General features: G+C 57.1%; 2 protein-coding genes across 6 annotated transcripts; both read left to right on the forward strand.

Moving 5' to 3' along the window:
• The first annotated feature begins 13,304 nt into the window (after window positions 1-13,304).
• ADGRL1 (adhesion G protein-coupled receptor L1) lies at window positions 13,305-110,033 on the forward strand. 5 transcript variants are annotated; one of them, XM_030545537.1, is made up of 24 exons: window positions 13,305-14,329; window positions 56,268-56,447; window positions 62,783-62,996; window positions 70,167-70,276; window positions 83,808-83,822; window positions 92,588-93,388; window positions 94,592-94,906; window positions 95,428-95,531; window positions 95,867-96,052; window positions 97,545-97,583; window positions 98,785-98,968; window positions 100,210-100,332; window positions 100,401-100,606; window positions 101,118-101,288; window positions 101,877-102,086; window positions 102,508-102,728; window positions 104,238-104,304; window positions 105,026-105,117; window positions 105,379-105,547; window positions 105,740-105,868; window positions 106,235-106,331; window positions 106,933-107,061; window positions 107,499-107,516; window positions 108,758-110,033. In XM_030545537.1, exons 2-24 carry the CDS (start codon window positions 56,378-56,380, stop codon window positions 109,537-109,539), a joined length of 4,452 nt encoding a protein of 1,483 aa, XP_030401397.1. In that variant the 5' UTR covers window positions 13,305-14,329; window positions 56,268-56,377; the 3' UTR covers window positions 109,540-110,033. The 5 variants fall into 5 exon arrangements, with proteins under 5 accessions (XP_030401397.1, XP_030401400.1, XP_030401399.1 ...); XM_030545540.1 differs by having other exon boundaries at window positions 107,499-107,547; window positions 108,758-108,950; XM_030545539.1 differs by lacking the exon at window positions 107,499-107,516.
• On the forward strand, window positions 77,620-79,040 carry LOC115642108 (DNA-directed RNA polymerase II subunit RPB1-like). Its single transcript, XM_030545542.1, has 2 exons — window positions 77,620-78,871; window positions 79,023-79,040. Exon 1 carries the CDS (start codon window positions 77,787-77,789, stop codon window positions 78,840-78,842), a length of 1,056 nt encoding a protein of 351 aa, XP_030401402.1. The 5' UTR covers window positions 77,620-77,786; the 3' UTR covers window positions 78,843-78,871; window positions 79,023-79,040.
• Window positions 110,034-121,896: the final 11,863 nt, after the last annotated feature.

Consider the following 121,896-nt stretch of genomic DNA (forward strand, 5'->3'; position numbering starts at 1 on the left):
AAGAGCCTGTTTGCATATAGAAATTGGCCATGATGGGGAACCCGCTGGAGATCTGGACTTCGCAGCTTGGTTCCAACCACTGAGGCTGAGGTGAGAGTCGGAACCAAAGCCTCAGAGGCCAGCACAGGTCAGGTCTGAACTCAACAGCTTGAGCCCGTTTGTGAATGGGACAGACGCTTCTCCCCCACTCCTGCCTCTTGGTGACATGAAATGAATTTAGCCCCTTTCCCCTGCTCCAACGCCCCACTCTGGCCTCACTTTTCTGAGCTAACCCTTCCCCAGTATCACCCATTATTACAGCTGCCCCCTTGCAGCACACCCCCAAAGCCTGCCCCCTGGTGGTAGAGCTAGGAACTGAACTGCAGTCTCCTGGGTCCCAACCCATTGCCTTAACCTCAGGGCAGGCCAGCCAACCACCTACTCCTGCTGGGAGCAGGCCTGACAACCCATCAGGTCAGATACATCCCTGGAGTCCCTCCAACATGCAGGAGCAGGGGGTGGGGGGTGGGACTCAGCATTCCTGGGTTCTGTCCCCAACTCTGGGTGGCGAATGGAGGTCTAGTGGTTAGAGAAATGGGAATGGGAGTCAGGATTCCTGGGCTCTCTTCCTGCCTCTGTGCCTTGACCAAGTCCCTCCCCTGTGCCTCAGTTTCCCCCAGACTGAGCTCCTGCTGCTGAGAGACGTGTGAGACTGAATTAGTTATTATGTGTCAAGTGCTTTGGGACTCATCTGGAGCCCCTGGCATTGTGTGCTGAAGGAGACTCCCTATTAGCACTTTGCTGGTCTGATTCCCTCCAGTAGGGGGCAGCAATCACACACACACACACACACACACACACACACACACACACACACCAGGGCTCGTCACCTCCAACAGGGGGACAGCAGTGTCTCTCTCTCTCTCTCTCTCACACACACACACACACACACACACACCAGGGCTCATCACCTTCAACAGGGGGCAGCAGTCACACACACACAAAGCTTTTCTCTCCTGTCTCTTTCGCCTACTGACAAACCAGATTCCCATCAGGACTCACAGCAGTGCTGACCAGGCTTGAGATCAGGGCCCCGGCCTCTGGGTGCCTGGGCCGTCCTCCGGCACAGCCACTGGCGGGTGGCCCTGAATTCCCAGCAGTGAAGGAGGAGGAGGGATGGGCTGAGAGCAGAACTGTACCTTAGCTTCAGGGCACTCACAAACCTGTCCCTGCAACTGACCTCTCCCTTCCCCAGCATGGGAATCGCTGGCTCAGCCCAATGGGCTCATCTAGCCCAGTTTACAGTTCCTGGGACAAGCAGGAGGCAGGAGGCTTTGCGAGGATCTGTGGAGGCTGCCCCAAAGGGAAATTTCCACCCAAGCCCTAGGAGTCAGAGGAAGACTCAGATTCCTCCAGGACTCTAGGTCTTACTTTCAAACTGTTCTAAGTCTGGCCGACCCCACTGAAATGTCCCAAGTTTTTCAGAATCCGTCTCAGCTTCTGTGCTCCAGAGAGGGAGCAACGGGGCCAGTGCTTAGAGCAATAACCTACCATTCGGGAGACCTGGAGTCTATTCCTTGCTTTGCTTCAGCCTACCTGGGCAAGTCAGTTAATCTCTCTGGGCCTCAGTTTCCTCCTGTGGGGCAGAGGTGGTTCCCGCTCTGCGTACGGCAATGGGGAGAGCCAGGCTGGAGTTGTGCGTCCGGTTCTGATGTCCGCCTTCTAAAAAGGCTGTTGTAAAACAAGCGAGGGAGCAGAAAAGAGCCACCAAAGTGATCCCAGGGCTGGAAAACAGGCCTGCTCGGGAGAGACTTCCCAGAATTCAAGCTGTTTAGCAGCTCAGAAAGAAGCTGGAGAGGTGACTTGATTACAGCGGCTAAGTACCTTCATGGGGAGAAAATATCTGGCGCTAAAGGGCTCTTGAATCTAGCCGAGAACGGCAGAACGAGAACCAGCCACCAGAAGCTGAAGCCAGGCTCACTGCAATTGGAAATAAAGCACCGTTTTTTCACAGGGCGGGCGATCAATCGTTGGAACGACCTCTCCGGGAGAGGGGTGGCTTCTCCATCCCTCCAAGTCTCCAAATCCAGCTGGAAGGTGGGTTAGCCACTGGGTTCAGCACAGAGGACTGGGGGCCCTTCCTTGGCCTGTGCTAGACAGGGGGTCAGGCCTGGGAATCTACAGCCCCCCCCCCCCCGCCCCAAATCTGTCCAAAGGGGCTGAGACCACTGGCTACCGGAAGCTGCTGGGAGGGGAAATGCATTATGGGTGCTTTGCTACTATGGTATGAGGAAGGAGTTTCCAGTGGTTAGAGCACCAGCCAGAGACTGGGGCTCATTTCCCTGCTCTGCCACAGTCTTCCTGCATGACCTTGGACCAGTCATTTAGCGTCTCCATGCCTCAGTTTCCCCACCTGTCCAGGGGGATAACAGCCCTGCCCTGGCTCATTGGGGAGGGGTAAATACACTGAAGATTGCGTGAAGTGCCTAAATGCTGTTCAGTCAGAGATTGGACTGATCTCAGCAAGGTCCCTGAGATCATCCAAGTGGGACCGTGTGTAGAAGGCAGGTCCTCGCACTTCCTGGGATTTGTTCTGCTTTGAACCAGAGCAGAGCTTTAGAAAAACATCCCAGGGATGGAGGCTCCACGACAGGCCTTGGTAGATCGTTTCTGGGGTTAATTATGAAAATTGTGGTTGCCATCATTTTCATTCCCACTGCTGGGAGTTCTGGTGGGATTTGAGTCCAGGACCAGAGGCACTATAAACAAGAGCTATTCTCTTAGACATCTAGTGGTGGTGAGTTCCACAGGAGCCCCAAAGTATCTCTCCCGACTCAGTTTTGGATCTTCAACCTTTCAAGTTAATTCGACCTTATACCACGATTCAGGGCAACTAGAAGAGCAGGAAGCCCATGATTATGCTGCAGCCCTTTATCCTATCTCCTCCCCTCTAGAGTAAACAGCCCCGATCTCTCTCTTCTCCCTTATCAGCCCCCGTCTCTCCATCCCCCTCTAGTTCTGCTACATTTGCTAAGATTTGTGCTGGCAGCTTTCTGATCCTGCGACCGGCGTGTGGCACTGGTGCTGATGCGACGCTCCTTTAAAAGCGATTGGCAGTGAAGAAAGAAAATGAATTTCTCCCTGGGTTTTAGACATCTTTTCAGACAGGAAATGTCTTCCCCCCAGTCCCAAATGGTGTTAATAGTAGAAATAGCAGCTGCATGCTGTCTGATTTTGCTGGAGGACTCGGTGGGGTGGAGGGGGAGCTTTCCCATACCTTCCCTGCTTCTTTCCATCAGTAGATCTCAAAATATAGAGGAAACCAATATCATTATCCCCATTTACAGATGGGGAAACTGAGGCATGGGGTGAGGCAGTGACTTGCCCCTGGTCACCCAGCAGAGCAGACCTAGGCACAGTGTCCAGATCTCCTGCAGCCCAGTCCTGTGCTCTTACCACTGGACCAGGTGGCTTCTCTGCACTGTTAATCAAGAGGGCTTTTTCTCCCAAGCGCGTGCCAGACGTTTCAGTGCAACAGGCCGCAGTGAAAACAACCAGAGGGTTTTGCAGCATCTGGGGAAACAAATAAACAGCTTCAGTTTGTAATGACCTAACCCTAAATCCCGAGGGGGCTGGATTTCCTAAGTTATCTCTTTTCATTATCCTGAAGGCCAGGGTCGTTTCTCATGACCTCACCTTCATCTCGGTGGGAATCAGTTCCTGGAAGCTCCTCTCTGAGTCCCGTCTCTCCAGATTCCAGGGATCTGAGCTGCTGCAGCCCAATCTCACTCGTATGGCGCAAAGAATTATGACCATGAGACCCCATCTATGCCTCCTACTCCCCCTGCATTGCGGGCTCCAGCTGCCTTAGTTTCCAAATCTTGATTCAGCCAGCTAAGTTCAAGGGCATCTGGCCACCTTTCTCCACCACCGGCTCAGGAGCCCGCTCATTGGTCTACGGCTCCTGCCTCTCAGCCTCCATCTCTTACCTGAAAACATCTCTTTTCCCCCTTGTTCTCCCATCCCTGGCTCTGGTGACCCATGTTAGAAGCATGTGGGGCTTTGTCCTCAGTTAATATTTGCTCCCTGTAAGAGGATGACAACCTACTGTTACGACAAGTGAATGGAGTTAATCCCTTAGCTCAAGGGGCCTTCAGAACACTTGGTCTCGAGGCCCATCCCTACTGATAACTCACAAGTCAGGAGGGGAGGTGTTATAGATTTTTGACTTTTCAGCTTTATTACATTACAAAAACCAGGACACTATGTTAAAAGGACATTGAGGTGGCAAAATCAAGGGCTCCAGTGTTAGGAAATGTCACAATTAAGGCTGCCTGGTTAACCTTAACTCTGCCCCTGGTGCATGTACATTGTGAGACACTTTCACTGGTCCCATGCTGTTCTTTTCATGGGGCCCTGTGTCATCCACGGCACAGGATGGGCCGGGCTCACTGAATGATCGGCTATTCCAGATTTCTTTTTATCCTCATTCAGTATGTGGCCCAAGTGATGTTTACCATCACCGTGCAAACCCTGCTCTGAGGACAAAGTGATTAATGTCCTCCTGGGCTTCTCTACGGCCTTTCTCTTCACTGTGCTTCACAAAGTGTACGGCCCTGCCACTAGCGGGAGCTAAGACACGTGCTTTGCCAAGTAGTTTCACAGCTTTTTGCTAGGTGGCAGCAGAGGAATACTGAGACTCAGGACTCCCGGGTTCAATTCCCAGTTCTCGGGCGGGGCCCTACTGGTTGCAGACGCTTCTGCCCCTGTCCCCTAATGTCTCCCTGTCCCCTGCTGCTTCTACCTCCACAGCTCCTGCTCCATCTCTTCCCCTGCTGCTATCCCCCCAGCTGCAGCCCATCCCCCAACTCCACCTGTTGCTCCTGCCCGTTAGCACCTACCTCGTTGTCCTGCCCTTATGTCCCTTCACCCCCCTGCTTCTATCTGCCCCAGCCTCCTGCTCTAGCCCCTCCCCCTGTCTTGTTCCTATTCCCCTCCTCCACCTCTGCCTATGTCCCCCTCCCAGCTCCTGCTTCTAACCCCCTCTAATGCCAGATTTCCATCCTCTCTCACCCTCCCTGGGCTCCTTACCCCCCCCGCCACATCTCTTCCCCCTGCTTCCCCACTCCTCAACCTCCTGTGTTCCAATAAGTCCTCCTTCCCCTCTTTGCTACCTGGGCAACAGCGCTGGGGGGGAAGTGTTGGATAGCACAGGCTCCCAGGGCCGGTGCAAGGATGTTTTGCGCCCTAGGCGAAACTTCCACCTTGCGCCCTCCCCCCACACACTCCCACCCTGAGGCACCCCCCCCCGCAGCAGCTCCACCCTTCCACCCTGAGGTGCCCCCCTTGCAGCAGGTCCCCACCCTCCGCCCTGAGGCCCCCCCCCACCTTGCTCACCCCTGCCCCGCGTCCTCCCTGAGCACAAGGTCGCTGCTTCACTTCTCCCGCCTCCCAGGCTTGCGGCACCAAAGCTGATTGGCGCCGGAAGCCTGGGAGGTGGGAGAAGTGAAGCGGCCACAGCATGCTCGGGAGGAGGTGGGGCAGGGGTGAGCTGGGGAGGGAGTTCCCCTGCGTGCTGCCCCCCCCCTTACTTGCTGCAGGCAGCCCTCCCCGTGCCCCCTGCCCCAGCTCTCTCCGCCTAAATGCCAAGGGCGACTGGGGCAGCTGAAGATCCGGCCGCCGCGGTCACTGCCAAAAAAAATGGCGCCCCCCAAGTCCTAGTGCCCTAGTTGCCTAAATGATTGCACCGGCCCTGCAGGTTCCCTGTGCTCAGTTCTGGAACCTGGAGCAGCCAGGGGCAGCAGTGGCAGGGAAAGATAATTCGGCTGCGGGGTCCCCCGCCATGGGTCTTCAAGGCACTTCACGGCCAGGTCCCGGAGCGGAAGGACCCCCTGCCGCCAAATTACCGCCGAAGCGGGGGCCCCCCGCCGCTGAAGACCCCAGGCCCCCTGAATCCTCTGGGCGGCCCTGCTCCTAACTTGGCCAAATTTGGGTGGATTTTCCCAGGGGTGGCAAAAGGCACCTTTCTGGCCCCAGGACAAGTCCCCTGCCAAATTTCCAATCCCTGCTCCCACACGGGGTGTGTATGTGTGTGTGTGTGCGTGCGTGCGTGCGTGTGTGTGTGTGAGGCCTTCTCAATGAGACAGTCCCAGGAATTATTTTAACTGGGACAAAAGGACAATTCTTCCCCTTACCTCATTCTTGAAAATGCTAGGTGTGCTAGGTGCTGTACAGTATTTATTAGGTGTATTGCGGTTGTATCTAGGCACTCCAGTCATGGACCGGGATCGCACCTTGCTAGGTATTGTACACTTATTAGGTATATTACGGTAACACCTAGGAGCCCCCATCTTGGATTGGAATCACAATGTGCTAGGCGCTGTACAGACACAGAGCAAAAGATGGTCCCTGCCCTAATTGCTCCCATTGACCTGGGGCACCAAGCACTAGACTGGGGCTCAAAAGACCAGCATTCTATTCCCAACTCTCCCAGTGACCGTGGGCCAATCACAGTCCCACTCTGTGCCTCAGTTTCCCCACCTGTAAAATGGAGATAATGATACTGACCACCTTTGTAAAGCACTCTGAGACCTACTGATGGTAAGACCTAAGAAGTGTTGCTGTTCCACCTCCTCTCTGCTTGCAATGCATATCCAGCGAGAAAAGCTAGGGTTGAAAAATACACATTGATTAAATAATATCATTAGCCAGTTACATCTGCTAGGTTTCTCCCTGTTCTCTGGCTTTATCTTCCTTAGCGACAGTACAGAGTGAAGAGTCACTATACATTGATGAGTTTTGTTAGCCAAAATAGCATGGTTAAGCAGATAAGAAATCGCAGAAAGCGAGAGGGAGCTGGTTAGGTGATAGGCATTTACAATATCAAAATTGAACTTTGCATGGGAAGGTACCATTTGTCAAGAGCTAATAAATCGGTTCCATTCGTTCACGGTCTTGGCACAATTCTGTTACATGGACAAACTTTGATTCCAGTTCTATACTGCTCTGGCAACAACATGAAGCTATGGATCTTTAAACCTAGATCCAGTATTTAATTCATGCCAAGGGCTTGGCAGGGCTGAGCCCCAGAACCTCGAGGTTTGGCACCTCTGGCCTTGCTGCAGCAGTTATGAAAATAATTTTTTTTTGCTTGAGTCGCAGCACTTGAGCGTATTTCTTTCTTTATCTCCAGTCAAGCTTATCTGCTGATGCAATTCCTGCACTGCCCAGGCCCGTTCCACCAAGCAATTCTAAAGGAGAATTTGGAAATTTAGACAAGTTTCTAAATGATCAAAAAATGTTAATTCAGTTCAGAATCTCTAGCTGATACTTCAAGCCAAGTTGTGCCATTTATACATGCCCAAGTTTATTACACCTTAATCCAAAAATCCATGCAGGCAATCACTTTGAGTCTCTTCTAATTTTGCTGGAATTTCACCAGTACTGGGCGCTTTTATGCCATTTTAACTAAAGTTTCAGGCAGAGGTAAAACCTTTATCTTACATGTCAGTTCCTCTGAGAAGTTATCTAGAAATTGCCAGCACCCTTTACACCAAAATCTGTGGGACTTCTAAATGGAAGTCTTAGAACTCATGGGTTTTTTACAGTAACTTTTGCTGTAGGGAAGCCCAGTTTTCTGTTATAAATTGGCTTAGTTAGGGCCAGGGCCACCCAGGGGAGGGGCGGGGGGGGAGCAAGAGAGGCAATTTGCCCCAGGCTCTGCAGGGACCCCCATGAGAGGTTTTTGGGGCCCCTGGAGCGGGGTCCTTCACTCACTCAGGAGGCCCCAGAAAACTCTTGCGGGGCCCAGGCCCCCGGAGCTTCTTCTGCTCCGGGTCTTCGGCAGCAATTCAGCAATGGGGGGTCCTTCCACACCGGGACCCGCTGCCAAAGTGCTCCAAAGACCCACAGTGGGGGGTCCTTCCGCCCCAGGACCCACAGCCGAAGTGCCAGGTCTTCGGTGGCAATTCAGCAGTGGGGGGCCCCCGCCACCGAAGACCCCAGGCCCCCTGAATCCTGTGGGCAGCCCTGGTTAGGGCTTGGCTACAATACAGGTTATATCGGTATAACTTATGTTGCTCAGGGGTGTGAATAAGCTGCATTGCTGCAGCACTTCTAGTGTAGACTGGCCACTAGTGTCATGAGTTTCTCCCAGAGTTCTCAAGTAGCGTAAGTTCTAGACATGTGTGAGTGAAATACAAGCACATAGCCTGCATCCAGACAGCTGCAATTCAGGTCCAGATTCTCAGCAAAGTATTTACGGGGGAGGGATAGCTCTGTGGCTTGAGCATTGGCCTGCTAAACCCAGGGTTGTAAGCTCAATCCTTGAAGGAGCCATTTAGGGATTTTGGTCTTGCTAGTAAAAGAAGGGTCCCTTCCAGTTCTATGAAATAGGTATAGCTCCATATTTATATTTAGCTGAACATAACCAAATCATAGAAGATTAGGGTTGGAAGAGACCTCAGGTCATCTAGTCCAAACCCCTGCTCAAAGCAGGACCAACGCCAACGAGGCACAACTTAGGGAACCAATACATGGATAAACATTGTTTTGCTACATCGCAGTTGGAGCTGGCAGGGCAGGCTGCCTTTCAGGGTCACTGTTGCAATGATTCAAGATTAAAGCTGGGCAAACATTTTCAACCAACCCTTTTTTCCAGCAAAAAGTACAAAGTCAGCCACAGCAAAATGTTTCAGGAATTCATGCCCCCTCCTCCTTGCTGCTAAAAATCCTGGAGGTTCTAAGCAGCTCTCAGAATCTGCCCCAACCTCTTGGTGTCAAGGGCATTCGGTCAGGAGACAGCTGATCTGCCTTCCCTCCCCACGTGCTGGAACTGGGATTGCACTCTGGTTCCTAGACTTGACTTTCCACAGGCTTTCTGCATCCAATAATTCATCTCCACACTTCCTTTTGGAAGGTGTTTACATGGCTTTCTTTCTTCTTCCTCAGTGCCCAGGTCTCACATCCATAGACAATAGGCCTCATATAATGGTTGGATCTAGCTGAAGCTTGGTCTTTTCTCAGTAGTTGTCTGGCACTCAGATTTCTCTTGAGAAAAGTAACACAGTTTCCTGCTGCTTCAGATTGTTTCAGGACTCCCCCCTCATCCTCCCCGCCGCCACCACCACCAAAAAAAACCCCCTACTCTAAAAGACAAACTCAGAATGTTTTGTGTTGACATGGTCTAAATAAAATCTTTCAATTCTTTGACTTAAACTGACTTTTTATGTCAAAATGTCCTTTACGTGCCTTAAAAAAACTCAATCCGAAACATTTACAAACGGTCAGAATAGAAACAAAACCTTCCAGTTTTGTGGCAATGAACCATTTCGTTCAGCCCTGAAATGAATTTTTGCTACTTTTCCATTTGTGGAAAATTTCAAAACAATTCCGTTTCCGTTTGACCCAAAAGGATTTTGTTTCAGCTGGAATTGACGGCTAAACGAAAAGCCATTATTTGCCCAGCTCTGCTTGACACAGAATGTCCCTTTGAGTGATTCACTCAAGGTGTACATCTGGACTCTCTATGCTCTTCTCAGATTCCACAGGGGTCTTCCTAGATTGGACTTTGAAAGACAGAGTTAATTGGATGCTTTTCAGTGACAAGACCTTAGTTGCTACCCAGCAGGGGGCAGTGTCTCTGGCCAAGCCACGATGGTCCTGGTCACAGGGTCTCATAGACTCATAGACTCTAGGACTGGAAGGGACCTCGAGAGGTCATCGAGTCCAGTCCCCAGCCCCCATGGCAGGACCAAATACTGTCTCTGGTCCATGTGTTTTGGTTTCAGAAAGCAACCTGTTGAACGAAACAGGGCATGAGGTATCCATTTCTGGAAGAGCGCCTGGTTCCTCTTCTTGGCCAAGCTACTGTAAGCCAAGCAGAACGTGGCCCTGGTGAAGATCTGAAATGTCCACCCAAGGTATGAGTTGTGTCCCTCCTCAGAAAGAAAATGAGCTACCTCCTTTGTGGCTTCTCGCAACATTGTGTTGGAAAGACTCCATTATTGCCATGAAAAGATTCTCGGTTGGTGTAAAAGTGTTTGACCACCCGTTGCACGTCTGCTGACTAAACTCCAGCCAGTAACTGAGGGCTGGTCCACACTACAGGGGGGAAATCGATCTTAGATACGCAACTTCAGCTACGTGAATAACGTAGCTGAAGTCGAATAGCTAAGATCGAATTACTCACCCGTCCACACCGCGCGGGATCGATGTTCGCGGCTCTCGCTGTCGATTCCGGAACTCCATTGGGGTTGATGGAGTTCCGGAATCGATATAAGCGCACTCGGGGATCGATATATCGCGTCTAGATTAGACGCGATATATCAATCCCCAAGCAATCGATTTTAACCCACCGATACGGTGGGTAGTCTGGACGTGGCCTTGATTCCCACAAGTTACTTCCTGTGGGCCCCTGTGCAATGGGCTCCTTTGGCCAGCTCTGCACAACTCTGTGCTTTTTCCTCAGCACTCCTGACTGTCTGCAGATGTGTTCCCGTTTGAGGTCAGCGGGTCTCCTCCCACTCCTGGATGGTTCTGTCTTGGTTTAGCAGCTCCTCATGCAGCCACATAAAGTCATTCGACTCATTTGTTTCATCAACAACAGGAAATAACAATGAGTGAAACACAAAACAGCTTTTCACGCCTCTGTACCAGTATGTGAGGATTCCCTCTGTACCCGCATGCCAGGATTCCCTCTGTACCCGTACACCAAGATCCCCTACACCTCAGTGTTGAAGTTAGTAAGTTCACTTCCTATATGAAATTCTCTCTGTGCAGCTGCCAGTCATACAGATCAGGCTGGATAACATTTTGATGGGCTCACCTTTAAATATTTACACTTCACCTTGGCTTTTCGACATACTACTTGACTGTATCGGCTTCTTTAATACCAAACAAGCACCTTTCTGAAATATCTCTCTCTACATACACACCTCTGATGAAAAGTAGCTACATCTTCAACTGGATTTGTTCAAACTAAGCTTTAACCAAGGTGTGGGAATATATATATGTTATATATATATGGCAACTGTCCAGGTCACTTAGAATGTCCAGCTGCAGCATCGCGAGTGGCTAAAAGGTCCAATTCTCGCGTGACAGCCTGTGCCCCGAAGCGAGCAAGCACAAGGCGCAGGGCCAGCGGATGAAGCCGGAGCATCCGAGTGCTTGAGGCCGGTCACACTTTCCTCTGCTCCCTTCACTTTCCTCCATCTCATCCACCTCTCCTCAGCCTGTTTGTGGCCGTGGTGCAGCTCAGCGTTCCAGTGGGGCCTGTGGCTTTATATCTAAGATATCTCATTGATCACTCTTCTATTGCAAACTATTTGCAATCCTTTTGAGGATCCGGTTGCCTGGGAAACTAAACTTCCCTCCCACTGACTGGGTCTGGTACTGTTGAGGATGCATTTAGGTAGCTTTAATTTCTGATGTAGTTTCTTATATCTTAATGGATTCCTTCTCAATTGATTTTATCTAGTAATAAAATGACACCTTATGATGCTCACCCAGCACTGCTCGGCCTTCTGTATCTTTATTACACATTGATGGGCACAAAGTGTATAAAACAGAAGAAAAAGGTAACCGAGGAAATTTCTTTGCCTTTAGCAGGAGTTTGTGGTTAACCCCAGCTGTTATAGTCACCCCACCTACAGCTCCTTGAATCCCATCTCCTGGAATCTGGGCCAGGTTTTCCCTCCAGGCAGCCACATACATGTGCAGTTTAGCCTCTCTTCTGGAACATCTGCCCTGCCATATGTCTATGGGGTCACCCAGGACTGGATTATCCTTAATCCCTTTATCTGGAGCCCAATCTCCTGGGATCCAGGCCTGGGTTTGCCTTCTCCCAGCTGCCAGTCCTGTGACTGTGCAGGGTCTATTCCTCAATGGAGGTATCCAGTCTGGATTTTGACTCCTTTTCAGCACTGAGCAGGTGTAGTTTTTCCATCAATTCCCATGTTGTATAATCCAGATCTGGTTTTATCTCCTCCTGGCTGCTACGCAGGGGTATCTGAAGCCTACACTCCAGCAGGTAGAATCCAGTCCAGGTTTTGTCTCCTCCCTGCCTCCCTCAGGAGTCTGTGCAGTAGGTCTCCAGGGCTGGGAATCCAGGCTAGGCCCTGCCAGAAGGAGTCACTTTATTCTCTGTCCATTCCCATGCTCAGGAATCCAGTGCAGATTTTGCCCTTAACCTGCTACAGGTGCATTTCCCATATCCCTGGTTCTGTGTTTTGTGTCCCTCCCCCATCCCCACCAGGTGTATTGCTCCTCCCTCCTTCATGAGATAGGAACCCAGTCCGAGTTTTTCCTCCTTCCCCTTCCCCCCAGGTGTGCCCCTCCCCTCCATCCCCTCCTCCACCCACTCCAGCTAGTCCCCTCCCCGGGTGTGCTCCCTCCATCCCCTCCTCCATCCACCCCAGCTATTCCCTCTCCCCCAAGTGTGCCCCTTCCCTCCAAATCCACCCCAGCTATTCCTCTCCCCGGGTGTGCCCCTCCCCTCCTCCCTCTCTCAATCCACCCCAGCTATTCCCTCTCCCCCAAGTGTGTCCCTTCCCTTCACTCCCCCAAATCCACCCCAGCTATTCCTTCTCCCCCAAGTGTGTCCCTTCCCTCCAAATCCACCCCAGCTATTCCCCTTCCCAGGTGTGCCCCCTCCATCCCCTCCTCCATCCACCCCAGCTATTCCCTCTCCCCCGAGTGTGCCCCTTCCCTTCATCCCCCTCAATCCACCCCAGCTATTCCCCTCCCCGAGTGTGCCTCCTCCATCCCTTTCTCCATCCACCTCAGCTATTCCCTCTCCCCCAGTTGTGCCCTTTCCCTTCATCCCACTCAATCCACCCCAGCTATTCCCCTCCCCGGATGTGCCCCTCCCCTCCATCCCCTCCCCAATCCACCCCAGCTACTCCCCTCCCCGGGTGTGCCCCTCCTCTCCATCCCCTCCTCAATCCACCCCAGCTACTCCCCTCCCTGGGTGTGCCCCTCCCCTCCTCCCTCCCTCAATCCACCCCAGCTATTCCCCTCCCTGGGTGTGCCCCTCCCCTCCATCCCCTCCTCCATCCCCCCCAGCTATTCCCCTCCCCCCTCAATCCACCTCAGCTATTCCCTCTCCCCCAGGCGTGCCCTTTCCCTTCATCCCACTCAATCCACCCCAGCTATTCCCCTCCCTGGGTGTGCCCCTCCCCTCCATCCACCCTAGCTACTCACCTCCCCGGGTGTGCTCCTCCCCTCCTCTCCCTCTCAATCCACCCCAGTTTTTCCCTCCCCCCAGGTGTGCCCCTCCCCCCCTTTCCCGGACTCCACTCCGGCTTTTCCTCCCTCCCGTCTCGCTGAGCCCTGGCGCTGAATGAAGCCTTGGCTCTTCATTGCTGCCCGGTGCCCGGACCGTGCTGTGCCGCGGGGCGCTCCGCAGCCGCCTGGCCGAAGGACGGAGGGGGAGGCAGAGAGCCGCTCGCACCCCATCGTATGTCCGGACCCGGCTGGCCGCTGCTGCCTGGGGCGGAGCAGGCGTGACCTTCCGGCCAGCCTCCCATCCCTGCCGCCCGGGACCCTGCTCCCAGCCCCACCCGGGGGGGCCGGCGGCGGAGAGGCACCGATCGCGAGGCTACCGAGGGGGCGGAAGAGTGAGGAGCTGCGCTGCGCCCCCGTCCCGGCGCTAGGAGGACGGTGGAGGTGCCCAGCGTCTTCGAGGTCCCGGAGACGGCGACCCCCGGGGCAAGATTGCCGAGAAGCGCCCCCGATCCTCCCCCCTGCTCCGTGGAATTGCGGGATCCCCCCCCCCTCCACGCCGCAGCAGCCCCGCGTGTGCGCGGGCAGGGCTGATTTCGCTTGCACGCTGGCTCTCCAGCATGCCCGGACTGCCTGTCACGCGTGGATCTAGCCAGAGACACCCCCTCGCCGCGCTGGAGCGGACTGGGCGCCCGGCGGAGACCTCCTGAGAGCCGGGGGTTGGGGGTTGGGGGGATCGGGGTTATTCGGAGGGGGGAGCCGGCTTGGACTATTTTTCTCCCCCTTCCTCTGTTGTATTTTTGTGGGGGGAGGGAATCCGTTTGGAGAAGCGTTCAGCGGGGAGGAAAACAAGCCACCCGAGGACTCTCCCCCTCCCCCGCCCCTGCACACTGCAGGGCAGAGGATCCGGAGCGATCCGCGCCAGGTTGGAGCCGACCCCCGAATCTAGCCCGAGCTCGGCAGACGCTGCCCACCGGTCTCCATCGCTCGCTCCGATTTCGTAACACCTTATGAGGGGAGGGCGGGGGACGGGGGGCGAAGGAAAGCGAAATGGCTCGAGCCGGAGTGGAATAGGACCAGCTGAATGGAGCAGCCCGCTGGAAGGAGACCCGAGGCTGGATCGCTAAAGGTAAGTCACTGGCTTAATTGTTTCTCCACTGGTGTGTGTGTCTGGGGGTGTGGGGGTTGGTGAGATCTGACAGCCCCCCCCCTTCCAGGTAAATAACCGATCCATTGCCCCTCTCTCGCTTTGGATTCTGTGCTAAACTGCAGGGAGATGGGGAGGAGGCTGGGGGGGAGGTGAGCGGGGGGGGGGGGGAAGGGAGAGAGGGAGGGTTGGGGAGACGGGAACGGCAGAGCATTCAGATCTCTGGAAATATGGACCCCCCAGCGCTCAGACCTGGAATCTGGGCGGGGGGGCTGTCATCTGTTTGGTGTTTTTTTCCTCCTCCTGTTTTCCCAGACAGGGATCGTTTTGCGCCAGTCCCCGGGAGAGGGAAGGGGGGAGCGCACACACTTCCTAGCAGCGATGCTCGCAGGAAGGGATGCATCCACCCCCCCCTTCCTCGGGAGAATTGGTAGGAGGGGAGGGGGCACCCCTGCGTCTGATCGGTGGGTGCAGCAGACAAAGCCACCTGCCCGGCACCCCGCGATCTACTCCTACTGCAGTATTTTCTGGTGGGGGGGAGGGGCAATTACCCCTGAGTACCGTAATCTCTGGAGGGGGAGGGCAGGGATAATTCTTCCAGCTCTGGATGGCTCTCGATCCCCTCTCGCTGCGGGGAGGTGGGGGAGGGGGGCAGGGATAGATGTAGATACAGAACAGCTCTGACAAGAGATTGGGGCAGACCCCCCTTCCATACGTGTCTTTATGTAACGGGCTTTATCGGGGGAGAGGGGACACATTTTTTCAAATGTATCCTTCCAAGATGGTAGGATGCGGGCGGAATGGCTAATAAGGGAGGGGTGGGGGCTGTTGCCAGCCATGGGGTGGGGGAGAGGTGTGCCCAGCACCCAGCTCTGGGGCCAATCCCGACTGGGGGGGCGTTGATTGCCCCCCCCCTTAAAATGGGGTGGGGGCGCCCCTTTATTCCTCCCCACGGACCGGCCTGTGTGGCTGAAACCAGGGCGGCCTCACCTTTTGGAGCGGGAGGGGCCCTATCCTGCTTCCCTTACCCAGGGCGGGGGCGGTGGTTCTGCTCTCTTCCCTTTCCCCCACGCCCAAAAAATGGGGAAGGGACTCCACGATGCGGGGAAGAGTCGTGTCAGCCCTGGGAAGGATTCGGCCCCCTTGGCATGTCTCAATCCGGATTGACGTCGGAGTCCAGCCGGATCCGGCCCAGAGAGAAGTAAACAAAGCGAGGAGGCGGTTAATAGAGAGAGATCGGAGCCCCTCCTCCCCCACTGCACCCGCAATTATATCACCTCCTTTGCCCCCCACCCCGTCACAAAAGCCCTAGACCCCGGTGTACGTCCCCCTCCCACAGCCTTAGCCCTTGGCGCGTCCGACGTGGGTGCGGTGCGGGGGGAGCGACTTTTGCGGCCGTGGCCGTGGCTGTGTGTGGTGGATTTTTTTAAAGGATCAAGTCCAAAAATAGGGGGAACGAGCCCTGGGTGGCTTCTTTAAAGCCCTTTGGGTTTGCGGGGAGAGGATCCCCGGATCTCGGGCTAAGTCCATGGGTCCAGTGCACCCCGCTGGGCTGCCTCTGCTGACCTTCCCCCCTCGACTGGGGGGGGCAGGAGGGAAAGAAATAAAGCGGGGAGCGTGGGGACGCTCTCGGGGGGGGGGGCTGAGCCCCAGAGCTAGGAGGGAGGGGGAGATGGATGGAGGGAGATGGATGAGTGGACAGAAAAACCTGTTACTATGCTCAGCCTCCCGATTCCCTCGCTCGCCTTGTCAATTTCACTCCTGTGCCAGCCCCCCATCCCCGCCCCAGGTTAATGTCATTTCCTGGATTTCGCCCCCATCTAGAATCTCAATCCCCCTCCCCCAATTGCAAACGCCCCCCCCTTCCGACCCCAAATCAAATTCGCCCTGGGTTTTCATAATAAAATGGCGATTTGGTGGCGGATGGGTTGGGAATAATTGCTTCGGGGGGAGGAAATTGAGTATGGGGGGGTCATCGTGGGGGTCCCTGGAGGTCTCCCCACACACACACACCAACGAGGAGGAGGGTGTGGGATGTTGCAGGAGGGAGCTGGTTGTGGGAGTTGTCCCTCCCCCATCTGCTGGGGAGGCAGTGCAACCCCCCCACGCCAATGTGTGCATGGGGGGCTCCCCCACTGCACCCCTCGGTGGAGGGACCAATGCCCCAAGATGGGCACACTGTTGTGGGGGGAACCTCCCATTGCTATGCACTGGTTTCTCTGGCTTTCCCATCTCCCCCCCCCCACCCCAACAAAAGCCTTAAAAATAGCCCCTGGCTTCTCCAGCCCCAGGGTAGTGGCCGGGGGTGGGCAAATGCCTCTGGAATATTAACCAGGCAGCAGGGCTGGGACCCTGCAGCCGAGGTTGCTCCTGAGGGGAGGTTCCTTTGGGGGAGAGGTGCTGACTCTTGTCCCACGGGCCTGGCCACTGATCAGCCCCCACTCATGTCATGCCCCCCCAAGCTGTCCAGCTCTGGGCAATTTGCTTTCTGCCCCACAGGAAAATTGTGTGGGGGAGGGGCTTTTGAGCCAAACTCCAGCTTTACTCCCCCTCAAAAAAAGCACAAAGCAGCCCCCCCACAAGCTGAGAAGTGAATATTAAGGCAACCCAATAATTTGCTCCTTGCTTCAGAGCTTATTGCTAGTCTCAAGGTGCCAGCTGAGGTTGGCGCTGGCTCACCCCATAGCGCCAGTCCCTGCCCTGAAGAGCTCCCAGTCGGAACAGACCGGGAGAGGATAGATACTTCTTCCCATTTTATAGATGGGGAAACTGAGGCATGGAGTTAGCTGCAGGGACTGGCCCAAGGTCATGCAGGGAGTCAGTAGCAGAGCCACAATGTGAACCCACAAGTCCTGACTCCTTGCCTGGGGTCTTCCACCCCCATCCCCTCCTACTAAAACTTTTGGCATGTGGGGCAGGGAGGGGGGTCCCTGTGGGCTGGGTTGCCCCTCATGCCCACAGAGTGGGTCACAAGGACCTCCTTGCTGACTGGGAATCTTGGGGGAAGGGGTAACTAGAGCATCCCCCCAGGAGATATAACTCACAGAGTACCACCCCCACTCCTGTGGGAAAGTCCCATCTGGCCTGGCAGAGCTGTTTGGGGGAGGGGTAGGGAGGCTCTGACCTTGCCAAGCCCACCTCCACCACATCTGGATCAGTCCCACTGGTTTGGGGGTTGGGGAGAGTTCATAGGACCCGGGATCTGGATCAGAACTGAGTCGGGTTCCATAGAACCAGGGAGGGAGTAGAGGCCTATTTTATCCCAGAACTTTGAGTAGGGAGGTATCCAGATAAACTGGTCCCCAAGCACTGCCCCTACTGGTTCTGGAGTCCCAGCTCCAGACAGCCAGGACTCCTGGGTTCTCTGCTCCCCACTCTGCGGAGGAGGCTGGGAGCCAGGACTCCTGCAATCGGTAGCCGGGGGGGGGGGGAGGATGGGTGCAATGGGTGGGCAGCCCCAAACTGGCAGAGGAGTGGAGGTGCCAAAGCAGTGGGGTCTAGCGGTTAGAGCGAGGGGGGGCTGGGAGCCGGGACTCCTGGGTTCTGTCCCCAGGTCTAGGAAGGCAGTAGTGTCTAGCAGTTAGAGTGAGGGGGGGTGCTGGGAACCAAGACTCCTGGGTTCTGTCCCCAGCTCTGGGAAGGCAGTCACTTTCCCTTGGTACCACGAGCTGTGGCCTCTCGTAGCGGGGGCCCAGTGCACAGCCCGAGGTACCAAAGCCTCCTGCTCCCACTAGTGGCATAGCCAGGGCACGGCTGGGTTAGTCACTCATGAGGCTGCTGGACACAGACAGACTCTGTGGTCCCCTCTCGCTGCCCAGCCTGTGCTGTCTGGTGTCACCACTAGGGGGCTCCCCTAAATCTCAGTCTGGACTCAGCCATGGAGGGTTACACTACATCCTGTCAGGTCCTTAAGTGACAGGGTCTTACTTTCATGGGTGGAGCTAAGATTAGCTCCTCCTCTTGGGAACTGTCCTCTGGCTGGGGAGGGAACTGTCCTCTGGCTGGGGAGGGAGGTGAAACCCCCCCCCCCTCCTGTGGGTTGAAGTAGGCAGTGCGTGTGCTCTGCTGCCGCCTCCTACCAATCATGTCCATCCTCCATGCCTCAGTTTCCTCTCATGGACTGTGAGCTCTTTGGGGCAGGGCCTGTCTTTCACTCTGCATCTGTGCAGCACCCGGCACAACGGAGGCCCTGATCTTGGTCTGTCTAGGAGCTGCTGTAATAATAAGAATTCCAGCTATAGTAGCAAAGTGTAAATGAAGCAGAGGATAAAAGCCCTACTACTGCTGCAGTGAAGGGCAACTCCCCCATTTAGCTTAGGCATCTCGATAGGGCTGGGTTCAATGCCAGATGCTTGCAGAGCAGCCCACTGAGCCACATAAGGTGGCACTCGGAGTTGGGCAAACATTGCCACCTCCCTCCCTGCAGAGGAATTTATGGGCTGAATTTCCGGTGGGAGCCCTCCAGCGCCCAATGGGTTAATTGAACAAGGGAAAGGAAGCTTGGTTGTCTGGTGCCAGTTCACATGCAGGAATCGCCATCCTGTTTTAGATCAAGGGCCCACCTAGCCTGGTATCCCGTCTGTGATGGTGGCAATTCTAGGACCGCCTGCCCCCAGGGAATATTTCCCCGGATAGTAGGTAGCAGTTGGCTCAAGGCTATAGATCCCTGCCCAGTAGCTTGGTTCTATTTTAATCCTCGTTATTATACCACTGGAGAGTCTCCTGTTCTGTATAATTGTCCCATTCTTCTTGGAATGCGGTGTTCTGGTGGCAGTGAGTTCCACAGGCCGCCCCCCTCCAAGTTCCTGGGCTCCACGCAGGAGCTCCTAGGGGGATTCTGTGGCCTGGAAGAGGTCAAGAGGTCAGACTGGCTGGAGCCTGGAAATCTAGGACTTGGGTTTGCTGAGGTCTTGAGAATTTCATCCCCTTATAAAACGCACTAGGCCCACGTCCAGACTAACCCGCGGCACCGGCGGGTTAAAATCGATTGCTCGGAGATCGATATATCGCGTCGAGTCTGGACGCGATATATCGATCCCCGAGTGCGCTTACATCGATTCTGGAACTCCATCAACCCGAACGGAGTTCCGGAATCGACACGGAGAGCCGCAGACATCGATGCCGCGCCGTCCAGACTCGTGAGTACCTCAATTTTAGAAATTCGACTTCAGCTACGTTATTCACGTAGCTGAAGTTGCGTATCTAAAATCGATTTTAATACCGTAGTCTGGACGTGGCCCTAGGTGTTTTCGTCACAACCCATGTCCAGCTATACGGCCTGATGCGTGGGGAGAGGGGCTCCCATGGGGCAGGCTTTGGTGTAGCAGACAAGCGGGCCAGGCCCCCAGCTGGTGTCAATCAGCCACCACATCCGGGTTTACATGGCCAGAGCGTCTGCTTTTCGTGCTGCATCTGCCCAGGCCAGGGGCTGTCCTCCGGCCAGAGCCTGCACCCTGTGCCCACGACCTGTTGTAGTGAATCCGCCCCCACCCCCGGGAACGCCCAAAACAGACATTGCAGAAAGGAAAAAAAAAAACCCAGGAGCTGAGAGCCCTCACCCATGTCTCAGCCTCCTTCTGCCCCGGCCCTGAGCCAGCTGTACTGGGAAGCCAGCCCCGATGCCCCACACGCTGGGCCGGGCTGGGGTGGGGTCATGCCACAGTCGGAGCAGGCCGTTAGCACCCCAGAGCACGGGGAGCGGAGGGATCCCAGCTGGTTACCAACCCCACCCCACCCCAACACCTCGAGTCTTCATTTCCGGGGGAGACATTTGATGCTTTTCTACCCCCCCACCCCAGCCTCTGGTGGCTGCCGTCCAGGGGTGGTTCTGCAGACAGACAGGGCCAGGAGGGAGGAGATTTTGGGGTGTGGTTGGCAGAGGTGGCGATTTTAGCCCCAATTCCGGAACCCGGGGGCCGATCCGCTCCTCCCTGCTTTTCATTGTTGTTATTTAGCCAGCGACAGAGCGGGCGTGTCTGCCACCAGTTTCTGGAGCCGCACTACCTGCCTGGCGCCCAGCTCCGGCGCACGGCGAGAGACGGGGGCGGGTGGGGAGGATATTTCCCAGTGGGCCTCCTGCGGTAGCGCTGAATGCATTACGGCCACCTCATCTGCTCATGCACGCACATCTTGGGGCGGCTGGGGGTGAGCTGCCTGCCCTGGCAAATGTGCCCGGGGAATCACAGGTTTGGAACCACATCGGGGTGGGGCACCTGCGGGGGGGCGGGGGATATAGCATCAGACCGTGGGAGAGAGACAGAAATTAGGGATGTGAGAGAATTGCAGGGCTCTGCCTCTCCACTGATCTCCCCATCGACATGTTATCGGCTCACTCTCTCCGTCACCCCTGGGTGGGGGAGGGGGCTGAAGCTAGGGGGGCTTGGGGTGGAAGCGCCCCCTGGCCTGAAGTGCTTTCCATCGTGTGTTTACAGTTCGGTTCAATAGCTCTCAGCACCTCTGCCAATGCCATGGCCCCCCCTCGATCTCTGTGTCTATCCATCCTCCCATTCCGCCCCACACCCCTCGATCTCTGTATCTATCCATCCTCCCATTCCGCCCCACCCCTCGATCTCTGTATCTATCCATCCTCCCATTCCGCCCCACCCCTCGATCTCTGTATCTATCCATCCTCCCATTCCCCCCCATGCCCCTTGATCTCTCTATTTGTCCCTTCCCCTATCCCCCCCACACCCCTCAATCTCTGTGTCTATCCATCCTCCCATTCCGCCCCACACCCCTCGATCTCTGTATCTATCCATCCTCCCATTCCCCCCCACCCCTCGATCTCTGTATCTATCCATCCTCCCATTCCCCCCCATGCCCCTTGATCTCTCTATTTGTCCCTTCCCCTATCCCCCCCACACCCCTCAATCTCTGTATCTATCCATCCTCCCATTCCCCCACCCCTCCATCTCTGTATCTATCCCTTCCCCTAATCCCCCCCACACCCCTCGATCTCTGTATCTAGCCATCCTCCCATCCCCCACCCCTCGATCTCTGTATCTATCTACCCACCCATCCCCCACCCCACCCTGTCTCTATCCCCCACCCCCCCACACCCCTCAATCTCTGTATCTATCCATCCCCTAATCCCCCCAACACCCTCGATCTCTGTATCTATCCATCCTCCCACTACCCCCCCACACCCCTTGATCTCTATATCTATCTACCCACCCACCCCACCCTGTCTCTGTATCTGTTCACACCCTACTCCCCCCACATCCCTTGATCCCTGTATCTATCCATCCCCCTAATCTCCCCACACCCTCGATTTCTGTATCTATCCATCCTCCCATTCCCCCCCACACCCCTCAATCTCTGTATCTATCTACCCACCCTGTCTCTATCCCCCCATCCCTCCACACCCTTGATCTCTGTATCTATCCATCCCCCTAATCCCCCCACACCCCTCGATCTCTGTATCTATCCATCCTCTCATCCCCCCCACACCCCTCGATCTCTGTATCTATCTACTCACCCATCTCCCACTCCACCCTGTCTCTGTCCACCCCCTATATCCCCCAGACCCCTCGATCTCTGTATCTATCCGTCCCCCTAATCCCCCCCACGCCCTCAATCTCTGTATCTATCCATCTACCCATGCCCCCCACACCCCTCAATCTCTGCATCTAGCTACCCAATCATCCCCCACCTCAACTCGTCTTTGTATCTGTCCAACCCCTATCCCTCCCACACCCCTCAATCTCTGTATCTGTCCATCCTCCCATCCCCCCACACCCCTCAATCTCTGTATCTAGCCACCCACCTCATCTCTGTATATATCTGCTCACCCATCCTCCCCCACACCTCTTGATCTCTGTATCTAGCCACCCACCCATCCCGTCTCTGTATCTGTCCATCCCATCCCATCCACACCCTGCAATCTCTGTATCTATCTACTCACCCATCCTCCCCCAGACCCCTTGATCTCTCTATCTAGCCACCCACCCATCTCTGTATCTATCCATCCCCCACCTCACCCTATTTCTGTATCTATCCATCCACCCATCCCCCACCTCACCCCATCTCTGTATCCATCCACTCACCCATCCATCCCCATATACCCCCATCAATTGCTGTACCAAGCTAGGGTGACCAGACAGCAAGTGTGAAAAATTGGGGTGGGAGTGGGGGGTAATAAGTACCTATATAAGACAAAACCCCAAATATCCGGACTGTCCCTATAAAATCTGGACATCTGGTCACCCTAGTACCCACCCACCCTGTTCTGTTGGGAGTGGGCATTGTCTACATCGGGGAGTGGGGGTGGAGCAAGGTGTGGGTCATCCTATTACATCAAGGAGAGAGGGAAATGGGGGGCTTCACCCCACATTTGCTGACAGAGGTCCCCCCATCTCTCCTCTGGTGCCCATAATCTGCTGCCCTCAGGTCTCACACTCTCCCCCTGATAACGCTGGTGGCCAGGACAAGGTGGATCCGAGCTCGGGATCCCTTTCAGAGAGCAGGATCCAGCAGTTTACCCCAGCAAGGGATCTGCCCCATTGACTCCAATGGGGGGAGAGATAGCTCAGTGGTTTGAGCATTGGCCTGCTAAACCCCAGGTTGTAAGTTCAATCCTTGAGGGGGCCAGTTAGGGATCTGGGGCAAAAATCTGCCTGGGGGATTGGTCCTGCTTGAGCAGGGGGTTGGACTAGATGACCTCCTAAGGTCCCTTCCAATCCTGATATTCTATGATACTGTGACCCCAGCTGGGGATCTGGACCCATTGACTTGGGATGAAACAGAGCCTTTCTGAGCTCCTACACCCATCAGCACCCTGTGCCACCCCCACAAAACCTGCCACTGGCACAGTGGCAGGATGTTATTTAGATTTCTGCAGCACTTAGGTTCCAGCTGAGATCAGGGCCCCATTGTGCTGCCAGGCTCTGCACTGAGCCTGATTTTGAGGGCCCTGCTGTGTGGGGCACTGCACAGAGCCTGAGGTCAGGGGCCCACTGTGCTAGGTGCTGCATGGACACACAATGAGAGACAGTCCCTCCCTGACCCAAAGAGATTCCAGTTTAAACAAAGGGAGGATTATCCCCCTTCTGTAGGTGGAGAAACTGAGGCACAGAGCAGTGAAACCTCTTGTCCAAAGTCACTCAGTGAGTCAATGGCATACCCAGGAGCTGAACCCAGATGTCCTGAGTCCCAGCCTAGCACCACAAGACCCTCCCTCCTCTTTTTCTGAGCACATGGCCCTGGCAAGATGCCCATTGTCTTTCCTGCCTCCCCCTCCACAGCCCCATGGAGCAGAGCAACGGGCCCATCTTGCCCGGTATCTGGTCTCAACGATGGCTGGAGCTGTCACCTTTCTGTCATCAACTGCTTCAGGCTCTCTGCAGACTCAGGCAGGCACTGACACTGGTGACCCTCAGGTCTCCTGAGTCAACTGTGAAGGCTAGATTCTGGTGGCGACGTTCAGATTGTGACACTGAGTCACCCCAGAAGTAGAGGCCCTGGGAGCGGGCCCCCAGCTGGGGATCTGACCCCAACTCCAGTGGAGCGACACGACTTTACACCTGCGGGGGATCTGGCCCATTGACTGCAGTGGAGCCAGGGCTGGGTTACGCCCGCCGGGGAGCAGGCCAGGGGCACTCCCTGCTGTGTACATCTAGCGGTTGAGATGAGCAGCACTGGAGAAATGGCTGAGATGATTCTTATCTCTCTGCCATCTTCTATCATCTCTCGCCATTCCTAATTCAATCATCCTCCCCTCCCCCTCTCTGTTCCCCCGTCCCGTCCCCCCTGCCCCTGTAGTTCTTCCACACACCCCTCCCGCCCACTGCCTCCAACCGTGGCAACCCCTGCCTGTCTCGCAGCCCAGCTCCCGTCCAAGGCGGTGGCTAATTGATATGATAACCCAGCGCAGACTTGATTAGGGAGATAATTGGCTGGTGCTGGGCCGGGGACCACGGTCCCTGTTTAATTTGATCGGAGTCTGCAGGGGCCGTGAGAGTTTGGAAAACGCCCTAATCGAATTTCCGCCCCAGCAAACCCAACCCCTGCCCTGGGCACCACGCTGGATTCGGCCGCTCATGCCTGGGCACAGGAGTGGCTCTGGGCTGCGCGCAGCAGCACCCTCTAGGGGCGACGGCTGTGAGGCCAAAGCTTTGGGAGTGCCGCTCCCTTGAGGACAACTCACCCACTCAGGGACTAGGAGACTCAAGGTTCAAATCCCCTTCCGCACTTGGGATTTTTCACCTGCCAGCTGTGATTGGCGGAGCTTCATTCCAGCTTCCTTTTGGCCGCTGGTGTGTTGTCCCAATGCCAAATGAGGAGGTACAGCTGGGGACAAACCCAGGAGTCCTGATTCCCAGCCCACCCCCTCCCCTGCTCTAATCATTAGCCCCCGCTCTAATCATTAGAACCCAGGCATCCTGACTCTCAGCCACCCCGAGCCAGGGAAGAACCCAGGAGGTTCACATAAGAGGATCATAGCCTACTACTGCAGCCAGTGAACAGAGTTCCTCCTTTAGCTGAAGCAGTAGAACCCCGCTGGGAGTGCTGGTTGGCGTTCAGGGCTTAGATCTTCATATTAGGTGTATTGGGGAGTGCCAGCCAAGAGTAGGGTGCCAGGTGCTGCACAGACACTGAATGAGTGAGTCCCGGCCTCGAAGAGCTGCCAGCCTGAACAGACCTAGGGTGGGAGGAGAAACTGAGGCACAGGGAGGGGAGGGGCTTGCCCAAGGTCACCCAGCCAGGCAGCAGCCAAGCCAGGAATAAACCCCGGGTTTCATGGCCTAGCGTCTCTGCCCACTAAGCCTCGCAGCCACGGCCTGCGTTGTCTCGGCGCTTGGAGGGGTTAAGCTAAGGCCAGCAGCGCATACAGATCCTGGTGTCCCCCCCAGCCCTCAACCACCATTCAGCTGGGCCTGTATGTGACGCTGGCCCTTTAAGACTCCATGGCTCATTGAGTGGCATGGAAGCCTGTGAAGCAGGACCATAAAAGTGAGGGGAGTCCCCGCAGAAGCCAGCCTGGAACTGGGTGTAATAACGATGGTTAATAAACAGCTCGCAGCCCATTGGAGGCTTCTCAGATAGGACTGAGCCAATCCTTGAGAGCTCAGACTCAGTGCTTTCGCACGGGGAGGGAAACTGAGGCACGGGACGAGGCAGTGACTTGCCCAAGGTCATGCAGCAAGGTGCAGCTGGGGAGGGAACCCAGGAGTCTTGATCCCCAGCCCCAACCACTAAACACCACTCCCCTCCCAGAGCCAGGGACAGAACCCAGGAGTCCTGGCTCCTCCGACCACCATGACCCACTCAACTTCATTCACATCCACGACTGAGATAGAACCAGTAGCTCCTGACTCCAGGCCCATCCAGATCTAACCACTGGACCCTTCCCCTGAGGCGGGCATGGAACCCAGGAGTCCTGTCGGCCAGCCCAGCTCCCTCTGTGTATTCCCCGCAGGCCACCTCTGCCACTGAATCCCAGACCCTGGCCTCACATGGCTGCCCCCCAGCTTCCCACACCCAGATGCCATGCGAAACCTGGGAATTTTCCCACCATATTTGAGGCTGACGTGAGAGACCAAATTCCTCCAAAGCCCATGAGCCTTTCCTCTCTGAGCGGTACCGGTGTCTAACACACCCCAAATCCCTCAGCTGAGAGCCCCCACACGTGGCCCCTACTAGCTCACTTGAGCTAAAGGAAAAACTCCACCGGTCAGTAGGAGCTGTAGGCTTTTATCCTCTCTGTGGAGCAGCCACTAGGGGGCAGACTGCAGGTTCTGTGCTGGGCTCTAGAGCTTTTCTAAAGCCACCACAGAATTCTGGGGGTGTCCCAGAGCAGGGGGCACCCAGCTGGAGACCCCTGGGCCTGATCTCTCAGGGTGCTGACGTTCACGGGAAGCCCGACCCATGGTACATTGGTTGGAGCAGGGATGAACTGTGCCCATCCCCCTGGTGCTGAGCGTACCAGCCAGGAGGAGGCACAGGGAGGGGGAGGCAGAGAGGGCACAAAGTGCCCCAGGAAGGGGGAGGTCACAGCTCAGGTTGGGGACCCCATGGTTGAGGCACCCCAGGATCCTTTACCCTGTGCTCTCCCCACCCCCGGCAAAGGGGTGCAGCTGTCCCTATTCTGTATCTGTAGCCATGATACCATTGTTCAGAGCCATGGCTCCTTTGTTTCCCATGAGGAAAGCTGGCAATGGAAGACTGGGCTTGGGAATAGTCTCTGGACTGGGATCCAGATGATTTGGGGGCAGGTCCCATATCTGTGCCACCCTGGTTGGCTCATGTCATTGCTCTGTCCCTCGGTTTCCCCATCTGATAAATGGGGAAACTAATCCCTCCTTTGCCTGTTGAGATGGGGATGGGCTTTCACTTCCAAGCTTTCAGCGGCCGGCTGTCACAGTGCTGATGTGGCCACGTTATGCCAGCGGGAGGGAGCTCCTCCCAGCGACATCATAAAACCAGCTCAAGGAGCAGCGGTAGCTATGCCAGGGGGAGATCATCTCCCGCCAACATGGTGCTGTGCAAATGACCGCTTATGCCGGCAAAACGTATGTCTGTCGGGGGTGTATGTGTGTTTTTCACACCCCTCAGCAACAAAAGTTTTGCCGACATAAGTGCTAGTGTAGACATGGCCTTAGTGTGCAGAGCCTGGCACAAGGGGGGCCCTGATCTCGGTTGGTGTCTGTGCAGGGCCCGGCACAAGATGGCCCTGATCTCGGTCGGGGTCTGGGCAGCGCCCGGCACAACGGGGCTCTGATCTCGGCTGGGGTCTGTGCAGTGCCCAGCACGAGGCCCTGAGCTCGGTCAGGGTCTGTGCAGGGCCCAGCATAAGGGGGGCCCTGATCTCGGCTAGAGTCTGTGCAGGGCCCGGCACAAGGGGGCCTTGATCTCAGTCGGGGTCTGTGCAGCGCCTGGCACAGTGGGGTCTTGGCCCATGACTGGGGCTCCTAGAAATGCCCCAGCACAAAGAATCACTAATAATAACAGCCCAGAGAAGGGGTGGGGCATGAGGGGCTCCGTGGGGGATGGGCTCCCAGGCCCTCACTCTGGGAATTTGTCACATCCCTTGTGTGATCATTTCAGCCCCAGCTCCTCCTTCAGTTCCCTTTGCTGTGGCTGGAGATGGTGGCGTGGGGCGCTCATCCCATCTGCGCTGATGACAGCGGGTCTCTGAGTCAGGCTGTTTGCAAGCCAGTCACGCCTCCGCCTCAAGGCATGGCTCACCTGCCCACACCCTCCTGTGTCACAGCCACAGGGCCCTGCCATGGGCCTGGCCGGGCACCTGGGTGCAGGTTCGCTCCCCTGCAGGGCGGGTTCCGGGCCCTATCACTGGATCAGGAGCTAGGAAGGAACCGGCCAGATCTGCAGGGTTGTTCCCCACTTCATCAGTGCGTCTAGGAGCAGTGGAGACGTTCCCTCCTCATGACTTCCCAGGACATTCATTAGGTGTATTATGGTAGCATCTAGAAACCCCAGCGGAGATCGGGGCCCCCTTAAGCCAGGTGCTGCACAGACCCCGACCGAGCACAGACCCTGCCCCAGAGAGCCGACAGTCTAAATAGACACGTGGTGGAAGGTGAAACTGAGGCACAGAGAGGGGAAATGAATTTCCCAAGGTACCTAGCAGGTCAGAGATGGAAATAGAACACAGGTGTCCTGAATCCCCGGCTACTGAGCCCTGGTGTCTCCTTTTGTGAATGGAGGGAGAATCTCTGTGTCTCACCATATCAGTTTCAGCCCTGTTGCATTCTGAGGTTTGTAGTTCCCAGGGGTTCCAGGCATTAGGTTTCCAGCAGGATGAGGACAGTGCAGAGGAAGGGCAGAGTTAAGGGTATCTGGGCAACCTTTGAACTCCCCATTTCCACCCTTGGCCTGGAGCATATCTGTCCACGGGCAGCTCAGAGTTCTCTGCCCACTGCAGCCACTAAGGAGATGGGCATTCGCCCAGTGTCAATCTTCAGTCCCCTCTAGTGGCCACTTGGCACAACAGGACAAGAGCCTACTACTGCAGCTGGGTGGAGGCATCTATCTGTTTCCTCGTGACGTTGGCAGCGCTTTTGGGGTTCCAGGCTTGCTGACGGCCCAAGCAGGGAGCAGCCTGGCATCGGCAGAGCTAATTAGACCCTCTTCCTTCCCCCCACAGCCTGTGAGCTGAAAGCAGGGATCCCGACCTCCCAGGCCCTCGCCACCCGCCCCCCACCCTTAATGCCAGATTCATTATTTAAAAGCAGGGTGGAAAGAAGAAGGAAAGCAACCTTCATTATCATATCGAGAAAATTACCCCCATCCCCCTAACTAGCAATTTTCCTGCCACATAGTTCAGCGCTGACTAGCCCATTAATTATAGAGATGAAAAATCATTTGGAAACCAGGAAAGGAAACTAATTGGCTCTTCCCCCAGCTCAAACGAGCTGGTGCTAGTGGGAGAGGGGAGCAGGAATCTCGGTCACGAGAGGGTCCCAACGGGGTCTCCTCCTTGGGAAGATTTCTCGAGACTCTCCCTTTGCTCGGAGCAGTCTAGGGAGTATGGCATGTGTTCAAGAGGAAAGAGGTGCCTGTGGTTAAGGTGTGGGGCTGAGGCAGATCTGGTTTCACTGCCCTGCCTCAGGATGACCTTGGCTGAGTCAAGTCACCTCTGTGCCTCAGTTTCCCCATCTGTAAAATGGGGATATAGACCTTCCTTTGTGTATTCAGACTGTGAGCTCTTCAGAGCAGGGGCTGCCTCTGACTCTGTGTCTGCAGTTCCCAGCACAATGGGTCCCTGATCTTGGTCGGGGTCTGTGCAGCGCCCAGCACAACAGGGCCCTGATCTTCATTGGGGTTTCTAGAGACAACCATAATGTCCATAACAACAGTGGATCTGAACCAGCGTCTTGGTTTTAAGACAGCTGGAGTCTAGGTTACTGAGCATTGGCTGAGGATCCAGGACTCCTGGGTTCTACTCCTGCTCTGAGAGGGAAGTGGGGTCTAGTGGCTATAGCAGGAGGGGGCTGGGAGCCAGGACTCCTGGGGTCGTTCCCCAATCTGCCATCGACGTGCTATGCGTGCCAGGGCCTGCAACGTGGTTTGCCCACACCCCCGCGGCCCTATTTCCCTGCTCTGTGCCAGGCCCAAGGACAGATGCTGACCTCACAGAGCCAGCTCCCCAGAGCAGGGGTGGGGCAGCACATGCCCTACTCCAGCCCCCCAGCGAAGGGGCATGGCTGGCAGGGCTGCTCTCCGCTGCGAGGCCCAGGCCTGCGAGCGCCAGGGTCATTACAGGCCAGGACCAAGGGGCATTAGCAGGGGTGGCTCTAGGGACTTTGCCGCCCCAAGCACGGCAGGCAGTCTGCTTCCGGCGGTTTGCCTGCGGAGGGTCCGCTGGTCCCTAGGCTTCAGCGGACCTCCCGCAGGCATCCTCCGAAGCTGTGGGACCAGCGGACCCTCTGCAGCCAAACCGCCGAAGGCAGTCTGTCTGCCGCCCTTGTGGTGCCGGCAGAGTGCCTCCCGCGGCTTGCCACCCCAAGCACGCGCTTGGCATGCTGGGGCCTGGAGCTGCCCCTGGGCATTAGCAGAGCAAAGCCCAGCGAGGAGGAGCCTGGTCAGCATGAAAGCGCATCAGCAGGACAGGGATAAGGGAAGGGGCTGTGAGCCGGGAGTGAGGAGCAGCAGCTCAGCTGGGGGAGGGGTTGGGGGGAGTCCCAGACTGGGAACAGGGTGCTCCTCACTCCCGACCCGCAGCCCCTCTATCCCAGCCCCGGGTGCCCCTGAGCAGGAGACAGGTCCCTTCTCCATCCTGACCTTCGCTCGGAGGGAAAGTGCTGAAGCAAGAGAACCTAACACCAGGCTGGGGGGGCCGAGTGCTGCCTGATCTCCACTCCCCTCCCCTCCTTGTCTTCCAATCCCTCCCCTGGGGGAGCCACAAGTCAAGGGCGTCCGGGCTCCTGTTTCATGCTGTGGTGTCCCGTGGCCAGGTGAGGCGGCTGGGGGTGATGGCCTGGCTCCCCAGGGGGCACCGCGTGATGACTCAGCCCCTCAGGGGCCAGGCCTGCAGCTCTGGAGCGGGGGGAGGGGGGAACGGTCACTCAGTGTCCTTCCCAAGCTGCTGGGGTTTGGGCCAGGAGAGCAGCGCAGCTGGGGAGGAGCACGTCTGGGAGCTGTACGCCAGGGGCCCCCAGGCTCCTGGCTGCAAAGGGGGCCTGGATTCCTGGCCAATGTAAAGGGGCCAGGTTGGGCCCCACTGGCGTAACAGATACAAGCCATGAGCCGCGTCTCAGGCTCCGCCACTGTGGCTGCAGCATCTGTAGGGGGCGCTCTCCCCCTTGCCATCAGTGCTGGCCCCAGCCCAGCTCTAGAAGGTATTGGGCTGGGGGCCACGTGCCGAGGTTTGGGAGTGGTAAAGCCAAGGGGTCCCCTCCCCCTGCCTCAGGGTCTGTCTCAGAAGGGGCTTCTGCCCCCCCAGGATGGGCCCAAGCAGCTTTGCCGTCACTCCGGGGGAAGGAGCCTGGTTGGGGGGGAGATGGCAGAGGAGTCTGGGAAAATGGACCCTAAATAGGGGAGCTGCCCCTATTTTAGCTGGGGGTGGGGGAGGTCCTGCCCCTGCTCCCAAACAGTGGCCCTGTCTGACCCAGATCAGAGCCCATGTGAGGGTGTTGGATGGAACAGGGGCTTCCCGTGGGGGCTACGTTCCTAGGGGGATCCCCAGGGGGCATGAACAGTGCCAGAGGCTCCCCACAGGATGGGAGGGGCCAAGATCTTGCTGAAGCGGGTCTGTCCAGGCAGCCTCCTCCCATTTCAGCACCTTTCTGGGCAGAGCCAGGTAATTGGGACCGGACCCTGGGCCCGAAGCGGTGGCTGGAAGGACTTCAGTGGGCTTGGGCTCCCGCTCCTGTGGTGGAAACACAGGCATGGCGCAGTGTGCCCATCTCTCCCGGCATCCCGTCACCACTAGCACCAGCTCGTACAGTGGAGGGGGGAATACCAGTCCAGGGGAAGCGATTGCCTGACCCCAGTGTTCAGCTCCTGACCAGAAGCAGGTTATATCTGTGACCCCCGCCCCCCGCATACCTCCCTGCCAGGTGACACATTCCCCTTCCCATGTGAGCCTTCGTTCTGAACCCACCATGACACCCTGCAGCAGGGAGTTCCACAGGTTGATCAAATGGAGCTGCTTCCAGGAGAGGCCACGTGGAGGCGATGGCTTGGGATACCTGGGCTCTGTTCCCGTCTGACTCGCTTCCAACTTGTGGAACCCTGTGCCTTAGCTTCCCATCCATTGTGTGTAAATTATTTGTCAAGGACTGTCTGTCTCACTGGGGGTCTGTGCAGTGTCTGGCGCAGTGAGGCCCTGATCTTGGTCTGGGTCTGTGCTGGTGCCTTCATCCCCAAGATGCTGCTGTGATATAAATAACAATGAGTTTGAAATGTGTTGCCTTTTTGCTGACACTGTCTTCTCTTGGTTGCTTGCATCTCTGGAAAGGCACCTTTGCTCTGCCTCCATCCGATCCCAAGCGGGGTGAGATCTGTTCCTGATGAGAGGGAGCATTGAAAATCAGCTGCTTCAATTGTGGTGTTGTTTGAAATATAGGTTGACCAAAAATGCCAGCGACTCAGTTTCCTTTGTCCCGAGATCCCTGCTGAAGAGAGACAAGAAGTCAGGTGGCATTTTTAGAAAGAAAAAAATATCAACATCTCATCCAAAAAGAACATTAAGGTGGCAAAATCAAAGGGCTACAATGTTGGGGAATGCCAGAATTAAGGTTGCCTGGGTAACCTTGACTCTGCCCTCTGGTGTGTCTGCATTATGAGTCGCTCTTTCATGACATCCAAAGCTATTCTTTTCACAAGACCCCTGCCTCATTCAGTGCACAGGACAGATGGTGTTCACTGGATGAGCAGTTATGCCAGCTTTCTTTTAGTCATCCTCATTCAATGTGTGGCCCCAGGCCCCATTCACTGCCACCGTCCGAACCCAGAGTTATTAATGTCCTCATTAGCTTTTCTGTGGCACTCATCCCGGAGGGCTTCTGGGATATGAATGAATTTCTTTTCCCAACACCCTGCGAGACGAGTAGTATCCCCATTGCCCAGCTGGGAAACGGCGGTGCAGAGAGATTGAGGTCACCCCTCGCGGTCCCAGCACCCCAGTGCTAGCTGGTGCTGGGATCCTGTCATTCAGCTGCGTTCTGCAATCCTGGTCCCCTCCTTAACCACAAGACCTTCCTTGCTATTTCTACCAGCCCCTGCCTTGTTCACTCCGCATCTTCCAGCTTCTGGAACAGATGAGGCAGGGTCCTACCACAGCTGCCTTCTCTCCCTGCATAACATGGATCCAAGCCCGACGCAAGGCCAGCCAGCGCCCTGGTTGGGACAGGGTCCTGTGGGTAGAACTGATGCGACTGTGTCACTCAATGCAGATGCACAAGGCAGCAGTTATGGGTGCCCGGGTACCCTCTGTTCTGGTGTTCCTGATTCACGGGGTTGCTGCAGGGAACGGGGGGGGGGTGGAGACTCAGCAGGGGGCACTCTCCCTGGCAGTCAGTGCTGACCCCAGGGCAGCACTAGGGGGCGCTGTGCTACAGAGAGCTGGGGTGAAGGCTCAGTAGGCAGCAGTCTCCCTGCACAATCAGGGACCTCCATAGCCCAGTGCTAGGGGGCGCTGTGCTGCTGTCTCTACGTGCAGCTCTGGACAAGAAGTTCTGGTTGCTCATGGTTATTAGAGATTTCTCCCTCCGTTCATCTGTCTGTCCACCTCCATCGCCCCCTCTGTCCGTCTGTCTGTCCATTCCCAGTCACCCCCTCTGTCCGTCCATCTGTCCAACCCCATTGCCCCCTCTGTCCATCTGTCCACCCCCAGTCACCCCCTCTGTCCATCCATCTGTCCACCCCCAGTCACCCCCTCTGTCCATCTGTCTGTCCATCCCCAGTCGCCCCCTCTGTCTGTCCATCTGTCCAACCCCATTGCCCCCTCTGTCCATCTGTCCATCCCCAGTCACCCCCTCTGTCCGTTCATCTGTCCATCCCCATCACCCCCTCTGTCCATCTGTCTGTCCATCCCCAGTCACCCCTTCTGTCCGTCCATCCCCAGTCACCCCTTCTGTCCGTCCATCTGTCCAACCCCATTGCCCCCTCTATCCATCTGTCCACCCCCATCACCCCCTCTGTCCATCTGTCTGTCCATCCCCAGTCACCCCCTCTGTCCATCCATCTGTCCAACCCCATCATCCCCTCTGTCCATCTGTCTGTCCACCTCCATCGCCCCCTCTGTCCGTCTGTCTGTCCATCCCCAGTCACCCCCTCTGTCCGTCCATCTGTCCAACCCTATTGCCCCCTCTGTCCATCTGTCCACCCCCAGTCACCCCCTCTGTCGATCTGTCTGTCCATCCCCAGTCACCCCCTCTGTCTGTCCATCTGCCCAACCCCATTGCCCCCTCTGTCCATCTGTCCATCCCCAGTCACCCCCTCTGTCCGTTCATCTGTCCATCCCCATCACCCCCTCTTGTCCATCTGTCTATCCATCCCCAGTCACCCCTTCTGTCCATCCATCTGTCCAACCCCATTGCCCCCTCTATCCATCTGTCCACCCCCATCACCCCCTCTGTCCATTTGTCTGTCCATCCCCAGTCACCCCCTCTGTCCATCCATCTGTCCAACCCCATCATCCCCTCTGTCCATCTGCCTGGCCACCCCCATCGCCCCCGCTGTCTGTCTGTCTGTCCATCTCCATCGCCCCCGCTGTCCGTCCGTCTGTCCTTCCCCATCGCCCCCTCTATCTGTTGGTCTGTCCGTCCCCATCACCCCCACTGTCCATCCATCTGTCCACCCCCAACGCCCCCCTGTCCGTCTGCCTGTCTGTCCCCATTGTCCCCTCTGTCCGTCTGCCATCCGTCCCCATCACTCCCTCTGTCCATCTGTCTGTCCATCCCCAGTCATCCCCTCTGTCTTTCCGCCTGTCCACCCCATCTCCCCCGCTGTCCATCCGTCTGTCCATCCCCATCACCCCCTCCATCCATCCGCCTACACCATCACCGCCTCCATCTGTCTATCCACCCCATCACCGCCTCTATCTCTGTCTCTCTATCCATCCCAATCACCCACTATGTCCATCTGTCATCCATCCCCAGTCACTCCCTCTATCCGTCTACCCACCCCCATTACCCCCTCTGTCCATCTGTCTGTCCACTCCCCTCGCCCCATGTCCATCTTCTCTGTCCAACCCCATCACTCCCTCTGTCCATCTGTCTGTCCATCCACTACACCCACTGTGTCTGTCCATCTATCCATCACCGTATACCCCCTCTGTCTGTCTCTCTGCCCATCCCATTCACCCCCTTTGTCCACCTGTCTATCCAGCCCCAGTCATGCCCTCTATTCGTCTATCTATCCATCCCCGTACACCTCCTCTGTCGTCTGTCTGTCCACCCCCATCATCCTCTGTGTCCATCCAGCCCCATTCACCCCCCTGTCCATCTATACATCCCCATTCACCCCCTATGTCCACCTATCTATCCATCCCCATACAACCCCCTCTGTCCAGCTATCCATTCCCAGGCACCCCCTCTATCCGTCTGTCTATCCATCCGCATACACCGCCTCTGTCCGTCTGCATATCCATCCCCATTCACTGTCTCCGTCCCTGTGTCTATTCATCCCCAGTCACCCCCTCTATCTATCTATCTATCTATCTATCTATCTATCTATCTATCTATCTATCTATCTATCTATCAGGGCCGCGGCCCCCACCCAGCTGGACCCATACTGGGCACTCAGCACCCTCAGGGCAGTCACACAGAGCTGGGCAGGGACAAAGCACGAGGACATAGTGCGGGGCTGCGGGTCAGGATTGGGGGGCACCAGCAGAGCTGTGATGGAGAAGCTGAGGCTGGGCTAATGGGGGGCTGCAGGTTGTGATTGGGGGGCACTGGCTGAGCTGAGGGCGGAGGAGCCGAGGCTGGGCTAACGGGGGGCTGCGGGTCAGGATTGGTGGGCACTGGCAGAGCTGAGGGTGGAGGAGCCAATGCTGGGCTAACAGGGGGCTGCGGGTTGGGATTGGGGGGCACTGGCAGAGCTGAGGGTGGAGGAGCCGAGGCTGGGCTAACAGGGGGCTGCGGGTTGGGATTGGGGGGCACTGGCAGAGCTGTGATGGAGGAGTTGAGGCTGGGCTAACGGGGGGCTGCGGGTTGGGATTGGGGGGCAGCAGCAGAGCTGTGATGGAGGAGCTGAGGCTGGGCTAACGGGGGGCTGCGGGTCAGGATTGGGGGGCACTGGCAGACCTGAGGGTGGAGGAGCTGAGGCTGGGCTAACGGAGGACTGCGGGTTGGGATTGGGCGGCACTGGCAGAGCTGTGATGGAGGAGCTGAGGCTGAGCTAATGGGGGGCTGCGGGTTGTGATTGGGGGGCACTGGCAGAGCTGTGATGGAGGAGTTGAGGCTGGGCTAACGGGGGGCTGCAGGTTGGGATTGGGGGGCACCAGCAGAGCTGTGATGGAGGAGCCGAGGCTGGGCTAACGGGGGGCTGCGGTTCATGATTGGGGGGCACTGGCAGAGCTGTGATGGAGGAGCTGAGGCTGGACTAACGGGGGGCTGCGGGTCGGGATTTGGGGGCACTGGCTGAGCTGAGGGCAGAGGAGCCAAGGCTGGGCTAACGGGGGGCTGCGGGTCGTGATTGGGCGGCACTGGCAGAGCTGTGATGGAGGAGCTGAGGCTGGGCTAACGGGGGGCTGTGGGTCATGATTGGGGGGCACTGGCAGAGCTGTGATGGAGGAGCTGAGGCAGGGCTAATGGGGGGCTTCAGGTCAGGATTGGGGGGCACTGGCAGAGCTGTGATGGAGGAGCCGAGGCTGGGCTAACGGGGGGCTGCGGGTCATGATTGGGGGGCACTGGCAGAGCTGTGATGGAGGAACTGAGGCTGGGCTAATGGGGGGCTGCGGGTCGTGATTGGGGGGCACTGGCAGAGCTGTGATGGAGGAGCCGAGGCTGGACTAACGGGGGGCTGCGGGTCGGGACTGGGTGGCACTGGCAGAGCTGAGGGCGGAGGTTTCTCACTCAGAGCCCCCCCATTCTCGGGATTAGCCGGATCCCGTTTCGCCGGGGGAGGCCGGGACATGTCACTCGTGCTCAGATTTGTGATTTACGCTGCTCGCTGCTAATGAGGACACGGAGAACGGCCTGTTCCCAGTGAATTCGGCTAATCCTCCCGGCCACTCTGCGATGCCCAAACAATGGCAGCACGGCGCCGACAGGCTGGATCCCCCCTCAGTTCCTTCCTGCCCTGACACCGAGCAGCTCTCTCCAGCCCAGGCCCCGGCCGCGGGGCATCCCATGCCATCTCTCTGGTATCAGCAGAGCGGGGGGGCAGAGCTGCAGGGGGCTGCGGGTCGGGATTGAGGGGCACCGGCAGAGTGGGAGGGGGTGAGCCTAGAACCCAAATCCAAAATGTGGATGTGCCATTAGCCCCCCCAACTTCCTCTGGCTCTCATCAAACTCTGGCCTCAGCCACAAATAGGGGGGTTATAAAGAGCTCCCAGCTGGGGCAGGGGCAGAGGTGGGAGATGGAGCAAAATTGCAGAATTTCTAATCCCCACTCGCAGCCCCAGTCCTGCCCCCACCACAGCTCTGCTGGTGCCCCTCAATCCTGACCCTCAGCCCTCTGCTAGCCCAGCCCTGCCTCCCTCCGTCACAGCTCTGCCGGTGCGCTTCAAGCCTGACCCTCAGCCCTCTGCTAGCCCAGCTCTGTCCCACAGCTCTGCCGGTGCCCCTCAGTCCCAACATGCAGCCCCCCCCCCACCCCTCCCTGCACAGCTCTGCCACGGCCCCTCAGTCCTGACCCACAGCCCCAGCTAGCCCAGACCTGCCCCCTCACAGCTCTGCCAGTGCCCCTCAATCCCGACCTGCAGCCCCTGCTAACCCAGCCCTGGGCTCTCAGTCAGTCTGAAGCTATCTGGGGCTGCAGACGTTAACCCTTTCTGTGCCACCCACCAACATCTTCCCCACTTTAGTCTGCACTGGACCTGGCTCCCCACTGAGCTGCGCTGGAGGGCTGGGTTCCGGTGCCCATCTGCAGTAGCCTTTGGATGGTGCCTGGTGGGTGAAAGGCTGGGACCAGGAACGGATCCCTGAGCTGAGGGCAGGGTCCCAGCTGCCCCACAGGGGTGTTGATAACAGGGGAAAATTCCCCCCCACGGGGCCCCACTCCAGAGGGGCCGAGCCAGAGCTCTCTGCAGCCCTGAGGGCCTTAGTGGTCTTTGCAAAGGCCTTTTGCTCCAGTCCGTGGCTGCTGAGGCTGGGAGCAGGTGCAGGGAGGCTGCTGGAAGATCCCAGGCCTGTAGCTGAGACAGGTTTGTGCCCCACTGCTGAGGGTGCTGGGGGGGTCCACATGTGACACGGTGCTGTGGAATATTGGGGGTACCTGCCCACTCCTGCACTGCCTGGGGGCCACTGCCTGTAGCTGCATGGAAAGATTAAAGGGAACTACATTTCCCAGCAGCCCTCTCTCCCTACAAAACCTGGAAAACTACAGCCCTACCAATCACTGGCTAGGAGCTCTGAGCTGGCAGCATAGCCTAATGGGTAGGGCTGTGCCTTGGGACGCTGGACTCCTGGGTTCTCTTCCTGCCTTTGCTGGGTGACCTTTAGCAAGTCCTTTCCTGTCTCTGTGCCTCAGTTTCCCTTCCACTTAAAGAGTGAGCTTTTGGGGGCAGGGACTGTATCTGTGCAGCGCCTGATACAAGAGGCCCTTAGCTCAATTGCAGCCTCTAGGAGCTCGAGTGAGACTCATTGTGCAAATTGCCCTTTGCTTGGCTACTGCTTCAAGGCCAGTTACAAACATGGATTTCCCCGTCCTCTCCCCCACATGGCACTGTTTGGCAGGAAGATCACAGCCTCATGGAGTAGTTGGCAAATACTGAGAAAGAACATTCCCACAGGGCCCAAAGGGGATTGGCTGGACCATGGAGAGTGGGGCCGGTGCTGCATGTGCAGAATTTAAACTGACCAGCAGCCAAAAGTCCGGGGAGCCCTTCACAACCTCAGGGGCTGCTCCTGGGCCCTTCAAAGCTGCCCAGCCTGTTCTGATGCTGCAGGGAAAGGTCTCTGTGCTCAGAGCGGGGTGCGAGGGAATGGGCTAAAAGGATCTGTAATAATGCCAAGTGGGGGGGCAGGGAAAGGGGATTAGGAGATTCTGTTCGCTGAAAGGGGCAGATTCAGAACTAGAACTGACTAAAGAAAATCCCCTTTTCACAGCAGGTGGCGTTAGCCTCTGGAACTCTCTGCCACAGGATGTCGGTGAGGCCGAGAGCCTAGCGAGCTTCAAAGAGAGTTTGGACGTTTTTTGGAGAAGGAGACTATCCAGAGTTAATCAGTCCAGCCAGCGGCGTATTGGCAGGGAAATAAAACCTCCTGCTTTGAGGCTTAAGCCGATCTCTGGCTATTAGTGCCCAGGCTAAAACCTGATGTGGGCGCAGATTATCTCCCAGCTGCCACTGCCGGGTTCTTACACCTTCCTCTGCAGCAGCTGGCCCCTGTCAGATGTGGGACGCTGGGTTAGATGGGCTGTTCCGGGCTGGAAATGTTTCTATTCATCTCCACAGGAAATTGATTCATAGGTTCCCAGGCCAGAAGGGACCATTGTGATCATCTAGGCCAACCTCCTGCCCCTGCATAACCCAGACCCTGGGGCTTCCCTGGATTCATTCCTGTTGGAACCAGAGCAGGGCTTTTAGGAAAACAGCCACCCAGGGGCCTGCTAGTGTAGACAGAACCTGCACAGCCCAGCCTCGATCAGGGCACTACAAAACCGCTAAGGGTCTTGCTGGGGGATGCCCCTAGTGGGTGATGGGAGGCTGATGTCACTGCCGAGAAGGTTGGATAGCGAAGGAGAATGGGTGGGGAAGGGATGGCCCAGCAGCTCTGCTCCCAGAGCACGAAGCAACGTGACTCTCATCTGTCCTGTGTGGTTCGGGTCTCTCTCCAGGGCTAGAGCCGGGTGTGCCATGCACTGGTTTGCTGTGGGGGGATGGTCTGTTTTATATGCCTGCGCTGCACTTACAGGAGAAGGCTGGTTGGAGGAACGCACCCAGTTCGTGCGTTTGGGCTGGTCTGTAGTTCATGTGGCAGGTAGTTCCGCTGTCCCAACCAGCCCCTGAGAAAGTTCTGTCTCCTGCAGACACCAGCTTTACCCTGAGGTTAGAAAGTTCCTCTCCGCTAAGAGCAGTGATCATGCTAGAGGGGGTAAACCGTGTGATATTCCAACAGCAGAGTTGGGACATACAGAGATTCCCAGCAGCCAGAAGGAACCATTAGAATTAGATGATCTAGTCTGGCCTCCTGGATATCACAGGCCAGAGAATTTCACCCCAGTTTCCCCCTCCATTGGGCCCAATAACTAGCCCAGTTCCTAGGTTCCCAGGCAAGAACAGCCAAGGCCAGAGACTCCATCCCTGGGCCAATTGTTCCAATGGGAAATTCCCCCTCCCTGGTAGAAATTCACACCTGGTTTGTCCCATTTCAGGCGTTGGATCTGGAGTAGCACAAGCTGGGTGTGAGCGAGCCCTGAACTGGCGATACTCGGCATAGCCAATGGTGTGACACACTCGTGGTTCACGATGAAAAATATTTGAGACCAAATATCCAGACGAAGCCAAATGCATAGTGGCTAAAGACAAAACAGCACAGTATGAAAAGGAGACCTTCCCAGGGCCAGATCGGCGCTGAGGGCTGCAGCCCGGGGCCTCGGATTTTGAGGACATCCCCAAAATACCCACCATTCACTGCATTGTTCTTCAGTTCCTCTCTCGCAGCATATTCCCCGTGCGCCCCCTAAACCCACGCGTATGTATAGGACATGTTAGCAAGCGCTTTACACCTCATCTAAGATCCAGCCCGCCAGGTTCTACCAGTTCCTGAGCTTGTTCTGGTCTGGGCCTGTCTCAGCTGTGTTTTGGCTGCAGCATGCCGGATACCAGTCCATGATGGTTGCGCCAGGGGCAGGATATTCAAGAATTTTGCCTGTGCAAGTTTTCCTCTCCACTTAGGTCAAATGCTCAGCTGGCCTGTTCCGAGGTATTGTGGGAGATGCCGGTGAACAGCATTGTGGGAAAAACAGTCCAGTTGGTGTCAAGTATCAGAGGGGTAGCCGTGTTAGTCTGGATCTGTAAAAGCAGCAAAGAATCCTGTGTCACCTTATAGACTAACAGACGTTTTGGAGCATGAGCTTTCGTGGGTGAATACCCACTTCTTCAGTTGGTGTAAGTGGCCAATGGTCATACCTACAATATCCATGCTGGGCACTTACCGGGCGATAATGGGGTGTGAGTGCTATGTACATGTGGTTAACATGGCCCCCATCAGCCCAGGTCTGGGCACCTCACATTTTGTAGTGTATTTGCCCTTCCAACACGCCTGGGAGGCCAGGCAGTGCTAATAGTCCCATTTGGGGAAACCGAGTCACAGACTGACTCATTGACTTACCCCAGGAGGCTGCGGCTGGGCAGGAATTGAACCTGGGTCTCCCACGTCACAGACTCACACTCCAGCCACCGTGTCCCCTTCTTCTCTGAGATATGCTGACAAATGCTCTGCCAGCCCTGAATTGTCATTGCGAGGTGATACTTCTGGGACCCTGCCATACCCAGAGCCAGCTGCAGCGTCTGCGTGGTCTGTCTGAGTGGGTTTCTGGCTGCACAGAGAGGCTCTGGCGTGGCAGGTACTGCACAGAAACACAGTCCCTGCCCCAACAACTTTCAGGGAAACTGAGGCACAGAGCCAAGAAAGGACTTGCCCTAGGTCAGGTTTCGTGGGAAAGGCACAGCGCCCCCTACACCTGTTCCAGAGGGAAAAGCAGCCCCTTCCAGAGCCCCCCGCCCCCTCCTTTTCCTCACTTTCCCACCTAAGCACTAACCCCACCCAGCAGCCCCCAGCATGTCACAGCGACAAGAGCGGGGGTTGTCTGCTGCGGATGACGCCCCGACCCGGGGATCCAGTACAGGCCGGGGCTGCGAGCAGCCAGGCAGAGATGAGACATAAACACAGACCGGGCCATGTGCCCAGCAGGCCTTGCCTGCAGACAGCCCCCAGCCCCCCAGATTTCAATGGACCCAGCTGATTCACAGAAGGACTCACCCCTGAGTGGCTGCCTGGGACCCCTGGACAGGGGCGGATCTCCTGATTCTGGGAAAGGTGATTTGGGGTCAGTGGCTCTCCGGCCTCCCAGAGCCCATGGCTAAGTGTGGGAAGGATGGCAGAGCTGTGCTTAGACTGGGGGAGGAGCTCGGAATCAGGACTTCTGGGTTCTATCCCCAGCTCTGGGAGAGAAGTGGGGTCTAGTGGTTAAAGCAGGGAGCTGGGCATCATGACACCTGGGTTCCAGTCTCAGCTCTGCCACCTACTTGCTGTGAGACCTTGAGCAAGTCACTCCGGTGCCTCAGTTTCCCTGTCCCCCAGTGCGGATAAGGCCTGGTTGCAGGGCACTTGGAGACCTGTGTGAGCACTTGGCACTAATCCTGGCCCCTGAGGGCACTTCAGCAGCTCACTGAGGTGATTTGCTGCCTTTCAGGAGCCAGCTCTCGTATCTCATCATGGGGTCCGTGGTCTGGTCTCAGCTGGGGAGCAGAGGCCCAGAGTTTTCCAGCATGCACCAGCACAGCCAGGTCTGTAGTGGTGCATTGTGTCAGACTCCCTGGGGTGCCCTGCAGTCACCAGGGGGTCAGGCCCATTCCCTGGGCTGTGAACGGCTCCCGCCAGTGGTCAGTCAGCCGTAGCCATGTGGCTGAAGCAGCCCCTGCCCAGGCTGTGGCTCCTGGCGTGGCTGGCTCAGAATAGTCGCTTTCCGGGCATGGACCGCGGTGGGTCCAGCTGGGGCAGATGGGTGCAACTGAAGCAGCAGTTGGGGGAGGATCACTCAGTGGTTTGAGCATTGGCCTGCTAAACCCAGGGTTGTGAGCTCAATCCTTGAGGGGGCCACTTAGGGATCTGGGGCAAAAATCTATCTTGGGATTGGTCCTGCTGTGAGCAGGGGGTTGGACTAGATGACCTCCTGAGGTCCCTTCCAACCCTGATATTCTATGGGACCCAAGGCTGGTGCCACTGTCTCGGCCCTTCCCCCTCCCAGAGAGCTCCCTGTGCACGGAGCGGAGGCATCACATCTCCCCATGTTGTGGATATGGTGCCCTGGGGTCACTGGCGGAGGATTTACCCAGAATGCATTGCTGTCCTCATGGCACTATGGGACCCCTGGGTGTGCACCCTGGGCACTGTGGGATGGGGGCTGGCGTGCAGACAGACCCGCGGCCCCACACGCTGCAGGAGAGCGCTGGGAATTGCTGAGGCAGACACTAGAACCAGGACCCGAGGCCGCCCCCCCCGGTTGTGACAGCTCCCCGGTGGTGGCTGCAGCCAGGGTGGGGGCTGCAGGGCAGGGAGCAGCTGGCAGCAAGGCGCAGGGGAGAGCAGGCGGCCCAGCCTGCAAGTAGCTCTCGCCCGCTTCCGTAAGTGCCTCAGCAGAACATTATGTTTCCTGCATAATAAGGAGACTAAATCCAGCCCCAGCGACTCCTCACCCTCCTGCACTGCGTATGGGAGCAGGGAGCGCCAGGCTGCTGGGAGGGTACGGGGGGGCAGCACCACACCTCCCTTCTAATGCCTGTGGGGCATCCTGCCATGGGGGAGGGCAGCGCCCATTGGCTTGGCAGGGGATAGAGGGGCCAGAGGCATCATCGAGGCGTGCTGAGGGGAGTGGTGAAGGGGGGGCTTGTATCTACCCCTGTTCACCACCCGTCTGTCCCTGTACATCCCCCTCTGTCTGTCCATCTATCCATGTACAATCCCCATCTTCCTCCTGGGCAGGCAGCCTGTCAGGTCCTATCAGCTCAGCAGGGGGTGCTGTGCTGCAGGGAGCAGGGTGGGGGCTCGGTAGGGGGCACTCGCCCCACGCAGTCAGGGCTGACCCAGTACCCCAGAGCGGTGCTAGCGGGCACTGTGCTGCAGGGAGCAGGGTGGGGGCTTGGTAGGGGGCACTCTTCCTACGCAGTCAGGGCTGACCCCAGTACCCCAGTGTGGTGCTAGGGGGCGTTGTGCTGCAGTTTCTGGTTTTCGCACAAAGGGTCAAAGCAAAGCTGTGACTGTCGTTAAGGGGCCCTTGCAATAACCCGGGTGTAAAGTTCTCTCCTTCTGGAAATCCTCGGCCCATCCCTGCCCTGCATGATAGCAAATAGGGCTGAGAGCCAGAACTTCTGGGTTCTATCCCAACTGCGTGAGGGGAGTGAGGCCTAGAGGAGGCAGAACCCAGGAGTCAGGACTTCTGGGTTCTAGCCTGAGCTCGGGATGGGTTGTCCCATTTGAGGAGGTAAAGGTCTAGGAGGCTGGACTCGTGGGAAGGGAATGAGGTTTAGTGGTTACTGCAGAGGGCTGAGGTTCTGAACTCCTGGGTTCTGTTCCCAACTCCACTGCTGACTTCCCTCGGGGCAAGTCACTCTGTGCCTCAGTTTCCCCATGGCAGTAGGAACCCGGACCCTCTTTACAAAGCTGTTGGAGCTGTCTGGATAGATTATTATACACTGCTCTAGTTAAAATGGTGCAACTCCCTCCTGCAGATGCAGTCACAATAGCATAACTGTGCTTAATTCAGTGTAACTCTTCCCCTTCCGGGGGGTGAATGGTACAAGCCAGTTTAACTGCGTCCACAGTAGAATTTGGATCACGATCACTGTCAGTAAAATAATCACACTCCTAAGTGCCCTGGCTATGCTGGTGCAAACTCTGTCTATAGATAGCCTGGGAAGGATTCGATTTTCATCCATAAATGTTGGCAAATGTCCGCTTCACCGGACACATACGAACCCACAAACCACCATCCCCCCGCCCCCAGCGATGATATTTATGAGAGAGGCGAAGTAAGAAAAGTGCTGCTTGCGAACGTTTGACTGAAGGCAATTTACTTGGTGTGTTTTGAGATGTGACATTGACAATGTGCGTTTGAATGGTTAGAAACCGGTTTGAATCTCAACCTCTGCTGTCATCGGAGAATGATCATCTTTCACACCCCCCCCATCATTTCCCGCAAGTGTGAAAATTGAAATTGATAAAACTGGCGGGGGGGGAAGGAAATGGTTAAAAATAAACATTGATATTATCTGTCGAAACGATAAAAAAATGGACTTCTGCTGTAGCCCAGGATTCACTGACACCTTCTGTAGTTTGGCCAGACAAAATCATTGTAAAAACCCAGCGATAGCTGCAATTGGCACTGGGGTTTTCATTTCAGTTAAGCTAGCTCAAGGGAGCTATCCTGACTGCAGGAAAGCTACCTGCTCCCTCCTCCACGTGGATTGCTAGACCAGGTCCGCTGCGTTGGCTACCGCAGCTTGTTTTGTGGTGTAACCTCAGCTGTGAATTTATTGTTCTATGGCTTGAAATCCCTAGGGGAAGAAGCCCTGACCTGGGACTCTAATCCCAGCTGTGCCACTGGCCTGATGGGTAACCTTGGGCGAATCACTTTCCTGCCCTCCTGCCTCAGTTTCCCCATCTGCAAATTGGTCTGCTCTCCTTTGTGAAGGGCTTTGAGGTCTACGGATGCTGGGTGATGGATGAGAGCTGGGGATTACTGTTATTCTAAGAGGGGCGGGGCAGGGGTAGGTTAAACCTACTGTAGTTTTTGCACCAGTATAATCAAGTCGCTCTGAGTGATTTGTCCCAGAGATAGTTATATCAACGCAGCCTCAAAAACCCCAGGGCCTAAAACGGGTGTGCACAAGACAACATGGATTTTCAGCCCATGCTAACTGGTTGAGTAGGAGCAAATTCAACTCAACTAGCTAGTGCAGGGATGGACAAACTATGGCCCAGGGGCCACATCCGGCCCTCCAGATGTTTTAATCCAGCCCTGCTCCAGTGCTCCAGCTGGGGAGCGGGGTCTGGGGCTTGCCCTGCTCCAGTGCTCCAGCTGGGGAGTGGGGTCCGGGGCTTGCCCTGCTCCAGTGCTCCAGCTGGGGAGCGGGGTCTGGGGCTTGCCCTGCTCCAGTGCTCCAGCCGGGGAGCGGGGTCTGGGGCTTGCTCTGCTCTGGTGCTCCAGCTGGAGAGTGGGGTCCAGGTCTTGCCCCACTCCGGTGCTCCAGCCGGGAAGCGGGGTCTGGGTCTTGCCCCACTCTGGTGCTCCAGCCGGGAAGCGGGGTCTGGGTCTTGCCCCACTCTGGTGCTTCAACTGGAGAGTGGGGTCTGGGACTTGCCCCACTCCACGTAGCTCCTGGAAGCAGCGGCATGTCCCGCCTCTGGCTACTACATATAGGGGCAGCCAGGGCGCTCTGCAGTCTGCCCCCACTCCACACGCCACCCTCGCAGCTCCCATTGGCTGGGAACCGTGGCCAATGGAGGTTGCAGAGGCGGTGCCTGTGGAGTGGGCAGTGTGCAGAGCTGCCTGGCTGCGCCTCTGCATAGGAGCTGGAGAGAGGACATGTCGCAGCTTCTGGGAGCTGCTTGAGGTAAGTGCCACCCAGAGCCTGCCCCCCTGCCCTCCTCCCAGGCCCCAACCCTTTGCCCCAGCCCTGATCCCCCACCTGTCCTCGAATCCCTCGGTCCCACCCAGAGCACCCTCCTGCACCCCCAACCCCTCATCCCCAGCCCTATCCCAGAGCCTGCACCCCGAGCTGGAGCCCTCACCCCCTCCCACATCCCAACCCCCAATTTCGTGAGCATTCATGGCCCGCCATACAGTTTCCATACCCAGATGTGGCCCGCAGGCCTAAAAGTTTGCCCACCCCTGAGCTGGCACATCAGAGCTGGTCTAGACTAGGTGTATTTTAAAAATGGGTTAACTCACATGTTTTAGAAGTCCAGTATGGACAGACCAGGTTGTATTTTAGCTCCTGCTCTCTGCTTTGCTATCCTAGGCTTCATCCTGACTAGCTAATGTTGGTAAAAATACAACTTTCCTGGTCTAAAAGATGTTAGCTAACATGGGTTAAAACAAGACTTCTAGCCCTGTCTAGACACGCCCTTAACTAACAGATGTTAGTGAACGCGTTTTAACAACAGAGATCGAAATCAGAGAAAACAGCTTTAACTGGAACGGCAAGGGGGGTGAGGTGCTGCTTCTTTATCAGGGACTTATTTTCTCCCAACTGCTCCTTGGGTGTTCGAGTTCAATAAACATCACCAATACTAAATGCAAACTCTGCTCCTGGTTTATCCAGGGCATTGGGAGCTCACTTGCACCAGTGTAAGGGGAGTGTGAAACTGTCGTGTTTCACGCTCACTGGGCCCTGGTGTGAAGGGGAAAAGCCATGGGAGTGTCAGACCCTGGGATTTTAAACAGCTCAGATGTTTTTTTGAACCCTCTCACTTCCCGGCGTGAATGAGCTGAAGAGTGCGTGGAATCGCTGCTCTCAGAATCCAGTCTGATCCCTACTTTTCCATAGAGACGCCCAGAGTGGACGAGACTTGAATTTCAAGCAGAAAACCCAACCATTTCAGGCTTTCTTTGCCCCAGATAAAGGAGCAGGGATGACCCTGATTTCCCAGCTCAGTTCGAAGACTCCTTCAATGCATGGAGCTGTAACCAATGGCCCGGGGCTGTCGATTGTCCCGTGCCAGGACGCCGGGCTAGATGGGCCCGCCGGCAGCTCAGCGGGGTGACACTGCCATTTGCACAGGCTAGGAGAGTACGTTTGTTGGGGTGAGGTGGGGGGCAGGCTCTGCAACTGGGCTGGGATGTTGCTGACAAGGGCCCGGCCAAGGAAATGGGTCATTTCCCTCTGGGCACCCCCAGATCTGGGGGCAGGGTGGATGCAGGCGGGTTTGATTGTGCCTGATGAGCAGCCGGGGGTTTGATTGCTGATTTCAAACCCATCCCACACCCCCTGTCTTTTTCCCCCTCCCCCTTCACCTCCCCCTCCACCCTCCCGCTCCCCCCCACCTAACATGGATCTCAGTGTCAAGGAGCTCCGAAGATGAGCTGTTACCATGGAGATGCGTCACGGGTTCTAGAGTAAAGGCCTTTGTCAGTAAAGATCCCACTGTTAAAGGGAGGGGCGGCTTGCCGGGGAGCCAGGACTCCTGGGTTCTCTTCCCAGGGCTGAGAGGGGAGTGAGATCCGTTGGGTAGAGCTGGGGGCGAGGGGATGAGAGTCAGGTCTCCTGGGTTCTCTTCTTGGATCTGAGAGGGGAGTGAGATCCGTTGGGTAGAGCTGGGGGCGAGGGGATGAGAGTCAGGCCCCCTGGGTTCTCTTCCCAGCTCCAGGAGGGAAGTGAGGTCCGTTGGGTAGAGCTGGGGGCGAGGGGATGAGAGTCAGGTCTCCTGGGTTCTCTTCCCGGCTCCAGGAGGGGAGTGAGGTCCATTGGGTAGAGCTGGAGGGGGGGGATGAGAGTCAGGACTCCTGGGTTCTCTTTCTGGATCTGAGAGGGGAGTGAGGTCTGTTGGGTAGAGCTGGGGGTGAGGGGATGAGAGTCAGGACTCCTGGGTTCTCTCCCCAGCTCCAGGAGAGAGTGAGGTCTGTTGGGTAGAGCTGGAGGTGGGGGATGAAAGTCAGGACTCCTGGCTTCTCTCCCCAGCTCCAGGAGGGGAGTGAGGTCTGTTGGGTAGAGCTGGGGGTGAGGGGATGAAAGCAAGAACTCCTGGGTTCTCTTCCCGGCTCCAGGAGGGGAGTGAGGTCTGGTGGGTAGAGCTGGGGGCGAGGGGATGAGAGTCAGGACTCTTGGGTTCTCTTCCCGGCTCCAGGAGGGGAGTGAGGTCCGTTAGGTAGAGCTGGAAGTGGGGGATGAGAGTCAGGACTCCTGGGTTCTCTTCCTGGATCTGAGAGGGAAGTGAGGTCTGTTGGGTAGAGCTGGGGGTGAGGGGATGAGAGTCAGGACTCCTGGGTTCTCTTCCTGGCTCCAGGAGGGGAGTGAGGTCCGTTGGGTAGAGCTGGGGGGGGTGAGATCCAGGATTACTGGGTTCTCTTCCCAGGGCTGAGAGGGGAGTGAGGTCCGTTGGGTAGAGTTGGGGGTGAGGGGATGAGAGCCAGGACTCCTGGGTTCTCTTCCTGGCTCCAGGAGGGGAGTGAGGTCTGGTGGGTAGAGCTGGGGGCAAGAGGATGAGAGTCAGGACTCCTGGGTTCTCTTCCCAGCTCCAGGAAGGGAGTGAGGTCTAGTGGGTAGAGCTGGGGGCAAGGGGATGAGAGTCAGGACTCCTGGGTTCTCTTCCCGGCTCCAGGAGGGGAGTGAGGTCCGTTGGGTAGAGCTGGGGGTGAGGGGATGAGAGCCAGGACTCCTGGGTTCTCTTCCTGGCTCCAGGGGGGAAGTGAGGTCTGTTGGGTAGAGCTTGGGGGAGGCGGAATGAGAGTCAGGACTCCTGGGTTCTCCTCCCGGCTCCAGGAGGGGAGTGAGGTATGGTGGGTAGAGCTGGGGGTGAGGGAATGAGAGCCAGGACTCCTGGGTTCTCTTCCTGGATCTGAGAGGGGAGTGAGGTCTGGTGAGTAGAGCTGGGGGCGAGGGGATGAGAGCCAGGACTCCTGGGTTCTCTTCCTGGATCTGAGAGGGGAGTGAGGTCTGGTGAGTAGAGCTGGGGGCGAGGGGATGAGAGCCAGGACTCCTGGGTTCTCTTCCTGGATCTGAGAGGGGAGTGAGATCTGGTGAGTAGAGCTGGGGGCGAGGGGATGAGAGTCAGGACTCCTGGGTTCCCTTCTAAGCTCCATGAGGGGAGTGAGGTTTGGTGGGTAGAGCTGGTAGTGGGGGTTGAGAGCCAGGACTCCTGGGTTCTCTTCCTGGCTTTGAGAGGGGAGTGAGGTCTGCTGGGTAGAGCCAGGTAGTGAGGACGCTGGGCGTCAGGACTCCTGGGTTCTCTTCCCCACACAGCTACTGACTCACACACGCGGTGAGCTGGTCCCCCCGCCCTCCCCGGGAAAACGGGGAGCATGATCTGGAGCCCTCCCACTAAAGAGATCGGCGTGGTGAAAGGACCAGAGGGAGAGCTCCTGTAGGCTACCAAGGCTGGAGGACCGGCCACTCACCCAGGGCTGGCCAGTGGCCGATAGCACGGTCTGTACCCTGCGGCTTTGCTGTATCGTGTGCCCCATTCACGCAGCATCTCCCCGCCCCCTGCTTCGCAGCATTACATCGTCCCATTAATTCTGGCTTTTAATTGCAAAGCCTGGTGGAGCTGCAGGCGCGAGTCTGCCTGGCAGGCTGTGCTGTGCCCGCTGGCCACATGGCGAGGGCCGTGGTGGAGGAGACTTTCTCGCCCTCAGATGAAGGCTTGTGGGTGGAGCCATGATCCACAATGGCCCCTCCCTTGGGGGAGGTCATATCCAGTGTCCCCCAATAACTTCTCCCCGATGTAACCAGGACACCTAACTGTCATTAAGCAACACTGGTTCTCCTTGGCTACCCCCTAGAGATGGTGCCACCCATGGAGTGCGTGTGCCACCCAGCCTCAGAGCCACGCAGCTGAGTGCCAGAGCCCCCACACTGCATAAAGTCCATGGGGATTCTCCCCCTCCCCTGCGAGGCTCCAGTCGTGGGGATGGCAGTCAGCTCTGCTTGTTTGGCCAAGATTAGCTGTCCTGCTCCCTGCATACATGACTCCCCTGTGGAATCAGGCTGGGGTCGGGGGGCGCCGTCACACCTGTTATCTGCAAGAGACGCCATGGGTTTGATTCTCAGCACGGAGCCAGAGTCATTTCTAGTCTGTAGACTGTCAGCCAGCTTGGGGGCGAGGCCAGCTCTGTGTTTGTGCAGTGCCTGGCACAATGGGGTCCTGATCCGTCACGGGGGCTCCTGGGTGCTACCACATTACAAATGAATAATGACTCTTGCCCAGCCTTTTTCATCAGTTGGGCTCCAAGCACTTTACAAAGGAAGGTCAGCAGCATTATCCCCACTTTACAGCTGGGGAAACTGAGGCACAGAGCAGGGAAGGGACTTGCCCCAGGTTACCCAGTGGGCCAGCGGCAGAGCTGAAAATAGAGCCCAGGGCTCTGGAGTCCCAGTCCAGTGCTCTCTGCACTAGGCCATGCTGCCTCCCCAAGAATAATATAAAATGGCACCAACTGAGCTCAGCACCCGTTGTGTGAGGGGCTGTACAAATGTAGCAAGAGATGGCGGCATTGCCAACCTCGGACGTGAACCGGGCCTCCAACACTGCGAGATGGACTTTAAATCACGAGATTTGTTTTATTATATAACAATGAATTCAGGATTCTTTTTTTCTCCTCTGAAGCCAGCTTTTCCCTGCTGCCCCCAGGGCCACAGGAGCAAGGGTTCTTCTGACTCCAGGAGCTGGGCCTTGAAACCTCCCACCACCATGGTACTGGAGCAATACCAGCCCCTAAGAGCTCCCTTCCCATAGTATCTGAGCCCCCCTGTGCGGTAGGGCAAGGACTGTTCTCTCCGTGTTACCTACGGGGAAATGGAGGCACAGAGAGACTCCCGCAGGGGTCACACAGAATATTTGCAGCAGAGGGGAGCTGGTTTCCCCATAGCCCATCTTAGTACCATAGCTGCCTTCCTCTCTAAGCCCAGCACCGTCCTTCGAACAGACCAAGGGAGGATTTGCAGATTGCAGGAGAAATGGGGGTACAAAGCAGTGAATTGCTTCACCCAGCCTGCTGGTGTCAGCAGTGGGATTTGAGCCCAGATTTCCCACATCCTGCCCCAGTGCTTTACCGCATAATCACGCTGCACTTGAGTTTAACGTCTCCTCTCAAATAATTCCCCTCCCACCCCCCGTTCGATATTTACATCCTTCAGCTACTCCCAGACAATTATCTGAGCGCTCCTTAGCCGCCGTCTAGCCAAGCTAGTCGTATTTAGTTCTTTTAATCTCCCCTTGTAATTTAATCCTCCGAGACCCTTAATCATTTTCGCTGCACTGCTCCAAATTCCCTCTCATTTGACGGCAGCTTCTGTGCCCCAGAGTGCAGAGGCAGGATCCAGGCCGGAAGTATCCCTGGAGAGGGGGTGGGGACCATCCTGCCCACTGGGCACTGGGATACGGCGTGTCCTAAAATAGCCCCGGTCCTGTTGCTGGAGCAGCCAGACGGGCACACAGGGGTGCTGCAAAAGGCCCGACCCATCTCTGCAGGGCTAACAAGTCGTGACCCACTGATGCAGGATGGGCTTGTGGGTCAGATGCTCGGACTCAGGAGAGCTGAACTCAATTCCTGCTCTGCCACTGACTCCCCATGCAGCCTGGTGTGAGTCACTGCGTCGCCTGGTGCCTCAGTTTCCCCTTCTGTAAAATAAGGGGGACTGATCCTTCCCTTTGTTTCAATTGTGAGCTTTATGGGGTAGGGGCAACCTCTCGCTGTGTCTGTGCAGCACCCAGCACAAGGGAGGCCCTGATCTTGGTCAGGGTCTCTGCAACACCTAGCACAAGGGGGATCCTGATCTCGGTCAGGGTCTGTGCAGCGCCTGGCACAAGGTGGCCCTGATCTCAGTCAGGGTCTGTGCAGGGCCGAGCACAAGGGGGCCCTGATCTCGGTCGGGGTCTGTGTAGCACCTGGCACAAAGGGGCCCTGATCTCAGTCAGGGTCTGTGTAGCACCTGGCACAAGGGGGCCCTGATCTCAGTCGGGGTCTGTGCAGCGCCCGGCACAAAGGGGCTCTGATCTCAGTCGGGGTCTGTGCAGCGCCTGGCACAAGGGGGCCCTGATCTCGGTCAGGGTCTGTGCAGCGCCTGGCACAAGGGGGCCCTGATCTCAGTCGGGGTCTGTGCAGCGCCCGGCACAAAGGGGCTCTGATCTCGGTCGGGGTCTGTGCAGCACCTGGCACAAAGGGGCCCTGATCTCAGTCAGGGTCTGTGCAGCGCCTGGCACAAGGGGGCCCTGATCTCGGTCAGGGTCTGTGCAGCGCCCAGCACAAAGGGGCCCCCCACATCCTGGTCACAACCTTAATGCGGATAATAATTGTGTGTCTTCTGCAGTAGAAAGGAGCCTCCTGTGTGTGCGGACTTGGCAGCCCTGTTGCTTGGGCGCTGCCCAGCGGATGGGCTGTGGGGAGTTTCCAGGGAACCTGCTGTTGCTGGGTCAGGAATCCAGGGCTCCGAAGGCCAATAAATCTGTTGGCGCTAGAGCAGGAGATTTCCAGACGCTTGTTCATCTCGCTGCCCTTTGCTGTGGCTTTCCAGGGAACTTGGGAGGCACCTTTGTGAGGAGACGCTAAACAGGGATATGGCACAAGCAGGGTGTGGGGGTTTCAGCCAGTGTATTGCACCGTAATGGAGCTGGGGCGCTTTATAAATTGAGCATTGCAGCCAGCTCTGGGGTGGGGCGCGGCTGCTCTTTAAAAGCCATGCAGCCACACTGTACGTGACTCGCCTGCCCAGCATCGAAAGGCAGCCACCTCTGGTATGGAGCATGGCAGCTGCTTGGCAGCACACAGAGACACGACATGGGGATCATTCAACCAGCACTGAGGTTCCAGGGCTCAGCAGCTGATTAGCAGTCACACAGTATTAGCACAGGGATCTTTCACCCAACCCTGAGATGCAGCCACTTCTGGGGTGAGGCATGGCAGCTGTTTCACTGCCACCCACCATCACTGTCAGACACTTTAGAACAAGAGCAAGTGGCTATTCCACATGAAGAAGCTACAGGAGGGAAATGAGGTGACCAGGATTGTAGAATTAACGCTGGAATTTGGCCCGGACCCCTCAGTTCCTGCTCCGACTCGCTGAGAAAAGGCTCTGATGCAGGGCCCTCAGCTGAGCGATTCGCCTGGCCCTAGCTAGGTCACCATGGTGATCATTTTGCCCCACAGTGACCCCTGCAGTAGAAGGAGGGTCCAGTTCTGGTTCTTCCTGATAATGATCAGGACCCGACTTGCATCTAGCAAGGGTCCCAAAGTGTTCACATCACCAAAACCTTCCAGGTCATCTAAGCATTGGGCCCACCCTCATTAATTCTGTTCTACACATGGGGAAACCGAGGCACAGAAGGGGGCAAAGCACTTGCTCGTGAGTCACACCAGGATGTGGCAAGGGAACCCAGGAGGCCAGATACCCACCCCCCCTGCTGTGACCACTAGACCCTGCTCCCCTCCGAAAGCCAGGGATAGAACCCAGGAGTCCTGGCTCCGAGCTGCCTGCTCTAACCAATAACCCCTATTCCTCTCCCCGAGCTGGGGCTAGAGCCCAGGTGTGTGGGTGAGCCACACACCAGGCCCCTCCCCTCCCAGCTGATCTGCTATAATTTGGCAGTTTGAGATGTAATTAGGCAGTTTCTTAAACCGCGGTGTCTTCGCCCAGGAGACCGAGCCGCCTCCAGGAGAGACCAGGAAGCCATAATTAGGAGAGCCTTGGAAAGCTCCGTTCACATGTGCTGCTTGCGCCCCGGGCCCAGCTCCTGCAGCCGGGCGGGAGGGAGAGATGTGCGGATGGCACAGCCGCAGGCCCGGTGCTTCCATTTAGGCGACCTAGGTGGTCGCCTAGGGCACCAGGATTTGGGAGGGCGGCATTTTGCCGCCCTTGGGGGCCTTCCGTACTCTGGATCTGCGGCGGCAATTCTGCGGCGGGTCCTTCACTGGCTCTGGGACCCGCTGCCGAAGTGCCCCGAAGACCGGGAGCGCGGCAGGACACCCCCTCCCCACCGCAGAATTGCCAGGAGCGCGGAAGGACCCCCGACTAGGGTGCCAAAAACCCTGGCGCCGCTCCTGCACAGCCAGGGTCCTGCTGGCCAGGGCCCCAGTCCACGGGGGCATCCCAGTGTCCGGGATCCATCGACAAACCCAGCATCACTCAGCCTGGCCTGTTCTCACTGTTACGCCCCACCCATCTCCCAGAGCTGGGAAAAGAACCCAGGAGTCCGGACTCCCAGCCCTCCAGCTGTCACCACTAGATCCCACCTTTGGCTAAGCAGGGATGAGCTGGGACCGCAGATGGTGGGGAGAGCTGCTGTCTGTCACTAAGAGGTTAGGCCAAGGGCTCAGCAGGGGACACCCTCCCCTCGCAGTCAGTGCTGACCCCAGTGCCCCAGTGCAGCACTAGGGGGCGCTGTGCTGCAGGGGGCGGGGGCTTAGCAGGGAGCTCTGTGCTGCAGGGCACAGGGCAGAGGGGCTCAGCAGGGGGCGCTGTGCTGCAGGGAGCGGGGGAGAGGCTCAGCAGGGGGCGCTGTGCTGCAGGGCGCAGGGCAGGGGGCTCAGCAGGGGGCGCTGTGCTGCAGGAAGCAGGGGGGAGGCTCAGCAGGGGGCGCTGTGCTGCAGGGCGCAGGGCAGGGGGCTCAGCAGGGGGCGCTGTGCAGCAGGAAGCGGGGGGGAGGCTCAGCAGGGGGCGCTGTGCTGCAGGAAGCGGGGGGAGGCTCAGCAGGGGGTGCTGTGCTGCAGGGAGCAGAGTGGGGGGCTCAGCGGGGGGAGCTCTCCCCTTGCAGTCAGTGCTGACCCCAGCTCAGTGCTGATGGGTGCTGGGAGGGGGAGGAAGGGGTTCATTTGCCATCTCCCCATGCCCAGGGGCTGGGAGATGAGTGGCTGGGACGTGCTGGCAGCAAGATCTAGCTGGGGGGGCCCCCTCCTTCCCAGCACCCGCTGTTCTTCCCAGGCTGTGATGGGGTGGGGGCTGCAGCAGGGCTTCCCCCCAACCCCACCCCCAGCCAGCCTTCTTTGTTCTCTGCTGAGAGGCTGGGAAATTTATGAGGGGTTCAGCCACCCCTCTGCCCACCCGTGCCCCATGCCCATTGCTACATGTTGGCATCCCTGGCTTGGCTCATTCCTGGGTGAATGACTAGAACTCCCTGCTCTGGGGGGGCTGCTGGGGCCACCCTGTCCTCAGCCCCCCCCGCCTCCATGCCCCCAAGAGCTGCCTGTCTCTGACCTTCCCCCCATCCACTCCCTCTCCTGCCCAGGTGTCCCCCCCTACCCCAGTGCAGGGCTCTGGGCCCCCCAGCCCCATTCAGTGCTACGAGGACTCCAGCAAGAGGTGAGTGGGGGGACACAGCTCGGGAGACAGCTCTAGTTTTACATGACTATAGAAGCTCTGAGCGCCCAATCCCCACCTCCACTGGAGTTGGGAAGGGCTGTTCTTCCCATATCAGGGATAGGGAAACTGAGGCACAAGAGGGACTGGACTCAAGTACACTCAGCCGAGCTGGGAGTAGAACCCAGGTGTCCTTAGTCCTTATTCATCTTCCCCTCCCCTAGCCAGGGATGGAACCCAGGAGTTCTGACTCCCAGCCCCACCTGCTCTCCCCTCTAGCCCCCCTCCCCTCCCCTCCCCGAGCTCAGTGGGGGGACAGGGAACCCAGGAGTCCTGGCTGCAGCCAGCTCTATGATCCAGCTCTCTGCTCTTTGCCCAAGGTGGTTCCACCTTCATGGCTCAGCTCTTCTCCCCCAGGGCCCCCCTTGAATCGCCAGGGTCCCCTGGGGCCACCAAGCTGCTGCTCTGCGCTGGAGCTGTGACGCTGATGAGCGCAGAGGCCCCGGCCGAGCCGTCAGACAGGAACCTGCAGGGGCTTTGCCAGCCGGGGCACTGGAGCCTGGCGCGCAGGTGTCAGCACTGCCCTGGGGGAGCTGGCATTACTCGCACGGCTGGGCCCCCAGACGGCGTCCCTGGGGAGCAGCACTCACCACTAAGGCACAGGAACCCCAGAGCTGGGGAGGGAACCCAGGAGTCCTGGCTCCCAGCCCCCCCAGTACCACTACACACCACTCCCTTCCCAGAGCTGTGCAGAGAACCCAGGAGTCCTGGCTCCCAGCCCCCCCACCTTGTTACCCCTGCACCCCACTCTCCCACGGATCTCACAGAGCTGTGTCAGCCCATTATTAACCCTTCCCGTGCCAGGGTTAGTCCTAGCTGGCTGTGGACTAGGGAAGCCAGTGGGGCTGGGTGTTGTCAGTCCCTGCCCTGGAGAATAGAAGGTCCTGTGGGGGGAGCACCCGTATTGGCCCTGGGTCAGAGGGGGGAATTCCCCTCTCCAATGGTGGTGCTACTGGGCTAGGAGATAGAGGAGGGGGCTCTTGCCGTGCATAGAATGAGGTGAACCCTGCAGCCCCCCCAGCTTTTTTCATGGCTTCTCTCCCCTCCCTCCCCCAGGCTTGCTGTCTGCTGGATCGTCCCCCCTGTGTGATGCCGGGAGAGGCCCCAGGCTCGGGCCACTGAGAGCCGTGCCAGGGAGGGAGCGTGCCAATCGCCCAGCCGGCACCATGGCCCGCCTCGCCCATGCCCTCTGGAGCCTTTGCATCACCGCCATCCTCGTCACCTCAGCCACACAAGGTAGGAAGGGGGCTCCACAGCGGGCGGGGGAGCAAGGTGTCTGGGATCTCCAGGGGGCGCCCGATCTCCAGCTGCACCCGGGACGCAGATAGACCCTGGGTTCCCCCTGGATCCGCAGCCTGCATTGCCCAATGTCACCACTAGGGGCTGCAGAACAACCTGGGCCCCCACCCTGCTGTGCCCCCCAGAGGGGAGACGTGTCCCCCAGTGCTCGCAGCGATAGGGAGAGGGGGGCGCTGCAGGGCTGCGAGGGGGAGTGGAGGGACACGCCTGGCTCTTTTGGGGGTGGGGCTGTGGTCCCATGAGGGTCTTGGCTTCTCAGATTCTATCATCCAGCTTTAGGGTCTGACAGCGCCAGCGGGAAGAATATTGCCAGGGGGGCCCCCCAGCTGTGCAGATCCCCTTGGCCCAACCCGCAGCCCCAGCCCTGGGCTCCCGCTCTCCCCAGCTCTGCTGGTGCCCCTCAATCCCGACCCGCAGCCCCCTGCTAGCCCAGCCCTGGGCTCCCCCTCTCCTCAGTTCTGCTGGTGCCCCTCAATCCTGACCCGCAGCCCCATGCTAGCCCAGCCCTGGGCTCCCCCCCACCACAGCACCTCTGTAAGGAAGAGGCAGATGCAGTGAGGAAGATTCTCTCATGATCCACGACTGGCACCATAGGGGGCCCCGATCTCGGTCAGCGTCTGGGCAGCACCTAGAGTTGACAACTTTCAAATTGCAGAAAACCGAATACCTTTGCGCCACCCCCTGCCCCGCCCCTTCTCCGAGGCCTCACCTCCCCGCTCACTCCATTCCCCCCTCCCTTTGTCCCCCACTCTCCCCCACCCTCACTCACTCGCTCATTTTCACAAGCTAGGGCAGGGGGTTGGGGTGTGGGAGGGGGTGAGGGGTGCAGGCTCCGGGCTTACCTCAGGGGGCTCCCTGGAAGTGGTGACATGTCCCTTGGCAGCTAGGTAGAGGCATGGCCAGGCTGCTCTGCGCGCTGCCTCTGCCTGCAGGCACCGCCCCCACAGCTCCCATTGGCCATAGTTCCTGGTCGGTCCCCACTGATCTCAGTCCGGGTCAGTGCACCTGGCACAAGGGGGCCCTGATCTCCGTCAGGCTCTGGCAAAACGGGGCCCTGATCTCATTCAACACCCTCAATACCCTCCAAGCTGTTACCATGAGTCCCTGGCTGGTATCTCTGACTCCTTGCTGTTCAGACAAGGGTCAGTTATTATCATTAAGCTCTTGTGCCTGGGTTGCCCACACTCTGCTCAGGGGTGATCTGGGGGCGCTGGGTTCCTTGTGCGGGTGGGTCCTGTTGTCGAGCTGTTAACTCATCAGGGTGCAGCTGAGCAAGGGGGGAGAGCTGACGGGGAGCCAGAGGGGGCATCTTTGGGGGGGCTCCCATGGGGGGATTGAGATCCCCTGATGCTGCCATCCCCTGCGTTGTTCCTTTCCTCTACTCCTCCATCCCCCCTTTCTGGCTGACACCCCGTGAGGTGCTCACCCAGGCCTGCTGGAGCAGGAGCTCTGGGCAGGACATCAGAATGGGGGCAGGGCGCCAGGCCAGGAGAGGCACATGGGACCCAATGGTTAATCTGGTCCCATCCCAGCTTCGATTGGGGTGTTGAGCAGAGGGAGCTGAATGCAGGGCGCTGGGGGGTGGAATATGGGAGAGCGATTACAGGCTGCAGCCCAATGTCAGTTACAGCTGGCTCAGAGGAGAGCAGGAGCTGGGCTTAGTGGAGTTCCTCTGGATTTACACCCCAGGGAAGCTTCAATCCAGCTCTATCCCTGAGGCTCCGAGGTTCTTGGGTGAAATTAATGAGAGCCACCAGGTCTGGTGGTCGGGTGAGTCAGTAGCGCAGCTCTGTGTAGGCAGCCCAGCCTCAGTCACACTCACTGCCAGCTGCCTTGGGAAATGTCAGGGAGAGAGGAGGTGGAAATCATAGATAGAGTCATAAATTATTAGGGTTGGAAAGGACCTCAGGAGAGCATCTAATCCAACCCCCTGCTCAAAGCAGGACCAATCCCCAAATCACCCCCTCCGGGATTGAATTCACAACCCTGAGTTTCGCAGGCCAGTGCTCAAACCACTGAGCTATCCCTCCCCATATTCATTTTTTTGTCAGGGTAGTAGGGGATGACTCTGTGCTCAGAAAAGCGAAACGGGGAGCCCTGGGGTCCTGATGCGGGTGGGGCAAGGGATAGATATAGGACAGGTCACCAGAGAGAAACGTCCCCTTCTCCTAGATGGTGGCTCAGGTTCTGGTGGTGTGTAGTGGATAGAGGCTGGAGAGGAGTCAAGACTCCTGGGTTCCATCCCCGGCTCTGGGAGGGGAGTTGTGTCTAGTGGTTGGGGAGTGGAGGCTGGGAGTCACGGCTCCTGGATTGTATCCCTGTCTCTGCCACTGTCTTGCTGTGTGACACTGGGCAAATCATTTCCCCTCTCTGTGCCTCATTTTCCCAATCTCTTTAGATTGGGGTAGGGACTATCTCTTGCTGTCACTGGGGGAAACCATGTTATGGGAGCTGGGGGTGGGGGGCTTGTTAAGAGGACACAGCAGAGATGGAAGAGCATGGAGGAGGCTGCAGCACTCAGTACCCACTGAGTGTGCTTTGCACAGACTTACGGCTGCCCTGTCCCCCCACCCCCACGCCAAGGGGTGGGGGAGATTCCTGGTCCCCACGCCAAGGGGTGGGGGAGATTCCTGTTTAATCTGATCATCTCAGCGCTATCTGCTTCCGTTTCTAAAGTTAGATCAGGGAAGAGATGGTTGGGGGGGAGGAGATTTAAAACAGGGACTCTTCTATGAGTGAGGGGGGCTGGGCCCCAAGGCTTGGCTTGCCCCCAGCCCCACGGGAGAGCAAAGGCAGAACATAAGGCTGATTGGACTGATCCACCACTAGGGGGCACCACCCTGGGGACTGAGCTAAGTGGTCTGTATCACGTCTACAGGGAATGTGGTCCTACACGCCACATCCCATGGTGTGTTCCTGTATCCCAGGGGCAAAGTGCACCACAGATATTATTTTTATTCCCATTTCAACCACAATCATTGGAGAATCCCCCTGGCTGGGGGCAGTGTAGGGCTTAGGACACACAGCCGAGCGGTTCATATTGTGCCCACCTGAGGGCAGTGTTGTGCAGACACAAATGCATGCTCCCTAACCCCTACAAGCCCATGGACACACAGCCCAAGGCACATCTATGCCCAAGCACATACACACAAGTACACACACATTCATATCCAGGCAAATGGACACACATACAGGGACTCACAGACACACACATGCATGCACAGGCGTGTTGTGCCCAAATGGGCCCGCAAAACACACTCGCTTGCACACACAAATGGACAATTGCAGACACACACACACCTTTGCACACACAAACATGCATGCGCACACACACAAACACACACCTTTGCACACACAGACACACACTCCCCCACCCCCACATCACACACTCATATAAAGATACTCACATGACCCAGCCCCACCCCTCCCATTCACTCGGCCTGTTCCCCCCACCCTTTCCTCTCGTCAGGCCCCGCGCTCGCCACAGGGGCCATGCCAGAGACAGCTCCATTCTCCGCTCCCCTTTGAGGGGCAGCTGCAAGGTCAGGAGAGCGTGAGCAAATCTCCCATAATGCACCTGCCATCCCTTTAATCACCTGCCTGGCTCTGTGTCCTGCGGCTCCTGCATCAGTCCCTGGCTCCTGGCTTTTCAAGCCCTGGCCTCGCGCTCAGCAGCCAGGCACCTTTGTGCAGTTCAAAGCCGCTGACATGGGGAGATGGGGGGTGCTCACACTATGGCCCATGGTCTGCGCTGCCCTGCCCCTTGCCCCACTCCTCAGGATGCTGCAGGGCCTGAAGCCCGGACCCATTCTCCATCAGTGCCGTACAGGGGCTGAACATGGCCCTCTGAGAATCCCACCCCTGGGTGTGGAAATGGTGTAAGAGCCCTGCATGTGCCTTGCTCCCAGCCCCTTGCATCAGGGCTGCCCAGAGGATTCAGGGGGCCTGGGGCAAAGCAATTTCGGAGGCCCCTTCCATAAAAAAAGTTGCAATACTATAGAATACTATATTCTCGTGGGGGCCCCTGCAGGGCCCGGGACCTGGGGAAAATTGCCCCACTTGCCCCCCCTCTCTCTGGGTGGCCCTGCCTGGCATAGGAGGTGGATCAGGGCACCCTGCGCTGTGGTTATTCTCTGCCCCTGGGACAGGAGCACTGGGAATCAGGCCCTAGGTCTCTGCCTCGGGCTTCAGAACTGGGATGGAGGCAGTTGTGGGGACATGTGCAGGGATCGCAGACGCCAGGTGTTTGGGGCCGAGGTTGTTCCAGGGAGGTAACACATTAGCTAAATGCACTGTGCTCCCTCCCCATCAGGGCTGCGGCTGGTCCACATAGGGGATAACAACCTCCTTCAACTGCCATCTAACAAAGCTGCTCTTTTAGCTCACATGCTTTTAATATGCTGGAGGTCCCAGGTCCAACCCCCTCAGCCAGGGTGGGCCCCCTCCCCCTCACACTCTCCCTCCCCGTCTGCTCATATTGGGCAAGGGACAAGTCCCAATTCGGAACGCCCCCCATGACAGGAATGGCCAGAACAATGTGGGGAATTTCAGGCCAACCAGCGCCTCCTGGTGGTGGTTTCTGGAACCAACAGCAGCCAGGGCTCCCCAAAGTCCTGGCAGAGGGAGGCTGGTCTCCTTCCCGTACCACTGCCAGGGCACGAACTGCCAGCCCAGCTGCACCAACCTGAAGGGAGGGGGCCCCCCTGCTGTGCACTGCCTCTGCCCTTCCCCTTCTCTGCTCACAGCACAGTGCAGCAGCAGGATACCTGGGGAGTCTAGTGGTTAGAGCGCACTCCAACTCTTAGACCTCCCTTCACCCCCTCTCTGCTTCACCTGTGTATGTGGGGAAATTACATAGGCAGCAGCCATGTTGGTAGCCAGTCTCCACCTTCCCTTTGGGGGCACAGTCCCCGCTCCCTCAGGGAGCCTCCCAGGCCCCCCCAGCAGGACTTGAATGCACAGCCTGCAGCTCTGGAAAGGGGAAAACACCCTCCCCAAGCAGCCACTGGAAGCAGTGCCAGGTGCTACCTCCAGGGGACAGCAGCATGTGTCTGTGCAGCCAACCGGCCCTTAAGGCAGCGCCCCCTGGTGCATGCATCAGGCATTGCATCTGTGTCTTCCTGTTCTGTTCCATTGGCCTTAGTGCAACCAGGCTGTTGTCCCATTGGGGAGATGGGCAGTGGAGAGATCCACAATCTGCCTCAGGATCCCACAGCAAGTTAATATAAAGCCAGGAACAGAACCTAGGCCCCCCAGCTCCAAGATCCCCCCGAATCCCCCTGCTCTAACCACTAGACCCCACTTCCCTCCCAGAGCTAGGGATAGAACCAGGAGTCCTAGTTTCCCCTTTAAAATCCCTCTGGGTGGTTTTAATTCTCCTCTCTCCTCCCGGCTGGTCCTGGTCACATGGGAGATGGGGGGGGGGGGATTCAGAGGGATTGCAGGGAATTTGCTCAGCACATTGGCGAGACTGTCGGCTCAGCCGCTGCCTGGAAAGTGGGTCACGGGCGGTGCGGGGAGCTGAGTGCGTGGTGAGAGACGTCTGGATCTGGGCAAAACATCCAGCCGCATGTGAGCCTTTGAATGCAGCCTTGGGGCAAGGGACCAGATTCCCTCCATGAGGGGCCTGATCCTGTCTCTTCATATGGGCCCCGTTATCTGGGAAAGACAGAGGAACTTGCTCTTATATTATATGGATTACGGTAGTGCTTACAACTCCTAACCAATACTGGGCCCGTTGTTCTGGGTGCTGCACAAACACCCAAGAGACAGCCCCTGCCCCAAAGCCTAGCTAACCAAAGGGTGGGGGAAACTGAGGCACAGAGATGAGAAGGGACTTGTCCAAGGTCACACAGCAGTTCAGCAGCAGAGCCAGGAATGGAACCCAGGTGTCCTGAGTCCCACACCAGTGCCCCACTCACTAGATCACACTGCTACTCAAACACTGGCGCTGTCCTCAGCCTGTGAAGTCCTGGCAGGTGTTTCATTTAGACTCCAGTCCATGGGAACTAGACTTGACCCCACGGGTCCCCTGCCACCCCCTGCTCTGACCACTAGACCCCTCTCCCCTCCCAGGGCTGGGGATAGAACCCAGGAGTCTGGGTTCCCAGTGCCATGATCTGGCTGCTCACTCCATGGGCAGGTGGGAGGTGAATTACAGATGCCATCTGAGCTTCAGAGGGTGGGGAAACTGAGGCAGTAGATGGGGGGGGAGGAATGGGGAGCTGACCCACTCATGCCTCTCACCATCTCCTCCTGTCTCTCTCCCCTAGGTCTGAGCCGCGCCGGGCTGCCATTTGGCCTGGTGCGGCGGGAACTGGCCTGCGAGGGCTACCCCATCGAGCTGCGCTGCCCAGGCAGCGACGTCATCATGGTGGAAAACGCCAACTACGGGCGCACGGATGACAAGATCTGTGACGCCGACCCCTTCCAGATGGAGAACGTGCAGTGCTACCTCCCTGATGCCTTCAAGATCATGTCTCAGAGGTGAGCGCGCCTCACCCGCACCCCATATGGCACCCCCAGGACAAGGGGACCCCTGTCTCTCCCTGGGTGCCCAGGGCTGCACCTTGTTTCCCCCCTGCCTCCAGCTAGAGGAAGAATCACTTGTGTTTAACTAGGTGCCAACTCCTCACCTCTCTGCCAGCCTGTTAGCCCCACAGGAGCACCCCAATCCCTGAGCCCCTGTGACATCACTGGCTACCCCCCAAAATCCCCATGGAGGCAGTGCACATGTCAGCGTGTTTGAGTCACCTGCCCCTCAGCAGTTCCCTGCCCTCGCAGCCTGGAGATCTAGTGAGAGTGAAAACAAGCTGGTTTCCAGCTGGGGAACAAGGGTGGGGGAGAGCAAAGGTTCCCCAGAGAATGAAACTGAGACACGCGGGCTAGAGGCTGCATGTAACCTAAGCAGGCAAATTCATTGTCCACAGCCATTGTCTGTCTGTCTATTCCCATCCACCTCCCTCACCTATCTATCTATCCCCATCCACCTATTTGTTCTATTCATCTATCTATTCTCACCCACCCACCCGTTCTATCTATCTGACTCCATCCACCCCATCTATCTATCCCCATCGACCCATTCTATCTATCTATCTATCTATCTATCGCCACCCCTTCTATTTATCTATCTATCCCCATCCATCCCTTCTATTTATCTATCCCTATGCACCCCCTCTATCTATCTAGCTAGCTAGCTAGCTCCATCCATCCATCTCCATCCACCCCTTCTATCTATCTCCATCCACCCCTTCTATCTATCTATCCCCATTCACCTGTTCTATCTATCTCCATCCACCCCTTCTATCTATTTATCTATCCCCATTCACCGTTTTATCTATCTATCTAGATATCTCCATCCACCCTTTCAATCTATTTATCTATCCCCATTCACCCGTTCTATCTATCTCCATCCACCTCTTCTATCTATTTAGATATTCCCATTCACCATTCTATCTATCTGTCTATCTCCACCCACCCCATCTATCTATCTATCCCCATGGACCCGTTCTATCTATCTATCTATCTATCTATCTATCTATCTATCTATCTATCTATCTATCTATCTATCTATCTGTCTATCTCCATCCACCCATTAGTTCTGTTAATCTATCTATCCCCATCTACCCGTTCTATCTATCTATCTATCTATCTCCATACACCCGTTCTATCTATCTATCTATCTATCCCCATCCACCCATTCGTTCTATTCAATTTATCCCCACCCACCCACGCATTCTATCTCCATCCACCCCTTCTATCTATTTAGATATCCCCATTCACCTTTCTATCTATCCATCTAGCTCCATCCACCCCATCTATCTATCTTTCCCCATTCACCCGTTCTTTCTATCTGTCTATTTTCATCCACCCCTTCTGTCTATCTATCTATCTATCTATCTATCTATCTATCTATCTATCTATCTATCTATCCCCATCCACCCATTAGTTCTATTAATCCATCTATCCCCACCCACCCATTCTATCTATCTATCTATCTATCTCCATACACCCGTTCTATCTATTTAGATATCTCCATTCACCTGTTCTAGCTAGCTAGCTAGCTAGCTCCATCCACCCCATCTATCTATCTATCCCCATCGACCCGATCTATCTATCTATCTATCCCCATTCACCCCTTTTATCTATCTATCTATCTATCTATTCCCATTCACATGTTCTATCTATCCCCATTCACCCCTTCTATCTATCTATCTATCTATCTATCTATCTATCTATCTATTCCCATTCACACGTTCTATCTATCCCCATTCATCCATTCTATCTATCTATCTATCTATCTATCTATCTCTCCATGCCAGGTCCATATGGTATTTGCCAGCGAGGGTTGCAGGCATTCCACCCCTTCCCCTCCCCACGCCCCATGCTGTACACCTCAGTAGCCAAGGGGCTGTGGGGGAGGGGTTGCTCCAAGGCAGGCTGTGCTGGGGAGGAGGGGGATGGGGGGCAGTGAGATCTGGAGGTGAGGGCTAGGAGTGAGTGGAGTCCAGCAGAAGAAAGGGCAGGCCGGCGGGCATTGGACGGGCACATGCAGCGTGTGGTCTGAGGGCACACTCCGATTACCAGCATTTCTGGCTTTTCCAAAGGGTTTCATTCCTGGGTACTGTGTGGCCAGGTCCTGGAACCACCGCTCAGCTGTGTCCTCTCTCTCTGCACCACTGTCCCCCGCCCCCAGCCTGCGACAACCCCCAGTCTGTCAATGCCCCTGCATCTGGCACAGCTCCGCCCTCCCCCTCCTGCCTGGTGCTGTCCCTCACCAGCCTGGCACAGCCCCCATGTCTGGCACAGCTTCCCCCCAACCTGGCTCCACCCCACCCACCCCCAGCCTGGCACAGCCCCGTGGAGAATGGCTATCTGGCTGGCAGAGGGGCTGTCTGCTTTAGGGAGGATACATCTCTACAGCAGTGAGACATCCGCAAAGGTTGGGGGTGCGATGTCTAGTGGTTAAAGCGGCGGGGGGAGTGGCTGGGAGTCAGGACTCCCGTGTTCTATCCCGGGTTCTGGAAGGAAGTAGTCTGGAGCAGCTCCCAACTGCAGGTGCCAACCTCAGTGCAGAGACTGTCGCAAACCGGGCAGACCCCTCAAGCTGGTGGAGTGTTGTATAATGAGATTTCACCCAGCCAGTATCAACTGTGGACTCCCGGATCGGACGCAGATGCTCCCCGTAGCCTCTCCAGTCTATCCTGCCGCCCAGACACACAGGACATAGTGACAAATGGTCACTCACACCCAGGAGCGGCGCCAGGATTTCTGGCGCCCTAGGCAGAATTCGGGGGGCGGCATTTTGTGCACTCCCCACAGGGCACGCGGGAGCTTCCGGTTCCACTCCCATCACGCCACAGAAGAAGGACCCTCTGCCGAAATGCCGTAGGCGACAGCGGCAGCCATTGAGCTGCTCAATTGACTGCCACTGTTTTCCATGGCATGTCAGCAGAAGGTCCTTCTTCGGCAGCATGACGGGAGCAGAACCGGAAGCTCCTGTGCGCCCCGTGGGGAGAACACAAAATGTCGCCCCCCGAATCCTGGCACCCTAGGCGACCACCTAGGGTCGGCTAATGGAAGCGCCGTCCCTGCTCACACCAAAACTCACCAAGCTCGGGTTGCTTCCAGCCCTAAGAGGCCAGTAACTGACCCCAGATCATTGGTACTCTAGATCCTACACCAAAGACAGCGCCCATAGCCAGGCCTGGACCAAACTAGCTAAAGGTTTATTAACTAGGGAGAAGAAATCCAAGTTAGTGACAGAGTAAAGCAAGCGAACATACACACACCCGTGAGTTACTAGCTAGCTCCTGAGAATTGTTGTGATCTGTCAATTCGACGCGTCTCTCAGGGCGGACCCAGGAGGCAGCCCCTGGGGATCTCTGGCTTCAGTTTGCTTTCTCTGGCCTCCCAGAGTTCAAACAGCCAAAGAGATGGAAGATTCTCCTGTGGCTTTGTTTTATTTCCTTCATTCAGCTTCCAAGCAGCATTTCCCAGGTGCCAGTAACCTAACCTTTGTACTGCCATGGTCCTTGATGGCCTGGCTGATCCGGCTAGTCCTGCTGGATGGGTGGCAGACCAAGGCAAACATTTTCACAGTTATAAAGCAAAGTCAGGACTCCTGGGTTCTAGCCCCGGCTCTGGGAGGGGGTGGTGCCTAGTAGTTAGAGCAGAGGGTGGCTGGGAGTCAGGATGCTAGCTTCAATTCCCACCATTGGGCCTGTGAGCCAGACTCGCAGAAGCCCTTGCAGCAGAAACAGGAGTATTGCAGGGTGGGGTGGGTGGAGAGATCACCACCTTCCTTCTCCTGGCAATGCCACCCCCCCATCCCTGCTGCCAGGGAGCTCCAACAACCCCCCCATACCCACCCTCCCAATCCCTCCCTTGTTAGCTCCTGCCACCTGCTCTCCCTGGCAAGGCTGATGCAATCGGAGAAGGGGTGGACGGGGCCATTCCCCAGGGCCGTTGGCTGCTAGAGCAACCTGGGCTCGTGTGCCCGAGACCCAGGCAGGGTTCCCCCGGGGCGGGGCAGCTGCCACCTCATTAGCCACGGCTGTTTGCCAGAGATGGGCAGGGAAGGGAGGGGGGCCCTCTCCAGGCTCCCACCACCTGCTCCCGGCTGGTTGGCACCAGGCAGCTCCCAAATCTGCCCTGGCTCCAGCCTTGGCTAGGGCTGCGGGAACTTCCTGAGGGTCAGGATGTGGGAGCAACACTACTGGGTTCTGTCCCCAGCTCTGGGAGGGGAGTGGGGCCTGGGGGTTAACTCAGGGGGGCTGGGTCCCACACTTTTGAACTCCCTTTCTCCTGTACCACCCCCCTGCCCCGCATTTGATGCATCCTCCAAGGGGCTGGGCCAGATGTTCATTCATTTCCACTCTCTCCCCACTTCTTTCCTCTCCCATTAGCCGCCCCCCGCGACCTCTGACGGGAGATGAGTTGGCCAGTTCTCAACTATGACCTGGGGGCGGGGAACAGAAACCCCCACCCCCATCCTGGTATAGGCAGGTCAGGGGTTCAGCAGGCTGGGGCAGAGGCTGCAGAGGGGGGATGAGTGGAGCAATGTCGCCCTCCCATGGCCGTTCTCTGCAATGACAAGAGCATGCTTGACTCCCAGCTAGGGGGAGCGACTCCGGGGGCTCAGCTCCAGCTGCTGCTGGACTCTGCTCGGTCCTGAACACTGACCCCTTCCCCAAGGCCTCCCCCTTGCCCCGCCCAAGGCCTCCTCTTGGACCTGAGACATCAGACTGGCCAGAACACCAGGGTTCTTTCATCTTTGACACCAGATGTACCCTCAGGTTAACGTCAGGTCAGAGAACTCCCAGGAATCACCCACACACACACACAAGGGATGTGCACCCTGGGGCACAGGCACCAGGAATCACCTCCAAGCCCCCTGAGGGGTCCATGCCCCAGGGCATAGGCGCTAGGGGGAGGAGGGAGTGGGTCTTCTCCCTCCCACTGGGAGAAGAGAGGGAGTCTTTGAACCCTACTTAGCTTTACTGGGCGACTCCCCCGGCCCCTCCACGCTCCCCCTTTGGGGGCAGCTCGCTGGGTCCTGAGCCCCAGGGGAGTCCCAAGCAGCGGGTGAGCTTAGAACCCCCAAAAGGAAATGTGTTGTCTGTTACCCTGCGGGACTCCCTGCCACAGGAGGCAGCGCAGCCAAGAGGAGCTGGGCAGGATGGACCTGAAAGAGGGTTCCCTAATTCCCCTCTTCTCTCTTTATATCCCTTCTCTTGCCGTCCCACCACTCCCCCTCTCCCTCCCGCCTGCACGCTTGCCTCGTTGGTTCTTACATCCGTTCCTTCTTTCCCGCCCTGCTCCTCTTTCTTTCTTTTGTTCTTTCTTCCCTTCTGGCTTCCTTTCATGCTGTTCTTCTTTCTCTCTCTCTCCCTGGCTTTGTTTTCTCCTGCTCTCTCTGCGGTTCTAGCTGTGGGACTGAGCCGGAGAGGCTGTTAAAGGTGAAATAGCATCAGGGAAGCAGCTCTTCCTGGATATTTATTACTCTGCTCTTGGACTTTCAGCCTCGGCTCGGTGACAACAGTGAGCCGAACAATGAGGGGCCCCCAGCCTGGGGCTCTCAGCCCCCCAGGAAACCCCCTCCACAGAGCTAATGTAGTTTGGGCAATTATCCTGCAGTGCTTGCTGGGAAAAATACCCTCGAGCCAAACCTCCCCCTCACCCACACCCGGCCTGCCACAGAGACGTGATTGTAACAGGCAGCATGGCAGTGAGAACCCACAACCCCGGAGTGTGGGGGGCGGGTGCATGGGGGGGAGGGGGGTGTAGATGGGGCCATGCTGACATGGGCGTGCATGGAGGGAGGTGCAAGTGTGCGGGGAGTGGAGCTGTATGTAGTAAGCGTTGGGGGCGTGAATCTGCACACACAGGGATGAGTAGGTATGTGTGTGGAGGATTGTGTTTGGAACACAGGAATCACCCTCCCGATGGGCCCATCTACCCTGGTCTCCCGGCTCCAGCCACTCACACCAGCAGCTTCAGAGGCTGGTGCAGGGAGCCCCCTAGAGGGCAGTGATGAAATAACAAGCCTAGGTGGGGCCTTTTACCCCTTCGCTCAGTGCCCAGGGTTCCAGCCCTGATTTCACACTTTTTTCTCCTGCCTGGGATGCTCAGGTGACCCAGCCAGGCCCGACCTGGCCTGTTGTGATTTTGGGCCCTGTCTCATTCTGTGGCAGTGGGTTCCACAGACCAGTTCTGCCCCCTAGCTAAAGCAGCCCCTTCTTTCAGCCTGGTCGGGGGTGCCCTGCACCCCGTGTTCTGAGCAGGGCCCAGCAGACGGAATCGGTTTTATGCTGGGCTCAGGCTGAGATACTCAGTGGGAGGGGGTGAAAGGCGAGACAGCCCTGGGGATTGTCTGCCCTGGATTGAGACCCCACAGACACAGGCAGATGTACATCCCGCCTTGCAGACGGGGCTTGTTCAGTGCCATCTCCACATTTCACAGTCGTGGAAACCGAGACACCGGAACGGGAATGGGTTTCTGCATGCCGACTCTGTGTCAGGGCCGGGAAGAGAACCCAGGGGTCCTGACCCCTAGTTCCCTCAGCCTCACTCTGACCCCTAGGCACCACTCCCTAGACATGGGAATAGAGCCCTGCTGTCCTGACCCCCAGCTCTCCCCGCTGTAACCCCTAGACACCACTCCTTAGACATGGGAATAGAGCCCTGCTGTCCTGACCCCCAGCTCTCCCCGCTGTAACCCCTAGGCACCACTCCCTAGATGTGGGACTAGAACCCAGGTGTCCTGACCTCCAGCCCTCCCGGCTCTAACCCCTAGGCACCACTTCCCTGAGCTGTCCAGACTCCCAGTCTGAGGCTTGAATGTGCTGCCTTTAGGGCATGATATAAAACCAAGGCTCTGATCCCCTGCAGGTCACTGAAGGCCCCCCTGCGCCCTCCCCATGTTTCTCACAAGAGTCAGGACATGAAGCCCAGCTTCCTGGCCCCATCCCAAGGCCAGCCATTTCCTCATCGCTTCCTGACATCCCTCTCCTGCCCAGCCCTGCTCCTGTTTCAGCCAGGGTTCTGCACTGCCCTGACACGCCCCAGAGGTGGCCGCATTTCGGCTCTGTCATGTAGCATTGCTCCGGGACTGTATATAATGTATCGGCCCCCTGGGCCCCCTCTCTCCCCCAGGTGCAATAACCGGACGCAGTGCGTGGTGGTGGCTGGATCAGACGCCTTCCCGGACCCCTGCCCCGGAACCTACAAGTACCTGGAGGTCCAGTATGACTGTGTCCCATACAGTGAGTCCCATTCTCGTTGCTCTTTACAACCGTGTCCGGGTCCGATTTGTTCGCTTCCCTCCTCGCTGTGAAAAACTTCCCACCCAAAGCGGGGGGAGTCCCCCCAGAACCGGTTCCCTGATCCCTGGCGCTGGGGGGAGGACTGGGACCGGGGCTAAAGGATTTGGGTGCCTCGCTTTGGCTCCGTCCTTTGGGGGAGAACATGCCACAGGGCTGGGGGGAAGATTCCAATGGAGGAGATGTCCCTGCCCCCCGCTGTCACTGCTGGCCCCAGTGTGGTGCTGGGGGCGCTGTGCTGCAAGGAGAGGGTGGGAGGGGCTCGGCAGGGGGCCTGCTCTCCTCACAGTCAGTGTGGGCCCCTAGAAGTAATAGAGAAGCTGGCAAGCCCTGGGGTGTGCGGGGGGGGGAGGGTATCATGCGTCTCGCCGCTGAGGCTGCTGGGCACAGACAGACCCTGCGGTTCCTGCTGGCTCTCCAGCCAGCGCTGCGCACTGTCACCAGTGGAGGTCGCCTCGCGTCCCAGCCACACCTAAGGTTACACTGCAGTACCCTGCCCATCCCAAGAGGGGGCGCTGCGGAGCGAGGCTAGGATGGGGGCCTGCCCTGCTTGTTCTGGGGTGGGGGGGATTGTACCGGTCCCAGGAAGGGGCTGAGTGGGGAGAAGTGATTGGCGACCCACATGTCCCCATGTGGTGGAGGGGAGGGGGGTCTAGTGGTTAGAGCGGTGGGGGAGGGTGGAAGTCAGGACTTAGGTGGGAAGGATCCTGGAGCTATGTTTGAGGAGGGAGCATCCTTCTGGGGCAGGTTTCTGGCAATGGGGGCCCTGGGTTCGGCTGGGTTTGGGGAGCACCTGCCCTTGGCCAGAGCAGGGGGAGGAGCAGAAGGGAGATCTGGAGTTGGGGAGGGAAGAGAGACTCTGTGTGTGTGTCTGTGTGTGTGTACATATGTTTTCTCTGCATGTGTATGCATGTGCTTCCTATGTGCTGTGCGTGTGGATGTGGGCACATGCGCGTGTGCTCTGCATGTGTGCACACCCCTCTGCCCTCACTCAGCTCCCCTTCCCAACACACACCCAGCAGCAATTGGAGCCGCAGGTGTGTTAAAAACAGGCCAGGCTGACAGTCCCCTGCTCCTCTTGGGCCTGGGAAATTCCCTCCTGAGGAGCAGGTCCTCCTGTGTGGAAACAGGAAGTGGGGTTCAGGGAACAAACAGGAAGTCAGGGTTGGAAAAAACAGGAAGTCCCACCTTGGCAGGCTGAGCTGGCTTTGTGACAGCTCCTTGGCCTCCAAGGGAACCAGGTCTAGGGTTACCAATTTTGGTTGGACATATTCCTGGAGGTTTCATCACATGACATAATCTTTAATTACAGATTAATCTTTAATTCCTGGAGACTTCAGGACAATCCTGGAGGGTTGCCAGCCCTAGCCAGGTCCCAGCATAGAAAGCAACAGGAGGCGCTCTGCCCCCCAAATCCTGCCTCTGTAGGTTGCTCAGTGCCTGCCCCCACTGGGTTCCCCCAAACCAGAGGAAATCCAAAGGGATCCTGGGAGAGTGATCCCAGTTCTGGGGTGCATGGTGGGATCTTTGCTCCAGCTCATCCATGCCTACTGGGAGTCAAAAGAGAAGGAACAGCAGGCTGGGGGGGTAGGGTTTGAAGCCAGCGCTGCTGTCTAAGGGAGCCGGTTTTGGGGCGCCTCTCTCCCTCTGGGTCTGTAGCAAACACCCCCTGTCCCCTCCCTGCCGCTTTGTGTAGCGCGAGCCAGGGCATGTCATTTCAGGGGTGGGGGGCGTTGCTTCCCATTGTTTGACGCACTGTCTTTTTCGGGGGGGGCTGGAGGGGAGGGGAGCCCTGGTAACACCCCCTTTGGTTTCTCCTCGCAGACAGAGCCGGAGCCGAGAGGGCGTCAGAGTCCAGCGCATCCTCTTAACCGTTTTAACTCCGATTCCTGTTCCTTTTCCTTTCAGCTCCGCGGGGGACGTGCCCATCTCAGGATATAACCTCCCTCATCTCAGGATATAACTGACTCTGCCCCCCCAATAGCACAGGGGCACCCCGCTGACACTGGGCTGGGATCTCAGACAGGCTGGGCTGCGAGCGGGTTGGCGCTGCAGAGAGGGCTAGGCGGGAAGAGTGGGGGGACTAGCACAAGGGGGGACGGATGGCAGGGGGAGTGATGGAGCGTGGAGAGGAGAGAGCTGCAGAGATGGAGGGCTGGAAATCGGAGCCTGCTGAGCTCTGCTGATTTACCCCAGCTAAGGGTCTGGCCCTGAGGTCCCAGCTGAATGAGTTTTCACGTGCACACACACACATACACAATTGCACACAGATGCAGGTGTATACATCGCACATGTGTGTACACTGCACACACACATGCACACAGATGCATACACCTGTACATTGCACACATCTGTATCCCACACACACACGTTCACACAGATGCATATGTATGTGCATTGCACATGCCTGTAGCATGCCTGTAGCATGCACACATATGCATATACCTGCATAATGCACACATCTGTACACAGCACACACATATGCCTGCACATTGCACGTCTGTATCCTGCACACACACATGCACACAGATACACATGTGTGTACATTGCACATGTCTATACACAGCACACACACATGAACACAGCTGCACCTGCCTGTACACTGCACATATCTGTAGCATGCACACATATGCGCACACCTGCACATTGCACATGATTGTATCCTGCATACACACATGCACACATATGCACACCCCTGTACATTGCACACCTCTGTATCCTACACACTTGCAAGCGCACAGATGCACACGCCTGTACATTGCACATATCTGTACACAGCACACATGCATGCACCCAGAGGCACACCCATGCATGTTGCAATGCCAGCACTCACACCTGGTATCCGAGAGGCAGAGCATTCCTGTCCCTGCCTCCTCACCATGTGGCTACCCTTGTCAGCTGGGCCAGATCCAAGATGTTGTGATTCGGCATAGGGTTTATCCCTTGCCCGTTTACACCAGCTGGGCCCCTCTGCCACTCCCCGATTTCCATTCCCATCTGCCGCTCCTTCCTTGGGAGAAATGGAAATTGACATGTCTCCCCGCCCACACTCCCACCCGCTCATGCAACACATTTCAAGGCGACATATGCACTGCCCAAATGCTTGCCGGGTGGCATCGCTGCAGCGGATTGGCCATCCCTCTCCTCACATCTCAAGGCGCGGCTGTTCTCCTGGCACTGGCTCGGTGCCCACCATCTGCTCTCCCCCGTGCTGCCACTCACCCAACAGCCAACGTCAGCAAGGGACAGGCGAGGTTCGGGGCGTGGGACTAGCGACAAGAGAGAGAGCGGGGGTGGAGCTCAGCAACGCTGGCATGACGGTGCTGAAACCAAATCTGGCTCTCAGTTACACTGGGGTGTAAACCCACAGTGGCTCCCTGGAAGTCCAGTTCTGCTCCCACCGTGACCAGCGTGGAAAGCAGGAGTTAGCGCCACCAAAATCGGAGCGTACATCCAGAGTAACTCGAATGAGGCAAAATCCTGCTCTTGGTTACACCAAGGTGTAGATCTGGAGTCATTGCCCAGAAGCTGGACTCTGATCTCAGTTACACCAGGGTATAAAGCAAGAGTTAACTCCTTCCAAACCGGATTCAAACCAGAGTAACTCAGATGAAGCAAAATCCTGCTCTCATTTACACCAAGCTGTAAATCTGGAGTCACTACCTGGAAGCTGGACTCTGATCCCAGTTACACCAGGGTGTAAAGCAAGATTTAACTCCAGCCAAACCAGATTCAAACCAGATTCAAGCCGGAGTAACTCAGATGAAGCAAAATCCTGCTCTCATGGACACCAAGGTGTAAATCTGACGTCACTCTCTGAAAAGGAGATTCCCTAGTGGGGTAAATTGATGTAGCTCCATTGACTTTAATGGCTCTATGCCCATTTACACCAGCTGGGTGTCTGCACCTCTGATTTTATTGACTCGGGTGTGTAAATCCAGAGCTAGCTCACCGTGGGTCTGGCAGCACAGGCCAGGGAGCGGCTTTCTCAGCTCCAGAGCCCCCTGGCTAGGGTCAGAGACACCTTCTGGCCTAGTGCTGAGGCAGCAGCCAGTGGGGAATCACTGGGAAGTGGGCGCGTCGGCCCCAGGTTTTCCCACAGGGAAAGGAGGATGGCCAAGGCGGTGGGGCAGACCAAGGGATCTGGGGCAGAAGGGGCCAGATCCAGAGCTGGCGTAAAGCAATGCCACTCCATTGGCGTCACCTGTCTGCTCCATCCCTGCTCAGGAGGGTCCAGCCAGCCCAGGCTGGGGACCAGCCCATCCTGGAGTCCCCAGCATGAAGCTGAGACCCGGCTGTCAGAGGGGCCACGGCATCTGCTGTTCCCCATTGCGAGGGGGAGCCTCCCGGGTCAGATGTGGGGCTGGCAACCTCTGATATGGGACAGGCAAGTCCTGGGAGGGAACCCCAAGGTAGCCCAACAGGGCAGGCTCATGGCTGGGATGTAAGATTCACAGACAGGCCTTGAACCGTCATCAGACCCACCCATCCACTCCCCCGCTGGAGGAAGAGGCAGCGGAGCCGCTCCTCCACCCTGAGTAGCCCAGGGCTCAGGGATGCGCCAGACCCAGGTCAAGCTGCTGCTGTGAGTCAGGCCGAGCAGGGCCTTGAACCCGGGTCTTCATTTGCCAAGCGACGGCTCAGCCACGGGGCTCTTGGCCCTTCTAGGAGCTTGCCCGAGTAACTATCCCGACTAGGTTTTCATCACAACCGAGCCGGGCCCGTGACATGGGCTCATTTTGACCTCCTTGCATTTTTTAAATGGCGGGGGAGAGATTTGGGAAAAGCTTTCAGCCAGCCCGGCTGCATGTGTAGAGTTTGGGCCTCTGCCCGGCCCTGGGCATAACACCGCGGGAGTGGGCATCGGCCCCAGGCTGGGTGCGGGGGAGTGGAGAAGGAGACAGCACAGGCCAGTGATCTAGGAGTCAGGACTCCTGGGTTCTGTTCTCAGCTCTGAAAGGGGAAGGAGCCAGGGCTAGATCCCAGGAGGCCAGGCCCAAAGCTGGGCACCACCACAGCATTGTGAGAAGCAGCTGTGATTTCACACAGCTGCATGCCCAGCACGTGCCCCCAACTCCCACTGCTTAACCACAAGGTGGAGCATGATGGGACTTGTGCTAACATGAAGCAAAGCATGATGGGAGTCGTGCTAACATGAAGCGACGCATGATAGGAGTCAAGCCAACCCTGCCAGGCCTCACCACGTCAAAAACATGCTTCCATCCCGGAGCGCGTCTGGCGCCTTCTAACCCACAATGCTTTGCACCGGGCCGGGATAATCAGCAGCCAGCTCCCTACCATGCAGCTCCTCTTCTCTCCCTGTGCTCCATGCTGCCCCCTGCTGTCTGTCTGTCCCTTCCTGCTCTCCCAAGGGGTGCCCCAGTGCTGTTGATCTTTGGGGGTCGGGGCAGGGCAGGGGTGCAGAAAGCGGGGAGAAGGGGGAGGGGGACAGAGGATGTGTGTCAAACTCCCCGCTTTCTTCCTTTGCAGCTGCCTCCGTTCTAACCAAACAGCCTATTTTCCTTCTTCAGGTGCCAATTTTCCTTGTGTTAATTGAATGCCTCTAATTTTGGTTGGGTCTTTTTGTTTGTTTTTTTCTTATCTATTTAATTTATTTTGGAGGGGGCAGGATTATAAAACTATAATTGTTATAATTGTGCAAATAGAAAAAACCCCCAACCCTTTTTCTCAGTCCCTCCCCGCCCCCCCTCCCCTCGTGGCTACCTCTCTCTTTTATTTCCTGTCACATTGTTTCTTTCCCTTCCTTCCCCCGGGATCTTGAGGGGGGCGCCTCTGTTTTTTCCACAAGGGATTTGTTAGTCATTGACAGCAGCTGTGTATATTTCAGGCCAGGCCCGGGCTGTCTTTACTCAGTTGGGTGAGCAGTTATTCACTAGTTTATTATTATAGCAATGCCTGGAGGTCTCAGCCAAGATCTAGCGCCCCCTCCCCCATCCCCCCTTCTACTGGGTGCTGCACAGACAGAGAACGAGGTTGCCCCCCTGCCCCAAAGAGCTTTCTGAAGCAGCCAAGAAAAGGGGCACAGGCCCATTCTGATTCATTTGCTCTATGTCCCCCCCCCCATACACACACACCCCACCCGGTTTACAGCATCACCAGCCCTAAACGGTCAAAAACCCAGACCCCCAAAGGCGAGATCAGCTTAGAAATCATTCAATTTTAAAACCAGAGGGAATCCTGGCTCTGCCTAGCTGCCGTCAGCTTCGGGAGCCTCCCCGCTTCCGGGGCTTGTTTCTCTGCAGCCATAAGGGCTACACATCGAGGGGCAGATTCTCCGCTGGGGCTGGGGCACTCTGAGCTGTCAGGCCAGCCAATGTGACAGGGGCTGCCCCGGGGCTTTTCAGAGCTACACCCCTAGAGCTAGAGAGCTCACTGGCCTGGCCACAACAGACTCAGCCCTTAGCAGAGCGGCACGGGGGAACCCGTCGCCCTCAGCCAGCACCTGTCTGGACCAGCCGACAATCTCGCCCCAAGTTTTCCATATTTTTTATTTACCCATCGTCACGGGAGCCGGGCTAGGGTTAAGCCCCAGGTCTCATGCGGCTCCGTTGGCAGCAAGGCAGTTCGTGCCCGCCCACCTCCAACCCCACAACATCCCCAAGGAGGGGCACCACTTTGCCTCCCGCCCTGGCACAAACACGTGTGGCTGGAGATTTCTACCAGGCTGCTACGGCCTGTGTCACTAAGGCCCCTGCTGAGCGGATCGGCGGATGTTAATTTCCGGCTGGAGCTGTTTTTTCTCCTTCCCAAGCACTATTTTTAACTCACTTCCTCCTGTATTTAATATCCCTCCCCCCGGCCCCAGTCCCCTTTCCACAAGTTTGCCAGCTTGGCATTAGTGCTGCAGCAGGATGCCGAGGAGGCCAGGCCCAGGCCAGCCCTCAGGGCTCCCATCGAGCAAGGCAGGGGGCCACCTTGCTCCGCACCGCCTTAGCCCCGTGCCCTTCCGGAGCCATCCCCAGGCGGGAGTTCAGCTGGGCTGGCTGTCAGCATCGCCCCACAGAATTTGCCGCCAACGGCCGCGTTCCCCTGCACTGGGGAGAACGGCCAATCTCAGAGCCAACAGGTGAGGGGCAATGAGGGGATGAGAGTCAGACTTTAGCACTGCTAGATTGTCAGTCTGTCCATCCCCACACACACTCCTCTGTCTGTCCAGCCAGCCCCTTCAGCCAGCCAGCCAGACCCATACACACCCCTCTGTCTGTCCATCCAGCCCCATATACACCCCTCTGTCTGCCCATCCAACCCTATGCACACCGCTCTGTCTGTCCATCCAGCCCCATGCACACCCCTCTGTCTCTCCATCCAGCTCCATACACACCCCTCTGTCCAGCCAACCCCATGCATACTCCTCTGTCTGTCCATCCAGCCCCATATACACCCCTCTGTCTGTCCATTCAGCCCCATACACACCCCTCTGTCAGCCAGCCCCATGCATACCCTCTGTCTGCCCATCCAGCCCTATGCACACCGCTCTGTCTGTCCATCCAGCCCCAGGCCCACCCCTCTGTCTGTCCATCCAGCCCCATATACATCCCTCTGTCTGTCCATCCAGCCCCATGCACACCCCTCTATCTGCCCATCCAGCCCTATGCACACCCCTCTGTCTGTCCATCCAGCCCCTTCAGCCAGCCCACCAGACCCATACACACCCCTCTGTCTGTCCGTCCAGCCCCATGCACACCCCTCTGTTTCTCCAGCCAGCCCCATACACACCCCTCTGTCTGTCCAGCCAGCCCCATGCACACCCTTCTGTCTGTCCAGCCAGCCCTATGCACACCCCTCTGTCCAGCCAGCCCTATGCACACCCCTCTGTCCAGCCAACCCTATACACACCCCTCTGTCTGTCCTTCCAGCCCCATGCACACCCCTGTCTGTCCATCCAGCCCCATGCACACTCCTCTGTCTGTCCTTCCAGCCCCATACACACCCCTCTGTCTGTCCATCCAGCCCCATGCACACCCCTCTGTTTGTCCAGCCAGCCCCATACACACCCTTCTGTCTGTCCAGCCAGCCCCATGCACACCCTTCTGTCTGTCCATCCAGCCCCATGCACACCCTTCTGTCTGTCCAGCCAGCCCTATGCACACCCCTCTGTCCAGCCAACCCTATACACACCCCTCTGTCTGTCCTTCCAGCCCCATGCACACCCCTGTCTGTCCATCCAGCCCCATGCACACTCCTCTGTCTGTCCTTCCAGCCCCATACACACCCCTCTGTCTGTCCTTCCAGCCCCATGCACACCCCTGTCTGTCCATCCAGCCCCATGAACACCCCTCTGTTTGTCCATCCAGCTCCATGCACACCGCTCCAGCCAGCCCCATATACACCCCTCTGTCTGACCATCCATCCCCTCGATCCAGTCAGCCAGCCAGTCCCATACACACCCCTCTGTCTGTCCATCCAGCCTCTCGATCCAGCCAACCAGCCCCATATACACCCTCTGTCTGTCCATCCAGCTCCTCGATCCAGCCAGCCAGCCCCATAGACACCCTCTGTCTGTCCATACAGCCCCATGTACACCACTCTATCCATCCATCCATCCATCCATTCCTCATACACACCTCCACATCCGTCCATCCAGCCCCATGCACACCCCTCTATCCACCCAGCCCCATACACACCCCTCTGTCCATCCAGCCCCATGCACACCCCTCCCTCCAGCCAGCCAGCCAGCGAGCCCCATGCACATCCCTCTATCCACCCAGCCCCATACATACCCCTTGGTCTGTCCATCCAGCCCCATACACACTCCTCTGTCCACCCACCCATCTGCATACACATCCCTTTATCCATCCATCCCCTGTATCCATTCATCCATCCCCAGGTGCACCCACCCATTCATCCCATACACACCCCTCTATCCAGCCAGCCTCATAAACTCCCTCTGTAGCCTCAAACACCCCTTCTCTGCATCTACTCAGCCCCATACACAGTGCTCTGTCTATCCTCACACATGGCTGGTATCCATCTGTCTATCCCCTTTCACCCCCTCTGTCTACCCAGCCCCATACAGCCCGCTGTCCATCTGTCAGGCAGCAGTAACTTCTGGTGGGGTACAGTTCCCAAGGAGTCAGGAGCATAAGCCCAGCCCAGGCCCAACTCCTCAGACACCCCCCCTCGCTCCTCCCCCTCTGTCCTTCAGGTCACGTCTCACACCCAGGCTTGAATACACGTGTAGCTAAGGAGCCCCTGGCAGGTTGGGGTGTGAACCCCGGTGTCCATCCTGGCCAAACGCCAACCTGGAGAATTCCCTCCTCTCTGCCTGAACTGTGCTGAAAGCTAGCATCAGACAAAGAGGGATGAAAAGTGGTTCCCCCTAGAGGGGAAAGTCCCATAACCCATTCCCTGCCCCCAAGCCAGCCAGTCCCCTGCCCTGGGGTCACATCAGATCCAGTGCCCCCTAGAGGGGAAAGACCCCATGTCCCATTCCCTGCCCCCCTGAGCCAGCCAGTCCCCTGCCCTGGGGTCACATCAGAGCCAGTGCCCCCTAGAGGGGAAAGGCCCCATGTCCCATTCCCTGCCCCGCTGAGCCAGCCAGTCCCCTGCCCTAGGGTCAGATTGGCTCCAGCGCCCCCTAGAGGGAAAAGGCCCCGTGTCCCATTCCCTGCCCCCCTGAGCCAGCCAGTCCCCTGCCCTGGGGACAGATTGGATCCAGCACCCCCTAGAGGGGAAAGGCCCTGTCACGGAGTCACCGGGCGATGCTCTGGAACTGCTCCCCACCAAGCCAGTCAGGACTTTGGGGAGCCTCCTCTCCTTTGGAGCAGACTTGTTCAGGGCAAGAAGCTCACACGTCTTCACCTCTTGGGTCTCTCCTTGGAGCATTCAGCATCCTCTGCCCCTCCGTGCGCTTCCCACAGCGAGTCCACCCCAGCAGGGTCCTGGGGAAGCCACCGGGTCCTGCACCCCCACTTTCCAGTCAGACGTGACTCTTAGCCAGCCAGTAAAACAGAGGTTTATTGAATGACAGGAACAGGGTCTAAAACAGAGCTTGTAGGTACAGAGAACCGGACCCCTCGCCTGGGTCCATTCTGGGGGTCAGTGAGCCAGACCCCCACGTCTGCCCTCAGCCAGCTCCACACTAACCACCCCTCCCAGCCCCTCCTGTCTGCTCAGCCCCTTTCCCGGGCCAGGAGGTCACCTGATCCCTTTGTCTCCAACACCTTCAGCTGGCACCTTTGCAGAGGAGGGGCCCAGGCCATCAGTTGCTAGGAGACAGAGTGCCAGGCATTTAGGTGCACTGGCCCTTTGCTCTGCCAGATACTTAAGAACTGCTATGGGGACACTGAGGCACCAACACAGTATTCAGAGAAAACATTAAGAACTTTCCCAGTTCGTCACAGGCCCCATGTCCCATTCCCTGCCCCCCAGAGCCGCCCTGGGGTCAGATTGAAGCCAGACCCCACTCTGCCCCCACAGAGGAGGAAGTTTCTATTCAAAATGTAGTTAAAAAACAAGGCCATTTGTATTTAGTCAGAGGCACAGCTCGGCACAGTGCCGTGACTGGTGCAGCTCACACTGCCTCCTGGATTTTGGTGGAGCTGTGTGCTGCTTCCCCAAGCTCTTCAGTGGACCAAGCAGACATTGGAGGGCTCTGTGGGCTCTGAGCTAGGAGGGCACCAGTCCACTGCAACCAGGATCAAGAGGGAAGTGTGGTCTAGTGGCGAGAGCACTGCACGGAGGCGCAGAAGATATTTCTGGCTATTCTGGATGAGCTGGGAGGCGTTGCTTCCCTGCTCTGTGCCTCAGTTTCCCACTGGTATACTGGGGGTATGGAGTGTTAGAATGCTGACCAGGGATTATCGTCACAAGGTGGCGGCATCAGAGAGCAAGGAGCAGATGGAGTGTGGTCAAGGTGCTGTGGGGCTAGGGTGACCAGATGTCCCGATTTTATAGGGACAGTCTCGATTTTTTGGGTCTTTTTCTTGTATAGGCTCCTATTACCCCCTACCCTCGTCCCGATTTTTCACCTTTGCTGTCTGGTCACCCTAAGTGGGGCGTGGGAGGGCTGTGTCTGAGCAGGGGATGTGGGGCAGGCCCGTCAATCAGGACAGAAACAATCCTGGTTTACGAAGCACAGAGGGTTTTCCTCAGTGGGGTAGGAGCTTTCAGAGACGATGAGAAAGGGAGCTGGGATTCCCAGCGCATCTGGGAGTGAGAGACAGGGGCTTTGAGACAGGGTCTTAGGGGAGTGATGGGTCTGTGCCTACAAACTGTGTGGAGCACAGCTGAATGGGGGCGGGGAGGGTGGGGATAGATAGGCAGTGGGGGGTGTATGGAGAGAGAGAGGTGGATAATCCAGGGCCGCCCAGAGGGGGAGGCAAGTGGGGCAATTTGCCCCGGGCCCTGCAGGTGCCCCCACATGAGTTTTTTGGGGACCCTGGAGTGAGATCCTTCACTCGCTCCGGGGGCCCCGGATAATTCTCGCAGGGCCCGGTTCCACGAAAACTCTCGCGGGGCCTGGGCTCCTGGAGCATCTTCCACGGCAATTCAGCGGCAGGGGGTCCTTTCGCTCCGGGACCCGCCACTGAAGTGCCCCAAAGACCCGCAGTCGAGGGTCCTGGGGCAGAAGGACCCTCCCGCAGCAGTGCCGGGTCTTTGATGGCAGTTCCTGCCGAAGATCCTAGGCCCCCTGAATCCTCTGGGCAGCCCTGGTATAATCCACAGCGCCCCCACATCTTGAATATTCCCTGCAGTTCCGGTCACCCCATTGCAAAAAAAGATACATGAGGACTGGAAAAAGTACAGAGAAGGGCAACAAAATTGATCAGGGGGATGGAACAGCTTCCGTATGAGAAGAAAGTAAAAACACTGGGAGTGTCCATCCTACAAAAGAGACGACTACAGGGAGCATATGATAGAGGGCTGTAAAATCATGGCTAGTTTGGAGACAGTGACTCGGGAAATGTTACTTTCCCCTTCACGTAGCACAAAAGCCAGGGCTCACACGACGAAATGAACAGGCAGCAGGTTTAAAACAACCCTAAGTACGTCTGCAAGCACAGCCCAGTCAGCCTGTGGAACGCACTGCTGGGGTTGTTGGGAAGGCCAAATCGATTGGAGGTGTTCCTGGAGGATAGGTCCATCAATGGCTATTAGCCAAGCTAGCCAGGGACGCAGCCCCATGCTCTGAGTGTCTCTAAGTAAGCTTTTAATGGCCAGAAGCTGGGACTGGATGACAGGGATGAGTCACTTGATAATTGCCCTGTTCTGTTAGTTCCCTTTGAAGCACCTGGACTCAGCCTCTCTCAGAAGACAGGACACTGGGCTAGCTGGACCATTGGGCTGACCCAGCATGGCTGTTCTTATGGGATAGATAGATAGATAGACAGAAGGGGTGGATGGGGATAGATAGATAGATAGATAGATAGATAGATAGATAGATCTGATCATCTACTCAGACCTCCTGCATGATTCAGACCAGGGAATACACCCATTTAGATCTAGGGTGATGAGTGGGCTGGTATTGACAAGAGAGGATTGGTGTCACCTTGAAGCTAAGCAACAGAAGATCAGCAGTTGAGGGTGGGGGCGGATGCAGGGCTGATGAGGTAGGGGGAAGGGGAAGCCGATACAAATTACCGGGGACTAGTGGTCTGAAAGGGGGCCTGGGGCCCAGCTTCCCCAGTTTTGTCTGTTTAGCCGGGGGCCAGGAAAAATTTTTTCACCAGGGCCCAAACCCACTCTCAGCGGCCCTGGGCAGATGTCTGTGGGCCACCTGAGCCTCTTAGTTCAGCCGAGATCCCAGAATCCTGATTCCTTTGACTGATCGATCAATCTGTCTGTCCCCATACACCCTCTCTAGCTATCTATCTGTCTATCCCCATACACCCCCTCTATCTAACTGCCTATCCCCATACACATCTATCTATCTATCTATCTATCTATCTATCTATCTATCTATCTATCTATCTATCTATCTATCTATCTATCTATCCCCAGATACAACCATCCATCTGTCCATCCCTATCTATTTCCTACTGTCCTTTCTGTTCCTGGGGTGCTCAGAGTTTTGCATTTGGTTTTTTTTTTTAATTCTTATAATTTTGGGTTGTTGCAACGTTTCTTATTATTTTATTATTTATATGGGGGGGGCGCGTGTCTTGATGTTTCTCTTTCCAAGGGCATCGCTGCTGGAGAAAAAAAAAAACATTGAATCCCAAAAGCAAATCAAACCTGATTTATAAAATCCTCCACCAAAACCCCACCACATGTTTCTCTCTCTCTCTTTGCCTAAAAGAAGCAACAATTTTACCAATTAAAAAGGGCGGGGGCGGGCTCTGAAAAAACGGAGGTCGGAATGGTGGGGCGGGAAAAGTTGCGGTAAAGAAAAGGTTTCTTTGGGGCGGGGGGGAAAAGCAATTTAATCTCTTCTCTCTTTTTTTTTCCTTCTTCCCTTGCACTTTTTTTTTCAATCTATTTTTTTTCTTCTTTCTTCCGATGCTTAAAGTAGAAGTGGAACAAAAAGGTAAACAGAACATTACCACTGACCCCCTAAACCTAACACCTTGTTATATTCTCTGTGGCCATATGAAATGTGAACTGCATCTCCTCTGATCCTACCCTGGTCCCTCTTTTCCTAACTTACCTTTTTCCTCCCAGACCCTTCCCCCTCCCCCTCCTCCTCCCCCCCCAATTTTCTCTCTCTGGTCTTGTTAATTCCAATTGGCCTCCCAAGCTAAAATACAGGCCCTTTCGCCACCTGCCCGATGCAAAACACAGGCCAACCAGCTCCAACCTGGAAAGGATTTTTGTAACCAAACTGGAATCCAAAGTCTGATCCATGATTCCTTGGCTCGTCTGCTTGTGGGTGGCTGGGGGGGGGCAACCATTAATGTCTGCTCGACTTTTTACCTCCTTCAGGGGAACTAGTCATGGGGGCTTCCTCTCCGTCTTTCTTTAATCATTCAACTGAGTTTCTCTGCTCCTCTGTTCATGTTTCCATGGCAACCAGTCGGGTATCTACCTCAGTCACCAGCTTTCTCTTTCTCCTCTTGATTTCGGTTCTGTCTCTTTTTTATGATTATGATTTCCTAATTCCTTCTTTCCCCCCTCCCTTAACACGGGATTTTTAAAAAAGTGCTTAATATGAGCGGGGAGGGAGCTGACAGGTCAGATGGGCTTATTGATTGGTTTAAAAAAAAATTCCGTCCATTTGAATTCAATCGGCAAATTCCCTTTTTGACTCCCTCTCCTTCGTGGCCAGGCGTTTGGCCAAGGGAGGGGTGGATCTCCACGGATTTGGGTGCTTACATTGGTTCAGCATGGGCATGCAGCTATCCCTATTTGGGACAGCGTGTGACCCTATGCGCAAATCCCCATGAAGTCAACGGGACTTTCACTCCCACTGAAATTTATTTCATTAATGGCAGTGTTATTTATTATTACTGATCATTAGTACACAAGGAGACTTCAAACATTAGAACAGAAGCACCTGCTTTACCAGGGTGCCGATTCAGAATTCTTTCCCACACCCCAAGCAGGCGCTCCTCTTGGGTTCTTTTAGAAAAAGCTTGGTTTAAAGTGCCCATTTTCATTTTCTTTGACTTTGTCTCATTCCTCCTGGCTTGTCCTCTCTGTTAACCCCTGGAGCGCTCTGCTAACGAGACGATGCACAACTAAAAAACACAACCCCGATTTGTTTATATATATATTTATATCTACACGCATATATATATAAACCAGCTTTTTAACACTAGCAGTAGTAATTTGTTGGGTACGTTTCTTTGGTTTTTGTTTGTTTTTACTAACCACTTCAGTATGGAATTTTATGTAATTTCTTTTTATTCTTTTTTTGTTCTTTTATTTCTTTTCTTCCGATAAATCCTGGGTTTGGGATTCTTAATTTTTTCCTCCCTGTTAAAAGAAATTAAATTAAGCAAAAGCTGCACTCATGGTCTTTAACTCGATCTGTTATTGCCAGAAGCGGCGGGGATGCAATTGATTTTATATACACTTCTAACCCGATATAACGCGACCCAGTATAACACGAATTCTGATATAATGCGGTAAAGCAGTGCTCCGGGGAGGAGGAGGGCTGCGCACTCTGGCGGATCAAAGTAAGTTCGAAATAACAGTTTCACCTATAACAACAGTAAGATTTTTTGGCTCCCGATGACAGCATTATATCAAGGTAGAGGTGTATATATATTTTTTTTTTAATTTGACCATCTTGGATCTTTGTGGAGGTTTCTAGTTTAACGTAAGTACCAGGAACGGCAGGGAGAAAACAAGATTTTTCTAACGAGCACTGGGGCTGTCAGAGGCAGCAGTAGGAAGCCAGTAAATTAACAAATTGATAATTGCTCAAGAGACAACAACAACAACAACAACAACAACAAAAAAGCCAGGCTTGATTCTTTCCAATCCATGTTTTTCTCTCTTTCTCTCGGCTTATTTTGTATTTCCAAGTGCACTGGGGGGGGAGGGCGGGGGCAGATCTATATTTATTTTTGCTGGGGGGCTAAACATGCTTTTTTCCCACAGGTCCAGCAAGGATCCGATGGTTCTGGGGCATTAAAAACCTTCCTGATGTGGCTTTTTTTTGTTTGTTTTAAGTTGATTGCTTCCTTGTCCATTTCGGCCCCGGCTGCCTCAGACTGTGGACAGCCCACTCCCACCCCCTGTCTGCCCAGGAGGGATAGAAACCAGCTAACCCCCCGCACCCCATCTTTAACAATGTGTTTCTCCTCCTCCTCCTCCCGCCAGGAGCCCTCCATCCATCCCACCTCACCACCCCCAGCCTGGGCCGTGGGGCCAGCCCGACTGAACCTGTGAGTCTCAGAGAGGAGTCTGTGATCACCCAGAGTGGGACAGGAACGGGGTCAGATCACACAGCTGGGGCTAGAGCCCCCAGCCTTGAGTAGCAGCATAGCCCAACCGCCCCCAGCACCCATGCTAAAGAGCAACTCTGCTGGTTTGCACCAGCTGTCGATCCTTTATCTGTCCGGGGCCTGTGCCACAAGAGAGCAACACACACAACTGCACACACATACTCAGACATGCATGCGCAGAACACAGGAGACCCTGCTCACATATGTAAACATGCATGAATGTGGAACACGCACACGCACGCCAACATGCAAACACAGATGCACCCACTCCCATGCATGGCCATGCACACACATAGGAACATGCATGCAAACATGCCCACATACATGGGAGCACATGTATGTACCCATGCACACACACTCTCTGATTGCATCGCCCAGTGCAGCTCTCCCTCGACTCTCAGAGCATTGGCCTGGATTTACCCCTAGCTCTGGACCTGGGTTTACCCCAGGCCCTGGGAAGCTGGGCAGCAAAGATAGACCGAGGGTGGCACCAGGTGGTTGAGATGGGAGTGGGCGTGGGACAAATTTCAGAGCAGGTGCAAACACTCTGGAACCACCCCCCTACCCCTGGCTCAGAGGAACCAGTGCTGGCTGGCTGCCATCAGGGACAGGCCATCCCCAGCACTGGCCTTGGGGCAGGTAGGGGATGGCAAAGGCAGGAACATCTCTCCTCTTCCCCCAGGCATGAATCCCTGTCTCTCTGCTGCCCCTGGCTGGCAGGAACTGGGCAGTGCACTAGGCAGGTTGGATGGGAGCCCCTCTGGGGCAGCGCAGGGGGCAGACAGGGCTGAGAGTCGGGAAAGGCCTAGGGCTGCCAAGGGCATGAGGATGAGCCCAGAGAGTCCCCGCAGCTGGAGCTCACAGGTTCAGGTGAAAAGGTCCCACGTCTCGCTCCTGCTTGTCCTACCAGGCTCCCCCCCCGGCTCTATAACGACCTTCTGTGCTGGCAGAGGAACCCCGGCTCGGATCCCGGCTGGAGACTCTGTGTGTGTGTGTGTGTGTGTGTGTGTGTGTGTGTGTGTGTGTGTGTGTGTGTGTGTGTGTGTGTGTGTGACACACATTGGGGTTCAATGGACACACCGGCCATGCTAATGCAGGAAAGACGTGGGCGGGTGCTGGGAGAGACACCCCCAGCGTGGGGCCTGGACTTTCCTCCCCCTGGCTGTGATGATTTCATTCAGAGGGGGGATGGGCCTCGAGCAGGTTAGCTCAGACCTCAGCCCCATGCTCTGCACTTTGGAGGACACGGGGAGCTAGTTCGGTCATCCCGCTGAGTCGTCTGGAGTAGATGGATTGTCATTTCCCCAGCTTTCCCCCATCCTCCAGTTAAATGGGAGTTTGCAGCTGAGCACAGAGAAGAGTAAGTGGTGACTTGCTCATAGCACATAGGGAGAAGGGTGCCAGGGAGGAAACGTGGCCCAGTGGTTAGAGACTCGAGATCCGGGGTCAGCTCCCGCCAGACTCCCATTGTGACAGGGGGCAAATCCCTCAGGCTCTCACAGTGTAGTCGGAGGATCGATCTATTAGTGATTGTGCGGTGCTCAGATACTATGTGAATGGGGCCATAGAGCGTAGGTAGAGGGATGACGTGTGGGGATGGCTGGATAGAGAGGTGGGGTGTATCGGGATAGGCACATAAAGGGGGTAGATGGGAAGTCGGGGTGGATGAATAGGGATAGGTGGGGATGTTTAGGGATGGCTGAATAGAGGTGTGTGTACAGGGGTATATGGGGGGTATATGGGCATGGTTTGATAGAGGGGCATATACAGCAATAGGTAGGGGCTGTCTGTGGATGGATGAATAGAGGGGTGTATACAGGGATAGGTACAGGGTGTATGGGGGTAGGTGGTTCGAGGGGCGTGTACTGGGATCGGTGGGAGTGTATGGGGATAGGTGGATGGGCATGTGTACAGGGGTGGGTAGGTAGGGGCTGTATGGGGATAGATGGTTAGAGAGGTGTGTACGGAATTGGTAGGGGGTGAATGGGGATAGGTAGATGGGGGCGTGTACAGGGATACGTACGATGTGGATGGGGGTGTGTACTGAGATCAGTGAGGGTGTATGAGGATAGGTGGCTGGGGGTGTACTGGGGTCAGTGGGGGTGTATGGAGATAGGTGGATGGGGCGTGTACAGGGATAGGTTGGGGGTGTCTGGGGATAGGTGGATGGGGGCGTGTACAGGGATAGGTAGGGATGGTTGGGTAGAGGGTATGTACAGGGGCAGGGAGATGGGGCTAAAGGAGTGTGTACAGGGGTAGGTAGGGATGGTTGGTTAGAGGGGTATGTACAGGGGCAGGGAGACGGGATTAAAGGGGCGTGTACTGGGGTAGGTAGGGGGTGGATGGGGGTGTGTACAGGGGCAGGTATGGGGATAGGTGGCCAGAGGGGTGTGTACAGGGGCAGGTATGGGGATAGGTGGCTAGAGGAGTATAGGTAGGAATGGTTGATTAGAGGGGTATGTACAGGGGCAGGGAGATGGGGCTAAAGGGCCGTGTATAGGGATAGTTGGTTAGAGGGGTATGTACAGGGGCAGGGAGATGGGGATAAAGGGGCGTGTATAGGGATGGTTGGTTAGAGGGTATGTACCGGGGCAGGGAGATGGGGATAAAGGGACATGTACGGGGGTAGATCTGAGACCTTCAGGAGCCTGTAATCTAGCGCTGGCTCTGAACAGCATGGAAGCTCATAGTGGAACCAGAGTGAGGTGAGTCCCCCGGGCCGTGCTGTGACTTAGCAGGCCCAGTGTGAACCCTGTAGCGGGAGCAGTGAGTGAGGAGCTGAGCAGTGGATTCCCCTGGGGGCAGCATTGGTGGGGCAGACAATGGGTGTCGTGTCCAGTTGCGGGGGCCTCACTGGAAAGAGGAAGGGGGGCAGGGAGAGATGCCAGAATGACGAGGCCTGGAACCCTGCCTTGACGAGAGCATGGAGGAGCTTCAGTTCCAGGCTTATGGGAGAGCCGGGCCGAGGTGACTCAGTCACAGCCACGGGCAGAAAGCATGGGGGCTGGTCAGTCTCCCCGAGAAAGGCAGAGCAAGAGCCAGCGGCTGGAAGCTGAAATGGGGGAAATTCAGACTGGAAACACAGGGCTTGTTTTTAGCTGTGATGGGGAAATAACCGTTGGCTCAATGGCTAAAAGGCTGGGGTGGGTTGTCCATCACGAGCTAGACAGATAGATGCTGTGTATAGGGAGAGAAGGGGGCTGGTGAATGGGGAGAGATGGATGGACAGACTGGCCCAAGGGCAAGCAGCAAACCCAGATATGGAGCCCAGGGGTCTTGATGCCCAGCCCGCCCGCTCCATTCACTAGCCTCACTCTGGAGACTGTTTTGTGGTCAGAGCAGGAGGGGCTGGGAGCCAGGACTCCTGGGTTCGGTGCCTGTCTCTGGGAGGGGAGTGATGTCTAAGTGGTTAGATGGGGATGCTAGGAGCCAGGACTCCTGGGTTCTACCCCTAGCACTGCCACTGAGTCCACGTGACCTTGGGCAAGTCCCTTCCTCTCTCAGTCCTTTCCCCTGTCATTAGACGTGAGGTCACAGGGCAGAGTTCGCTGGAGCCTGTGCTCAGCAAAGGGCTATTTATTACCCACAAAGGCAGTGGGTAATGAGCATTGTGGCAAGCCAAGGAGAGATGCATTGTAGGAAGGGGCGCTGGGATGACCATGCTTTGAGAGGTTTGGAGACCTCCCTGGGTCCTGTTGCCCGGTCCCCTCATGCCAAAGGCTCCTGTTGTGATTCTCATTGGTACAAACACCCACAGCAAGGGGCAGGCAGCAGGTTAGTGACCAAGAGGCAGGAGGGGGTTAATTTCTCCGGGGGCCAGCAGAGGGCGATGTATCTGGCAGTCTAGTCCCGCCATGGAACTATTGCTGGGAGATTCCCTCTGCCACAGGTGCCAAGGTGCAGGACTCCCAGCTTGGCGTAACCAATTGGACTGGAGCCTGCTGGCGCCACTGGCACTCAGCCCATCCTGCGCGCTAAACCCAGAGCAGAAGATTCACTTGGCACCCAATCGTGCCCCTCTAAGCCCCAGCAATGCCGGGATGGCTGCTGGCCACGGCCCTTTCCCCATCCCCCCATGCCACAAGCTGGTGTCTGCAGCAGGCAAGGGATCAATGGCACCCGTCTGGGGGATGCAGATGGGAGATGGGCTGGACACGGATGGAGGGATGACGTGAGACCACCAGAACCAGCCACCCCACGCTGACAGGGTGCTTTATCCCCCCTCACACTTCCACCCCCAAGGGAGGTGGTGCCATTCATACTGACTCCGCCTCCTGTTGACTCTGTCTCCCCCTCTGGCTGCCTGAGGGTTTGCGTCCAATCCCACCACGTTCGGCACCTGCGATCTCTGCTGTGGATCCTCTGCTCTGGCCCGTGGCTTCATTTCTTTCCTTGCAGCACTAACCCTCCCCACCCGTTTTCTTCCCCAGCCTCTCTGCAGCCTCTCGCCAACACACCCAGAGGATGGTCACTCCTGTCCCACCCCACCACCACCACCTTCCCTGCTCCATTTTCCTCGCTAACAACTTTTTCCTCTCGGCTTGGAAGCCAAGTTCCTCCCAGGTCATGTCTGGGTCAGGAGGGGATGGGAGGGAGTTCTGCTCGCTGTCTCACCCCACCCCCTGCCCTCCATCTCCCCTGGCTGCCACTTCACCACCCCACCCCATGTGCACCAGTTCTCATGACTCATGCTGATCTGAATCAAACCTGGCTGTTAAGGTCACTCCAGAGACGTCCAGGGTGGGGCAAGATGTGGGAGAGTGGGGGGCCTGGAGCTGGAGGTGGGGAGCAGACCAGACTGCTTTGATCTTCTGTCCTCCTTCCATCAGCTGTTCGTCCCAGGAGGGAATCCGGCACCATCTGCTAACCCCACAGGCTGCTGATCCCAGAATCTTTCTGAGGGGCAGGATCTCTCTGCAGGGCTCTACACTAACCCTTCCCTGCCCCACAGGGCCACGGGACACCCCCTTAGCCCCCCCCCCACCCAGCGAGACGTCTGCTGGACACAGGATCCCAACCAGGGCTCTGCTGCTATTCCTTCTGAATTGGCAAAAATGTTGGATCTTTTGCTTTCTTATTTTTCATTCCAACTGTGTGTTCCCACCCTCAAATCAGTGTCACTCCAATCAGCGTGAAGGAACAGGGGCTAGAGGGCGATGCATCCATTACCCCCTCATCCTACCTTCCAAGGGAAAAGGATTTCTCACCTGAAGAATATCTGGTGACAGTGGGAGAATCTGGAAGAATGTTAACCAGAGGGGAGTGGAGTCTAATGGTTAGAGCAGGGCTGGGCACCAGGACTCCTGGGTTCTATGGGAGTTCTGTGAGAGTGTAGCCTAGTGATTAGGATAGGGAGCTGGCCATCAGGATATCTGGCTTTTATTCCTACCTTCTCAAGGAAGTGGGATCCGAGTGGAGAAATTGGAGAGGCTGGAAGTCAGGACTCCTGGGTTCTATCCCCAGCTCTTCCTCTGACTTCCCTTTGAAGGAAGTCACTTTGCTCTGCCATGCCTCAGTTTCCCCACCTATTAAGATGCAGATTATAGTGCTGACCTGGCTACCAGCCAGGCAGGAGAATCAGCTAAGAGCTAGGCAGCGTCCTTCCAACCACTGGCTGATTGCTCCCTGTCTTTTCACCAGCATTCTTCATTTACCGGAGCTAAGCTGGGGTCCCTCTGAGAGACCCTGCATCACAAAGTCGGGGCCTAGACTTTGTGCACCCTGCAGCCTGGGCAGTCACTGGCAAATGGGCCAGCTCTCATCACTCCTTTGGAGTCCATGGGATCCTGCCCAGCCAAGGGTCTGCCCCTCCCTGCAGCCCTTTCTGACACGGTGACATTTCACTCTCCCTTTGTGCCAGTGTAAATTAATTGCCCTCCGTGCAGGGTGGCAGGGACCCAGCCATGCCCGGTGGCATTCGGGCTGGCTGTGAAACCAGATCCAGTTCCAGCAGGGTAGGCCCAGCCCATTCCACATCTCTCACCAGCTGGGGCGGCTTTACCAGCTCTCCGGAGCAGGTGCCCACGCTGCCTTTACGCTGAGATCAGGCAGGCGACACCCTTCCAAATTCTTTTCTTTCTTTAGATCTGGGTTCCCCCCCAACCCGTCCTTCACAATGCCCCTCTGCCTTCCCACGCCCCCCAAAAAGTACCCCCCAAGCACTCTCTGCCCAGTAACAGAGATGAATCACCCATGACTGCAGCTGATCTCCAAACCGAGCGTTGATTTTCATTCCTCCAGCTGACAGCCTGTTACAAATTTATTCTTTCTTCTCTTTTCTCTCTTCCTTTCTCTCTCTCTCTCTCATTCTATCACTCGCTCACTCTCTTGATCCTCATCTTCCCCCCTCCCCACTTGCCCTGATCTCCCTCCCCTCTCTGCTCCCACCCCCCCACCCCAGTATTCGTTTGCCCGGGGACTCTACAGAAGGTACTGGAGGCCACGTCCACCCACGAATCGGAGCATCAGTCGGGCGCCTGGTGCAAAGACCCGCTGCAAGCTGGTGACCGGATCTATGTCATGCCGTGGATTCCCTACCGGACGGACACACTGACGGAGTACGCCTCATGGGAGGACTATGTAGGCGCCCGCCACACCACCACCTACCGGCTGCCCAACCGCGTGGACGGCACGGGCTTCGTGGTGTACGACGGGGCCGTCTTCTACAACAAGGAGCGGACCCGGAACATCATCAAGTACGACCTGCGGACTCGCATCAAGAGCGGCGAGACGGTGATCAACACAGCCAACTACCATGACACCTCGCCCTACCGCTGGGGGGGCAAGACCGACATCGACCTGGCTGTGGACGAGAACGGGCTGTGGGTCATCTACGCCACCGAGGGCAACAACGGGCGTCTGGTGGTGAGCCAGCTCAACCCCTACACCCTGCGCTTCGAGGGCACCTGGGAGACGGGCTACGATAAGCGCTCGGCCTCCAACGCCTTCATGGTGTGCGGGGTGCTGTACGTGGTGCGCTCCGTCTACGTGGATGACGACAGCGAGGCCGCCGGCAACCGCGTGGACTACGCCTTCAATACCAACCTCAACCGGGAGGAGCCTGTCTCGCTGGCCTTCCCCAACCCCTACCAGTACGTCTCCTCGGTGGACTACAACCCCCGCGACAACCAGCTTTACGTCTGGAACAACTACTTCGTGGTGCGCTACGCCCTGGAGTTTGGGCCCCCCGACCCCAGCACGGGTGAGTGTGAGCCCCACACACACACACACACTGGGCACTGCCAGCACCTGGGGGGGCAGGGCTTGTGAGGGAGCTAGGAGAGCTGCCCCCAATGATGGAGTCACAGCCTGGCCCAACCAGCGGGGGAACCCAAATGTCTCCTCTCCTCAGGTGGGAGAGGGGGTGCAGCCCTTCAGAACTTGGGGGTTTGGGGGCTATTTGGAGGGAGGCTCATGGGCTGGGCTGGAGATGTCTGGGGGTTGGAGAGGGCTCCTGGGAGGCCTCAGAAGGGCTCAGAGCTCTGTGTGGAGTTCAGGGGGTGGAGGGTCTCAGGGGGATCCTGTGAGGGGGTTTTCAGGGGGCTATGGGGGGGCTCCAAGGGAGTCAGAGTCATGGGGGACTCTGTAGGATTTGTGGGGGCTCAGAGGAGGGTGTAGAGGCATTTGGAGGGAAATTGTGGTGGATCATCATTGGGGGGTGGGTCTCATGGGGAGGGGCCCACAGGGGCTCATGGGGGGTGTCTCAGGGACTTGGGTGTGTGGTGTCAGGGGGCCTGGGTGGCAGGGAGGGTCTCAGGTGCGTGTCTGGGGGGCATCACAGGGCTGTCAGAAGCATCAAATGCGGGTGGAGCCCAGGGGCTGGTGGAAGGGGTCCAGGTGGGGGGGTGGGATTACCAGGGGGTTTATGGGGACAAAGGGTGTGTATGGTGGGACATAGGGTGTAGGGGGGGAGGGGGGAGTTCAGGATTGCGCATGATCGTGTCAAGGGGAGGGAAACCAGGCGTATGCACAGGGTCCATGGAGCCAGGGGATGTCCGGATTGGGGGTTCCCACAGCTGTGCATGGGGATGTGGTTCTTATGGGGGTGGTTCCCAGGGCTGTGGATGGGAGTGGGGGACTGGGATAGAGGGTTCCCAAGACCATAACTGGTGGGGGAAACTGGGGGCAGGTTACCAGGGCCATGAGGGTGTGGGGGACTCAGGGGGCTACCAGGGTATGGGGGAAGGGACTAGGTGAGTTCCCAGGGCCGGAGGGAGGGAGGGGGAGTGGGGAGGTTCCCAGGGCCATAGAGTGGGCAATGCACTGGGGGGAATTCCAGGGCCATAAGGAGGGAGGGGGACTCCGGAGGGTGTCCCAGGGCCGTAGCGAGGACAGAGTACTTGGGGGGGTCACAGGGTCATATATGGGGTGTCTGGGTCTCTAACCTCCCTCCTCTCGCCCCCAGGCCCTGTCACCTCCACACCGCTCAGCACCACCACCACGGTGCGGCCCACCACAGTCACCACCACGGCCTCGCCCGCCGCCACCACCACAGTGCGCAGGGCCCCCCTCACCACCCACCCCATCGGCGCCATCAACCAGAAGGGCTCGGAGCTGCACCCCATCACAGCCGCCGCCCCCAGCACCCGCAAGCCCCCCTCCTCCAACCAGCATGTCTCCCCCGAGCTCTTCTGCGAGCCCAAGGAGGTCAGACGGGTCCAGTGGCCAGCCACGCAGCAGGGCATGCTGGTGGAGCGGCCCTGCCCCAAGGGCACCAGAGGTAACGGGCAGCTGAGGGGGCAGCGGGATGGAGTTGCAGGGGGCATTGACCCCCCTCAGAGTCTGCCGACCAGCAGGGAAGACGAGAAGAGTGGAGTGTAGTGGGTAGAGCAGGGGGCTAGGTGCCAGGACTTCTGGATTCTCTCCCCACCTCTGGAAGGAGCGTGGGCTGTAGTGGTTACAGCGGGGTCTGGGTGCCAGGACTCCTGGGTTCTCTCTTCTGCTCTGCCCCATGGGCTGAGTCCACCCTGTGCAGAGAATTGTGGTGTGGGAACTGCATGTTAACTTCCAGCCTGACCCCTAGAGGGCGATGGGGCCACACAAAAGGGGGAACTGCTGCCTCTTCAGGCACTGCACTCCCCCCCACCGACAGCAGAGCCCCCCCAAAGCCCACATACCCTTGGGGGAGTGGATGGGCCCTGCCTACACTGGGGGATCTGTGGCTGGGCTAGGCTGACGGGGCCCCCGACTGTCTCCCTTCTCCCCTTCTCCGGTGACTCCCGCCTCCCTCTCTGCCCACAGGAATCGCCTCTTTCCAGTGCCTGCCGGCCCTGGGGATCTGGAACCCCCGCGGCCCCGACCTCAGCAACTGCACCAGCCCCTGGGTCAACCAGGTGGCACAGAAGGTACCGCTGCTCCTGCCTTTCCCCCACCTCCCTGTGCCCACCATGCCTACTGTGCCCTCCGTACTCGCCTCTCTGCTTTGGGGGGGCACCACTCATACCCTACATGGGAGCTGGGGGGCATCACTCGTACCCTACAGAGTGGAACCCGGGGCATGGATTGTTCCCTACAAAGGGCCTGGGGGAATCATGGTTCCTACCCTATGTGGCAGGATCTGGCAGGTCGCTTGTACCCTGCGGGGGCAGGGCAGGGGGCACTCCTACGCTATGTGGGGAGAACTGGGCTTGGCACCCAGCTCCCCAGAGCTGATCGGGGTCTCTTCCCCCTGTCCCGGCAGATCAAGAGCGGGGAGAACGCAGCCAACATCGCCAGCGAGCTGGCGCGGCACACACGGGGACCCATCTACGCCGGCGACGTCAGCTCCTCCGTCAAGCTGATGGAGCAGCTGCTGGACATCCTGGACGCCCAGCTGCAGGCTCTGCGCCCCATTGAGAGGGAGTCGGCTGGCAAGAACTACAACAAGGTGCAGGCGACTGGGAGTCAGGGCTCCTGAGTTCTATCACTGACAGTGACCTTGGGCGAGTCACTGCTGCCATTCTGTGCCTCAGTTTCCCCATCTATAAATGAGGATAATGCTACTTAGGCAACAGGCTGTAGGTGTCCGCATTAGGTTTGCTATAGGGCACTCAGGCTGTGGATGCTCTGACAGGGCCTGTGTGGTTAAGCCCCTAAGGGGGAGCCCTATGGAACCACTCCACCCCATATGCCAGGGCATCTCTCACATCCCATCACACAGAGAAAGGTCCCTTCAGGGCATCTGCATCCGGTCTATTCCTCCATGCCAAACCCCTGCAGTGTCCCCATGCAGGGCCATTTCTGTATGATGATATCATCATGACTTCTTAATGGTGTCATCATGATGTACGTGAGAGGTCTTTGTGATGTCATCACGTGGTGCTGTGATGGGAAGGCGCCCACCTGTGATGTCACCACATGGTGCCGTGACGGGAGGGTTCCCCTCTGTAGTGTCCTCACATGCCATCGGGACATGAGGCTTCCTACTGGAGCCTCCTATGTTATGTCACAATGTGATGATGGGTTTTGTGACGCTGTGTCACGTCACGAGATGACAACTTTTCATCCAACGCAATTAAGTGGTGACATTCCTTCACGATCTGCTGTCCCACCGTCGCAGGGGGCTGGCCCGCTGAGTCACAGTATGATGCCCTCTCTTCAGGGGGTTGTTCTTCTCACCAGCCACTGGCCGCCGGCTGGCTTTTGAAAGTCTGGGCCCCCCACTCACTCAAAGGGTCACAGCTGGAATTGGCGACAGGCCTCATGGCACTCAGCTAGTTAACCAGTGGTCATCGGATAGTTATCAGCTAGTTACCCAATGGTTATTGGCTAGTTACCAGCTAGTTATGGAACAATTATCAGCTAGTTATCAGCTAGTTACCCAGTGGTCATCGGCTAGGTATTGAACAATCGTTGGCTAATTATCAGCTAGTTAGCCAGTGGTTATTGGCTAGTTATTGGCTACTTACTCAGTGGTTGTTAGCTAGTTACCCAGTGGTCATTGCCTCTAGTTATCAGCTAGTTACCCAATGGTCATTGCCTCTAGTTATCAGCTAGTTATCCAATGGTTATCAGTTAATTACCTAATGGTTATCGGCTACTTATTGGCTAGTTACTCAGTGGTTATCAGCTAGTTACCCAGTGGTTACTGGCTAGTTATTGGCCAGTTACTCAATCATTAACGGCTAGTTACCCAATGGCTATTGGCTCGTTGTCAGCTAGTTACCCAATGGTTATCGACCAGTATCTGTGATTGACACTGGGGCTAGCAGGGATCTGATGCAGGAAGCGCAGATTTGGCTCCAAGGCCCCAAGGTGGGAACGTATCCCGGAGAATCAAAGCCCAGACCCTCGGTGCTGGGATCTGGCCCTGACCGTTCCTTCTTGTCTGTTCCCCCCTTCCCCCCCTGCTCTGCCTTCCGCGTGTCTGGCGCCTTCAGATGCACAAGCGAGAGCGGACCTGTAAAGACTACATCAAGGTGAGTGGGGGAATCCTGGGCTCCTCAACCCTAATCAGCCCCGCAGCTGGCCCCCGTGAAACCGCCACAGATGGGCAGCTAGTTATAGGGCTTCGGCCTGGAGAGTGCGCTGTTCTTACACCGGGTTGCCAGCAACATAACTGCTTTCAGGAGGTTTACTCCAGATTTACACCGGGGACTGAGTGGGGAGTCGCCCCCAATGGAGTTACTCTGGATTTACACCAGGGGATGAGAGAGGAATTGGCCCCAATGAGTTTACTCCAGATTTACACCATGGAGTGAGAGGGGAATTGTGATGGGATCCTGGGGTACAACCTGGAACTGTGGACTGTTGTGCCCCCTTAACTCTCCAGCCTGGGCTGTTGCACACAAAGCTACACCAGTGACAAGCAGCAAACCCCTCCGGGTGCTCTGATCACTCAGCCATCAGCATGTGGAGCCCCACACCCAGCCAGATTGTGTGAAAGCTCCCTGAGCCACTCATGAATCGTACAGAGAGAGGCATCAGCCAGTCACCCCAGACCCCAGCCTTGCACCCCAGAAATATACCATCTGACACTGCTCAAGGCTCCCACAGACAGTGCAAGCTCATTGGTCAGTTCACCACTCTAGCCAAAGGGTAGTGGATCTGCAACAGCCCTTGTTAATCTGAGCTGAGATTCCCCCAGCACTTCAGCCAAAACCCCACTGTCTGAGGTCAAATGTAAACCCAGTTTGTTAACGACAGGGAGCCTGATCGTAGGTGATTAGAAGTAGCAGCCATAGAGCTCAACGTCAGTAGCCGGCATCAAGATCCAAGTTCGTTACCTAAGAAATAAAAACAAATTTTCCGTTTAAACACTAGAGACTGAGCAAGATCGTCAGTCTCCCAACCCCAGCTTGGCAGAGGTGGAGCCCCGGTTCCAGGACTAGCTATTGGCCAAGGGAGACCTGGAGAGACACCCCCTAGCCTTGAGTCAAGGGGGCAGGGGGAGGAGGCTGAGCTGTTGCTCCAGGTGGGGTGGGGGTAGCTCTGGTGCCCTGGGGCATCGGGGCAGGCAGTCTGGGGGTGAGAGAAGGGACTGCGGTTCTAGAGGGGAGCTTGGTCCACCTGAGGGAACCCCAGGGTCTGTCTGAGAATCCCCGTTGGCTCCCAGCCCCGGCTCCCCTCTCGGGTTGGGGCCCAGCGTGGGGCTGAGCCGTGTCACCCCGGCTTCTCCAGGCTGTGGTGGAGACTGTGGACAATCTGCTGCGGCCCGAGGCGCTGGAGTCGTGGAAGGACATGAATGCCACGGAGCAGGTGCACACGGCCACCATGCTGCTGGACATCCTGGAGGAGGGAGCCTTCCTGCTGGCCGACAACGTCAAGGAGCCCGCGCGCTTCGTCACCACCCGGCAGAACGTGGGTGAGTGCCCCCCCCGATGCCCGGATGCCTGGGTCCTCCAGGGATCAGTGGGAGTAGTGATGGGGGGGCAGGAACGCTCATCCTAGCTCAAAAAGGCAGAGACCCCAATAATCCCCTTCTATCCTCAGCATCCTGGTCCCCAAGAGGCAGAGGGGAAAGCTGATTCTGGGTCAGGCCTCTCACCTGGACGCCAGGGTCCTCTAGGGTTAGGGAGGTGGACGGGGATCCACAAGGCCGATCCTGGCCCACAGTGGCAGAGACCCCACTATCCCCAATATCAATAGGCAGGAACCAATAGGCAGGTGGGGAAGATGAGCTTGGGCTTGGCCTTTTGCCCAGATTCCTGGGTCCACCAGGGACTGGATCGGTGGGTGACCCCGATTCACAGCATGGCAAAGGGGAGTCTGGTGGGTGGCTGGGGCAGCTGGTATTTCTCACGGCAAACTCCACCCATGTGCAGGACAGATGTGTATGCAGTGCATGTGCTGGATGGATGCATGGATGTGCGGGACAGATGTGTGTGCAATGCATGCGCAGGATGGACGCATGTGCAGGGTGGATGCATGTGCAATGTGTGTGCAGGACGGAGGCGTTTGCAGAACAGTTGTGCGCACGGGTCAGCTGCGTGTGCAGGATGGATGGATGTGTCTGTGTGATGTGTGCTCAGTATGGATGTGTGTACAGGATGGATGCATGTGCAATGTGTGTGCAGGATGGATGCATGTGCGTCTGATGAGGGTGCAGGACGGCTGCGGGTGCAGACTGGATGCTTGTGCAGGACGGATGTGTGTTCAATGCATGGGCAGGACAGATGTGTATGTGGGGTGGATGTGGATGCAGGATGGAAGCGTGTGTGTGGGATGCATGTGCAGGGTGGATGCATGTGCAGGACAGATGCATGTGCGTGTGATACATGTGCAGGATGGCTGAAAGTGCAAGATGGATGCGTGTGCGGGGCAGATGCGGATGCAGGAAGGATGTGCGTGTGTGCAATGCATGTTCAGGACAGATGCATGTGCATGTGATGCGCGTGTGGGATGGATGCGTGTGCGGGGCAGATGCAGCTGCAGGATGGATGTGCACGCGTGCGATGCATGTGCAGGGTGGATGCATGCGTACAATGCATGTGCTGGATGGATGCATGTGCGAGGCGGATGCGTGTGCATGGGATGTGTGTGTGGGACGGCTGGGCTGCGTCACTGCGGCAGCACGCTTCCCCCCTCACTGTTCTCCCCCCACAGTGCTGGAGGTGACGGTGCTGAACACGGAGGGGCAGGTGCAGGAGCTGGTCTTCCCGCAGGAGTACGCCAGCGAGAACTCCATCCAGCTCTCAGCCAAAACCATCAAGCAGAACAGCCGCAATGGTGAGTGGGGGACTGGGCACGGGGGGCAACCCCAGGGAACGACACTAACCGCCCCCTCTCCTCCCCAGGGGTGGTCAAGGTGGTCTTCATCCTCTACAACAACCTGGGCTTCTTCCTCTCCACTGAGAATGCCACGGTCAAGCTGAGTGGGGAGGCGGGCGCTCCCAGCCCCACCCTGGTCGTCAACTCGCAGGTCATTGCCGCCTCCATCAACAAGGAGTCCAGCCGTGTCTTCCTCATGGACCCCGTCATCTTCACCCTCTCCCACCTGGAGGTGAGACACAGCCCAGCCACCAGGGGGCGCTGTGCTGCGGGGTGCTGCCCCCACTGCCCTGGCTGTGCCTTGCCCCCATACACACCTCAGCCTGGCACCAGGGGGTGCTGGGGTGCTGGGATGCTGCCCCCACTGCCCTGGCTATGCCCCATCCCCAAACACACTCCAGCCTGGCACCAGGGGGCACAGTGCTGTGGGGTGCTGCCCCCACTGCCCTGGCTGTGCTCTGCCTCTATACACATCCCAGCCTGGCACCAGGGGGCACTGTGCTGTGGGGTGCTGCCCCCACTGCCCTGGCTGTGCCCTGCCCCTATACACATCCCAGCCTGGCACCAGGGGGCGCTGTGATGCTGGGGTGCTGCCAATGAAAATCTGGACACACACATTCCAGTGTATTCCTCCGTCCTTCTATGCCCCCACCCCGTACCTGGGTGCCCTGTGATGCTCATGCTCCCGTCACCCCTGTTGTCACTGATGCGTTCGCCTCCCCACCCCCGGCTGCTCCCCACAGGCAAAGAACCACTTCAACGCCAACTGCTCCTTCTGGAACTACTCAGAGCGCTCCATGATGGGCTACTGGTCGACGCAGGGCTGCCGCCTGGTGGAGACCAACAAGACGCACACGACCTGCGCCTGCAGCCACCTCACCAACTTCGCCGTGCTCATGGCGCACCGTGAGATCGTAAGGGTCTGGGCTCGAGGGCAGGGCAGGCACTGGGGGCACCTGCTCCCGCAGCCCTCGGCTGGTCTGAGCACAGTGTCCCCCCCAGTGGCTGGTCGGTGCGCACTGTACCCTCCGTCCTCCAGCCGCTCTGTGCATGCTGTCCCCTCCTCTCCCCGAAGAGACTGGTCTGTGCATACTGCCCCCCTCTGGTGGCTGGTCGGAGGATAACAGCCTACTGCTCCTTTAGCTCAAGTTGCAGAACGTCCCAGCTCCAATCCCAGTTGATGGCTCCTGCTGGGGCATGGGGGGAGGGTGTCTGCAAAGAAGCAAAGAGGAAGGAGGAGGAGGGGATGCATTGCTGGAGCAATGGCAGAGGCGGGGGGGATGCATCTTTGAACTGTCTAGGTTAGGAGGGGAGGGAGAGAATCCCCAGGGGGATGGGAGGGGGTGCCAGGAGTGGGGAGGATCCCTGGTGAAATGGAGGAGGGGTGCCTGGAGGAGAGCACCCCAGGGTGCTGGGGAGAGCTCCAGCTTTGGGCAGGGGCTCCCCCGCAGCACAACAGCCCTGGGGGCGCCTGTCCTAACCCCCTTCTCCTGCCACCCCAGTACCAGGGCCACATCAACGAGCTGCTGCTGTCAGTGATCACCTGGGTGGGCATTGTCATCTCGCTGGTGTGTCTGGCCATCTGCATCTCCACCTTCTGCTTTCTGCGCGGGCTGCAGACCGACCGCAACACCATCCACAAGAACCTCTGCATCAGCCTCTTCCTTGCTGAGCTCCTCTTCCTCATCGGCATCGACAAGACGCAGTATGAGGTGGGGCCCAGCAGGGGGCGCCCTGCCACAGCCCTCACTGCTGACCCCAGGGCCCCAGCGTGGCTCTAGGAGGCGCTGTGCTGCAGGAATGGCCGGCAGGGCATTCATTCCGCCTCCCCTAAAATTTCCCTGCAGTTTCATTCTGGTGTCCCTTCTTTCATTACTGTGTTGCTGTAAGGCTCTTAAACAGGCCCCATACTCCACCCCAGAGGCAGCTGCATCTCAGCACCGGGCGAGGGATCCCTGTATAAACAGTCCCCATGTGCCACACCCCAGAAGCGGCTGCATCTCTGCACTGGGCGAGGGATCCCTGTATAAATAACCCCCACATGCCACACCCCAGAAGCAGCTGCATTTCTGCACTGGGCGAGGGATCCCTGTGTGTATCGCTAACCCCCTTGTCCCTCTTTCCCCTCCCCAGATTGCCTGCCCCATCTTTGCGGGGCTGCTGCATTACTTTTTCCTGGCAGCCTTCTCCTGGATGTGCCTGGAGGGCGTGCACCTCTACCTCATGCTAGTGGAGGTCTTCGAGAGCGAGTACTCCCGCAAGAAGTACTACTACCTGGGTGGCTACTGCTTCCCAGCCCTCGTGGTGGGCATCGCCGCCGCCATCGACTACCGCAGCTACGGCACCGACAAGGCGTGAGTGCAGGGGCGGGTCTAAGACACTGATGGGGCAGGAGTGCTGGGGACGGGGCTAAGACACTAATGGGGCAGGAATGCTGGGGGTGGGTCTAAGGCACTGATGGGGTGTGAATGCCGGGGGCGGGGCTAAGGCACTGATGGGGCGGGAGTGCCGGAGGCGGGGCTAACGCACTGATGGGGTGTGAGTGATGGGTTGGGGCGAGACTAAGGCAGCAATGGGGCATGAGTGGTGGAGGGTGGGGCTATGGCACAGAAAAGGCATGAGTGCTAGTGGGCGGGCATGAGTGCCCAGATGGGTGGGGCTATGACACCAATGGGTGTGAGTCCCAGCAGCAGGCTGGATAAAAATTAACATAAAAAAATTTAAAATCTTTTTTAATTCCATTTCTCTATAAAAACAAAGCTATTCAAAATTAAATTTGAAACTGACAAACTGATGTTAAGGCCTAAACTTATTCTGATCTATTACAGTAATTGCAATCAAATTACAAAAACAATAGGCAGCAGTAAACATTTGCTGCCAAACTTTAAAGAAAATCAAAACTCCTGAAGTGGTGGAAGTCACTGGCTCAGCACCTGGAACTGGAGTTTGTTGAAGAACTAAACCAGCTCTTGACAGCAGTAGCCTTATCTGTGTCCTTCTTTGCATTTTATACAACGAGTTCAGCTCAGTTCATTCAAAGTTGAAAACCCAGCTGGGAGCTGAAAATATGAGAGAGTTTGTTTTCCTTTTGCAATCTGTGAATAAAACCAAGTGTGAGAGGATGAGATCTACTAGTTCTAAAATCTCAGCGCACAGGGTGACCAGCAACAATCACTTTGATTCACTAACTGCAGATAATGCTCCCTTCATTTCATAGATCGGTTTGGTTTAAATGCAAACCAGGGTTTGAGAAATTCGCTTTTTTCCCAGCATGTTTAAGGGAGTTTTATTTAACTAAGTCGTGAAAAGCATTTTAAAAATTGTGCCTTTTTAATTGAATTCCAATTTCTAGCCCAAGGCAGCTTGACACAAATCCCAAGTAAAAAATGACTCTGGTGAATAAGAAATGCGTCATTCACCATTTTCTAACATCATACAAAAATGTAAAAAGCAAGAGTCTAAAGAAACGCATGTGAAGCTATAGACTTGCTTCAATAAATTCAGCTAGATCGAGCGAATCGTGCTGCTTAGCAAGCCCAATGGAGTGTAACAGATATGTTTAAATGCAAATCAACATGTTTTAAGGGTTGCTATCCAATGAGTCTTCACCGTCCTTTAGGAAAATACCAAAAAAGTACAAACTCATATGCCCTGGTCAGGGTCAGGGCACTGGCATTGATGTGGCATGGGTGCTGAGGCGTATGGGGGAAATCCAGAGTGGTTCTTGTGCCCCATAGTTTCTCTGCAGTGCCCAGCCTCCTGGGACAGCCCCAGAAGGGGTGAGGGAGATTTGGGTGTCCTCCCCCATACGGCCACCAAGTCAGCTTGCCTGTAGCTAACACTCCCTCCCCCACTTCCCACAGCTGCTGGCTCCGAGTGGACAATTACTTCATCTGGAGCTTCATCGGCCCCGTCTCCTTCATTATCGTGGTGAGTCCAGAGGTGCTCTAGGGGGAGTGCAGAGACGTCTCAACTCCCGCAGTGAGACAGGCTGCTTCCCCCAGCCTCAGGCAACCCCCCAGGAAGGGATCAGCATCATTATCCCCACCGCCAAGACGGGGATAGAACCCAGGAGTCCTGGCTCCCAGCCTTACTTGCTGTAACTACTAGACCTCACTCCCCTCCCAGAGCTAGGGCTAGAACCCAGGAGTCCCAGCCCCGAACCCGTCCCACCAGCTCCAGCCACTGGCCCCTCACACAGCAGGGGGCGCTCTCCCTTAAGTCTAACTCCAACACCCCAGCTCAGAGCTCTCAGGCTCATTGGCTTGGCTCTGATCTGTCCCTGGGTAAAGCCCCTCCCAGAACCCACTAACCCGCACTGGGAAATAAGTGGCCAGTGGAGCCATATGCTGGCTCACAGAAATGGGCCTCGGACAAATAGCAAAAGAAACCCTCCTACAGCCCTTCTCAGAGTAGGGCAGAGTGGTCACTGCACGGGGGGAGGGGTGGAGATACAGCCCCTCCCAGAGGGACCAAAGGGGTCACGGGGGCAGGGGCAAAGACACAGCCCCTCCCAATGTGGGGCAGCTGGGGGAGCGATTGCACGAGTAGTGGGGGGAGAGGAGGCCTCGCAGCCAGCAGGGGCAGGGGTCAGAGAGGCAGGGGGTGGGTCTGTTGCAGAACTGGGGTCTCACAGCTCCCCCGCCCCCAGGTCAACCTGCTCTTCCTCATGATCACGCTGCACAAGATGAGCCACAGCACGGCCGTGCTCAAGCCCGACTCCAGCCGCCTAGACAACATCAAGTGAGTGAGGCCGAGTCGGCAAGTGCTGGGGTCCCCCCACTGACGCCCCCGCCTCCGGGAGGAGCTGGGGACACACTGTACTGGCCACAGCCCCAGCTGGACAGGGCATGGGTGACCCCCGAATTGGCTGCATCTCAGCGCCAGGCGAGGGGTCCCTGTATAAACAGCTGCCATGCCCCACCCCAGAGGTGGCTGCACCTCAGCACCGGGCGAAGTGTGTGGAGGATGCCATGGGTAAATCTCTGTGTCTCTCCCCTGCAGATCCTGGGCGCTGGGTGCCATTGCTCTCCTCTTCCTCTTGGGACTCACCTGGGCCTTTGGCCTCCTCTTCATCAACAAGGAGTCCATCATCATGGCCTATCTCTTCACCACCTTCAACGCCTTCCAGGGCATGTTCATCTTCGTCTTCCACTGTGCCCTGCAGAAGAAGGTCAGGCACTGCCCTCAGCCAGGAGAGGGGCAACGGCAGAGCAGGGGGGAGCCCAGGGCTGGGGTAGCAGGGGCTGCAGGTCGGGAGTGAGGGGCAACAACAGAACTAGGGGGGGATCCCAGGGCTGGGCTAGCAGAGGGTCTCCCAGCCCAGTGCACTAACCCCGGTCATCCCCCACCCTCGCCTCCACAGGTGCACAGGGAGTTCAGTAAATGTCTGCGTCACACGTCCTGCTGCCTGCGCAGCTCCCCAGGTGCCACACTCGGCTCCCTCAAGACTTCAGCCATTCGGAGCAACAACCGCTACTACACAGGCACGCAGGTATGGGGGGCAGAGCCCTGCCTGGGCTGGGTGGGTGGGGGGGTGAACGGAGCCCTCTCTGGGGTGGGGATGGGATCAGAGTGTGAGGGCAAATGGGGACAGACATGCAGAGCCCCGTCCTAGGGCTGGGGACAGATGGACAGAACCTTACCTAGTGCAGGGGGTGTGATGGGGGGCAGGGGACAAAGCCCTCCCCCAGGGCTGCAGATGGACAGACAGAGTACTCCCTAGAGATGGGGGCGGGGTGTGGGGGAGGTGCCAGACTCTCTCTCAGGCAGGGCTGGGGTCTCTGGGGGTGGGACAGGCAGCCAGAGGTGTCAGTGTCTGAGCTCCCCCACCAACAAACACCCCCCGTGTCTCTCACAGAGTCGGATCCGGAGAATGTGGAACGACACCGTCCGGAAACAGACAGAGTCAAGCTTCATGGCGGGGGATATCAACAGCACCCCCACCCTAAACCGAGGTGAGACCCCACCCACCCAACACCCCCTGCTCAGCACCCCCACCCTGAACCAAGGTGAGACCCCCCCACCCAGCACCTCCACCCTGAACCGAGGTGAGCCCCCCCACCCTGAACCAAGGTGAGCCCCCCCACCCAGCACCCCCACTCTGAATCGAGGTGAGACCCTCCTACCCAGCACCCCCACCATGAACCCAGGTGAAGCCCCCCCACCCAGCACCCCCTTCCCAGCACCCCCCCGGGAACCCAGGTGAGACCCCCCCCACCCAGCACCCCCACTCTGAACCGAGGTGAGACCCTCCCACCCAGCACCCCCACTGTGAACCCAGGTGAGACCCCCCCTCCCAACACCCCCTGCCCAGCACCCCCACCCTGAACCCAGGTGAGACCCCCCCAAGGTCCCCCACCCTGCTTTCTGCAGCCCCTGGACTCTCTTCCTCGGTAGCATCAGATCCCTGCACTGCCCCAGCCAGCCCTGCTCAGGGTGGTGTGCTGGGTTGGCTGTTTGCCTGGCAGGGGGATACGTTCCCCATTACCCCTTAGGCTTGGGGGGCCATGGGAGGCCCCGCAGGGGAGCTGACACCTGCCTCTGCTGCCGCTGCAGGGACCATGGGGAACCACCTGCTGACCAACCCGGTGCTGCAGACCCGGGGAGGCACCAGCCCCTACAACACCCTCATCGCCGAGTCCGTGGGCTTCAACCCCTCCTCGCCCCCGGTCTTCAACTCCCCAGGTAAGACCCTCCAGCCCCCTCATCCTCCTCCAGGTGCGAGGACACATCCCGCCGCCCCCTAAAGTCCCCCAGTCTGGGGACATCCCTGGAGGGGACACACTCACTGGGATCCCACTTTCCTTCCTGCCCAGTATTTGGGGGGAGCCCTGCAGGGGTGTGGTGTGCTCCCCTTAAATCTTCTCCCAAGAAGGGAGTTCTTGAGTCTTGCACATTTCTCAGCAGGGGGCGCTGTGGGAGTGGGATGGGAGCACTGGCTGTGGGGTGGGTTCCTGGTTACTCCAGCTCCGTCGTCTCCCAGCAGGAGGTGCCGTATGGAAGCACAGAGAGGTCCATGGATGGGGGGGGGTCAGTGTTTGCTTTGGGGGTGCTGCCCCCTGCCTGCCCTATAACCTTCTTTCTCTTATCTCCCCCTCTCCACTCACTGCCGCAACCTGCAGGGAGCTTCCGAGAGTCCAGTACGTCCCTCCTTTCCAGTTCCATTTCGCAGTAATGTTTCCTTCATTGCTAGTTTGACTGGCAGGCTGGGGGTGGGGCAGAGCCAGGACACGACGGTCCAGGCAGCCAGGAGCTGGCGTGGAGCCTGGCCTCTCCAGCAGGGGACGCTATGGGGAGCAGGGCGGAAATGCTGGCTGTGGCGGGGGTCTCCCAGCTACTCTAGTCCTGGCCTCTCCCAGCAGGGGGCGCTGTGGGCAATTCTATAATGGGGTTCAACTTTTGCATTCACTGCCTTGGACAAAAGAGGGAGACTCTGAACAACTGTCACTGGGACCGTGTCTTAGTGGCCTATGGGAACGCATCTATATTGCCCTCCTGCTGGGCTCGATTGTTCCTGTGGTCCCTATAGTCCCATAACGCCCTCCTGCTGAGGCATATCGGACCCCTAGTCCCTATACGCCTGTACTGCCCACCTGCTGAACCAGATCAGCCCCATGGTCCCTGTAGTCTCATATAACCCTCCTGATGGACCATTTTGGTCAGTACAGTCCAGTATCTGACCAGCAGTCAATACTTGGTGTTTCAGAGCAAGGCAACCTTGTCCCCTGTGATGTGCCTGAGCAGCAGAGGACGGAGGGCTCCCCAGCTCAGGGGGTGGATCCCCCAGATCTCAGCACTACGGGTCCCAATGTTTTGGAGCTGGAGATGGGGGGAAAGGGGCCCACTATCTCAGACCCTCACAGACTTGGTTGCAGGTTGGGGGGTGGCAGGTATGTGTGTTGGGGGAGGCGCACAGGACTGGATTGGGGAATCAGCCCCCCACCCAGCAGGGGAGTGGGGCTCTGTTATGTCTGACCACCTTGTGCCTCGCCCCTAGATCTGGGGGGCTGAGTTCTCAGCTCCCATCAGAAAGCCCAGCCCAAAACAGCACCTGGCTCTGTCTGAAGATGGGGGCTTGTGTGGTTGGGGGGGAACAGCCGTGGCCCATTTCCACCCAAGACTGGGTCTGACCTGGCACCGGGAGCTGATGAGTCTTGGATCAGACACCACATGGAAGCTCTGGAACAATCACACCCGCATGGTGGTGATGGGGGGTGGGGGTACGACCTCCGACCCTGCCACCCAGCCCTCGCTGAGCTCCCTGCTCACGCCTACCACCTGTCCTTTTCCAAAAATTCCCAGGAGCACCCCCTCTGTGCCTCCATCCCGCCCCCCACTAACTCCCCCCCTCTCTCTCTCTCCCCTGCCCCGCCCCTGGCAGAGCACCCCCTGAACAACAGCCGGGACGCCTGCGGCATGGACACCCTACCCCTCAACGGCAACTTCAACAACAGCTACTCCCTCCGGAGTGCTGACTTCCCGGCCGAGGGCGCCAAGATGTCCGACTGCCGGCGCAACCTCAGCGATGCTGCCGCCTTCGAGAAGATGATCATCTCGGAGCTGGTGCACAACAACCTACGTGGGGGCGCCGGTGGCACAGCCAAGGGGGCGCCCCCTACAGGAGGGGCCGGCCTGGCCGAGCCCAGCAACCCCTCTGGCCCGCCCGCCCTCCCCGGCGGCGGCGGGCCTGGTGAGGAGGAGGAGGCAGCGGCGCCCGAGGGCCCGGCCCTGAGCCACGAGGAGAACCTGGAGATCGAACTCATGTACAAGGCCCTGGAGGAGCCGCTGCTGCTGCAACGGGCTCAGTCGATCCTCTACCAGAGCGATCTGGAGGAGTCTGAGAGCTGCACGGCCGACCTGACCGAGGGCGGAGACGGCCAGGCCCCCTCTCCCAACAGGGACTCCTTGTACACCAGTATGACCAACCTGAGAGACTCCCCTTACCCGGACAGCAGCCCCGAGGCGGTGGGGGAAATCCTCCCCCACACCCAAGCCATCAACGAAATCTACTACACCAACCGGCCTGCCCTGGTGCCCCGCAGTCAGCTCCAAGCCTACTACCAGGTCCGGAGACCGAGCACTGATGGCTACTTGGTTCAAGCCGGCTTAGAGGGCCCAGTGCCGGAGGGAGACGGTCAAATGCAGCTGGTGACCAGTCTCTGAAAGCCAGGAGCGGACTGAGGAGCTGTCCCAAGCCGCCGACTCTCCCCCACCCTCATCCCACCTTTGCCAAAAGGAGCCCCTCCTCCCAGGCCGTGGCCTGGCCTTTTTAATTTTTGCCCTGGGATGCTGAGAGAGAGAAGGGTGGGGCGCTGCAGAAGGACACAGGCCAGGGGAAGGAGGAGAGGTGGCGTGAATCTCCTCTGGGAAGGGAGGCTGTCTTGTCTAGCTTCCTCCTGCCCACCTGTTGGAGACAGGAGGGTGGAAATTGGGGGGGGAGAGGCAGTGCAACTTCTGTTTTTGAAGGGAAGGAAAGGAAGGGGGAGGGCGGGAAGGAAGGAATGAAAAAGGCACCGGGCCAGACACAGGATCTCAATGTTTTGTTTTCTAAGGTCATCCCTCTTCCGTTTCTTTACATGGGTTTTGTGGGGAGAGAAGATCAAAAAGAAGTGGAGCAGGGAAACCAATTTTCTTTTTAAGGCGTATTAAGAAACAGATCAGAACCATGGGGGAGGGGCCGGCTGGGCCTGTATCAGAGTCCCAGAACAATCCCCCCACACACACTGGCACCCATGTATAGGCCATCCCTGCTCCCTCACGTATGCACCTTAGCGATGTCAAAGAGGGATCCGATTGGTCCAGAGATGGGATCCGATTGGTCCGGAGAGAGAGGGGCGGATGGAGCATCCTTCTGTGGCCTCCACTGTCTTCTGGCCGAACTTTGCCAAAAACCATAATCTGTATAGATATATAGAGAGTTATAAAGAGAGAGCTATATCGAGAGAGAGAGAGAGAGAGATGGGGGATAGGGATTGTTTGGGGTCTGGATAGAAATTATGTTGAATCCGGTGCTGACCTTCCAGTATTTGTCAGCTGGGGGGAACTGAGGCACGGTGGGGAAGGGACTCTTAAACTCACTCATTGACAGGGTTTTGAGTTCTGTTCTTTTTTAATGCCAAGCCATCAGCAAAGTCCGCAGGAGACCGGGGGAGGGGTGCATTTTTTTTTCTTTCAAAAGCATCCTGGGCACCAGGAAGGGCTGATGCACAACCTTGTTTCCAGCGGAGGAGGAGATGGTGCTGAGGTGGCCATCTTTGATTTGGATTTTTGTTTTCCTTTGCTGTGTGGCGCACACACAACGCACACACACCCTGCCCTTCACAGCTCACAAATCAAACACACACCACCACCCTGCTCCGGGAGCTGGCAGAGGAAACTGGGAGCCGAGGGGTTCTTCCTGGGCCATCGGTGTAATTGTTTAATACGCATTCCCCACTCTCACTCGCCGCTGCCCTGCTGCCGCCACTTTGGTCACGATACACACGTCATTTTCCTATGGCTCCATGGGAAGCACGGAAACTCCTGCAGCTCTCGCCCCTTCTGCGTTTTCCAGCTCTGCTTTTATTTCCTCCTCTGAAGACATGCAGAAGTCAGGTGCCTTCAGGGAGCTGCTTTATGAACCTGGTTGGATCAAGATGAGGGTGGGGAGGATTTTCTGGGGGGGCATTTTGACAATTGAACCATTTTCCCCTCCAAATCAGTCGGATCATCTTCGAGCAAAAGAACAACAGAAACCCAAATGGCACTTTTTTTTTCTTTTCTTTCAAAGGACAAAACAACAAAAAACAAAAATTTCTCCCTTTTCAAGCACAACTCTGAATTCTCTCACCCTCTTCTTCTTGAGAGAGACCATGGGAGCCAATATCACATGAATACATCATTTCGTCGGGGCCGAGGGGGGGGGGGGGCTTAGGGTGGGGTGGAGGGTTAATTCAGGGGAGGCGGGTGGGGATACAGATTGAAATGCTGTAAATATGAAATTTCAGACAAATAACAAAAAGAGGAATTGAGGAATCCCTTGAAAAATGAAACAGGGATTTAAAAAAAAAATACAACCAATCAACCACAGTCCCAGGGAACAGTTTGTGTCCTGGAATTAAAATATATATCTATAAATATATAGATATATACTGAGCTCTGCTCCAGCCCTATTGACTGTTCGGGGGGGGGGCAGGTGAAGGGAACAAGGAGACCTCCTCCCCTTTTGACGAAGACAGGGGAAGGGATCGCAAAGACTAAGAGCAGATTTTTACAATCAAAACAAAAAAAAGAAAAAAAGAACTGTTTTTGGCACAATTTTTATGTAATATATACATATAATGCGTCATTTCTGTGACTTTCTCAACATTCCCTTTTCCTGCTGGATAAGGTCCTTTTTTCATACATCTTGACATAGATCGGTCATTTTCTCACTCACTGCCACTGTGGAATTGTGGGTAAAAAAAAAAAATTACTGTAAGACCCAAAGATGCTGTAACTGTAGATTAGGGAAATTGTTTGGGGTTTATTTTGCTTTTTTTCTGGCCAGGGCTGTTGGTGTCGGGAGTTTTTAAGTCTATGTTTATTTATTTGCATCCCTCTGGGCTGGAAGGCATTTGACGGGGTCGAGTTGAAGGGCCAAGTGGGCGTGTGGTTCAGATTCATTGAGTGTGGAAGGGTTTCGCATTCTGGTTCCTTTTCTCCTAGCCTGTGGAACTACTGGAGAGTGTATGAGAGATCATGGGGGGGGTGGTTAGGATGGTCCTGGGCTTCATTGGCTTGGATGTAGTGACTTAAAGGTTGGATAAAAAAGTGGAGACATAAGGGGCAGGATCCCTAGCTGGTATGAATGGATGTTGCTCCATTGGCATCCACGTAGCTATGCTTATTGACACCCCACTGGAGATGGGGCCCAAGGAGCTTGGGAAACTCAAGCTCCCACTCCCGGTGGCCAGCAAACGCCCTGGGTGAACAGCAGGGGTAGGTGACAAGTGGGTGATATTTATGGTTTTGCCCTGTCCAGTGGTCTCTGGCCAGACACAAGACCAGCAAAGGGCTGGATAGGCCCTGAAAAGCTTTTTCCAGCTCTAGGCCTTGGTGGGAATAGACGAACCACCCACTAATGTCATTCCCCTGCCCCCATGAAGAGCAACCAGCCCTCAACCACCAGGGCCATCACTGAGAGCTGAGTGCCCGTGAAACCCACAGGCAGGATGGCTGGCAGGCTCCCCGCCCAAGCCAAGTGGCCAATAGGACAGCTGAGGCATGCAGGGAAACTGGCCTGCAAAGCCTCCTGGGATACTGAGGGCTGCTTCAGTGGCTCCGTTGGAGCTGTATGCCAGGCCGCAGACCCACCCCAAGTTCACCCCGAACACCGCGGCTTGCGCCAGAGTCAATGCAGCATCCAGGTCTGTTACTCTAGGACAGTGTTTCCCAAACTTGGGATGCCGCTTGTGTAGGGAAAGCCCCTGGCAGGCCGGGCCGGTTTCTTTACCTGCCATGTCCGCAGGTTCAGCCGATGGCAGCTCCCACTGGCTGCGGTTCGCTGCTCCAGAACAGTGGGAGCTGCTGGAAGCGGCGCGGGCCAAGGGACGTGCTGGCCGCTGCTTCCAGCAGCTGCCATTGGCCTGGAGCAGTGAACCGCGGCCAGTGGGAGCTGCGATCGGCCAGACCTGTGGATGCGGCAGGTAAACAAACCAGCCTGGCCCACCAGGGGCTTTCCCTACACAAGCGGCATCCCAAGTTTGGGAAACACTGCTCTAGGATATTTGAGTGTTTTATTCAACAACCGATGACTTACCCCCTCATTCCCCCCCAGCCTCCTCCTTTTGTCCAGGGCCCAGCCTGGGCCCTGGGCTCAGCAGAGCCTGAGCCAAGAGAGTGGAATGGGGGTGTCAGCAGCACAATTCCTTCTGCACCTCTGGGATAACACAGCACAGCTTCTCCTGCCCATCCTGGCCTTGGCATGAGAACAGCTCCAGCTCCCATTGCACTGAGGGGAGCCATTCCCAGCCACCCCCCAATGGGAACTGACCATCAATCCCCTGATGGGAGCTGGGCTAGGGTCTGGTCTCCAACCCTCATCTCCCACTCTGCTTCAGGAGCCTGCATTTCACCCTCCCCATCACAAGTGCAATGAATTCATTAGCTGAGCCGGGTTCAGCCCTGCTGGACGGTGGGTTTTCAGGATGCAGGGGGATGTTTAAGCAGCAGGATTTTTTCTCTTGCTGGGTGTTGCATTTGGAGGCTATTTGAAAGCTGAGTGTGGGGGCGATTGGAGCCGCGAGACTTTTGCGCCAATGAAATCATTGCAGGGCGATAGGGGGTCAGAACGGCTGCCTCGTGACACCTCCTAGGGAGCAGCCGTCCAACCAGGGCTCGCGTCCGTGTTACTGGATTTGGTTGCGTGGGCTGTTGCTCTCCTGGGGCTTAGCGCCCAGATCCGTTTGGAGGGAGAGGTCAATTCTGTAACTCCTGTTCTGGGGGGTTGGAAATTCCTCTGCTCACAACCCGGCAAACAAACCAGCCTTATGCCCTCCCGTCTCGCCTGTGGCTGGTGCCACCTGAATGTTTCTGCATCTGAGGTGCAGCTGTTTGATGGCCTAGCCCCACCCCCACCCCAAAACCAAAGACATATCCGGCAGGGCGAGGGGCTGGCTGCCTTCGGCAAGCCCTGGTGGGAGCCAACGGTGCTCGGGGAGGCTGGCTCCCGGGTTGGCAGGCTATCACGAGGGTGGGTAGAGCCTGGCACGGCCCAAATGAGCCCCCCAGAAGCCCAGCTGGGCTGGGTCCCGTTGGCCTGAGCCCCATGAGCTGTAGCTGGATTAGCGCGTAATCCCACGTCTTCATCGCCTTTCACTTAGTGCAGCCTTTACCCCCTGTGCCCACTGCGAGCATGTGGGAGTGGGATGTGCCCACTGGCACTCGTAGCCACGCCCTGTGCCCTGCGTGGCAGCAGCACTCTGTCTCGCCCCAGCAGAGAGAGGAAAGCTATTGGTGGGTTTCCTCTGCGAGGCAGGAGCCCAGATACCGCAGTGATGGCTCCTAACGTGCTCTGGCCAAAGAGATCCCAGGGCCAAAGTCGCTGTGCTGGGGGTTCCCAGGGCTGGGGTATCACAGGGGGGTGCAGTCTTGTCAGGGGGGGCAGTTCCTGTGGTATTGCAGGGGAGTGCAGTTGTGTCTGGGAGGGGTGGTTGTGTCTCGGTGGGTTACTGGGGTGCAACAGGGGGGTGCAGTTGTGTCTTGGGGGGGTGGTTCCTGTGGTATCAGAGGGGGGTGCAGTTGTGTCTCAGCAGGGCAGGTTCCTGAGGTACAACAGGGGGGTGCAGTCATGTTTTAGGAGGGCAGTTCCTGGGGTATTTCACGGGGGTGCAGTCGTGTATTAGGGGAGCGGTTCCTAGGGTATCGCAGGGGGGCACGGTTGTGTCTCGGGAGTTACTGGGGTGCAACGGGGGGGTGCAGTTGTGTTTTCTACCAGAGTGGCTCTAACGTGGCTTCCTATCCAGGTCCCTGAGCTGATCCGGCATGGGTGCCCCTCCTCCATTTCTTTACATTTTGCTGATGCCTGTGGGACCCTTGTCACTTGGCTGCTCTTGGGGGTTGGCCCCAGCTCCTCATCTCTGGGTGGGAACTTAGCAGGGACCCTCCTGTCAATGCATCTCCCCGGCTCAGTGCATTTGACCGTGTCACCCCCTGGTGGCTGGCAGCAGCTCTAACAGCCTCCTGCTGACCCTCAGCAGCATGTATCTGTTCCTGGGGTTTGTGGGGGGCATGCTCTGGGGTGAAGGGCTCTGGGTCTAATCCCAGTGGTGACAGCAGCATGGTCTGGGCTTGGACCCACTAGCCCCCCCCCACTTCGCTGACTGACAAGCCAGCTCTGACCTGAGGGAGGGCAACTGGGTGTCTGTCAGTGGGGGGTCAGGGGGACCCTGCCTGTGCTCCGATGTATAGAATGTTGCTCACTCTTTTTCTACGTGGCTCTTTTCATTTATCTGGGGGGGGGAATCAGCCGTCCTGAGAGTGGGATCGGGGGTGGGGGTACAGTGTATCAGGGGGGTTGATTTGTGGGGGTGACCTCCCTTTAAACCCCTCCCGCCCATCTCCCCCATTGGCCCCCACGCCCACCAGCCTCTTATTTCATGGGTGGTAGGTCCTGGTAGGACACTCACCGTCAGAGCAATCTCTCGCCCCAGTTCGGAGGGCTCCTCCACTCTTGCTGGTAAACTGGCCTCCAGCCATGGAGAGCCCTGCTCTCCCAACTCACCCTGCCCCCCATCTCTTTGGGACCAGTGTTACACTGAGAGTCTGGGCAAACTCCCAGCTCCAGAGCCTTTAAAGTTGGAGAAGGGGCCCTTCCCTCATCCCCCAACCCATCCTGGCTGTTCCCCTCTGACCCACACCCTAAACCTATTCCCAGGCCCCAGCTGCAATTGAAGCCAGAGAGCCACAAAATCCTGCCCCCCGGGCCATCCATGATCCCCACGCCAGTCAGTCCACCCCCCTCAAACGCCTTTATGTATTGGGAAGGCGGAGCTTCAAGCTCTCCAATCAGCTTCCAACTCCAGCTCCGCCCACCAATGTGAAGCCTGTGCCTCCCCCTTCCCATGAGAGATTTCCTCTGTGATTGGCTAGCTGTTAGCCAATGGCTAGGAAGATGTGCTTATTTGGTGACTCCATTTCCTATGCGGTCATGGGCCAAGTTGGGATGGAGCAGCTGCAGCCCCACAGAGTCCACAGCCCCATGAGGGGGATTAGAACCCATGACTTGCTGAGCCTAAATCCACTTGTGCAAATTCTGGACCCAGCCAGAAGGGGGCAGTGGTGCAGGCACCATCGCATTGCAGCAGGGAATGGGGGAGATGCTGCTGCCCCTCTCCTGCCCACTGCCCATGGACAAGGTGTCTCTGAGCCCTTCCCTCACCAGGAGATGGCACAAGGTGGGGAACCCCATAGCCACACCACATGGCCAGCCACCCATGAGGACCCTCCTGGGGCCTTTCAGTCACCCAACCCTCCCCCCCTCCTTGAGCTGAGGGTGCAGTTCTCCCAGCTGGGAGCTAATAGAAGGTTGTTGTCCTCATTAGCGGGTTCTTTCTCTGCCAGACCCTATGGGTTTAGCTCCCCGCTTTTCCCATCACACTTCTTGTTGGCCCAATGCCACCACGTGTTACCAGGGCTGCCCAGTGGGTGCCTGCAGAATAGCGCCGCCCTCCTGCCTGCTGGGTCTTGGGACGGGGCTTCCATGGCAGCCAGGGCTGGGAAGGAACCTGTCCAGATTTTCTAGTACCTTCAGCACTACCTGTGGTGACTAGAGAAACTCAAATACCAAATAACGAGCATCAGATCTACAGGAACCCAACTAAGATCGGGGTCCTCATTGTGCCGGGTGCTGCACAGACCTACAAGACCCCCCTCCACACGCACACACACCTCAAAGACCTGACTCTCCAGATAGCCAAGAGTTGGGGAAGGGAAACTGAGGCACAGAGCAGGGTGGTAACTTGCCCACGGTCACCCAGTCAGGCAAAGCTGGAAACAGAATCCAGCCTAGTGCCTCATCCAAACTGCCCAGCCCCGGTTCCCATCACCAACCCACTTGGAGCCGCAGTGCATCCTGGCTGGCTGAAAAAGCCAGAAGAGTCCCTGTGCCTTTAGATGTGACCTCGCCTCCCGCACCCTGCGTCACCCCAAACCATGGGCCAGTGAGATCCTCAGGGCTGCACACGATGGGCAACTATTTCCTGTGGGGAACTCCGCTTCCTTTGTGCGCTGGGGCCTGTACTAACCTCGCTGCGCGTCGGTGGTTCCGATCTGTCTCCTCCCCTGTCTGTGCTTTTCGTTCCTTCTTTTCTTTGGTTCTTTCCTGCTCTCTCTGTCTCTCACTTGGAATTCTGTTGCTCCTTCCTTCCTCTGTTCAATATGCCAAACCAATTTTGGGTCGAGTGCATTAAACAGAACAAAAGACAAAAGAATTATAACAATAACGACGATGCAGATCATTTAAAAAAAAGAACAAAAAAAATAAAAAAATGGCAACTATTCTTGAGTTACAAATGAGAAATTCAAACAATAAAGGAAACAAGAGTTCTTGGAACCAAGGGACTGAGAGCTGGGTGGTTTTTGTTCCAGTGGGCGCGGCAGGCAGGGCGGAGGGGTCGAATGCACAGCAGGCAGGGCAATGAAAGCCTGGGGGCAGCGATGGTGCCAGGGGAAGGTGCCAGGGAGTGGGGGGGGTGATGCCAGGGGCTGGGGAGGGGATGCTTGAGGGGGTGGGGTGATGCCAGGGGGCTCAGGGGTGCGTGATCAGCTGTTTAGGGCTATTTCTTCCCTACCCCATTCTCTGTTCATTAGCCCCTTCTGTGTCAGCCCAGCATCTAGGGAGCCTCCTAGTGGTGGCCCCAGGACGTTGCTGAGCCAGAGAACAGCTAGGTTGGGTCAGGGTCCATCAGCCCCAAGGCAGAATCCGCCTTTATGGTCACCACCGGGAGGCCTGGCTATTTCCACCACCAGGGGGCGCTGTGCATGCTCACACCTCAATCACACCTACCCAGACAGACAGCTGTGGGGGGATGGGGGGCTCGGGGCACAGGGTGGCCCGATCACTGTGGATGCGAACGAACGTGGTCCCCAGGGGTCAGTGCCCGGCATCACCTCAGCCTGGTTCTGGTTTTCAGAGCCCCATTGGGAGCTGGCAGCCTGGCAGCCCCTCAGCTCCCTCCCACCCCCACATTCTGGGAGCCCCGTCTCTGTGGCCCTGACTGCCCTGGTGCCCCTCTGCACAGACCATGAGGGCAGCTGCCACCTCCACACACCCTGGAGCTGAGACCTCCTCAAACTCGTTTCATACCAGGCCCAGGCCCCATTCCCTGTCCTGGGTCAGTATCAGAGCCAGCACCCCGAGAGTGGCAGGGCCCTGTGCCCTATTCCCACCCCTGAGTCAGGCTGAATTTGATAACAGTGATTAGATTGGGGATGCGGGGGGAGGTTGGGAGTCAGGACTCCTGGGTTCTATCCCAAGCTCCAGGGAGGGGGAGATGAGACTGCACCAGCCCGCTGCAGACAGCAGCTCACTTGCACCAGAATCAGGCCTGGCTTGGAACTGGGAGACTCCCAGGGAATTTGGGGGAGAGGGGGCATAGAGATTGCTGGGGGGGACGGGTCTGTGTGAAAGGCCTTGAGGGTCTCCATTCTGCCTTTCCTCTGCCGGCCAGGAGATGGCAGCAAACCCTGGCGAGCAGGACCGGCCCTGCCAGGGTGAGCCAGGAAGGGAGGGATGGATCAGATACACCCCCAGGCCTGGGCACGGCCAAGATAGCAGCCCCCCCACGCTGCTCCCGTCTCCCCCTCCCCTGAGGCACCCGTGGGGGCAGCTGGCAGGAGCCAGGGTCCAGGGTGGGGAACTGGCCTGGCAGGACGAATGGGGAGAGGATGGCAGGTCTGTCTGTGCCACGTCCTTCTGTCCTTTGGGGGGGAATCTAGCCCCACTCTAACCACTAGACCTCCCTCCCCCCAGCCTCCCTTCCATCCAGTGGGTCCCTGCCCCCCCCCCAGTGTGGGAATCAGCCCCCTGCTCGACTTGGCTGCTGCATGGCTGCCTTGGGGGCAGAGATTATACCCATGCTAACTTGGCTCCAACTGGGGTGGGGTGACGAAGTCAAACCATGGGCTGGGACTCAGGAGCTCTGGGGTCAGTTCTTGCCTCTGCCACTGACTTCCCTGAGTGACCTGGGTCAGTCCCTCTGCACTGCAGGTTATCGTCCCTGGGTCAATGGGGAGCTCTTTGGGCAGGGACTGTGTGTCTGTGCAGAACCTGGCACAGCGGGGACCCTGATCTCTGCCGGGGTCTGCACAGCACCCAGCGCAATGGGGCCCTAATCTCAGTTCTCATCTGCCCCCTGTCTGGAGAGACACAGCAGGGTTCTGGGTCTGTGTGATCAATTCTATTGCCCTCCAGTGACCAGGACTGCTGTGTGGTTAAGAGACCTACTGCTGCAAGCTGCTGAGGGAGCGCTCCCTGAGCTCAGCTGGGTTGGAACCTATCTCAATCCCCCTTTGTGGTCTCTGATTGGAGCTGTTATTTGTTTTCTTCATTTCCACACTGCTCTGTGTTGTTGCTCCATGGCTGTTCAGCAGCTCTTGTCCTCTGCCCCGGAGGTGGCTGCATCTCAGCGCCGGGTGAGGGATCCCTGCCTTAACAGCCCCCGCATCCCACCCCAGAGGTGGCTGCATCTCAGCGCTGGACAAGGTATCCCTGTATAAACAGACCCCGCACCCCATCCCAGAGGTGGCTGCATCTCAGTGCCGGGCGAGGGATCCCTGTATAAAGCCCCTGCCCCCCTTCCCCAGTGGTGGCTGCATCTCAGTGCTGGACAAGGGATCCCTGTACAAACAGCCCCCGTGTCACACCCCAGAGGTGGCTGCATCTCAGTGAGCTGAGAACTCACCCCTCTATAAACAGCCAGAAGTGTTCCTAGGTGCCGCGGCAGCGCCGGAGAATTCTGAATCTCCCAGCGAAGAGCTGACCCCAGGACAGCCCAGCTGGGAGCAGCAGCTGGGGCCCATCACCTGTCGCAGCCCCACAGCCTGTGACAGGCCAGCGCTTCCGGTCCATGGGCCAGGCCCCTGGCTGGGGTAACTCCAGGCCCCCAGCTGGGGTAACTCCGTGTCACACCCCTGCAGCTCACAGCGCTCTGTCCAGAACCCCACTAGGGCCCTGCTGCTTGGCCCCTGATGCAGAGACAGCTGATTTCCACCAGTGCGGGCCCTGGCCCCATCGACACCAGTTTCTTCCAGCAGGGGCCCTGGCCTGCTTTCTGCTCCCATCCCCAAAGCCCGAGCACTGAACTTCGCTCCAAGATTGGCCACAATAAAAATAGCTGGATCCTTAGATGGAAAAACGATCTCTCTCCCCCCCTCCCCCACAGCCCATGGTCCCTGCATCTCTACAACGAATTGCACAATATTTATGGGGGGGAGGGGCGGGGCCAGCTAGCCGTGGGGGAGCAGCAGAGCGTCCCTGAGGGCTGTATGCCTGCTGTACTCCACCCCCTGAGCTACAGGAGTAGCTTGAGTTGGCTGTTATCCTCCATAGGGTGCAGGCACTGTGAACCCCCGTATTCCCTCAGCACTGTCACCCCCGTTGGTCTCCAGCCATTGTGGTGCAGAGGAATCCCCAGCAGTTGTAGCTCTCAGGGATCCCCCCACCCCAATCTGGACCCTGTTCCCCAGATCAGGGCACAGGTCTCCACCCACCTTCCAGGAATCACCCCACTGCTCGCTCGGGGGGCAGCCCCCCAATTTCCCAGCAGGGAGTGTGGCCGGGATCAGGTCCAGAGCGGAGGATGCTGAGGAATGCCCTCTGGCCAGACACAGAATGGGAACAGTTGGGGAAAGCCCCATCCCAGAGCCCATGCCAGTTCGTCAGTCTGCAGCCTGCCCCATGTGGACCCCCGCCTGCCTCCATGAGCCGCGCCTCCATGGCCTCCACTTCCCTACTGGGGCTGCTGCATGGGGCCCCCATTGTCAGCCACAAAAGAAGCAGCATTGCAAGGTCAGACGCCTCCATACCAACAGCCCTGATCCTCTGGGCTACAGGGAACTCACTGTGAGCTGGATAGGGCATATGGCACATAGGCGGCATTCTGACTCTGTCCAGAAGGGGGCAGACTCGTGCTATAGCTCACACCCACAGGGTGTCACAGCAGCTCGCTGAGAGCCAGACCAGAAAATTCCCCCCTGAGCTAAACACCTTCCAGCACCCTTCTAAATTAAGAACCGCACTCACATGTGCCAGCCAGCCCGGGGGCAGGGTAGGAGTCAGGACGCCTGGGTCCTTTCTGCCACTTTCTGAGTGCCCTACCCCCCACCAGTGTCTTTTTCATGTTTCCATCCAGGCAGGCGAAATTGCCAACTCAGCAAAAGAAAAAAAATAAACACAGCAAAAGAAAAAAAATAAAAGAGCAGAAAAAGCTCTTGTGTGGGTGAAGCTGGTGTGAGGCAGAAAGGGAGGGAGCTGGGGAGGGAGGGGGCTGAGGAAAGGTGGCAGTGCCAGGCTGCCCTCTGGACATGTTTGTGTCTCTCCTTCGACAGGCACATGCACCTTCCCCTGTCACTGCAAAAGGGTTCTGGGGCCAGATCCCCAGTCAATGTCAATGCGCATCGCTGCACTGCTGTCAATGGGCATCATTCCATTGGAGTCGATGGTCCAGGCCAGATCCCCAACTGCTGTCAGTGGGCACCTCTGCACTGCAGGGTGGGCTCTGGGCAGGGCCGGTGCTTCCATTTAGGTGACCTAGGCGGTCGCCTAGTGCTCCAGGATTTGGGAAGGCGGCAGGCTGCTCCGGTGGACCTCCTGCAGGTGTGCCTGCGGAGAGTTCGCTGGTCCCACGGCTCTGATGGACCATCCGTAGGCACACCTGCGGGAGGTCCACTGGAGCTGTGGGACCGGCGAGTAGCAGAGCACCCCCCGTGGCATGCCGCCATGCTTGGGGCGGCGAAATGGCTAGAGCGGGCCCTGCGCCTAGGACGCCAAAAACCCTGGCG

Source organism: Gopherus evgoodei, unplaced genomic scaffold, assembly GCF_007399415.2.
Source record: "Gopherus evgoodei ecotype Sinaloan lineage unplaced genomic scaffold, rGopEvg1_v1.p scaffold_37_arrow_ctg1, whole genome shotgun sequence".
Lineage (NCBI taxonomy): Eukaryota > Metazoa > Chordata > Testudines > Testudinidae > Gopherus > Gopherus evgoodei.

Coding starts and splice junctions, on each gene's coding strand:
- ADGRL1 (XM_030545537.1), top strand. CDS start 56,378: ATGGCCCGCCTCGCCCATGCCCTCTGGAGCCTTTGCATCACCGCCATC. Junction 105,118..105,378: donor AGCCGCCTAGACAACATCAA/GTGAGTGAGGCC, acceptor TCTCCCCTGCAG/ATCCTGGGCGCTGGGTGCCA. Junction 105,548..105,739: donor ACTGTGCCCTGCAGAAGAAG/GTCAGGCACTGC, acceptor TCGCCTCCACAG/GTGCACAGGGAGTTCAGTAA.
- LOC115642108 (XM_030545542.1), top strand. CDS start 77,787: ATGCATACCCTCTGTCTGCCCATCCAGCCCTATGCACACCGCTCTGTC.